Raw genomic sequence first — 134,466 nt, 5'->3', positions numbered from 1 at the left:
CCTCTAGGCTAGGGGTTTGGAGGCGTAGGGAGATTGCGGGGGCCTTGTAGCCTTGAATTTGGGGCGGCAGCCGTTTAAGAGGCAAGGACATGGCGATGGTGTCAGCGGCGCGGCAACCACGGTGGCGGACGTCACTGTGGGGCTGGCGTTGGCGGGGAGCGGGCGTGGATCATGGACGTGTCGTCCATCCATGCAGGCATGCCCAATGGCTCGATCTCGAACGATGGCGATGGTGCAAGGCACCTCGGATGCTCACCGGCGAGCGCGTTGCCGTGGTGGCAAAATTAGAGGGGAGGGGGAAAAGAAGGGGATCATAGGCAAGGTCCATGGGCTCATATGTTAGCAACACTATGAGGGGGAAGCAGGGCGTGGGCGAGCGGGGCCACAAGCTGGGCTGCTGCCTGCTACTAGGCTACCTAGGGCGCTATGCGACCGGGGGCACGCGCTGGGCTACTGCTGCTGGACCGCGCCGGCCGGTTGGGCTGGTTTCCCTTCTCCTTTTCCTTTCTATTCCTTCCTTTTTCTATTTCTAATTTCTATTTCTATTTTCCATACCTAGTGTCTTATGTGTGTATACAGAAACTCATACATGTATACAGCCCAAGTGGGGTCTACCTATGTCAACCTAGGGCCTTAGGGTTTAGGTCAAGATTTTTGGTTAAAGGGTTGGGCCCACACACAAGCAAGTTTTTTAACAAAAGTGTTGTCAAGATTTTTAATACATCACATGAAATCATAAAGAAGCAAATCACAAGTTGTTTATATGCATATGCTCACATAAGCTTCTCTTGGGGTCTACTTGTGCAACTAGGGTTTTTCCTAGCATGTCACTCACCATACAAGGGTTTTCTAAAAAGTTTTTAAAAAGTTGTGATTTCTAGATTATGGGATTTTTCAGGGTTGTTACAGACTTCCCCCCTTACAGGAATCTCGTCCCTGAGATTTAGGGTCTGATGTACCTTTCGAAGAGGTAAGGGTACAGAATCCGAAGCTCTGACTCCTTCTCCCAGGTAGCTTCCCTTTCAGTGTGGTTGCTGCATTGAACCTTGCACATGGGTATGGTTGTACTTCTTGTCTCTTTGTTTGCCCTATCAAGTATCTGAATAGGGTGCTCTTTGTATTATAGAGTATCCTTGTTGACACAAAATGTGACACACTGTGCCTCACACACAGCAAGCCGGAAAGCGTGGCTTCAATCGGGTTCCCGGGTGCTTCGTGATCCGGAAGCGTGCCAGTCAGTTTGACCTGAAAACTAACAAGGGATAAAATAATTAAATGCCAAAACGGAACATGTCGGGTAAGACCGGACAGTTCCACATATACGGCCCTGAAGCCACTTACAGCGACATACAGCTATAGAGAGCTATCTGCCAACAAGTTTATAAACCATTCAGCTAATCCTAAGATGAATGCACGTAAAGACCTGATTGCCGAATGCATGTGCATGGGAAGACATGTTTGAACAAGTGAAATTAATTATGAGTTAATGCACGACCAAGCTCAGCAATCCAGCCGAGTTGGGTTCCATGAAGAAGGAACATGCAAATAAACACGATTAAACTAATCTAAAACCTGCATCTGCCGCACGACACCTGGTTTCGTTAAAGCTTAAACGTAATTAACATACATGAACCCGCGACATGTGACAATCTAGATTAAAATCATTCAGCCATTATGGGCATGTTATCTATTTGCAAAGGTAATATGAAAAGCAATTGTTGTTGAAACACGAATAAAACCATAAGAGAGAGAGAGCCGAACAATATCAATCTAGATTGGGCAGAAGTGTGTTACAAATATATAAAATATTTAAAAACATGCAATACTAGATAACTTAATGAATCTATTTAGATTTGCCATATCTAATAGAGCCGATAACTATCTTGCTTTCACTAAGCATATTGAGCAAACGCCTGCCGCACGGTATCTACTCATAAACAAAGCATAAGCAAAGACTTCTTGGTTGTCAAGCAAAGATCCGCCGCACGACCATTGAAAACAAACAAGACTACTTGCATCACGTCTAAATCCACCGCATGATACTAAACATGATAACAAGATTGTCGGAACTTACGGAGGTCGACGGATCGATGACTCCTCTCGAAGAACTCGACGACACAACAAAAGGACTCGAAAGTTGGCACGGGGCTGGTTGTATTGATTTGGTTGTGAACCCCTATTACAATGGTTGAGGGTCAATATTTATACCCTAGACAAAACACGAGTCCTAGAAGACTACGATTTACAAAGGAACTTTTAAACAAACTTGGAAACTTACGATTCCTTACTCTAAACTCTCAGAGTCCTTTATTATTACAACTTTCATCTTTTCGATCGGCCTCGCCTGCCATCTTCTGCTTTCCCGAACGGAGTCACCGCCTTCTGGAGTAACCGATCGCACAAGCATTTAGCCGACCGCTTGTTTTGTTTGCCGAACACCCTTCTTCCTGCATGCGGGTCCACCTGTCATCTTCCAGAATCGACCAAAATCCAGTGTTAACACATGCCCCCTCAATTTCGGGATAAAAGTTGTTTTATTCTGAAATTGACCACAAGCTCCTTCTTCCTCCTAGGTCAGCACCGTTCATCACCGTAGCCGCTGCCCAAAAATTCAAGTTTTCAGTGCAACCTCGGACCTACTTCGAATCTTCAATGGCGACCCAGGATGAAATCCCAGAGGTAAACTTTACTTATATTCGGCAATTTTCATTTGATCCTCCCGTTCCTCTTTTGGCTTATTCCTCTTTGATTTCAATCACCTTCTAAAGGAATACAAGAACCAGATTTTGATCCCCTATGCTGCCAACCTCGACTCCTATTTCCTCGGTCTAATGGGAAATCCTGACCCTTCCGAAATTATCGAGAAGGAAACCCAAAGAATCCCTTTCAAATCTGGGATCACCTCGCCAAACTGATGGCCCAACACATTCAAGAATTGGCCATTTCCCCCAATCGCAGGATGGCGGAATTGGTACAGGAGAATGCTGGAGAAAAGCAGCAGCCACTGGGAAAGTCAAGACATCAGTCATTGTCTAGAATTATCCTTAGCAGAAACACCCAGAAATGATTCCCTTTTGATAGCAGCTTCCCACTTTTGGTCTGACACTATCAATGCCTTCATCTTTGGTCATGGCATGATGACCATCACTCTAGCCGACGTGTTCATGATGACTGGCTTGAACGTGTCACTGCCAGTATACCCTTATAAGTACAAGAGCAAAAGTAATCAAAGAGCCGTTAGCTCTGGATGTGGAAGGATCAAACACATCCAGAACTACATGAATGCATCTGGCACTGTCTCTGACAAAGAGTTGAAAGCCTTCATGAATATGTGGTTATGCAGATTCATCTTCTGTGGAAAATCCAATGAACCAACCCTGAATCATATGGTGATGGCTGAAGACTTAGCTGCAGGCATTCAGATCCCACTAGGCAAATATCTTTTAGGGTCTGTTTATCATATGATGCATCAGATTACTCTTCAGATGCGCCAAGGTGGAGAAATCTCTTGTGTGAATGGTCCCTGGTGGCTAATTCAAATGTTGCTCCAGCTATATATGCATCAGATAACCTCTGTGAGCCTCTTCAATCTAAGTTTTCCTTCAGTTAACTATGCTGAAGGCAGTACAGCAAAGGTTAAGGCTTGTCAGACTTATGGAGAAGCAGCATCATCTATAAGCATTGACATAGACGTCGGTCATTTCTTCAAGCTATTTTTCAAAGGATTCGGCAATGTGCTCTGGTTTCCTTACAGAGAAAATGAAAATTTGACTTTGCCCTGCAAGTTCAGCTATGAAATTGGTTGTTCAGGTCAAGAATCCACAGAGATTTTCAACTCTTTTATCAAACCTTGCACTCTGCCAGCCAAATTTCATCATGGGAGGTTAGTGCAATCCACCTATGAATTCTATTACCCAAATATGGTGGCCAGACAATTAGGATGTGGCCAACTGCCTCCAAGATTCCTCTTCTCAACAATCATAAAGTCAAGGGAAGTAATAACAGAAAGAATGGAAGCCAAGAAAATCTTTGAATTAGGATGGGAGTTGCCAACATACGAACCATCTCCATTTGGGCTAATAGATGTTGCTCATCCCTTCTTTGTCTCTTGGTGGCAAGAATGACATGCTCATATCTTCAATATATCAGTACATTCTTTATGCAAAAACTTGCAACCTGATTTTGCTTCTGATAGTGAGGTAATTTCATTATGCTCATCATTTCTTGCTCTTGAATCCACTTCTTATTTTAACATCTGGTTATGCACAGGATCTCGAGTTTACTCCCCCAGCCAAAGCAATCCAGTACTATTCGGCTGGTCCCAAGCCTGCTCTGGGGTTTGATGCTCCAGCCAATATCATCTCCTTCCTCCGGCAACAGCAGCTCAATCGGGAACTCCATCATCCGGCTCTTCCAGCTCTTCAAGCTCCTATCATTCCAATCCTTGGGGCCCGGCGGAACCAGCAGATGCACACCATCCGTACTCTCACGAGGAGGCGCTCAACTTTCGCCAGGAGAGGGACGAAGCCCGGGAGGAGCTAGGCGACGTCTCCAAGAAATTCGGCATCGATCAAGCCGAATGGGAGGACCAGTGGAAGCAACTCTGCGACGCCATCACTGGTTTGATATCTTCATTTGGTTCTATCATTCTGGCTTCCCTTGCTTGCCGATCCATTTTTTTTCTTTTTTGCCCAGCTCTTTCTGCGGAGAATGACCGTCTGATGGCGGCGGCGAACAAGATTGCCGACAAGGTGAATGCCCAGGGGGAGACATCCAAGGCACGCCTTGATGCTGTGGACAGCCGTATTGATCAGGCCGTCATCCAAGGTGTGCACCTTGGCGCTTCTCTCGGGCTGGCGGCAATGACCTCCCAAACCAACGAGGACTACTCCTTCCAGCCAGTTGACTTCGTTGGAGGACGCCCGGACGAGATCGACGACATCGATGAGCGTCTGGAGGCCTACGATGATCATGCCGCTGCCCTTGCCGAAATCACAAACCCCCAGTCCGTCCTCAACAAGTTATTTGAGGAGTAGTTTGTATTAGGATGGACTTTTATGAATAATCTCGTCTTTTGGAAGAATACTTATTTCTTTGATTTTTTTTTGGTAAAATTCTGCCTACGACTGTCAGAAAAATGCTGAAAACAACCCAGTCTTGAATAAACATTCTTGTGCTAGAGGCGATGCAAACTGCATCGGCTATTTTGTGCTAAAGGCGATATGAACAATATCGGCTATTCTCAGTCTTATATCTGATTTTTAGGCTAAAGGCGATTTTCTCTTTATCGGCTTTTCTGATCTACATTCATGAACCAACCTCAATACTGGGGTAGTATTTCTTAAGAAATCTTCCATTGATAGCTCTGGTAAACTCCTCCCCAAATAAAGTCTTCAATATGTATGCATTGCCAGGTACACATTCTACTATTCGGAAAGGACCTTCCCAATTTGGAGACCATTTGCCGAACGCTCTATCCTTTGTTCCAACTGGCAATATAGTTTTCCAAACCAAATCTCCTTCTGCGAATTGCTTTAGCCTAACCCTTTTGTTATAATACTTGGCAACGCGTATTTTATTTTTCTCAATATTTTCCAACGCCTTGAGACGAATCAAATGTAAATCTTCCAATTCATCCATCATCAGATCCTTATAATCTTCTTCTACCAATTCTTTCTGTAACACAACTCGCCTTGAACCTGACCGTAATTCCCATGGTAATACAACATGATGCCCATAAACTAGTTCATAGGGAGACGTTCGAGTGGACCCATGACAAGCCATTCGGTAAGCCCACAATGCTTCATTAAGAACCAAGTGCCATCTCCTTGGTCTTTCATCAATCTTCTTCTAGATGATTTTAATCATAATTTTATTTGATGCTTCTGCCTGACCATTAGCTTGTGCATAATAAGGAGAAGAATTATACAACTTAATCCCCATATCTTTGGCAAAATCATAGAATTCCGAAGAAGTAAACCGAGTTCCTTGATCAGTTGTTATAGTTTGAGGAATCCCGAATCTGTGAATTATATGTTCCTTAACAAAACTGATCATATTTTCTGATGTTACTTTCTTCAAAGGGATAACTTCAACCCACTTGGTGAAATAATCCGTGGCCAAGAGTACAAATTTGTGTCCCTTACTAGAAGAAGGATTGACCTGACCAATTAAATCTATACCCCATCCTTTGAACGGCCAAGGTTTGATTATGGGATTCATAGCAGATGCTGGAACCTTTTGAATATTGCCGAATTTTTTACAATTGTGACACCCTTTGTAATATTCAAAACAATCCTCCAACATAGTCGGCCAAAAATAACCAGTTCTCCTAATTATCCACTTCATCCGATAAGCTGACTGGTGTGCACCACACAATCCTTCGTGAACCTCATACATCACCTTCTTGGCCTCTTCTTGACTTAAACATTTTAGCAATACTCCATCGATGGACTTGTAATATAATTGATCATCAAGAAACACAAATTTGAGAGCTTTGTACCTGAGTTTTCGGGAAACTTTTTGAGATAGACCTTTCAGATAATTGGCAATTTCGTGTCTCCAATCACCATCTACTTGATCAGTATTTAAAACACCTTCTTCTATAGCAAAAACTTCCCGACTCTCTCGATATCCAGAAGCAGCTTGAGCTAACTTATTTGCTTCTTCATTGCACTCTCTAGGGATATGATGCAAGGTTACTACCAGAAAATTCTTCAAAAGTTCTCTACACTCCTCATAATATTCTCTTAACACATTGTTCTTGCATTCATACTGACCATTCAATTGATTAATCACCAACTCAGAATCCCCAAAGATTTCAACAGCAGCGGCCTTCACTTCTATAAGAAGCCGAAGCCCTCTAAGCAACGCTTCATACTCTGCCTGATTATTAGTAACATGAAATTCAATAGGAACCGCATACTCAAAAGTTTTTCCTTGTGGGAAATCAAGAGAATACCAGCACCACCACCTTTGTTACAAGATGATCCATCGAAGAACAAGGCCCAAGGCACAATGCTTATCACCTCAACAGAAAGATCCCGATGTTGGGTAATAAAATCGGCAATAATTTGACCCTTTACCGCCTTTGCCGATTCGTACCTTAAATTAAATTCTGACAATGCTAAAATCCATTTGCCAATTCTTCCATTCAAAATTGGCATTGATAGCATATGTTTGATTACATCAAAACTAGAAACTACCACGCATTCGGCATTCAACAAATAGTGCCGAGATTTGATACAGGAGTAATACACACACAAGCAAAGTTTTTCTGTAGCCGAATACCTTGTTTCCGGGTCTAGCAGCTTTCGGCTAAGATAAGCTATGACTCTTTCTTTTCCTTCAAATTCTTGCATAAGGGCCGACCCTATCGTTAGGCTATCGGCCACCACATACAACTTAAAAGGCTTGTCAAGTTGTGGAGGTACCAGCACAGGTGGTGCCTTCATATATTGCTTGATCTCATCAAAAGCCTTTTGTTGTATGTCACCCCATACAAATTTTTGATCCTTCTTGAGCTTTAATAAAGGAGAAAAGGGTAAAACTCTCTCTGATAGATTGGATATGAATCTTCTTACAAAGTTGATTTTGCCTAACAATGATTGTAATTCTGTGAGATTAGTTGGCGGCATAACTTTGTCTATTGCTTCCATGCTCTTTTTCCCAACTTCAATTCCTCCTTTATGAACTAAAAATCCCAAAAACTCACCAGCCGAAACTCCAAAGGAACATTTGTTTGGATTCATCTTCAATCCATGCTTTCTTGTGCACTCCAGAGTCTTTCTTAAATCGGCTAAATGTCTTTCATGATTTCTAGACTTGACTACTACATCATCGATGTAGATTTCTACAATCTTGCCGATCAGCTCGTGAAAATATAGTTCATAGCTCTTTGATAAGTTGCACCGGCATTCTTTAACCCAAACGTCATGACTATCCATTCAAACAAACCAATATGACCAGGACATCTGAAAGCTATTTTTGAAATATCTTCCATTGCCATAAAAATTTGATTATAGCCAGCATTACCATCCATAAAACTAATGACTTCATAACCTGCTGCTGCATCTACTAGTAAATCGGCAACTGGCATTGGGTACCCATCCATGGGAGTTGCCTTATTAAGATTTCTGAAATCTATGCAAACTCTCATTTTTCCATTTTTCTTGTATACCGGTACTATATTTGAAATCCACTCTGCATACTTGCATGGCCGAATGAAGTTTGCTTCTATTAATCTTTCAACCTCCTTCTTCACATCGGCCAATACCTCCTCTTTGTATATCTTCCGTGGAGGTTGTTTGTAAGGACGAAATCTAGGTTTAATGGGTAATCGATGCTCAACAATGGAACGATCCAATCCAGGCATTTCCGTGTAATCCCAAGCAAAACAATCTTTAAACTCTTTCAACAGATTTATCAACTTTGATTTATATTCTGGGTCTAACTTTGCACTAATATACATCGGCCTTGGCTTAGAACCATCACCAACATCAATTTCTTCCAACTTATCAGCCGACATAAAACCACGTCCCAACTTTCCTTTGTTGCCATCGACAGGATTTCCCATTAAAAATTACTATGAGAGCCGACTGCTTGGATCGGCTGTTGGCCCTCGCTGAAAACATTTACAGGACCTTCTTTCCACACTTTTCCGGAGAAACAATCAACGCCTTCATATTCCCAGTAGGTAGACTCTGTGGCAGCAACACTTACCGAATCATCAGCATGTACAATTTCAACATCATCTCCAATCCATTGAATGAGAATTTGATGCATGGTTGAAGGAATGCAGCAATTAGCATGGATCCAATCTCTGCCCAAGAGTAGACTATATGCCCCCTTGCCATCAATGACAAAAAAGGTAGTAATCAAAGTTTTCGACCCAATAGTCAGCTCGACATGGATAGCACCTCGGGTATCGGAAGGATTGCCAACAAAGTCCCTAAGCACCATGTCAGTTTTCAACAATTCTTCATTAGCCATCCCAAGCTTTCTGAAGGTAGTATAAGGCATGATATTGATAGCAGCCCCTCCATCAACAAACATCTTGGTTAAAGGCTTGCCATTGACATATCCTTTTAAATAGAGTGGTCTCAAGTGACGATTCTTGATTGGTTTGTCAAAAACAGCCTGCTGCGTTAATACAAGCTGAGCCATCAAATCCTGACATTCACTTTCATCAAAATCAGAGTACACCTCTTCTTGGACATCTTGGCTTTCAGGAGCTATAAACTCTGATGGGAGGAAGAAAGCCATGCAAGCATCAGCCGAAGGACCACATCCATCAGGCTTCTTCTTAGGACGCCATATTTGCTTTGTCTCAGTAACTTCCTTTTCCAACTCCCTATTCCTCAGCCATTGAACTCTTCTTTTCTGACTTTTCTTCAGGCCTGGAGGACACCACTGTTCTTTTTGCCATACATATCTATAGGAATCAGCTTCTTCATCATGCACCCTATCATGTATCCAACCTTGACTTGCAAATCTTTTCCTTTGCTAATTCTCAAAATCATCTATTTTTAGGTGCCGATCATCTTCAGGAACCTTCGTTCCAAGTCTTTCATAGATGGGACGGCGGTTGACTCGAGATTGCCTATATTCGGAGTACTGAGCACTACACTCCAGACAATTATTTCTTGCAGGCAACCTCAAGCCTTCATTCCAACAATGCCTAAAGAATGAACAACCCCAATGAGACTGCTCCTGTTCTGTCATGTATTCTTCTTCATACCTCCGGCATTCTTCCATAAACCATTGCTTCTTATAGTATTCCTTCTCTTGCTCTCTCTGCCACTTGTTTAGCAAAATACGTGATGTAACTCTGGGTTTGGAAGTTTGACCTTTCTCGGTTCGGCTATTTTGAAACCGAACTCGTTGCTGCAGCTCTCTACTGGTGATTTGCCGATCCGGGTCAACAGCACCACTTTCTTTTGCTCTATCAGAAGTCAACACCTTCACCTTGCCTTTACCTTTGAGATCATTGGCAGAGACCATATTCACAGAGAAAGAAATCATATTTTGTGGAAAAGGCTGATCATCAATTTTCATCTTGCCATCAAACTTCAAATGTCCCTCTTGGATAGCTTTCTGGATTCGTATTCTGAACACTCGGCAATCATTGATAGAGTGAGAATTAGTGTTATGGAAGCCACAATACTTTTTGTCTTTCACTCCTTCAGGACGTAGCATGGGATGTCCTTCTAGCAGCTTGATGCGTCCTTCCTTCATCAATAATGCAAAAAGCCTGTCTGCCTTAGTAACATCAAAATCATAGGTTCCCTTTTGTTGTTTCAACCAACGTTGACTAACTTGAGTAGGCTCCTTTGCCCAATTCAACTCAGCTGCAGCTATCTCATCTTCATCAATATACTCAGTCGCTTCATCCAGAAAACCTTGATACACCTCATTAGTGGCATTGTTCTTCTGAAAGCGGTTATCTCTCTTGAATCCTTGGGCCTGATTACTCATAGCTGCTAAACGCTGTGCAAGTTGGCCAAGATCATCAAACTCCATGCCGAACAACTTCTCCCTGATATTCGGCAGCATTCCTGCTATAGCTATTCCAGGTAGTTGATCATCTGGTAAATTCAGAGAATAACACATATTCTTGGTCTCCCTAAACCTGTGAAGATATTCCAATGGTGTCTCATTTGTTCTCATCCTCAGATTCATGAGGTCGACCAACTTCTTCTCATTAGTACCCGTGTAGAAATATGAATGAAACTTCTGCTCTAGCTCTGCCCACGTACCAATGGAATGAGCTGGTAAAGACGTGAACCACGTGAAAGCTAGTCCTGTAAGAGACAAAGGAAAATATCGAATCCTCCAAGCTTCATCTGAAGCAGCTTCTCTAAGCTGCATTAAGTACCGACTGACGTGCTCTATGGTACTAGTATCATCTTGACCAAAAAACTTGGTCAAATCCGTTGGAGGCTTCACCCTTGGAGGTAACGCAACTCTGTTGTACCACTCTGGATAAGGAGACTTGTATGAATAGGATTGATTTTTTGGCTTCAAGCTGAACTGATTCTGCATCATATTGTACCACTCTGGATAAGGAGACTTGTATGAATAGGATTGATTTTTTGGCTTCAAGCCGAACTGATTCTGCATCATATCAGCCATCCTGTGCATCAAAACATCAATATCTGAATCCTGATTTCCTTGTACTTGCACTCCAGAAGGCAATCCTGAAACACTCCTATACCCTGGATTTGGTACAGCATTGATAGCATTGTAATCAATAAATTCTTGATACCCATCTCCATACATATTCTTCTGCAACATGTTTGATGCTGGAGAAACTCTATAAGCTGAAGGTGGCACTTCTCCTGTGGTACCAAATGTCACCTGGCCATAGGTGGGATGTGATTGCTTTTCAGTGTGGGTCAATCCACCTATATTTGAAGTCGACGCTATTTCTTTTCCAATAGGCTTCTCTTGATGCTTTGGAACATTGAAAAGTGTCGGTCCGCTGAGTGGGCCAACATTTTCTTCAAAGTATTTATCAACCATTGGACCAAAAGTACTGATCATGATTGCCCGAAAGGTATTCAGAAAAGTTGTGTGATGGTTTGTCATGGTTTCTCCCATGGCTTTATAGACCAGGGCTGCCATCTTCTGAGCATCCTCCTCTTCAGTGTAATCAGTCTGATGCGGAAGAAGAACCCTTGGCATTGACTGCTTTTGAAACACTTTATTGCTCTTGTTTTTGGAAAAAGACATCAAACACTTCCGTTGGTATTGCTCACATGCTTGTAGCACTAAATCCCTGTAATTATCTGGCAATTCTGTCATGCTTACATCCAGAACATGATCATTGTTGATCTCAGACGTCATCTTGAACTAACAGATGGTCCCACCGGGCGTGCCAAAAAGTGTGTTGACACAAAATGTGACACACTGTGCCTCACACACAGCAAGCCGGAAAGCGTGGCTTCAATCGGGTTCCCAGGTGCTTCGTGATCCGGAAGCGTGCCAGTCAGTTTGACCTGAAAACTAACAAGGGATAAAATAATTAAATGCCAAAACGGAACATGTCGGGTAAGACTGGACAGTTCCACATATACGGCCCTGAAGCCACTTACAGCGACATACAGCTATAGAGAGCTGTCTGCCAACAAGTTTATAAACCATTCAGCTAATCGTAAGATGAATGCACATAAAGACCTGATTGCCGAATGCATGTGCATGGGAAGACATGTTTGAACAAGTGAAATTAATTATGAGTTAATGCACGACCAAGCTCAGCAATCCAGCCGAGTTGGGTTCCATGAAGAAGGAACATGCAAATAAACACGATTAAACTAATCTAAAACCTGCATCTGCCGCACGACACCTGGTTTCATTAAAGCTTAAACGTAATTAACATACATGAACCCGCGACATGTGACAATCTAGATTAAAATCATTCAGCCATTATGGGCATGTTATCTATTTGCAAAGGTAATATGAAAAGCAATTGTTGTTGAAACACGAATAAAACCATAAGAGAGAGAGAGCCGAACAATATCAATCTAGATTGGGCAGAAGTGTGTTACAAATATATAAAATATTTAAAAACATGCAATACTAGATAACTTAATGAATCTATTTAGATTTGCCATATCTAATAGAGCCGATAACTATCTTGCTTTCACTAAGCATATTGAGCAAACGCCTGCCGCACGGTATCTACTCATAAACAAAGCATAAGCAAAGACTTCTTGGTTGTCAAGCAAAGATCCACCGCACGACCATTGAAAACAAACAAGACTACTTGCATCACGTCTAAATCCACCGCATGATACTAAACATGATAACAAGGTTGTCGGAACTTACGGAGGTCGACGGATCGATGACTCCTCTCGAAGAACTCGACGACACGACAAAAGGACTCGAAAGTTGGCACGGGGCCGGTTGTATTGATTTGGTTGTGAACCCCTATTACAATGGTCGAGGGTCAATATTTATACCCTAGACAAAACATGAGTCCTAGAAGACTACGATTTACAAAGGAACTTTTAAACAAACTTGGAAACTTACGATTCCTTACTCTAAACTCTCAGAGTCCTTTATTATTACAACTTTCATCTTTTCGATCCGCCTCGCCTGCCATCTTCTTCTTTCCCGAACGGAGTCACCGCCTTCTGGAGTAACCGATCGCACAAGCATTTAGCCGACCGCTTATTTTGTTTGCCGAACACCCTTCTTCCCACATGCGGGTCCACCTGTCATCTTCCAGAATCGACCAAAATCAAGTGTTAACAATCTTGAATATCTAGTGCCTCTGTATGTACCTACTCATCTGGTAGCTTTAAGCACTTGTGTAACTGTGACACATGGAGCACTGGGTGAACGCCAGCTAGCTCTTCTGGCAACTCCAGTTCGTATGCTAGCTTGCTGATTCTCTGATAGATCCTGTATGGTCCCACATACCTTGGTGCCAACTTTCCCTTCACATGGAATCTGATGGTGCCTCGAAGTGGGGTAACTTTGAGATATACGTAATCTCCTACTCTGAACTCAAGATCTCTACGTCTGTTATCGGCACAGCTCTTTTGTCGGCTTTGAGCAATCCTCAGGTTCTCTCGCACTTGGGTGACTCCTTCTTCAGCCTCATGAATCTTTGCTAGGCCAAAGAATGATCTCTCTCCTACCTCTAACCACATCAACGGGGTGCGGCATTTTCTCCCGTATAGTGCCTCAAATGGTGACATCTTAAGGCTAGCTTGGTAGCTGTTGTTGTAGGAGAACTCTGCATGTGTCAAGCTTTTCTCCCAGTCAGAGCCATAATTTAGCATGCAAGCACGGAGCATATCTTCTAGGATTTCATTCACTCTCTTGGTCTGACCATCTGTCTGAGGGTGGTAGGTCATGCTATAGTCTAGTCGAGTCCCAATTGCTTTGTGCAGACTCTTCTAGAATTTAGACACATACTGTGTTCCTCGGTCAGACACGATGCTGACAGGGGCTCCATGAAGCCTAAGCATGTTGTCAACATACAACTCTGCTAGCTTTTCGACTCTATAGTTGTTCTTGATTGCTATGAAATGGGCCACTTTGGTCAATCTATCAACAATTACCCATATTGAGTCATTGCCCTTCTGGGTCCAGGGTAATCCGACTATGAAATCCATGGATATACTCTCCTATTTCCACATTGGAACACTTAGTGGCTTTAGCAGCCCTGTAGGTCTCTGATGCTCAGCCTTGATTCTATTGCAAATGTCACATCGGGCCACGTGCATTACAATATTGGCTTTCATATTCTTCCACCAGAAAAGCTTCTTCATGTCTACATACATCTTGGTGCTTCCTGGGTGGATGCAGTACTTAGAGTCATGTCCTTCTGCTAGGATTTCCTCTCACAAGGCTTCTTCGGTGGGTACACAGATTCTCTCCTTGTACCAGACTGTTCCTTGCTCGTCTTCTCTGAACTCAGGACATTTGCCTCGCTTCATAAGCTCTCATATCTCATGAATCTTGGGGCAGCTCTATTGGGCCTTATGGATTCACTCTCCGATGTCATATTGCACTCAAAGTTCATTCAACTATCCCTTTGGTATCATCTCGAGTTGGAGCTTTTCCATCTCCTGGCACAATTCTGGCGGTATGGCGCTACTAGTCAAGCTATTGCAATGAGACTTGCGGTTTAGGGCATCTACGACTACATTAGCCTTTCCTAGGTGATAGTGTATCTCTAGGTTGTAGTCCTTAATCAGTTCCAGCCATCGGTGCTGTTTCATGTTCAGATCCTCTTGGGTGAAAAAGTACTTAGAGCTCTTATGGTTGGTGTAAATGTCACATTTGTTCCCAATTAGATAGTGTCTCCAGATCTTCAAGGCATGAACTACTACGGCAAACTCAAGATCATACGTAGGGTAACATTACTCATGCTCCTTCAACTATCGAGAGGCGTAAGCAATGACCCTTCCATTCTGCATCAGAACACATCTGAGTCATTGTCTGGACGCATCACAATAGACCATGAAGTCTTGTCGAATTTCAGGTAGGGAAAGTACAGGGTTGGTCATGAGTTTCTCCTTTAGAGTCTAGAAACTCCATTCACACTCTGGTGTCTAGTCAAACTCATTAGTCTTCTTCAAGAGGTTGCTCATGGGTTTGTCTATCTTAGAGAAATTCTCGATAAAGTGGTGGTAGTACCCTGCTAAACCAAGAAAACTTCGGATATCAGTCACGTTGCGGGGTTGCTCCCATTCTTTTATAGCCTCAATCTTGGCTAGATCAATAGCTACTCCTTCAGCGGTGAGTATGTGTCCAAGGAAAGCAACTTCCTCAAGCCAGAACTCGTACTTGCTAAACTTGGCATAGCTAGTTTTGCCTTAGTTTTTCTAGCACTAACCTCAGATGTTGCTCATGTTCTGCTGCGGTAGCTGAATAGATGAGGATGTCATCAATGAATACTACCACAAATTTGTCTAGATCCTCCATGAATACCTTATTCACCATATTCATAAAATATACCAGAGCATTGGTGAGTCCAAATGACACAACTGTAAACTCATACTGCCCATATCGCATGACAAACGTAGTCTTCGGAATGTCCTTTGGTCAGATCTTCATCTGATGGTACCTAGATCTAAGGTCAATCTTGGAGAAGAATTTGGCATTCCTCAACTGATCTAGCAGATCATAAATCCTTGGTAGTGGATACTTGTTCTTGATAGTCACTGCGTTTAGGTTTTGGTAATCTATGCACATTCTCATGGCACCTTCCTTCTTCTTCATGAACAGTACTGGAGAGCCCCAAGGTGAAGCACTTGGTCTGATATACCCTTTTTTGGACAACTCCTTAAGTTGTTTCTTGAGTTCCTCCAACTCATCAACTAACATGCGGTAGGGTCTCTTGGCAATGGGTCCTGTACCAGGCAAAAGATCGATGATGAACTCCACATCTCGATCTGGTGGCATGCCTGGTAACTCCTTGGGTAACACATCGGGATACTCACACACTATGGGTAGCTCCTCAAGTGACTTGGCTTCTAGATTGCACAGCATAGACACTGTCTTCTCAAAGTTGGGCTCACAGTGAATCACATGTCCACTCGAATGGGTTATCTCCACATATCTAGGTGAACAGGATATCACTCCTTTATGGTGGGTCAACCAATCCATTCCTAGAATAACATCCAGAACATTGGAGGGAAGCAATGTGAGGTCGGCTAGAAAATAAAATCCCTCAATTGTGATTTTCACTCCCTGACACTTCTTTGTGCACTTGATGTTACCTAGGGTTGAGCTAGTGAAGATAGGCTCCTTCCGCGGAATCACAGGTATATTATGCTATCGTGCAAAATGGGTGGACATGTAAGAACATGTAGCACCTGAGTCAAATAATACTGAAGCCTTAGCTCCATGCACAATGAACATACCATACACCACGTTGGGGGTGTCATGTGCTTCTTCTGTAGTCAGGTGATTGAGGCGGCCATGGGTGGCTCTAGCAACACTCCTGTTTGTTGCACCTTGCACCGGGGTCGGCCTTGCAGGGGCCTGTGCTGGCGGTGCAACCTTCTTTTTGGGGCAGTCGACGACCTTGTGGCCTAGCTTGCCACAACCGAAGCAAGTGAAGGGTGTGCTACCTATAGAGGCTAGTGTAGTTGGCTTCCACATGCTAGCACTCGGAGCGGGGAGGTGGTAGTTGGTGGTGTAGGTACCACCCCTGTGGCTCGGAGCTGGTGTAGAGCAGGGGCGAGGAATCGAGGGTGCGTTCACACGCGGCTTGTGAGGAGGCAGGGTGCGGGACGTACTCTCAATCCAGCACTTCTTCTCCTTGTAGAGGGCATCAACCTCCACATGGTCTCTCTCGATCTCCAAGGTCTTGTTGACCATCTCCCTCGGGGTGTAGCATGTCTGGCCGAACATGCTCAGCTTTAGACGAACATTCAGGCCCTTCTTGAAGAAGTACATCATCTTCTTCTCGGTGGTAGTCTCATCAGTCACGTAGCGCATTAGTTTGATGAAGCGGTTCACATACTCATGCACCTTCTGAGTGCCCTGGGTGATGTTGCGAAACTCCTCCACCTTCGCATCCATCATGCCCTCAAGTACGTGGTGCTCACGGAAAGCCTCTGTGAACTACTCCCACGTGATGTGAGCGGGGTCCGGATGAGTCTCACTAAAGATGTCCCACCATGCGTGTGCAACGCCGGTGAGTTGGTGGGTGGCCACTCACGCACACTCCTCATCGGCGCAGGTGGTCAAGTCAAGCTTCTTCTCGATCTCACGTAGCCAGTCTTCTACAGTGATGGGATCATCGGTACTATCAAAAGTAGGGGGCCTCGACTTCAGGAAACCCTCCAGCTTCCTCTAGAAGTCGATGGGTGGTCCACCGTGGTGATGGAGTAGGCCCTCAGCCAAGGTCTCCGTGAGGCGTGTCTGGTGATCCATCACTTCTGCCAAGAGTGGGGGTGGCGGTGGAATGTTCTCCTAGATAGGCGGCTCCTGAACAGGTGGCACCTAGACTAGTGGTTCTTGAATGGGTGGTTCTTGGACGGCTGCCTCTTGAACAAGTGGCTCCTGGGTAGGTTACGAGGTCTGAGCGCGGGGCTCATCCTCGAAGAGAGGGTGACCACGACAGACACGTCGTCCACGACGGCCTCCTTGGCCTCGAGCAGCTGGTGCTGGGAAGGGGAGCGGCGAAGCAGGTGGTTGGAATGATTGCATGACATCTTGCTGCATAAGACATCAGGGTTATGGTTTTACATGTTTTTAATTAGGTGTCTTAGAACATTTTTTAACTAACCAACACTCAATCAAAGAAGCATGAACAACCATAAGATGCATAAAGATCCAAGCATTCATTACATAAATTATTACATAGCGATGTCTCCGGTGACTACACTAGTAGACTCGTGCAGGTAGGCTCAAAAGAGGGACATTCTACTCCACACTTGGTGAGTCATGTCACACTTGCCATGTAGGGCACCATCAATCAGTTACTCCTATGTTATTAGAATTCTCCAGGAATGTAACCCTGACGAGGTGGTGGGGAAGGGGTATGGTCCATCTCTTGGAGCTCGGCATCAGAGCGGTGCATCCTACCAACAAACTCCAAGGCCTCCTCCAACTCCTAGGTCTTCTCCACCTCTGGGAGTGCCTCAACTAAATGAGCAGACATGTTGAGACACGTAGGCTCAACAAGGAAGGCCTCCTAACATGGCCTCTTGCATGAAAGGCATGGTAAGGACTCCTACAACTCCTTGTACTCCTCCACACACCTAGCATCGGATGCCTCCCATGCCTCACCCACACGACTCACCTTGTCCTTCAAGTACTCAATGTATCTCATGTACTCGATCAGGTGAATCTGGTTGTGAGTAGCATTGTTTCTCATCTTAACCATTTCCATCTCTAGGGCATTGCACTAATTCTCTAGCATCATCTTCTTGAACCCGTGCCTCTTCTCCTTGTCAAGCATGGTCTTCATGGCAGTCTTTTTGCTCTCTAGGGCATCCTCAAGCTCGAACACCTTATAGTTGAGGTAGTCATTGTGGAGCCTAAAGTCTCCGATCTTGTCCCTCAAATCTACAATCTCCACCTTCAGCTTCTCTTGGTACTCCTTGTGGACGAGCTCTGCATAGCTGTATGAGCTACGTTCTGAGCATATTGTCACTCACAGCTGGTTCATCTCCTGCTCCTTGACCAAGAACTCCTCATTGGCTTAGAACAGCATGTTGCGGTAGCGGCGGTTTTCTGTCTCCAACTCCATGATATGGTGGTCCTAGTCAAGAATGTACTAGGCCGACACCTAGAGATGGCGATCCTCCTAGTTGAAAGCAAGCTAGTCAACAGCGATCATCTTCTTGCGGGTGCTCTGGTCCAGGTCCAAAGCTTGGGGAAGCAGGCGATAGGGTCCATCCTTGAGATGCTCATACATGTCACGCATCATGAGTCAGAGAGCCAAACGTGAGACGGAATGCACACAAGCGGTGATGGACGTGTCCACCTCGAGAGCGGTGATGGCATGAAGCTCCGGCACCGTCTCGCTTGCTGGAATCTTGACTCTAGTGACGATGTGGCCTTTGGGTCCACTGGGTCCTATCTGGCAATGGCAGGTGTACTCAATCATCTTGGTGTGAACACCAAGCTCCTAGAGTACCTCCCGTAGTAGCAGTGCGAAGCCTCCATAGCTTTCACCATCGATCACAAGCTTGGTGGAGGATGCCATCTGCATGCACAGACCAGAAGACAGGGTAAGTAGGTTAGCAAGAGGGTAATCCATGCATAAGAAGATGCAAGGTCGGTCTATATAACCGAAAAGACAAGGTTGCACTCCTATCGCTAACGGGCCAATCCTAGGGTCTCGTCCTACAGGCAAGTATGGCTCTGATACCAACTAGAACGATCCACAATTTCCTCGAAGGGAAATCCATAGATACAAACCATAATGTGATAGTCTCAGGAGATCATGCCATCACATTATCGATATTCAGTCGATATCACAGTGCATACATCGAATATCTGACTTAAAGAGCATAATAGAAAGGTTTACTCATTATTACATCGCCACTTGGCAAAATCACTCAGAGCACATAGCATCTCAAATAGCATCAGAAGGCATGACAGTGGGCGTAGACTCCATCTCCACAAGCAAACTTAGGCATAGTACAAGACCGCTAATCCTCCCAATCGTCGCCCTCGTAGTCGTACTTAGGCTCGTCACCTGTCAAATAATTATCAGTATGATTTATACTGGCCATTGGCTCACACCCTATGCTTTGGGTTGCTTTATGGAAAGTGGTATGCAAGGGTAGAGAAAAAAGGCATACTATTTGGTTGTAGTTTTCTGATGCAAGTTCATCAATATTATAATTGTTTCTTAAGTTTTAATCCCAATCCCAATTCCACCCATCCATCCCATCCACACTCATCCACACATCTCACCACACTCCTACTCTATAGGCGGCAAGGACGACTGCCTCTCGTGCCTTGCCTCAGTGGCTAATAGCCAGATCCAAACCAAAACCCAAGGGGGAGTGAGAAGAATACACCACTCGCTAATCAAGGGAAGCGTAGATCATAGGAGTGTCCATATTCGAGGACTCGGCTATACGTATAGATCGATCAAACTTTGTAGAGTGTGTACACCTGTAACCACAGGATCACCGTCATCGGCACATGCACTGCCAAGGCTGATTCTAGGCTAACTTCTATTAGGTATGATGCCACCCTACCACTCAGCCCCAGGACACCCCAGAGTCCACTAGCTTGCTGAGACTGTGAGACATAGTACCGATCACCGAGGTCACCACGCTATCTTAGAAAGTTGTGGGCTAGGCGCCCTTACCTCCCTACACTTATCAACTCCCTACCTAGTAGTAGTGGCATCGTCCTAGCTGGTTGGCAGGTCGTCTCCCGCCCATCGGGAGCGAGTGGAGCATAAGAAAAGGTTCCTATGAACCGATTCTCTCAACATTCCAGTCCTTAGTGGGGCCAGACAAGACATCATCTCAAAGGGGGTAACCAACATCCCATGCCTCAATGGCACCTCTATTCTAGGGATTTGCCCCATGAAGAGTCTCCTCCCAAGAATCTCCTCTTGTCACATTTACCCACCACAGGTACCTCACACGGGGAATACCCAGTCACATTCCCTCGGTAGGACTTGTCCGCAGACTCGTCGTAGAATCCTATCTGGTCGACTAGACCCTCACCACACACCCAAGTAACACGCCAAGATCTCCCCAAGCCATTATCCTGTTATTGGCTCCAAGTGCCTTAGCCATTCACACACAATCTTCCACCAGCATCACATCGCAGATATAATGTGTAGTAGAAGTAAGTAGCAAGCAAGATAAGCACATGTCAAACCTAACAGCGGGTATGCAGGGGTAAGGTTGTGTCAAGGTAATGGCTTTCAAACAATTCTACCACGCAACCTATCATCATTATTTGCAAGTAATAAAGCGCTAGCAACTATACATTTGCATGCCTAATGGAATTCTACGAGGTTGGGTGGGACATGGCACCTACAAACTGGTCGTCTCCAAGATCCTCTATGTACTAGTAGTCCTCCTCCTCAGGCTGCTGCTCCTCTAGGGCTAAAAACAAGACATATAGTCACGATAAGTGACTCCTATAGACATTCACAAAGAAGTAACAGAATTCAAAAAGATCCAAATGCACTCAAACATAGGCCTATAACATAGAGCTCATTTTTAGAAATTTTTGACACTTGATTCATATTTTTTTGAGGTTAGATGAATTTTCTAAGTTTAAATCATTTTCTGAAAAAGAAAAAGACTCGAAAAATCTTGGGCTTAACATGTGGCGACTTCTGATTGGCCGAGACGCACGCGGTCACTGGCAGGTGGGACCCACAGTCTATAGGGGCTGACAGGTGGGGCCAGGTCAACGGTTAGCATTGACCAATCAACAGTCAACATTGACTGGGTTGGACCAAGCCCACTGGGCCGAATTTGGGCCAGGTTGGGCTGGCCTAGCCTAGACATGTGTCGGCTACTGGGGCTAGCCACGTGGCCTTGATGGGCTGCTACTAGGCTGGGTTCATAGGCGTGGCTCACGGTGGACGCGTGCAGGCGGGTCCATGGACCGCAGGAAGGATCCACGGTGGACCGCGTCCACTCCTCCTTTTCTTCTCTTAGTTCATGGTGGAATGGGCACACGGGGGCTCAGTAGGGGTGCAGCTACTCTCTCCCTGCTTCTCTGCCGCTCTCTCGCCAGCGGTGAGCCTGCTCGACTGCTCGTTGTGGTGGTTGGTGAGGCTACTGTGGTGGTCGGTGGCATTGCGGGGGTCACGGCAAGCATAGCGAGGGGCTAAAGGTAGCGGGTTAGGGCTTAGAACGGCCGACGATGGCATCATGGTGGCTCCCGGTGGCGCGGTTATGACGATAGTGCGACTCAGGGCTCTAGCGAGGCTCTGGTGGGGTCCTTCAGCATCCTCGTGCTCCGGTGATGGCGACTAGGGCACCAGGTGAAACCCAAGGGGCTCAGGTGAAACTAGCCATGGCGATGATGGCACGACAACGACGGTGGGTCACGGCGATGCGGCTACAAGCCTAATTGGAGCCAAAGGTGGCTCAATTGAGGTCACGTGCGAGCAAAAGACAACGACAGTGACCAAAATGCATGGTGGAGTCTATTCTATGGCAACACGCATGGTGGAACTCCAGCGAGCAGCCGGCTATGGTGGACTAGGGTAAAGGCAGGGCTTTTCCTTCAACCAATAAGACAGCTAGGTGTGTGGGGTCACGGCGAAGCTCGATGGCCCATCCTCAATGAGTGAGGTGACTGGAGGCGGCTAGAATGGTTTCGACACGGCGGCGGCATGGAAGCACGGTAGTTCTGACGAGGTGGACATGACTGACAGCCTCCAGGGCTCTTCTCCTTCAACTGGTTAGTGCGGTGTGTGCCTCTCAATGAGGTGAAGCTTGCCGAGGTAGGTTCTCTACCTCTACTGGTCTAGCGCGGATGGAATGGCTATGCCATGGTGGTGCTTCGGCCATGTCAATCTCGCTTGGGGCTCATGCAAGGCGCTGGCGTTCCTAAGCCATGACTACTCAGCAAGGCCAGGCTAGTGCTCGGATAGGTGTGCGTGTGCGTGTGGTGCTGATCTATGGCCAAAGGTGGTGCCTTTGAGCCTCCTAGGTTCGAAGACCACGGTGGGTGGCCTTGGCGTGAATGCAATAGTGAGGTAGAGCAAGGTGGCAAGGCTCATCTTTGAGGCAGTGGAGATAGGCTAGTGGTGTAGTGGTGAGGCGAGGTCGTGGGGAGTTAGGGCAGTGTAGGCAGAACCGCAACGCTGGCATGGTCGATCGGGGTGTTGCCTCCAACTCCGACAGCAACTCCGCGATGGTGATCGACTCTGCAGCGGCGTTCTTCCCTTTCTGCTCCTCCTCGATCCTCTCCTCTAGCTCAGTGTGATGTGTGTGTTGCCACCAGGTGGTGGCGGGGTGGTCTAGGGATTCTAGGGCGTCGGGGGCTTGGCTTTTATAGCTGAGCGGCGGCCATGGCGCTTGGTGGATGGCAGAGAGCGTAGAGGGGGTACGTGTAGGGCAATTAGGGCCTTTAGGCTAGGGTTTGGGGGGCACAGGGAGAGTGTGGGGGCCTTGCCGACTCCAATTTGGGGTGGCAGCCAGTCATGAGGCAAGGATGGGATAGTGGCATCAGCGGCGTGGCAACCACGGCGGTGGACGTCACTGTGGGGCTGGCATTAGTGGGGAGCGAGTGCAGATCATGGATGTGGTGTCCATCCATGCGAGTGTGCCCAACAGCTCGATCTCGGATGGTGGCGATGCCACAGGGCACCTCGGATGCTCGCTGGTGGGTGCGTTGCCGCAGCGGCAAAAGCAGACGGGTAGGGGAAAAGAAGAGGATGACAGGTGGGGTCCATAGGCCCATGTGTCAGCGACGCTGTGAGGGGGAAGCAGGGCGTGGGCGAGTGGGGGCATGAGCTGGGCCGCTGCCTGCTGCTGGGCTAGCCGGGGCATAGGGCCGTGGGCGCTGGGCAAGCAGGGGCACGCACTGGGCTGCTGCTGCTGGGCCACGCCGGCCGGCTAGGCTAGTTTCCCTTTTCCTTTTCCTTTCAATTCCTTCCTTTTTTCTATTTCTAATTTCTATTTCTATTTTCCAAACCTAGTGTCTTATGTGTGTATACAAAAACTCATACATGTATACAGCCCTAGTGGGGTCCACCTAGGTCAGCCTAGGGCCTTAGGCTTTAGGTCAAGGGTTTTGGTTAAAGGGTTGGGCCCACACACAAGCAAGGTTTTAAACAAAAGTGTTGTCAAGATTTTTAATACATCACATGAAATCATAAAGAAGCAAATCACAAGTTGTTTATATGCATATGCTCACACAAGCTTCTCTTGGGGTCTCCTTGTGGAACTAGGGTGTTTTCCTAGCATGTCACTCACCATACAAGGGTTTTCTATAAAGTTTTTGAACGTTGTGATTTTTGGGTTATGGGATTTTCAGGGATGTTAGACCTTGCTCAAAGGATTCCTGCTGATCCGAGTTGTCAGTGAAGTACTACTGCTCGCCAACATACTGCTCACCGTCTATACTCGATCCACGCATCAACATATAAGCATCCAGAGGCAATCATGCATAACAAACAAGAGCTATAATTAGAATAATACACCAATAGTACAAAAACAATATGAAAAGTTAATAAAATGAATCTATGTCTTTCTATGAACACACAGACACGAAGAACATAAAAATCAGATATAAGACAAAGAAGTTATGAATTAAACAAGATTTCATGTAGAGAACTAATAGTTTAACCCTAGATAATTAATCACGAATTTTAAAGATTGAAAGCATGATTAACAGTAACACTAACATGTAGATTACTTAATTATTAATCTAACGCAATTTTAACAAATCAAATTGGATCTAAAACAGAGATTTTATGAATAAAACAAAATCAGTGGCGGACTTGTAAATATACCAAACTTTAAATGAATTAAAACAAATAAATGAAATTCAGGTTTAAACTGCCAGAGGACTATGGGCAGAATTCAAGAGAACCCAAGGGACTCTTTAGCAAGATTGCCATGGCAAAATGGTATGTAGAGATCTGAGTGGTTGGATGAAGTTTGGACGGCCCAGATTAGATCTGAGAGGGAGAGAGAGGAGTGCCGGCCGGAACAGAACCAGCGCGGCGGCAGACATGGCCGGTGGCGAAAGAAGCTCACCGGCGCACATGAAACTAGGCCTAGAGGCCATGGTTAGGCTTGGTAAAAGCACGGGAAGGGAGAGGGGAAGGCGGTGAACTCACCCCGGGTAGATGCGATGATCGAGGTGGAGCGGAGATGGTGAGCAGCTCGGAACAGCGGAGATTGGGTCCCTGCAAAGTTTGGCAACGACTAATGAGTGAACCTAGAGCAAGAAAAGAGACCCGGAGAGCTCAGCGGCTTCGCAAGATCAATGCAAAGCTCAGCGATATACTCACGATGGCAGCGGAGCAACAGAACAGCGAGGTCGGTGCTCGGTGGCGGCGTAGCTAGGGTTGCGGTGCTGCAGGATAGATTGAAGGCGGCGGCTCATGATTAGGGTTATGTAGGGGGCAGTGGGGACATCTGGGCTCCTATTTATAGAGGTGTGGGAGCAGGGGATATGCTAAGGATGTTCCGAGGATGTCAGGAGTGCAGCAGCGGGATAAGGCCAATGACCTCGGCCCGATTTCGGTAGGAGGTTGGGGATGACGCTACCATGCGTGCCTGACACATCCGTGAGTGTTGACATGGAATTTCATCCTGTGCCGAGGACACACGTAGCAAGCCAGAAGGGTCCGCTCAATGGAGCTAGAGATCCGCCTAGCTTCAGCGCAGGGGTGGCCAATCCTGTGCACTCCTCCCGTGACGTGCCAGTCAATTTGACCCAATCGGGCGAAGTGATATTGCTGTAATTAAGTAAATAATGGAAGCAATAAGCAATATCGGTAACTTAATGAATCTATCCGAAGGAACGCCACCCTTAGATAGAGCCGATAACTTGACCTTAATGTAGTTCGAGCAGTGGAGGTCGACTGAATCGATGCAGCCGTACTTGAACTAGACAAGAGTCGATAACTAACTTATACAAGAGTCATGGTGGAGGTCGACCGGATCGATGCAGCCATACGAATAGAGGTATAAGCCATGACGGTATTTATAGACAAGCAGTGGAGGTCAATCAGATCGATGTAGCCATACTTGCTGAAGAACTCGCCGAGATCTACTCTACTCCTACTCCTAAGGGGTGGCCGGAGCCAAAAAAGTAAGTAACTTGTATTTTATTGATTGTGTGTTTTACAATAGCCGGGGTTTGATATTTATACCCAGGATCTGCGCATGACTCCTATCTAAGCACGACTCATCACAATTTTTGACCCTAAAGAAAACATTCCTAATTTAAGATAACTTGGACTCTAATCTTTTTCTTTTTGTAGAGTCCAACATGTCTCGTCCTGGCGCCGATCATAGCCTTCGTCGTTATCTGCTGGCGCTATCTGAAGAAAGCCGATTCCAGTTTCGCATTCGAATCAGCTAGTTCCGATCTACATGCAATTGATTCCTTGATGACATGATCTTGGGAGTTTTCGAGTCCCTGTGACTCTTCTTCCAAATTTTGGTGTAAACACATGGCCCCCAATTTTGGGATAAAAGTAATTTTATTCCAAAATTATCACGTCTATGTCCCCGATAGGTCTACAGTCACGGTGAAAGAATCTTGATCTGGGGTCTACTGTTTGTCACCGTCTATGTTAGATCATGAGTCTATGCTTTAAAACTTTTATGAGAGCATCATTGCTTCACGGGCTCTTGGATTCATCCTTCTAGGCCGGCTATAAAATGCCTATCCGACCCTGCCGAGAGCAACTCAACAATTCAGCCATGTTTCTCATCTATCTACCTCCTCGAGTGCTCCCGACTCCGCTGGACCCTCCATGGTCTATCCTTTTGCTATGAAGATCTTGAGCAGTTAGAAGAATTCTTATGCATAGGGTGATTATGTCACCCATTCTAGCGCCTCGTTGAGCAAGAAGACCAGCCTTTACGGTTAGAAGAATTCTTGTGATATCACCTGAGTCTTCTCTCCATGCTCGCAAAGTTGTTCTAGTGTTCACGGGACTAAAATGTGTGGACACCTTCCCCTTGTTTGCTCCTCCAAACGCCCACTGGAAAAGTCACAGGCTTCTTTCCCATAGTTTCTCAATTTACCGAGAAATCAGTCGAGCATCTGTTAGGCGGGTGGCCTTTCCTCTTCCCTAGCATAATTTTATCCATGGGCCGATGTTGATTCGGTTCACGATAACTTTTGGCCTTATGGGGACCCGGACTCCCTTCAATCCAAAGAAGCCTTGATAGGTTGATCTTGGTCAATGTAAATTCTTCGTATCTGTCCCATGATATTTTGTAATCTGGGGAAGCAATAAGTTCGAATATGTTATCTCTTCGTTATCCGTCCTCTGAATTCCTAGAGTGTCGTTCTGCTTCCGTTTCTGTTCCAATTTCACACCCTCGGCGAAATCTATCTTCTCACCTTCCTGGGCTATATATACAGGCCACGGCCATGGATCAAACCACAACCCGCTTCGTCTCAAACCTTTTCCATCCTTGGTATAGTTCCTGCTTTTTCCGTAGGTTTGACATCATGGAGAACAGCAAGAGGTCTACTGAGGAAGCCCTCGAGGGATCTGCATCATCGCGCCAGCGCATCCATCATCAAGAGGGTGCAACTCGCGATGCTCCTGTCGTTCTAGAACATAGGGCCAACTCTACTCAGCCTTTAGGGTCATCCTCAGCACCAATTCATCGCCAGCTCCCCTGCTATCCAAGGAGGCCAAGAGATAACGATGACCTGATCGCTTCCATTGACCAGATCGGCGAGAGACTTGCTGACTGCCTCTCTATCACGGAGTCAGCTCTGGCCATAGTTCAGGGTCGATCACCCCCTAAAGCCAACCCGGTGTGGGAGAGGCTGGCCAAGGCTAAAGCCAGAATCGCTGGTGAGACATTTACCATAATTTTCTGTTTCTTCTTAACTTTTGCCTCCAAGATCCTGATCACCTCTTCCTTAAATCCTTTACATCTATTGGCTTAGCTAGAAAGCCTTTGTTTAGCTGCGGACCATGCAGTGGGATTTGTCAATGCTAAGGGCACCATTCTGGTGGTTCTCTTGCATGACATCCTGAACCACGTTAGAGAAGTCGCTCTTCATGGCGTTCGTCATGGTGCTGCCATGTCATTGGCTACTGCGCAAGTTCACTCCGGCCACGATCTTCGGCTTCTTCCACGTGGAGCTCTAGCCACCGGATACCCTGGAGATTATGAGCACCTAGTCGAGGATTCCTTCGACACCGCCAACTCTGTAGCCCTGACCTCCTAGGCCGATGACATAGTAAACAAAGTGTTTTCTAGTCTGTAGCTTGTAATAAGCGATATCAGCAAACAATTCCTTTGTCTCTAATGATTTTCTTTCTGTTTCGTGCTCCATATTATACACATTACCTCATCTATGTTTGCTCTGCTCCTGTAGGCGATACACATTGTACTGGCTTTTACCCCTTTGGGCTTATTTTCACACTAGAAGCGATACCCTTCTGGTATCGACTATTAGAGCCAACAACCAAGCAAATTGGTTGTTCAGTACTAATCCAAATGCTAGGGTAATATCCCTTCAAATTTCCCCATTTGATTGCTCTGCTGAATTCTTCTTCTCCTCTTAGTGTTTCCAAAATGTAAGTATTACCAGGCGCGCAATGTCTGACCCGATAAGGCCCCTCCTAATTTAGCGACCATACCAGCTCTCTTGCTCTTGGCCATCAAGGGTAGTCCATCCCTAGCTTTCTCCGGAGTTTTATTGCCATTGATCGTCACTGGCCCAAATGCCTGGCACCATTCAACAAAAGAAACAGGAATCATTGGCTAAAGTCAGATAAGGTAGAGTCATCCGAAGCTGCCTCAAGGGTATTCGTGGATCAGCCGAAGAAGGCAAACAACAGATCGTGGGAGCTGATGCTATTTGGCTAGAAATGTCGAGAGCAATCCATGATGTTCTAGACTTGAAATCTGCATGTCAACGTGTATCTTGTGTAGAATCGATCATACTCTCCATTATTTAATTACGCTTCTTGTTTTGGCTAAAGAGCCGATTTGATACAGCCGATCCCAAACTTCTAATCTTAATCCAATTAAGTCTGAAAACATGGCTTTTATTAAGAGAACCCTTTGATTTCCTACCCTTAGTTGCCCAACACCGTATCCCCATCGACATTAGTGAAGTAGCACTTCACCTTCCATTAATTGCAGTTGCCCTTTGCCCCCCCCGATGCATCCACCTCTTTGCTTCATGTCTTCAAATACCAGCCGATGGCTTTGGCCTCGAACACATCTCCACTCGCAACTGTTCCTTTGCTCTTCTTCGCCTGCCGAAACCTTATAGCGGTTTTCTTTCTCCCTTCCATAGATCCAATCATTTTCCATGGCCGGCGAGGACAACTAAGGCAAGCACGCGGCGGAGGAGATCCTAGAGGAGAACATGTCGATGAACCAGCATCTCCGATGCATGAGGTGAGATTGACATTGCCTATTTATAATGATGAACTATTCTGACCCACCTACAGGTTTGTTGTGAATGACAGTCTTCGTCCTCTCCCCAGGGCCAGCGGGCCCTCTGACGCCGCATCTTCTGTGCCGGCCTCATCGTTGGATTCTTCTTACTCCAACAATGGTGATGATGCCCGGCGCTACCTTCATGAGTGGAGGATGGCTCAGAATCATTATTCTGAGGTGACTTGGGAGAACGGCCAACTTGAGATTCGCCTCGGGGTCTCTTAGGCCACCCTTCACACGGCTGAGGAGGATGCCAGCACCGTCTGAGCATGGCTGGCTGAGTCTGACACCATGGTGGTGGGTAAGATGAATTCCAGGAATGCCTCATTCTGATTTCCATTATCTTTATCTTGATAGTCTTTTTGTTCCTGTGATTGTCTGCCCTGACGGTGCTATTGGAGTCTCTCCAACTGGCAGCAAACATGGTCGTGGACGCCGTCAATGCTCATGGTTCCCCCATCGCTACTCATCTCCAAGACATCACGTCCCGCGTTCAGGAGATTGCCCTCCACGGCGTTCGTCACGGTGCGGTGGTGGCGCTGATCGTGGCATAAGTCCAGACTAGGTACGAGCTCCATGCCATGGAGACTGGTTTTCCAATGGGCGATGGCCCTGAGGAACATGAGGACCTGCTCAAAGAATTTGCTATGGCAGCGGAGGCCATAGTACACATCACATCCGCCCAGGATGTGGTCAACAAGGTCCTTGATTAGATTGTATCTAGGGTAATCCGATGAACAAGGACTCTTGTTCTTTTCATGAATGTGTCTCAGTGTAATACCCTTGTGTATGACTATTTTTGTTTTTATTCTTGCTCTATAGGCGATACATACCATATCGGCTTTTATTGTCTTTGAAGATTTTTATTTTTTGAACTAGAGGTGATACCCTCCTGGTACTGGCTATTAGAGATGAGAATGAATCGGCTATCAAATGTTGACCAGATGTTAGGATAATGTCCCGCAGAACTTTTCATATCGAAGGTCAAATGATTAATCAACCTGGAGCAAGCATTTTGTTAAGTGCAACAAATACTTCGTTTAAGAAATCCAACGATTATGATCCGCACTTAGGATTCCATTTAGCATTCTTATGTCGGCCTAAACCCATCTCTAGGACTCAATGCTTATTTTTCCTTTAATCCAATGGCCGACGTGAAGCCATGACTATTCACTAAAACAAACTTTTAGAGCCGATCGCTTGCATCAGCTGTTGGTTTTCATTGCTGATCTTAATGAAACCTCCTTCCCATGACTTGCTGGAAAAGCATTCGAAATCTCCTAGTTCCTAAAAGACTGGATCGGCTGTTGCGACGCTCATAGATTCATCAGCGTGAACCAGCTCAACATCATCTCCATGCCACTGAATCAAACACTGATGCATGGTTGACGGCAGACAACAGTTCGCATGAATCCAATCACGACCGAGGAGCAAATGGTACAACCCTTTTCCATCGATGACGAAGAACGTGGTGAGTAGAGTCTTACTTCCGATTGTTAGTTCGACATTTATTGCCCCCCGAGTCTTAGATGCATTACCTCCAAAATCCTTAAGCATCATGTTAGTCTCCATCAGATCTTCTGGTCCTTTGCCAAGTTTATGAAAAGTAGTGTAAGGCATAAGATTGACAGAAGCACCTCTGTCCACTAACATCTTGTTCATCGGCTTTCCATCAACAAGACCTTTCATATATAAAGCTTTTAAGTGTCGATGCTTGACTGGCTTATCAAATATTGCTTGTTGTACATCCATTAATTTGGCAACTATCTCCTCATACTCTGATTCATCGAAATCTGAATAAACTTCTTGATCTACCGGAGCTCTGAACTCTGATGGTAACAGAAAAGCCATTTGGATATTAGCCGATGGTTGCTTTTTATCGGCTGTTTGCTTAGTATGCCATACTTGAGGTTTACCAGATGCCTAAGCCTGTTCCATCTCTTTATTCTTTAGGCATTTCACCCTTCTCTTCTGGCTTCTTGTCAAACCTCTTAGGCACCATTAGCCTTCTTGCCAAACATATTACTTCCCGTTGCCCTCTTCTTCATAATCAGCCCAGTCTTGATCAACAACTCATTTTCCAAGCCGATCATGAACACTTCTATTTTTTAAGCGCCAATCCATATTATTATGATGATATGTATCTTGAGCATGGATAGATTGATGGTTAGTTTTAGATTGCTTAAACTCCCAATATTGATTGCTGCATTCTGGATAGTCATGTCTGGTAGGCAACTTCAAACCTTCATTCTAGCAATGCCTGAAGAAAGGACAGTTCCAATATGATTTGGCTTGTTTCCTTTCATACCTTTCCTTCTATAGTTGACGCTGGTATTCTTGATCCTTTAACCAACGTTGATAATCCTTTCCCTTCTGCCGCTGCCACTTATTCAACAGAATCCAGGATGTAACTCGTGGCCTTGTCGCCCCTGCTTTTGACGTTTCTCCCTGTTCATATCGGCTCTTTTGCTTATCGCGATGTCTCTTAATTTCCCTGTACTCATCAGTCGATATTTGCATCTCGGGGTTGACTACTCTAGCTTCTCTTGATTTGGTCGATGTTAGGATCTTAGTCTTTCCTTTGATCAGCCTAGCATCAACCATGTTTTAATCTCTTGGGAAAGGATTATCATCAACTTTCATTTTCCAAGGCATGTCAAATTTAAGCCTTCCTTGTTGAATAGCCCTCTGTATATGCTGCCGGAAGATTCTGCATTCATTAGTGGAATGAGAAGTGGCGTTATGGAACTTGCAGAACTTCTTATTTTTCAACTGATCTAGGGACAACATAACATGACCATCGAGCAACTTGATCTGCCCCTTCTCAAGCAAGAAATCAAAGAGCTTGTTTGATTTTGTGACATCAAAGTCATAGCTCTCCTCGACTCCTCTTCCCCAAGGATTTAGCACCATTACCGTTTTTTTGCCCCAATTCTATTCAGCTACAGCAACCTCTTCTTCTTCATCTTCGTAGCCATCATCAACTGAGTATTTATTATAAGCTTCGGCCACTGTGGTACTCTTCTAGAATCGGGTATCTATGCGCATACTCTAGAATTAGCTATTGAGCGCTGCCACTCATTAAGCCAATTGACCCAAGTTATCAAATTCTTGTCCCAACAGCTTTTCTTTCCACATTGGTAGCATTCCCTGAACAGCTAAAGCAGCTAGTTGATTATCAGCCAAGTTTAATGAGAAGCACAAGTTCCTAGTCTCTCAGAACCTCTGAAGAAACTCACTACCTGATTCATTAGTCTTCTGACTTATAGTTGTCAGATCGGTAATCTTCTTTTCTCCAGTCCTAGTGTAAAAATACATATGAAACTTCTTCTCTAGGTCAACCCAATTGGTAATGAAATTGACTGGTAGTGATGAAAACCAAGTAAAGGCTGGCCCTGATAGGGACAAGGAGAAGAAACGAACTCGATGGACATCCTCAACTGATGCTTCGCCCAATTGTGTAAGATATCGACTGACATGTTCTATCATGCTTGTACTGTCTTGGCTAGTGAACTTAGCGAACTATGGGAGCCTATAATTTGTGGGATGAGCGACCAAATTATACCATTCTGGATATGGGCGTTTGTACGAGAAGGTCAGCCCTTTTGGCTTTAGACCGAACTGATTCTTCATCATCTCGGTCACCTTCAGCAGCAACTCATCAGCATTTGAATATGGATTTCTCTGCACCTGCTGACCCATCTGTGGATTGAAATCCCATGTGCCTTGATACCCTGGATTCGAAATCATATGAAGGGTGTTATAATCTGTGCCATAATGATACCCTTGTGGAATCTCCATCTGCTGGGTTCTTTGCTGGCTCGCTGCTTGAAGTCTCTGATTATAGACATAAGGATCTATATCTCTATGGATCCTTTGAATTGATGGTGCTATTTTTTGAGCTGACGACGGTATGTGGCCTAATGTGCCAAAATTGATCACCTGGTTCTAGCCTTGCCCCGCCGACTGTTGCACATGCTGTACTGGTGGTCTAGGGTTATACTATATTTAATTCGTAGTAGTAACTTGAGCCTATTCAGATGATCCCTGAACTACTTAGACATCACCATTACCAGCTGGTGTTGCTTCCTGATGGCTGGTACCGACTTGATTAGTCCCTTGGGTCGACGGATCTAGAATGTTGTAATAAGCCGGCCCAACTTGACCAACTGGAAACCCATGAATCGCTTCTTTCATGGCATTATGGAATGTGTCCAAGAAAGCTTCATTTTGACTTGATATGGCATCACAAACATATTTGTCTACAACTTCCATAAAGAAACGTCTATCTTCAGCTTGAGTTGTATCTGTCTGCCCATGTAATAGAACTCTCGGTAGTGGAAACTTCTAAACAATTGTGTTGACACGTGTTTTGGTGTAGGACAACAAACACTTGTTCTGAAACTCTTCTGTAGCTTTACTAATGACACCTTTATCCCCATCAGGTAGATCTTCATAATGTATCATAAGGATGTCATTGTTGTTATGAGCCGCCATGATGATTATGGGGTCCCACCGGGTGTGCCAGAAACATGTGTCGACATGGAATTTTGTCCCATGCCGAGGACACACGTAGCAAGCTGGAAGGGTCCTCTCGATGGAGCTAGAGATCCGCCTAGCTTCAGCGCAGAGGTGGTCGATCCTACGCACTCCTCCCAAGACGAGCCAGTCAATTTGACCCTACAATTGACAAGGAGAGAAAGTTTATCAGTAATTAAGGGCAGAATGTGTTGGTGTTGCTAGACAGTCCCGAATGTGCGGCTCTGAGAGCCGATATGAAAGGAGATTGACTAAATAGTCGATTCCAGCATATTCATAAGAATAAATCGATTAAAGCTCATGGGGTTGTGTAAGAAGAATCAATTATCATTTAGGATGAATATCATTCTTTAAACAAATATTAGTCAATGGCAATAAGATATTAACAGCAATTAGTTCATGCTAAGCCAATGACTACAAGTAACCGAACCCCTTTTTATAAAAGAAATAGTTCATCATCATTTAACCATTTAATAGAGATAAATCTAATGAACATATTAGATCTCATATATTGCTATGACCAGTGGGGCATGAGGCAGAATCATGCAGGGCGTAGAAACAACAATAGACTCGATGACCCTAACTTATTACTAATATCAGTGGGGCATGAGGCAGAATCATGCAGGCCGTAATACAATAATAAGAACATGGGGCTAACATATCTTTCAACTTATCACTACTTCAATGATCTCGTGATGCGAACTGTTCGTGAAAGCGCTCGATATCGGCTAAAATAGCCGATTCAGGCAAAGCGCACAGTTAAGGTCATGCCATCTCAGGAATAGATCTACCAAATAACGATCCCCGCTCCACGGTGCTAACAGTGGGGTGTAAGGCAGAATCACACAGGACGTGATAACGGGCCATGGAACAGTTTTCACTAGCCAATAGATCTACTCAAGATCAAACATGCCTTAACCACATGCTATGCACGATCAAGATTGATGTAGAATAGCCGATAAAACATAACTCATCATTTAAAGTGCAGATTAGATCAATTTAGATTAACAAACGATGTGTTAACAAAGATATAAGGCTGATCTAGATCAATCCCAATCGGGCAAAGTGATATTGCTGTAATTAAGTAAATAATGGAAGCAATAAGTAATATCGGTAACTTAATGAATCTATCCGAAGGAACGCCACTCTTAGATAGAGCCGATAACTTGACCTTAATCTAGTTTGAGCAATGGAGGTCGACCGGATCGATGCAGCCGTACTTGAACTAGACAATCAATAACTAACTTGTACCAGAGTCGCAGTGGAGGTCGACCGGATCGATGCAGCCGTACGAACAGAGGTATAAGTCATGACGGTACTTACAGCAGTGGAGGTCGACCAGATCGATGCAGCCGTACTTGCTGAAGAACTCGCCGAGATCTACTCTACTCCTACTCCTAAGGGGTGGCCGGAGCCAAAAAAGTAAGTAACTTGCATTTGATTGATTGTGTGTTTTACAATAGCTGGAGTTTGATATTTATACCCGGGATCTATGCATGACTCCTATCTAAGCATGACTCATCACAATTTTTAACCCTAAAGAAAACATTCCTAATTTAAGATAACTTGGACTCTAATCTTTCCCTTTTTGTAGCGTCCAACATGTCTCGTCCTGGCGCCAATCATAGCCTTCGTCGTTATCTGCTGGCGCTATCTAAAGAAAGCCGATTCTAGTTTCACATTCGAATCCGCTAGTTCCGATCTACATGCAATTGATTCCTTGATGACATGATCTTAGGAGTTTTTGAGTCCCTATGACTCTTCATCCAAATTTTGGTGTAAACAGTGAGAAAAGGGTGGGTCTAGGTGGTTGGCCTAGCAGAGGGAGAGAGGAGCGGTGCCTCCGCATTGGGCCAGCCCAAGGAGGAAAATGGCATGCGGGCCCCATAGGTGGCCATGCGGGAGAGATAATGTGCAGCAGGCCGAGCGGAGGAGCTATGCCAAGGAGGCCGAAAGCCAAGAGAGGGAGGAGGGAGAGGAAATTTGCTTTTTTTTCTTTTATTTTCAAATGCATTTTCGAAATGGGTTTTGAATCTTTTTCAGATTTGGGTCAAAGCCAATCAATACGAAAGAAGTAATCCTCCAGCATGAATGCAACAACATGATCTAACCTTGTAGTTGATTTTATTTTCATAAAAAATATTAGTTTCCAAGGTTTGAATGCTCATACAAATGCATAATTAAATCATTTTGGACTATTTTCAAAAAGTGCAAAATTTAGGGTGTTACAAAATCACTGGTTCAAAATCCCCATTCACTGCAGGATTTTGAACCGACACAAGTATACCGGCAGTGATGGGAGCACTCATCGGTGCCGGTTCTTATAAACCAGCAGTGATGTGGTTTCCTGAAAACCCCAAAAAGGGGCTGAGAAAAATAGGAATTTTTTTAATACTGGGAGAGACCCTACTGGACATTAACAAGTCACGCGATTTTTCACGTGAAAAATGCACGCTTCGCGGCCACCGGCACTCAAACCCCTGATCTCCTACTTCGCGTGTTTGTCCCCTAACCACTCCACCTGTAAGACGCTTGTGTCCATTTGGGACATTTGTTCTCCCCATTTTATGTCACTCTTGTTTTAAAATGACTATTTGGGATCCTAAATGAACTCAAATGAAAACATTGTAAAGTTGTCAACTACAAAGTTTTATAACTTTTCAAGATCTACAACTTTGGTTTTGGTCATTTCTCCATCCGAGGTCGTTTGAAAATTTTGAATTTCAAATGTGAGAAAATTCAACTGTGATTTTCCCTAGATAGGTGATTTCAAATGAAAAAGTTGCCAACTGCAAAGTTGCATAACTTTTCAAGATCTACAACTTTTGTTTTTGGGTGTTTCTCCATCCGAGATCGTTTGAAAAATTCAAATTTTAAATTTGAGAAATCAAACGTAATTTTCGTTGGATAGATGATTTCAAATAAAAATGTTGTCAGCTACAAAGTTGCATAACTTTTCGAGGTCTATAACTTTTGTTTTGGTCGCTTCTCCATCCAAGATCCTTAAATATCACTTCATAGTCACTTATGACTATGGAACATTTGGCTTTAGTTGGTATTAACTTCTATAAATTGTGAGTAAAATAGAGGGCATCATAACAACTTCAAAGAAAAAAGTTATAAACTACAAAGTTGCATAACTTTTTGAGATCTAGAACTTTGGTTTTGGGTGCTTCTCTATCCAAGATCCCAAACTACCACTCCACACTCACTTATGACAATGGAGCATATGAACTCCTTTGGTATTAACTCTACTATCGGGGACCAATACTAGGGTACTGAAGAGGAGGAGCTAATAACCATCAATGTTGATTCATCCGCGCAGACAAGAGCATGACTATAGCTCTTGCCGACCCCTAGGTGCGCAAACTCTACCTCACCTGGCCCCTGAGGGTTGGCTCCACCTCGCCCAGCACCGAGGCCATGAGCTCCGCCTCGACCAACAACGAGGCTGCGGGCTCTGCCTTGCCTGACCCCTGAGGGTCACTCCGCCTCGCCCAACACTAAGGTCGCGGGCTCCGCCTCGCTCGATCTCTGGGGGCTAGCTCCACCTCGCCCGACCCCTAAGGGTAGGCTCTGCCTCATCTGATGCTGAGGCCGCGGGCTCTACCTCGCCCGACCCTAGAGGGGGGCTCCGCCTTGCCTGAACTCTGGGGGCTGGCTCCACCTCATCCGACCCCCGAGGGTTGGCTCTACCTCATCCAACACTGAGGCCGTGGGGTCCACCTCCCCCAACACCTGAGGGTGGACTCCGCTTCACCCGACCTCTAGGGTGGGCTCTGCCTCACACAACACCTAAGGGTTGGCTCCGCCTCGCCCAGCCTTTGGGGAGGAACTCCGCCTCGCCTAACCCCGAGTCCGAAGGTTCTATCTTGCCCGACGAAGACCCATACCACCGCCAACCACTCTAGGACCAAGCGAGTGTGCTTGAGTCAAAGCTCTGACACTAGGGAGGTGATCGACATGCCTCGATGTAACCCATGACCATGATGGGCCATACCTGGGGGTTCATGTCAGCACCAGCGTTGGGCGTACCGGTGCTGTCTGCCTAACCCCTGTACAAACACTAACGGGCATGTCAGTTCATCACAATGTCCACCAGGACAGAGTGGAGCACCATGACTAGTAGATGATGCCTGCACATGGCGCCAATGATGGATAGGGCCACAACGAGAGGTTGTCCCTGTTGACGTCTGCAGGGTCGGCTGGACCCACATAAAGGAGAAGAAGGACCCAGCGATCTCGAAGGACTTCTTCCGCTCGATCTCTTCTTTTCCTCCACTGTAACCCATGCTCTCCCTTGGTCTATAAAAGGGAAATCAGTGCATCCCACAAAGGGGACCGAATCAAACACATCTGAACTCGACTCAACTCGAATTGAAACTCATCGCAACACACCACCAGAGACTTGGGACATGTCCCTCTCTTGACCGTTTGTAACCCCTACTATGAACTTTCAGTGCTAGTAACACGAGTAGCAGCAATGAACTGGATGTAGGGACATTCTACCCGAACTAGTATAAACCTTGTGTCCTCTTAGCACACCATCCAGGCCACACGCACAATATTAGAAATTTACTTGGTGGCAACTCGAAACAATGATAGTTGGCACACTAGGTAGGGGCCTTTTGCGCATCTCGACATCCACACCAGGCCTCGGGTGGCTAATCGCAACGTCGGCTGGGTCCTGGGCGCGTCGTATGCTTCGGGAACCTAGACTTCATCGTCACAACAAAGGGAGAGTTGGTGCGGCCTCCTGCCGTCGCACAACCTCTCCTCTTCATTGGCCTCGATGCGATTACCGAGGTGCCCAAGGAGCTACAGCTACCTGCACCGGATGTCCACGTGCCCGGGAACAACCAGCTCCTCAGCTTCGACTACGGGAGGTTAGGGTACCAGCTTGGCGCCTTCCTAGGACCCTGACCATCCTAAGAGGACATGTGCCACCTCACCTTCTTGTTCACCAATGTCATGGCATAGCTTGTCGGGAGAGAGCTGCTCTCCCCAGAATACCTCATCCAGAGCACCCCGACAGCACTCCCATTCTGGCCACACACTGTGGTTCCGGTGCATGAGCATCTCGGCCTCCACCATGACACACATGACACCCTCGACGCCCATAGGCGTAACGTGCCCGTAGAGCAGCTCGACAGGGACGTGTCGGTCCACCAGGCACAGCGAGGCGGTAGGCCACGCACTGCGGTTCTAGTGCATGAGTGTCTCGAGCTCCACCGCGATGTGCGTGACACCCTCAATGCCCACAGGCGTAACACGCCTACAGAGCAGCCCAACGAGGACATGTCGATCCACTAGGCACAGCAAGGCGGCAGACCACGCACTGCAGTTCCGGTGCATGAGCGTCTCGGCCTCTACTATGACACACGCGACTCCCTCGACACCCGCAGGTGTACCTATGGCGATGCAAGGGAGGGGGCTAGCCGTGTCTACCACCCACGTCATGGCGGACGCTACGACAGTGGTGAGGACCGAAGCCTGAGCCCCGACTCGCTGAGATCTTAGGCCTTTGGCTGCCTCAAAGGTAAGGCAAAATGGGATGAGGACACCGGTGAAGGCACCTCCAACCGTCCCATCAAGAAAAAGAACAAGCAGTGGCATGGGGGCTCAATCGTGGCCGCCACTGACCGCAAGGGGGGCTAGAAGCCCACGAAGGGTACCTCGGACCACTTCGAGAAGCTACTTGAAGGGCCATGCCCAAACCATTATTTCCCCGTCGAGCACCTATACAAGGACTATGACTTCTTGAAGCGGTTCTTGTTCGAAGGCTTCGAGAAGGGGGACCATAGGAAGGAGCCTAGCTAGATAAAGCGCGCAACATCGCCCTCCTCCACTCGACCAAGTACCAGCAAGCATTGCACCAAACAACAAGAACCACCACAAGCTCTCTCCATTGTGGGAGGGACCGTACGTCATCGTGGAGGTGCTCCAACCGGACATCCACAACCTCAAGACCATCGATGGCGAGGTCTTCACCAATGCCAGGAACATCGAGCAGCTACTTTGCTTTTACCCTTAATATACGCACATTTTCTCTTATCAATTTCACTATCAACTCCCCGATCTTTAATGACACCCGACCCTAGCTATGGTAAGGGGTCAGGTCTCACTCGGGGGCTGATAAGAGCATATATATCCAGTAGATGGTCTTTACATCTGACCCTTTCTCACGATTATGACACAAAAGCGAAGTTTGCAAAAACAAACGCTGAGCAAAACTGGTCGGACTACGAGAAACCTACGCCTCGGTGGCTACGGTGTCTTTGCTCACCAGCGTAATCAGAGTTTTTTTTCTGCACCCTAGGCTTTTTGGCTTTAGCCACAGAAAGAGTTGGTACGTGTTTAATAGTCTGTCCGCCTAGCAAATATTCTCTGTGCTCGACCCCCTCTCACGTTAAGACCTAGGAGCCAAGGTTGTGGGAACAAACTCTGAGTATAACTGGTCAGACTACAAGAGACCTATGCCTTGGTGGCTACAATGCCTTTGCTCACCAGCGTGATCCGAATTTGCTCACCCATACCCCGAGCTTTACGACCTTAACGACGGAAAGGGTTGGAATGCACTAACCTTTTTACATACAAAAAGGGGAGCAGGGCTAAAAAGCAATTCAGCTATAACGAAATTTAAGAGCTTGTCCATTTATTACAAGTTCACCGCCTGGCTTATCTGCCTAACTAAATTCTTGCACGGGATGTTCTCATCCGGTATCTCCGCAGGTAAGTCCTGTCCCAGCAGGGCAACACAAGTCGATCAGACGGCTTGGCCGCTGCCGAGAAATGGGTAGGGGGCAGCAGTATGCCCTAGGCGGGTTATGCTGACCCTGCCACGAGCGGCGGACCCGGATCCCACATAGACATATCTAGTAAGAGCTCCCCGAACCCATCACTCGTACCATCGAGGTAAATGTTGTGCCCAAGTCGATCGAATGGCTCAAAGCCGCTGCCGAGAGACGGTCACCCTTACTTAACGCGCATTAATTTTGCTATCGAGCCTCCGACCCCAACAACGGCGGGGGTCGGGCCTCGCTCGGGGGCTGGCGAGAGTGTCTATTCAGTAGACATTCTCTATGCCCAACCCCTCCTCACATTAAAAAACTGAAGGCAGGGTGTGCGGAGACAAGCACTGAGTAAAGCCAGTGGAACTACGAGAAACCTACGCCCTGATGGCTACGGCGTCTTTGCTCACCAGCGTGATCAAAGTCTTTGTCCCCGAACCCCGAGCTTTAGCCTCCACCTTCTTGGGAAGGGTTTGGAGGGGCCCACCTGTGGAATCTCCATCGAGGAGAGGCTGGCGGGTCACCCAGGTCGATCGAACGGCTTGGGCCGCTGCCGAGAGACGGATACAGAGTAGTGGGATGCCTCATGTAGGTTATGTTGACTTCATCACGGACGTCGAACCCAAACCCCACACGGACATCTCCACTAAGAGCTCCCCGAACCCATCACTCGAGCCATCGAGGTAACTTTACCGACCCCCACTTTTCTTTTCCATTGCATGATCATTCATTCATCCATTCTCATGCATGCATTCATACATTCATTCATTCAACCATTCATCCATACATTCATCCCATACATCCAAGCATTGCATATGCAATTATTGCATCACAAGCTTCGCGTCACGTCACGAAGCGGTAGTCGTCTCATTCAACATGAGCGACAACCGACCGAGGTTCGAAGGTCGACCCACGAAGGGCTCGAGGCTGCCTTGCGTCAAATAGAGCCAGGGGAGAAAAATGTAGATGAGGCCCAGTGGCCTTGCCCGACCCTGCTCAGAAGCGGACAGGGACATCTAGACCTTTCTCGTTCGATCCTAATTTTGAGCCAAGCCCATAGAATCTCCATCGAGGAGAGGCCAGCGGGCCACCCAAGCCAATCGAACGGCTTGAGCATCTGCCAGGAGGTGGGTTAAGGGGTAGTGGAATGCCACAAGAGCGCTATGCCGACCCCGTCAGCGAATGATGGACCCAGATTCCACTCGGATGTGCCTGTTAGAGAGCTCACCGAGTGCGACACTCGAGCCATCGAGGCAAGTGTCGTTAGCTCAGCCCCTTCGGTTACAGAAACCGAGGATGGGGTGACGCATGAAATCTGGCCGATCCCTATCGACCCCCATGGGCTCGGGGGCTTGAGCCGCCTGACCCAAAATTGGGAGTCCAACTAATCGGGGTTCGAAGGCTGGCCCGTGAAGGGCCCGAGGCCACCTTGCGTCGAACAGAGATAGGGGAGAAAATGCAGATGAGTAACAGCGGCCTTCGCCCGACCCACTTAGAAGTAGACAGGGTCATCTCAACCTTCTTATTCGATCCTAACCTCGAGCCGAGCCCACATAATACCCATTAAGGGGAGGCCATCGGGCCACCTAAGTCGCCCTCCAGAATGGCTTGGGCATCTGCTTGAAGGTAGGTTAAGGAGCAGTGGGATGCCCCAAGCAGGCTTTGCCGACCCTGTCACAAATGGTGGACCCAGATTCCACTCGAACATGACCGTTACCGAGCTCACCGAGCGCGACACTCGAGCCATCGAGGCAACTATCATTAGCTCAGCCCCTTCGGTTGTGGAAACTGAGGATGGGGTGATGCATGAAATCTGGCCAATCCCTACCGACCCCCACGGGGTTCGAGGGCTCGAGCCGCCCGACCCAAAATCAGGAGTCCAACTGATCGGGGTTTGAAGGCCGACCCACGAAGGGCCCGAGGCCGCCTCGTGTCGAACATAGCCAGGGGAGAAAACATAGATGAGCCCCAGCGGCCTTCGCTCGACCCACTTAGAAGTGGACATGGTCATCTCAACCTTCTCGTTCGATCCTAACCTCGAGCTGAGCCCACAGAATCCCCATTAAGGGGAGGCCAACGGGCCACCTAAGTCACCCTCTGGAACAGCTCGGGCATCTACTAGAAGGCAGGTTAAGGAGCAGTGGGATGCCCACAGGGGCTTTGTCAACCCCGTCACAAACAACGTACTCGGATTCCACTCAAACATGCCCATTGGTGAACTCACCGAGCGTGTCACTCAAGCCATTGAGGCAAGTGACGTTAGCTCAACACCTCCGGTTGCGGAAACCACAGACGGGGCGACAATCACAAAGATGAGCTGACCCTTGACCGAACCCCTACTACATGTGGGGGGCTGAGGAAAGTTAGACTCGCAAGACGACCAAACATGCAGTCGCAGAACGATGGCTCGGATCTTACGGAGGGGGTACGCATGAAAACAAGAGACGCTTTTCTCCTATTAATTTCGCTATCCTCTCCTCGATCCTTAGTGACACCCAACCCCAGCAACAGCAAGGGGTTGGATCTCACTCGGGGGCTGATAAGGGTATAAATACACCCTTTCTAAAACAGTCGTCGCGCCTGATCTCTTCCTCACGTTTAACCTAGTGGCAAGGTCTACGGAAATGAACGACTGAGCAAGGCTAGTCAGACTGCAAGAAACCTATGCCCTAGTGGCTATGGCACTCTTGCTTACCAGCGTGATCAGAGTTTCCCTCCTACGCATCGGGCCCTATGGTCTTAACAAATGGAAGGGTTGGAACACACCAAAACAAAAGAACAGACTTGGTCAAACGAAACAAAATGACAAGTTTGTTCAAGTGTTATAGAGGGGTCGGAGCTTGTCGCTTGTTACATGAATGATTGCCCAACCTATCTGGCTAACTAACCCCTCCGAGGGAGAACTATGCTCTCTATTTTATCCGCCAAGTCCTGCAAAAGGGAAGCCACCGTTGTTTCCATCTTCTCCAGCTCGTGGGCTTCATAGCTAGGCATGAAGCCATGGCTCATCGTCTCCAGGTCAATGCTATCCCCATAATGAGAACAAGCAATCACGAAGGATTGACTAACCCTGGCACGAAGGGCATTCCTCTCGAGCTGGCGCACCCGAGCCATGATCTCGATGGCACGGGACATGAGCAAGCTGGTCCCCTCTAACCGCACCACCGCTAGGTCATCATAGACCACTCCAAGGGTGGTGCTTAGGATACCGAGCTTGTTGCTCTCCGCCTAAAGATTCCTCCTCACCTCGGCGAGGTCCGTGGCTAGCCCGACAGAAACGCTCTCAGCCTCAAGCTTCTGGGCCATCGTGTTTCTGAGCTCGGCCTAGAGGGAGCCGACCTTCTGCTACATGTCATCACGCTCTTGGCAGGCCTGGTCACACTCTCGAAGGGCCTGATCACGCTCCTCATGAGCCATGCCATGCTCCAAGCGGAGCCTCTCCATGGTTTGGAGTAGCTCATCTCGCTCCTTGCGTAGTCGAGCGACCGCCGTGGCATCCAAACTTGCCCTCTACTCCAGGGCCATGAGCTTCTCCTCGGCTCCCAGCTTTAGCTCCTGTTCCTTCTCAACCTTGGCCAGAAGGTTGAGGATCTGCTAGTGGGTCTCGATGTCCTTCTGGAGTAGCTCATCCTGCTCCTTCCTAACCTTGGCGGCTTCCTCATTGTCCCTCCGTGATCTCGCCGACAGTGCCTCGAATGCCATCTCGGCCTCATCAACATGACAACGAGCCTCGGCCACCCGTGACCGAAGACTATCCGCCTCCTCGATAAGGGGAGTTAGCTCGGACACCCTCTGCTGGGCGGCAACAAGCTGAGCGATCGCCTCCCTGCACAGCCATGCCTCCTCAATGAGGCAGTCCCAGGTTTCCTTCTGCTCATGAAGGAATCGAGACTTCCCCCGGCTACAAGCGATAAGGGACTAAAAGGAGATGATGGTCAGAATACAAAAATATATAGAGAAAGAAAAGGGCGAGAAGCAGGGTCAAGTGAATATCCGGTCGAAGGGAACGACAACATCGCGCAAGGCACCTCTAGCGTGGTCCAGGGCCTCGAGCATGGACGCGATCCCCATGTCGAGGCTCTCCCAATCCATGCTCTCTGTGGCAGCATCGAGAGTGAAGAGCGTCGACGTTGGATCCTTCGAACTCACCCACCAGAGTAGGGGCTCGCTCCATGCGAGTGAGTCACTACCCACCGGCGTCAGGGCCAGGGATGGCTCCTTGCTAGTCTTGATCATCGCCAACCCTCCTCGCCATGACATCCCTACTAGGACAATCCCTCCGACAACAGAAGGGGTTAGCGGTACGGACGCTGACTCCTCTCCTACAACCGTGACCTCTGGGGACCCCTCGGCTGCATCCCCCGACGTCCGGTCCATGCTAGACGCCGTCACCTGGGTCGCCGATGGCACGGGTCACGCCGGTTCCTTAGGCGCCACCATGATAGCACCCGGCTGTGACCCGCCTGTCATAGCCATCACCACCTCTACCTGCGTCGGCGGGGTCCTGACTGGCTACATCATGCCTGCCATGGTCGACGTCATGAGCGCGGTCAGCACCCCCATCCACCCTGTCATTGACAGTGGTATCACCACCATCACTGGCTATTCCATGACCTCCGAAGGCATCCCTTGAGCCCCCACATCTACCCATCCCGCCGAGGGCACAGACGCCACCGTGGGCGGTGCCTGACTGGCCGGTGATGCAGTCACACTAGCTTATTGCCGCGACACCAGCCAGTGGCTGCCACCTCGCTTGAAGGGTGACACTCTTCTTTGGTGCTAGCGCCAAAGGATTACGCTGCCTCCCGATGCTGCAAGAGAGGAAAAGCATAAGTCACGATGAAATCTGACCAAAATAGGGAAAAACAGAGGAGCTGATGATGACTCACCTTGGCGCCATTGGGTGGAAGATACGTTTGGGGGGCGAACACCCCGACCTCTGCTCCGCCCCATCGGGGCGAGGCCGTTTTGAGCCCACACCCTACTCCTAGGCAGAAGGGCTCGCTCCCCTTGGATCTTGGGGCACGACGATGGAGCCACCAGCCTCTGCTGGCTCCTCGGTCGCAGCGATAGAGCCACTCACCCCTGTTGGCTCCTAAGGTAGGCCAATGGTACAGCCCATCTTCGTTGGCTCCCCAGACATGCCCTCCCCTCTATGGAACGGGAAGGGTGCCGACTCCTGCAAGGATGAACCAATACCTGTTGGCACATCCTCGTTCTCTAGGTCATCCCACTCAATGTCGTCGACTACCTCGTCATTATCTCCATCATCATCATTGTTGTCGATGTCCTCCCCGCGCTCCTGCGCTTGCAGCTTCTGCTACTTCTTCCTCTTGTCCTCCTTCACCTTCCTTAGACGCTCACCCTCGGTGCGATTTGCTACCCTCATGGACGAATCCCTCGGCAATAGAGCCAGGTGATCCATGAGGATGAGGTCTTTTGGCTGATCCCGCCCCTTTCAATGTTAGTATCAAGAGGTCGGGAAATCAATTGAAGAGGAGGCATAAGGAGGGGAAACTTATGAAGACGACATGGCCTAGTTCTGGCCGCATTGGAGAATGCCCTGGCACCGGGTAAACGAAATCGAGGGGGGCACCTACGCCATCCCACGAGTGCTCCATTGCCTCCTTGATGCGTTGCATGATCTTGGAGTTGGGGAGCGCCCCCTCAGTGAGCGTCGTTCTGTTGAACGACGCCTCGGCCCCTTTAGGAATGCTCGTGTCATCAACGGCACCACCCTCCTTGCATGGTAGGCCCCGATGACACTTGACCCCTTTAGGCCGCTCTCCTTCAAGATATGGATGGTGGTGATGTGGTCCAAGATCTTCTTCTTGTCCTTCTCTGGGACACCCCACTTCCTCCATGACTCTAGGGCCTCTTCGATAAGGCACCTAGTGAACTCTGGCAAAGGGGCGGCGGTGGCATTCTTGAGGTAGAACCACTGCGAATGCCACGCCTTGCTGGATGTCGATAGCCGCATCGATGGATACTCACCGACCCGATTGTTTTAGAGTTGGATGTCGGCGCACCCCATCGGCATGTGTAGTTCCTGCCTACCACTCTTCTCCCTCATCTTCTGAAGGATGATGGTGAAGAAGTACCTCCATAGATCGAAGTGGGGGCTGATCCCCAGGAATCCCTCACATAGGGCAACAAACGCTGACATGTGCTAGATCCCGTTGGGGTTGAGATGTTGCAGCTCGATCTTGTAGTAGTGTAGCAGCCCTTGGAGAAATCTGTGGATAGGGCTCGCAAACCTATGCTCATGGAAGTGGGCAAATGACACTATGTAGCCATTGGGCAGTGATGGTAGATCTTCCTCGCCAGACAGCAGCCACTCATCGGCCAAGGTCCGCGCGCGAAGAAGACCACGATGGACGAGGCCCTGCATGCACTGGAAGGTGATGTCAGAGGGGCACCACGGATCCATTGGAGGTGGGGATGGTTGGATGTGGGCTCGACGGTGGTGGGGATGTGGAGACAGGGAACCCTAGGCGATTGGTGGTGGTGGTCATGGCTACGGAGGCAAGGATGCAAGGTATAGAACCCTAGGGGTGAACCCTTTGGTATTATAGGGGCGACGGATGCGAGGAAACCAACCATCCGCCTGGATCTTCGTGCTTGCGCACACAATCTTTGTCCGTTCCCTTGGAAAACTCGCCGAACATTTCGCCTCTCCGGACGGGCCATGACTCGTCACAAGTAAGAGGAATACGGATCAAAAAACACCTCTATGGATCACCTGGGCCCAGGAGTTCAAAGGTTGGCCCATCGATGGGTTCGACAACCGCTCCAGGCACCCTTAGAACAAGGGATAGAAAGGGATGGGTCCGCAAGTGGCCAGTACCCAGGCGCACGAGTGTCATGGACATCCCTGCTCATGTTCGAGTCTCGGTCGGTTATGATCCATGGTTTTTCCTCGAAGAAAGGCGCATAGCCCTCGGGACCGGTCGAACGGACCCGAAAACTATACGGATCAACCACCAAGAATCTGGAGTCGATCGCCAAGCTGGCCCTAGCCGGATCCCCATGAATGGGGTGCTGAGACCCCACTCGAACTAGCCAGCTAACAACCCACCAAATCTCACGCCCATACCCGCGAAGGGTTTGACCTCAGCGAGAGGGAATCACCATCCCCAGGATATGTCATGGATGACAAAAGAAGGCCAGGGCCCTCAAAGTCCTCCCGTTCAAAAAAACCTCCGAAGGAGTATTCTACTCTTCCGTAGGCTCGGGGGCTACTGTCGGGGACCAATACTAGGGTACCCGAAGAGGGGGAGCTAATAACCATCAATGTTGATTCATCCAAGCGGTCAAGAGCACGACTACATGTTTTGCTGACCCCCAGGTGCGCAAACTCCACCTCGCCCAGCCCCTGAGGGTTGGCGGTCACTCCGCCTCGCTCGACACCAAGGCCGCGGGCTCCACCTCGCATGACCCCTAAGGGTCGCTCTGCCTCGCCCAACACCGAGGCCGCAGGCACCGCCTCACCTGACCCCTGAGGGGTGGCTCCGCCTCGCCTGACCTCTATTGGCTGGCTCCTCCTCGCCCGACCCCTGAGGGTTGGCTCTACCTCATCCGACACCGAGGCCATGAGCTCTGCCTCGCCCGACCCCTAAGGGTGGCTCCGCCTCGCCCGACCTCTGGAGGCTGGCTCCGCCTCACTCAACCCCTGAGGGTTGGCTCTGCCTCGTCCGACACCGAGGCCGCAGGGTCCGCCTCGCCCGACCCCTGAGGGCGGACTACGCCTCTCCCGACCTCTAGGGGCGGGCTCCGCATTGCCAGACCCCTGAGGGTTGGCTTTGCCTTGCTTGGCCTCTGGGGAGGAACTCTGCCTCGCCCGACCGTGAGGTCAGAGGCTCTGTCTCGCCCGATGAAGACCCATACCGCTGCCAACCACTCCAGAACCAAGCAAGTGGGCCTGAGTCAAAGCTCTGGCACCAGGGAGGTGACCGGCACACCCCAATATAACCCATGACCGTGATGGAACATACTAGGGGTTCACGTCAGGAACAGCGTCTAGCGTACTGGTGTTGTTCTGCCTAACCCCGTACGAACATTGTCAGGAACGCGCCAGGACAGAGTGGAGCGCCATGACCGGCAGACGACGCCTGCACATGAATGCCAGTGACGGACAGGGCCGCGATGAGAGGCTGTCCCTATTGACGTCTGTAGGGTCGGCTGGACCCACATAAAGGAGAAGGACCCGGCGATCCTGAAGGACTTCTTCCGCTCGTTCTCTTCTTTTCCTCCACTGTAACCCATGCTCTCTCTTGGTCTATAAAAGGGAAAGCAGGGCGTCCCACAGAGGGGACTGAATCAAACACATCCGAACATCCAACATCTACAAAATCTTATGTTGTATATTTGGACATACAAACGATTTCAAATCAGAAAAGTTTGAACTACAAAGTTGTAGGTCTCGTCGAGTACTACAACTTTGGTATAAAATTTTTTTAGGGTCAGTTTGAACTACAAAGTTGTAGATTTCATCGGACATCATATGAGAAGGTTATGAAATTTTTTTCAGCATATCACTGCCGGTTCAAGACACGAACCCACAGTGATAGTATCAGGGTCAGTTTTAGCCAAAAACCGACAGTGATGACCCAATATCAGTGCCGGTTCTTGGCTAAAACTAGCAGTAATATGAACTGGCAGTGAAGACCCGAATATCAGTGTCGGTTGGTCCTATCACTGCCGGTTTTAGCCAAAAGCCGGTAGTGATGTGCCGGGAGGCACTATCACTATCGGTTTCTTAAAAACCGACAGAGATGGAGCCGGCAGTGAATTCAGATCTGTACTAGTGTTAGTTAGTATATATAGCTATGACATTGTGTGGGAACACTCCAAATTCCAGTTCAAATCTGTAGAGTACAGATAAACAACGTCCCTATCAGAAATGTCGACTCTCAAGAGCAGAATCTGTGTTGCTAATGACTCCATACTGATCTTTGTTGGCATCCATCCATACCTCAGTTCTGCTATATCATTGGCAATATCATCTGTAAAATTAATCGATTTCAAGCATTGCCAGTCCGCCTTCAAATCCGATCACGACACTGCAATGTAGGATGAGCTGCTCAAAAGATTGAACAATCGAAAACAACCCCACATATATGATACTATTTACTGAATTCCATCAAATGTTGTATATATGTTACGTAAAATATATAGCCACTTTTTCTCTATGATGGATTGTTCTAACAGACATGTGAAGCACAATTAGACGGCACGACTCATAAATTGAAGGGTTATCTTGTCATCGAGCCATCGACTGGATTATGTGTAATTGGGTATTATAGTGAAATGTAACATAAATGTGGTTATTAAGAAATCCAAATCCTTCTAAAAACATCCCATGGAAAGTTCAGATTTACAACATTTTGTAGGATGTTATGGGGCATCATTTTCTTTGTAGGGGGTGGTGAATATAGGATGATTAATTAGAGGGGCTGGATGAGTTAGAGATAGGAGTGATATGATTTGTTACAATTTGATTGCGCGTCCTGAGAGGTTTAGGAGTCCTCTCTATATAAGGCAACATGATTTTTGAATATTGAGAAGCAATGAAGAAGAACTCATAAAAAATTCCCCAATAGTTAGCCTCCCTGTAATCTACTTTACCTGGCTATTCATGGCAATATTTATCCCCTAATGAACTACGGTTCATGACACCCAACCATTGCTTGTGGCAGGTGCCCATATTCAACCATTGCTTGTGGTTCTACTATATTTATTTCTGTATTTACTCTCGTATTACTAACTTGTTCAAAGAACACAGGTACAAAGTAAAACTGATGCAGAAACATGGTAATTTCCCATTACCTTCGTATGCCCTTGACAAATACAGAATTACGAGGAGATCCAAGCTCAAAGCCAATTGTGTTCTTATACCTGCAAAATTGTCAAGCCATTTGTAACCAGGTTTGAATTTTGTAGACTAAAAGCATACATCCTCAATAATAATGCAAAGTGAAACCACCAATGCTATTCTCACTATTGATGATGAGATGCCCTCGAGACAATAATAAGGATGATGACTTTGTTATATGTTTATGACTCAATAAATAACTTATAGCTTTTATCTTGTTACGTATGTAAACAAATGCCCTCGAGACAATATTACAAGGCTGCGAGTATTTGACATCTCATGACATTGAGGGATTTGAATGACCGTCCGTTTTGAAGATGATAAAAAAGTAGTTATTTATAGGTGTCCACCAATGTCACAGGATATCCTAAATTGCTTATGATGACTACTAAAAATATTTATTGAAAAATATTCCCATTACTTACAAAGGCAGAACATAACTTCAGTCGCCTCCGTACATCATCATTTGTCCCAACAACATATGCCACCAGTCTTAAGAGGCTACTCTGTAAATGGTTACTTATAGATTGGCGCTTTTGTAATTAGATTTATTAGAGACAAACCTCTCCACCTCTGTAAGTAGTTATCCAAACAAATATTTACTTTTTCATATGATTTCCATTGAAAACGAACTTTACTGTCATAATTGTAGAGTACGATGCGATCTATAGCTTTGTATTTAACATGATTTTGAAATAAAATCATGTAGTCACAACTGCCAAATATATGTTTTAGGTTCTTAGGGTCTTTTTGGTAGAGCTCAATTTCCTGATTCTTAGCTCCAATACCTTAATTCACTTATACAGTGATTTTAGTTGGGGTGAGGGTGGGGAGGAGGTGGTAAGTGATTATAGAGTGATTGTTGGGGGTTCAATGTGGAGAGTGTTTTTAGCTCTCAGTTTACAGTGTAAATAGAGTAGCGATTCCGGTAGATTCCCACGAGAATATAGTTATGTTTTACGGACTGTTTGGCTTTCAAGGAGTGCTTGCCGTGGACAATGTGGAGGCAACAACGCCCCCACATGGCCAATTATATTCTTATATTTGAATTTTAGAATTTTCAAAAACCTTAGGTGTTGCCATAGTCTATGCCAAAGTTATAGTCCTTCACACAATCTACAAATATGTATTGATAAGCTTTTGATTTGAGATCATTTAGAGTCCCAAATATTCATTTTGCATTCACGGATTCTGAAATTCAAATTTTTAATTCCTCAAACGACCTTGTAGAGAGAGATATCTTATACCAAAGTTGTATTAGTCGGTAAGATCTAAAACTTCTAATTGATTTTTTCATTTGCGATCGCTAGAAGCTCAAATAAATATTCAATAAAAGATTCTTAGGATTTAATATAAAAGAATAATACAATATGCTTAGTCAAGTGAATGTTTCGTGTCGTCATAAGAATTGCTCTCTCGCGAATGGCTTTAGATCAGAGGCTTCAATCCATAATTGGCTTCAAATAAATGGCTTTAGATCAGAGGCTTCAATCCAAGGAAATCATTTTACAGGAAGGGCACTAGTTGGCACCTCTGCAAATGGCTCATTATTAGACAACTTGACAGAGGCCGTTGCTAGTTCAGCCTCCATAAATCGATTCTGAATGCATCGATAAAGTATTTCTAAGACCATAGACTGTCCGTACCAGAAGCTAATCTGAAAGTATAACTAATGGTCGCATAACACAAACAGCTGTCTTGTTCGTACAAGACTATACCATTAAGTGTGTCAACTCATCATACAGGACCGCTGCCTATATACTAACAAAGACAAAGTCAACATTGCCTCAAGGAAACATTTTGGACTTCTAGTAAATCTTTCCGTAGGAATGCCTTTACTCCTGTCATTGTATTTTAAAAAAGGATCCAATATTTCCAGCAACCTTTTGATCAAGGTAAACTAAGTATATTAGCAGCGGCGGATCCAGAAAAAATTTTAGGGGAGGCTGAACAACACATACCTCCGACTGCTGATCGATCTTAAGTCTCAGCCCCACCTACACTATAGAACTTTGCCTAAAAATTCATGGGGGCTCCAGAGGGGTTTCACTGCTCCGGTATGAGTAGGGGGGCTCGAGCCCCCACCCCACCCACCCACCCCACCGTTGGATCCGCCCCTGTATATTAGTGGTTATGTCCATCAAGAACAAATAATTCCTTCTTGTTAGTAAATAGTTATTTAAGTTACTCAACTAGGAGGGAAGGTGACGGACCTTGCTTATAAAAAAATCTAAAGTTCAAATTGTATACCACATGTTTAAAATAAATTGGGTGTTCCTTCAAAGGTCAGGACAGATTTTCAGTGACATGGGACCTTCAAAATAGGACATAATCAATAAACCAGATGTTGAGAGGACACGTGTGGATTAATGTGAAAATTTAGTTAATTTTCTACTCCAATACATGTGGATTAGGAGGTAATGAATGTAGCTAAACAAGCCCTAATGCATCCTTCCAAAGAGCTCTCGTGGGCGATAAGTTGGCTGCGTGGAATAACCTAGTGGCCAAATTAGCTAATGCTAGCTGTCTAATAATGAGACAGGACATGTTTCCTAGGATCCTCACAAACATAGTCAATTTTCAGTGTGGTCTATGTAAACTGGGGTACGCAATCCAGTAAAAAGATTCATGTGGATGTTCTTTCAAAACAATTCACATGGAAGCTGAAACTTCCTTCGAGATCAATGTATGCCTTTTGTATCTCTAGAGGGTGTAATTTTGACAAAGGATAATTTTGCCAAGAGAAATATGACTAGTAAACATTTCTATGATTGTAATAAAACAATTAAATACCTTTTTTAACTGCCATCTTTCTAAAACTTCTTGGCGACAATACAAGAGATGTGTCATTTTATGACGTTTACGGCATGACATCTGGTCAAAATGCCACTAAGTTAATTAGTTTATGACTTTTTTCAGAGGCATTTTAATCTAGTGACAAAACAAGATGGATGTCACAAAAAGGTCATAAAGTTACTCCAATTCCCTTACGTGAAAATCTTTGTTATGTCACATAGAAATATATTGAGCCCACTTGGTCCAAGTTTTACTCATGTTTTAAAATGGATCAAAATTCCTTCTTCGCCTAGTTCTCTTTTTTATATTTTCCCACACTCGCCCAGGCACAACAAGCCAAATAAAAATCAAAAGTTTAAAGAGAGCCCTAATATTGAATTGACCTTGTTAGCTTTTGTTTTCCATAAATTCTAAACAAGTAATGTTTTTCCTATATCACCTCCTTGGGTCTATGCCGAATTTGGCTTTCAGCACTTTTTTCTCAGCCTCATAACAAATATCTCTTTCTATATAATATTTGTGTGTAAAAAGGAACACAGAAACAAATAAACTCATGCATGCACGCCGACCCCATCAAAACTGAGGGCATGTTTGGATCAAAGGATTCTCAAAGGAATACATTCCAAAGGATAGGAATCACTTCATAGTATTTGGAATGAACAAATGTTGAGTTCCTTTCCAAAGGAAAGGAAACCATACTAGTGCAAAACATAGCAAATAAAACATCCACTCCAACCCAAGGGAAAGAATCTTTGCTCTCCCTCTTGCTATGCACTTGCTCATGTTTCTATAATTCCCTCCATTCCAAATAGCTCAAAGTATTCATTCTTGTGTTTTGAAATCCTATAGTTTTTCACTATTCAGTCTATCTCATTCCTGCTTTTTTCCATTCATCTATTTTGTATTCCTTTGCTCCAAACAGGCCCTAAAAGGATTCCTCGGCGCGCACGGCTCAACCGCGGAAATTTTTATGACGCAAAAAATTTCCTCGGCACGTGCAGCTCAACCACGGAAAAATTGGTGACGCGCCCCTGCTACAATACCATGGGTCACATTGGGACAAGAAACTCGGAAAACCCTATCCACACATGCCCGCCCCTATTCTATCCTCCACCTGCTACCGCGTTGGGCTCCTTGCACATCGGCCACCGCCTACCTGCCTCCACGATGCCCGAGCCACCCAAGGGTCTCCCGCCGCCGCCCCAAGGAGCTCTCAGACGCTGACAGATGAATGAAAATAAGTATGTGGTGACTGTGCTTATCATCTGTTTTAACTATATGCAGCCACTTTCTCATCAGAATGTACATATAGTTAATCTATTTTAGTTAGGGTCTGAATAGAGAGTGATCAATTAGCGATTACCATTTTGTATTTGTCTGATGTGGCCTAAATTAGGAAGGACGTTTGAAAATTTAAATGTATATCTGACTAGTACACGCTTCGCATTATTCACTTTATGTTTCAGAAAGTTGGTCTTCTTGAAATATTAATTAGAAGTTCTGCACATTTCTGAGATATTGTGCCTCATTAGAAATTTGAAAAATCTAAAGACAGCCCACTGCAAAGCTAGGGACTATTTTTTTCACCTTTTAGTGAACTGTGTAGTTTGTAATATGATTGTAGTTGACTAGTTGCCTGATAGGAGGTTCAGAATTGTGAGAACAATCCAGTATCGACAATTTGTGGTTACCTAGTATAGAACAAACCACTAAACTTGATTTATTGTTTACCCTACTTTACAAATATAGTACTTGACTTTTGTATTCTGGTGGAGTAGAATATGCCTTCTTTTTGTTGAGATACTGTGATGATTAATTAGCTTGAGCAAGTCATTTCTTACAACAAAACGAACTGCTAGCTTGGCATGTCAAGGTGATAACTGATATCTGTCTGTTTGAGACGATGGATAGCTTCTAGACTTTTAGTGCTAGTGCTCGTTGACAGAAGGCTCATTGAAATAGTAAATCAAACTTTAGATTATTAGTAACAATGCAGAACAGTCGTGGCATGGCATTCAGTTATCTACTACACAGTTATTAGTAACAATTCTGACTGATTGAATAGTATTTTTTTGTTCTGCTTTAAAAAAATAGTATTTTTGGTTTTCTCAACTTTCGGTTTCCTTCTCAAACAGTAATGTCTGCCTACTGATTTTCAACTCAAGCTTACTGATTTTCAACTCATGTTTACCTAGTAATATTGTAAGAGCAGAAAATAACTATTTCGGCTTATATGAACGGCCCTTTTGCAGGTTGATGATGTGTTGGAGTCGATATTGGACATAAGATTTCAGTCATGCATGAAAGGGCTCTTGATGCAATTGGGCTCCATCCTGATGAACCTATCATGAAGAGGTAAATGCATGTTTACTGTATAGATCTTGATGTGTTATGAGACCACCTTCTATGGTTTTCTTACATGTCGAAGTATATAGACATGTTATTTATCCAGGCAACAAGTGTAAAAATAACATGACACCAGAAACGTAAAATTCCAAAAATAAATTTAGATATACAGTTTTGCAATTCCGAAAACAACTGCTAGTGTAGAGTTAAGTTCAGATTTTAGTTATCAAATAATCTTGAATGGTGAGACCGCAATTAAAATCTCAAGTCAAACGCATTTAGTTTGATTTTGGAAATTTCTTAGAGGGGTTGCTTGTTTGTTTATCATTGTGTGTGACTTCTGTCTGTCAGGCATGCTCATGCTCTTTTTCTCTTTGCCTTTGAAAAATTGTTCAGTGACTGTTTCCTCTTGTTTTGGCCATCCATTTGGTTTGTTTATCATTTGGTTTCAGTTGGACTGAACTGCTGTAGCTAGTTAGTCTTTAGAGTAACCTGTCAGCTTGTGACTTAGAGCTCTTATTTTTCCAGTTCCTGTAGCTGTTTGGTTATAAAGCAAGCATGTTGCAATAGGATTTGACCAAGCATAAATGACACTATGTTTATGCTTTATACTGTAACCTTTCTAACAAAAAGGGTTAGGATAAATAGGAAGCGTGCAGGCAATTACCATACATATTGTTTTTCATGTGCTGGGTGATTCAAGTGTTAATTTGTACCTGTCTGTTTTCCAGATAAACAATGAAAACAACTCTACAATAGAAAATGAGGGCGTGTTTCATTTGTAACCATTGTTTCGATGTGATATGTGTGGTTGGGGTGTATGCAAAATATGTTTATCTGCTCTGTGGAAATTATCCAAAACATGATTATTTCACTTATCTATTTTACCGCTGAACAAATTATTTATCTTTCTGAATATACAGTGATTTTATTCTATATTTATTGGCCAACTGTCGCGTGGTAGATGCCGCGCAAGCGTCATTGTTCGTCGGGTGTTACTAAGTGTGGGTCTCCGGTGGCTCGAGTGGACTCAAGAACACAAGAGAAGACACGGCGATGTATCCTGGTTCAGGCTATCAGAGCCCTACGTCCAGCAGTGGTTGTTCTTTGCATTTAAGAGCACCCAAATCGTGGGGTTACAATGAAAGAGTAAGAGATTTGGCAGGGGATCACTCCGTGCTATCCTATGGCTCGTCAGCAGAGAGGTTGCTTCCCTGGCGGGGGAGAAGAACGCTCTTCTCTCTTACCGGGATGCCGGTGGGGAGGAGCGTTCGGACGCTCCTCTCGGCTGCTCTGCTCTCGGTGCTGAGCTCTGAATCGGACCGAATGGAGTGTTCTGTTTTTGGCCTCCCCCCTCTAGGATCCGACCTCCCCTTTATAAACCGAGGAAGGTCGGGTATAGGCCAGATCGAGGGTGGAGTCTATGGTCTATGTGCGCCGGAGTCCAAAAGGGTGCTGCTACGGCGTGGATGGACCCTGGCGTTGTCATGGAGTCCGGGGGAGCGTCGGGCTCTGTTGGGCTCTTCTGATCCTGGCGCTCTGGCTGCCAGGGGCTGTCGGCTTGGACCAGCCTCCACCGGGTGAACCTTCTCAAGGCTTCCTTGGTGATGAAGGTGCTCGGCTTAAGGGGCTGACAAGCGGGCTCGGGAGCCCCCGAGCCCTCGGAGACAGTGGAGGGGTTTGTCTTCTTGTGTTACGCCATTTGCGTGACCTTGTCGGAGGAGTGGGTGACAGTGCCACATACCCGTTGGTCGGGGCGGCGCCAAGGAGCCCCCGAGCCCTGGATGCTCAGAGGGCTCGGTCGATGCTCGGGGCATAGTGCCTTTGCCCGCGTGCTAGCTCGGGATGGGGCTGAGCGGAGGATCAGGCTCAGGCGGCCGTCGGTCGGGAGCCTGAGCTCCTGGCAAGCCCCCGAGTTCTCGAGCAGAGGCCGTGGGCGTGCTCGGGCTCTGCCTGATCTTCGACCGGAGGGTGCACGTGAGCGTACCCGAAAGGTATAGGCCCTAAGCCCCCGAGCGATCCTAGAGGTATCGGTTGGGGGGTCTCTTGGTCGAGAGTCTATCTCCCGAGGACTTAACATACCCCTATATTTGACTCTCGTCACTAACTAAAGACATCAAAGAGAGAATGATCTGTGCTAGCTAATATGCTAATTGTTTTTGGTAAAAAGATTCAGAGTATTCAATCAAAACATGAATGGAAATATAAAATATTAGACAGTGCACTTTCATCTTAATCCTTGACGGACAAGAATTAGTTCCTTTGCATTCTCTAGAATTTTGTTCTTTCTTATCTTTTTAAAATCTGCAGTAGGTTATGTTCATAGTATGCAAGTATGGTTTGCAGTTATTTTAAATTGGGGGAAAATTACTATACAGAATTTAAAACCTTTGGCCCTTTGACCGACCACAAAATGGTGGGCAGCCATGGGACAGAGTATGGCTACAAGGACGACCTCAGTGTGAGAATCAACTGATGAGGCACCGTTGTTTCACTTGGCAGGAGCAAGACTAATCTTTCCTACGTACAGTCGTTATATCACTCTCTGCACGTTTCCCGTAGATTAATAGAATGTACTAGCTCTTGTGCACTTCTCTTAATTTAGTATAGAGAAAGAAAGGAAATGGACGGTAGTAGAAAATTTGTACAATGTATTTGCTTTGTATGGGTTGGTGTTGTAATGGGTTTTGTCCAATTAAAATATGTACAATATGTAGATGGATAGAATAAAAATGGGCTAAATTTATGTTTCAACATATGTGCCACAGATGGGCTGTGATTGGGCTGTGTTGGATCAGAAATAATAAGCTAGGTCCACAAGAAAAAACAGTACCAACAATGGGCTTGGCCTGTTCTAACCTTGCTGCTATGTGGGCTATAACAGGCCATAATTTATTTTATGATGTTATTATCACCTGCCAACTCAGCGCCTACATGGCATGGTGTAAGTTCTGTGATGTAAAATCAAAGGTCATAAAGCTTTGTGATATTAAAACCAATATCATAGATTTATGACATAAACATATAAACAGCATAGAACATGGTTTAAGGCGCATGGTTAGTGACACACTCTTTTTCGTCATTCGGGAGTCATAAATATTGATATGTGACATAAATTACATATATTATGACTTAAATTAATTGTCATAGAACCTCACATCTCTTGTAGAGCGAACTGTTCACATAACTACTGGGTTAATCCAACCTACATCTATAATCCATATGCTTGGGGATTGGCTAACGGCCACAAGGAAAAAGAACATTATTTTTCTTTGTGGGAGTTAAAGCCATAATGATGTTGTTTTTGAGAAAGAACATGTAACTTCCTTTAAGCAGGTTACATTCAAGGCAACAAACTAGTTGTGTTTTTTGTTGCTGCAATAAGAGGATACCATAGAGACTGTCCATTTGGCGAGGAGAGCTTTGTGAGTTGTTTACACGGATGCTTATGGTTATTTCCTTTTGTTTGTTTCATCATTTCTGTTACATTGTGATCCAACGATGAACTGAAAACTTTGTAAGAACTTTGTTGTGTATGGTCGTAAAGGAACTTTATAAGAACTTGGTTGTGTATGGTCGCAGAGGCTAGAACTATTTATTCTTCTAAAAATTGGAAGGTTTGATTCTTCCCATGGTTATAGAGCCGAGAAAGAGAATATGGAATAGTTCCTATTTTATCGGGTCTCTTTAACCACGGGATGAACCAAACCATCCAATTTTTTAGAATAAGAAATAGTTCTAGAGCTTGCTAATGGATGCTTTCTTCATTCCTCCTTTTGTTAAGGGAATGTTTTTTCTCTTAAGTTGGCTACAAGGTGGGAATAGATGGTGGGCATGGTATTATGCTGCTCAGCAGTGGCAGAGCCAGAGTCAAAGTGGAGAGGGTGCCAATTCAACTTCAACGTCCTTGAGCCATCACCTGAGAGTTCTTAGATAAATGTTGAATATGTATTGTTATGTTACAGTTGGACTTGAGTTGTATTAGGGGCTATGATAGAGTTGGAGTTAGACTCTGTATCCTAGGGGCACAAAAATATGAGGCAACCCCGATTGTAAGCAGGAGATGGCTTGGCGGCTAGTTTGGGTGGCGGCAAGGATGCCGGAGCACCCAGATGCCGGTATGGCTGCTGTTTTATGTGTAGGATCGCTCGTAGTAATGCCCTAATGATGTAGGCCTAAGACTGAATATTGTCAATAAACATTATGCTTTGGTGTCGTTCTCACTTGCGTATTTTATTCTATGGTGTTTATCCTTCCATGTTCTTCTATTAGTATATCCTATTGGATCTGGATCTAATCATGCACCCTAACAAGTGGTATCAGAGCTTATTGTTAGAAAATCTGAAAAATCAAAGGTCACATGGTGATGGAGAGCCCGTTAATGTCTTGGGTCACACGAGTTGTGTGTGACATGGAGCATTGGACAAGACACATGGTTAAACCTCATTAAAAGATATCATGCCTTGGTCTCATTCTTTGGTTAGTAGATTTGTTTGGGTCTAGATTTAACCATGCTCTCTAACAAGAGTAAAGTTGTATTATTACTAGTGCTGACACTACCATTGCATCATTGACTTGGTTACTTCTATAGCATTGCACTTGTTGTATGTTGTAGGCTTAGGGTCATACACCCTGGGTCTTCAGAAATTTGCATAGGCAAGGCCATGGTTGGCGGGTTGTGAGCTCCACCAGTAAGGATGGATTTGGATCGGAATCACATGGAATCAAATCTCAATAGTACTATTTATCACTTTCTAATTTGAATCTAAATAACTTATCACCTTCTACTTCAAATCTGAATACGGATACGAATACTATTATTAGATACGAAAACAAAAAGGACATGTCAAATTTTCATTTGCATTCGGATATCTACTTGATTTTAAAGATAACGATGTGTATTTGCTTACGGATAATATCATAGTATAATAAATTAATGCTGTACAAATGTAAAATATGACTATACAACACATGTAGATAAAAGACAACTACAAAAAAGACATATATATTAATATTTTTTTAATCATTAAATATATAAAAATCAATGAAAGTGTAGATAAGTATTTTAATACATATAATTAACCATAATAAAGTAAATCAAACTTGACTATTATATGTCATTAATAATACTAAAATCATCATAATGTTATTATCCATCGAGATAACTTTAATAGTTTAAATAATGCATATCATCTGTTGTATTAAAATTATAACCATTTACATTGTTAATTAGCCATAAATTAAAATTTTAGCTGTTTCGTTGGTACTTTGTTCTTCACGAATATAGGTAATATCATATATTTTATATTTTTAATACGGGTCTAGAATTAGATAGAGAAGAATCACAAAAAATATGGATGTCCACGTTAAAATCGAATACGAATACGGGTATCCATATTGATGCTAAAACAGATATGAATATTGGATTATTCGGATTCTTAAACATCTAGATCCATCGTTATCAGCCAGTGGTGCTCAACTAATAGCACCTGGTGTTAAAATATATATCAGAAGATTATGTGGGCCATCAATGCAGATACTATGTGTGGCCAGAATCGAGAAGATTATGTCATTTGCCTGCCGTATGAAAATCATATAAATATAAGCGGATCATGGTTCTTGGAGGATTACTTGTTTTGTACCTCAAAGTGGTGGGGTTACACAAACCAACGTGGCCGTTCTCTAAAGATGTAATCAGCAATGGAGGATCCGGGAGACAATCGACCACACGAGCATTCGAGCCCCAGCCATGGAGTCCTTTGATTACTTGAACACATTTACGTGTCCGCAAATCCCAGACCTATATATAACAACAAAAAATATTTCCCGAGAGGCATTATTACATCAACATATGTTACTAAGGAATTAATAATGAGGAGGTCACATATATACATACTCGTGCATTCCCAGACAATGACCCTGTAATGATGTACTGGTTACCATCACCAGCCAATAGAAAATAATCAACCCAACACTGTCCTTCCCCTCTGCAGTCTAACGTTGCGATTGGAAGCGACGAAGAAGTTTGCCAAATCTGTTAAACATGAAGCATTACAACACAATTAATTTCCGATACTACAAAAACGGCAAGGAATGGTTCCTTTTTTTTTTTTGTCACTGACTACTGCTCCAAACAATCAAATTACTACAAGGAATCATCCATGCTTGTTTTGTTTTATTACAATGACTACTGCTCCAAAAATCAAATCACACCTCCATGTTACGGTTTCGGTCATGCACAATTTCCTAGTGTAGTAAATATTTTACGGTTGTGGGATTTCGACCATGAACAGATCTATTCCTGGTGTGGAAGAGGTTTGGGTTTTACAGGCAAGTTTTACGGTTGCAGAACGAAATTTTATGGTCTTGAAATTGGGACTGATTGGTGCATTGAATAGTGTTGTCACACAAATAGACGTATATATAATATCTGATTCTATGGCTATTTTGAGTTACCATAATGACTATACTAATTTACGAGTACAAACATTACCGTAATGGAGATGGCCATAGAATAAGTTATTATTATTATTATATATATATATATATATATATATATATATATATATATATATATATATATATATATAGAGAGAGAGAGAGAGAGAGAGAGAGAGAACTACTTCTGCAGTTGACTATAAAATAATTTATTCTGTGACCACTTTGAGTTATGATAATTACTATGCTAATTCACGAGATTATAGTAACTCCTTACTATATGATTTACTATAACATTACGGTAAATATCCTCATGTGTTATAGTAACACAACTATCATAAATATGTATTCACTTTATCGTAAATTAGTATATAAAATTATCGTAAATGGAGGTGGCTACAGAATAACTTATTCTGTAGCTGGCTACTGAATATACTCTCCCTGTATATACTCTCTCTCTATATACCTTTGCTGTGCAGTCCAAGGAAACACTGGCGAAAGTGATATAGTCAGGGCTCTCATCGTGTGAGTTAAACATGAGACACTCCACTCTGTCTGTGTGTCCTTTGAATGTTCGAATGCACGTCCAGTCTTTCTCCCAGTCCCAAAGCTTGATCACGGTGTCCGAGCATCCTGACACCAAAAGCGGGAGGCTTGGGTGAACCGCTAGCGCTTGGATCCAATCTTGGTGACCTTTGAATTTCTTCACCTCATCCAGCTCCAATGTCTTGCATGAACGCACGTGGATGTACCCATAGCCATCACCAACCACAATCCAATGCTCACGAGCAATGAATAGGCAGTATCTAACTAAAGAGAAATCTTGTACGATTTGCAATGCCATCAATCTTGCCTGCCCTCCAGAAAAAAAAAAAACAGGGAGGGAAAAAAATCCTTATCTAGATCAATATATAGTAGTTGCGTATGTACAAGAGGAATGCGACTAAATATATCTACCTCCGTCTCATAGTTCCATATGGAGATATGACCATCGTAGTGACCAACCAAAATCCTGGATGACACAAGATTTAATAATGAGATACTCCCTTCAACCCAAAAAATAGTGTCATTTTTGCTGTTCATCTAAACATTTTATCCAGATGCATAGCAAAAATGATACTCTTTTTGGGATGGAGGGAGCATAGGACAACAATATATAGGCAGCTTCTTTATATACTACTCCATCCAAAATACTTGATGTTTTAATATTTGTACGATAGATTAGTGTTAGATAGAAATTAGCCATGTATCCCTATTTGTTGAAGTTGATCCATGCTAGTTAGAAGGAATAAATACCTAATTAATGGAATAAGTTGCTAATCGAAAGGAATGCATAAACTCATGCCGGCCGTACTCTCACGCAGTGGTAGTTAATTACTGGGAAGGTTGGGATGCTGAAAACATCATGTTCTTTTTTAAAAAAAAAAATGAATTCTAAAACATCGAGTTTTCTAGCATGCATGGGGGAGTACAGCGTAACTAGTTGTATTTATTAAGATGGTCAAGGCACAATTGATGTTTTGAGTGTTGGATATAATTGTATTATTTATTTAAGTCACATGACACAAAATAAATGCTAGGAACAAAAAGATTTAATCCTTTATGGATAATTGGATCTAGAATAGCTCAGCATAAATGAGTGGTTATCTGGTGCACCTACTGTAAAGTTGAGAAAGCCAGAAGGTAAGCCACACACTTATTTGCTGAACTGTGACAAGGCATATTGAGATGCAGACCGGCTTATCTGGAGCATTGGCTGTGTGTTGACCAAAGCTACTAGTGAAAAAGATAATGGAAGGAATTAATAGATTGTTTCTTTTATTATTCTGTGCTTATAAGTAATTTGGGATGTACTATGCCATGTCTTAATATGATCCCCCCTTCCTTTGGGGGAAAAATGTTGTAATGCATCATATGTATACATGGTCGTGCTTGTGTATAGTTGAGTGTTAACCGTAGTTGTGTCCACAAGCTACCAAAGATATTGTTTGCTGCAGGTAGTTTAAGAATTCTTTGTAGTCGATGATGTAAACAAACCCTGATTCGATGTATTGAAGACTCTTATTTACTACCCAAAATACCATAAGAAGAAGCAACTTACCATGGCTCCGTTGGATGCACGTCCATTGAAACCAAGAAACTCTTCCTATCAATGGTGCATATAATCTAAAGAAACCATTGTTGGTAAAACCAGTTAGCACAAATAACCAATATGTGTGTGTGTGCAAGTGTGTGTTGTAAAGACGAAGTCTGTCACCTTTGTTCGCGATTGGAATGGCTGCCAAACGGTAAATAGGCATAGCATCAAGACCATGATAAAACAACAAAACATGGTGCAAACGTGAATGGACTAAATTCATGTCTGCATGACCTAAAATCAGTGCAAAAGAAACCATAAAAAGAACTTACCTCAGAATACATTTTCTCTCCCGCTGGGTGGCAAACAACCACTAGAGGTACCTGATGCACCTTACCTTCGATATGTTGTCTGAATTCTGGCAAAAAGTTATCGCCCACATCCATTAATAGATCTTTGTGCGCTACACAACACTCTAGGATCACATCGAATGCTTCCAAGTTCTCTGGAGGCTGTTTTTCCATCCATAAAAGGAAGGTGCTAGTGGACCTTGGGAGCACAATGCCTTGGAGCTTGGAGAGTCCATCGGTAAAGCTCTCTAAATGTTTTGGAAAACACCTAAAGGCGACAAGATCATTTGTATTATTGGTTAGGCGCAATGGGCAGGAAATCCGCTCATTTGGCTTGAACATGGGGAACTGAAGCTTGCACTGATGGACATGAAGCAACCCGCGCTCAGTGGGCATGGACAGTCTCATCTGTGTGTATGCACCAAAATAGTTAATCATGTACTATAGAAGACCATCAAACAAACTGGGCACAATGTGTTAAAGTAAAGAACTACTATTTGTGGGACGAAAAGACAAGCAAATTCGATCTAGACTTCATATTTCAATTTCATTTTTACTCGAATTTACAAATATGTCCAAGGACAAGTCGTCCTTGTAGATATTGATGGTACAGAGTATTACATGAGTTCCTGCTCAGACCTTACAAAGACTTTTGATCAAGCACGATCTTGGAATAAGGCATTACACATGGTGGGTTTCCTTGGTCATCCAACTTTGGTAGGCTAATATCAAACAATAGGTACCGATCTTGATTCAAATTATTTGGACTAATACTGTTGGATTAGGATCAAATGACATAAATGGATTTGACTAGTTACAATATGCTTTTGAAAAATCTATCACTGGAATTCAAAATACTCTAAATTCTTGAGGGAGTCCTACTGTCCTACATATTACACAAATTAGTTCCCGGTTCATGTTATTGAAAAATATATATACATGTTGGAGTTCATATACACCACGAAAACTATTTCTAACATTGCTTTTGAACAGTTACTATTTAATTATTCAAGAGGGTTAAACAATATTACAAAAATCAGTTCAGTACTTTTTGTTCCTAATTGAAAATATTAAGAGTTCTATTGTAACAGTAGCGAATGTGTAGAAAAAGTAAGACAATATCCAGCAGTCATGGTTTATGAAAAGTTAACTTATGTTTTACCATAGAGTCTATATTGAAATAATACCATCCAATTCAGATATTACAAATAACGGAAGTTACAAATAAATGTTCTGAAAACAAGAAAAATTCCAACAAAATTCTTATGTAATTTTGGTATTAAAAAGTGATGAATAGTGCAGTATTATTTGTAACCATCATTTGTTATCAATATAGAGAACCTGATTAACTGAAATTTTGGTTTTTATGCAATATAAAATTCATTGAAGTTTTTAAGTATCTTACAGAACGAATTGACTATACTAGTAGATGATACTTATATATGTTCATGGTTAGTATGATTAATGTTGTACTCCCTCCGTTCCAAATTATAAGACGTTTTGGTTTTTCTAGATTCATAACTTTTGCTATGCACCTAGATATATAGTAAAAGCTATGAATCTACAAATGTTAAAACGTCTTATAATTTGGGACAGAGGAAGTACATTATTATGTACCTGTCGAAGACATTTTTTGACATATTCAAGTTACTTGATGTGCTCAGTTCAGAATTCAAATTATCTTGTGGATGTCAGCTTTCCGTTCTATTCACAAATGGAATCATTTTTACCTCCTGATTTGTTCATTTATTTTGTGTTTGAATTTTGTTGTAAGGTAATATGTATCTTGTGTCAATGTGCACAAAGATCAACATTAACTTTTTTGTGATACATAAATGTGCTTGATCATAAGGTTTTTAAAAATACCATCTCTAGTGATGACTCGTCAGCCCTTTCCGTTTCGTTAAGCCTGTCAATTATATGTTGTACACTTCTGGGTCTCTTCTCTGGGTTATTTTTAGTGCACTCCTTCCCAATGTTAGCACATACTCGTATTTGTTCCAACTCAGTATCTTCAAGTGTTTCTTCCAACCTGTTCCTCCAACTATCGAGTACCTATCAAAAATTGTGATCTTGAGTTATGATTTGTGAAACTAACAGACTAGCAAACAATATCTTTTTATGTCTTTTAGAACACTGAAACCAAAAAGAAACATATGATTGTGATGTTACGGCATGATCAATCCTATAAAAATACTAAATAACAAAGGAATAGGTAGCAATGGCTGCCATACAACTGTGTAAAGATAAATGTCGTCGTGGATCATGCTTCAGGAGTAAATTGTTATTTCTTACATCCTCAATTGCGTGATACCCTTTCCCTCCCGTCATTATCTCCATAATTATTACACCAAGACTGTATATGTCATAATGACGTGTGACTGCACGGCTGTTGAACTCTGGTGGTAAATACCCCCTGCATGAATAATATCAATATAATTAATGTGCAGCGGGGGTGGAGTATACGTAGTAATCATGTATACTAACTTGCAAAGAGATTAACAGTTATAGAGGCTAAACTAGCTTACAGTGTTCCAGCTACTTTTGTAACCATAACCAAGCTTTGCCCTTCATCAAAGCACCTTGAAAGACCAAAGTCAGCAATTTTTGGCTCCATGCTATCATCCATCAGGATATTTGCAGGTTTAAGGTCTAAGTGAATGACACGATTCATGTGTAGATAATTCAAACCCTCACAAACTCCTTTGATTATTGGATAGCGCTTTCTCCATGGAAGTCCACACGACGCATCTTTAAAGAGGAATAAGCATGCAAAACGGGGCAAGGTTTAGTAATTTTTTTTGCTGAAGTTCTTACTCATCATCAGGGACTGTTAAGTTTGGATGATTTGCAATTTTTTGGACTGGTCATTCGATTTAGTAACTACTACTAGTAGCTACGAAAACAATCCAAAGAAATATCCATCATTCAAGTAGACATTTTAATATTCAGATGGAACATGTATACAGTATACGAAGGAAATCATAGTTTTACCTACCAGTGATATAATCGTGAAGACTCCCCTTTGGTACATACTCAAAACAAAGCAACCGTTGTTGTACATCTGCCATGACATATTTATTCTTGTACCTCTGCATACTCCCTTGTGTGTCAGCACAATATCCTAGAAACCGCACTATATTTTTGTGCCTCACGCTCATCAGACATTCAACCTCTCGCTGGAACTCAGTCTCGTGAATATATGCGTTGGACAGCTTCTTCACTGCAACCGTCCCAGTCCCAAGGATTCCCTGCAGCCAAAATATGTATATATATTTAATTATAACTGCCAAAAAAGAAATGCCGCTAGCTCTGCTGAGATCTGTTGCCGGTGGAGGAGAGGAGGACATATGTACCCTGTAGACTACCGCAAATCCTCCTCTGCCGATTTCATGATATTGGGAGAAACTACCCGTGATTTCATCCAAGAGTGAGAATGGCAGTGCCTTGGGCTCCATGCTCTCATCGACGAGCATGCCCTCCAAATCAGTCCGTGTAGTGCTAACTTGATAATCCATTTGCGATTAAGCACGGCACCACTGTAAAAGAGGAACACACATTGTCCATTGATCATTTATTTTTTATTAATAAGGAGGTAATAATTTAATAGCATAGACATCATATATCACATTTCACTAGTAGAGAACAGACTTTTGGTTCAGCATATTAGTCTCGGCTAGAGTTGGGATCGGGACTAATATGAGCACTAGTCCCGGTTCCAAGTTTTATGAGGATCTGAGAACCTTTAGTCCAGGTTGGTAACACCAACCCGAACTAAAGTGCCTACATTACTGTCGGTGCAGAAAGTGACCAACAAGTAAATATTTGTAGTTTTGCCGCACGTTGTGATCGGAGGTGGCCTAGCACTTAATGACACAGGGTTTATACTGATTCAGGCAACGTGCCCTACGTCCAATTTGAGTCGGTCGGTGACTTTATTCCTGAGCCCAGGTGCTCGAAATTTGCAGTGGGGTTACAAATGAGAAGGATAAAGATGGGGGTACAAGAGGTTCGGCCGAGCTCCGATCGGAAGGGCCGAGAGCGACGGGAGCTCCGCTACGAACTAAATGTCCAAGTGTGTGCTTGTGGTCCGAGCCTAGCAATTCTGTGGTTGTGTGCTGGTGAACTTGGTCGATCTAATGAATCTGGAATCACTTTGATCAACCCGGATCAATTGAGTCTTTTGGGAGAGAGCGCATCCCCTTTTATAGATGAAGGCGGATGGCCTTACAAGTGAGAGGGAGAGAGTATGAATGCTTCTAAGTCTTGTTGCCCACGCCGGCGGGTACAAAATGATGGTAGGCGCCCACAACACTGTTGGATGTCGGATGTACGTCGGAGGCTGCGTCGTTTTGTTCAGGTATGACAGATGTCAGTACCTGCTATACTGTTGATGCCTAGAGGCTTGTGAGGAGTTTCACCATGTTCACTCGATACGGTAAATGCCGGCGCCCACAACACCGTCGATGCCCAGAGGCATGTGGGGGGGAGCCTTACCGTATGGCAGTTAATGGCACCCACAATACTGTAGGGAAAATATGGCGCCTACAACACTGTGTGTCAGAGAGGTTTCAGAGTACTGTTTCTGCAGGCGTACAGGGTACGGTCCCTGGTATCGTGGTTTGACTTGTGCGCCCTGCCTTGCTTTCAACGTTCGTTCCCTGGTCCTTTCCGAGCGGGCGTCCCCGGTCGATTGGTCCCAGTCGGCTCTGATTGCGCTAGTCGGAGAGGAACAATGAGTGGGGTTTTTGCGTACCTCGGTTGGAGACGTGGGGTCGGAGTCGGAAGTGGTGCTTTGGCTAGGTCTTCCGGTCAGAGAGGTGGGCCAGAGTCGGAAAACGGGTGCTGCTCCTCGTTGGCTAGACCTTCCGGTCGGTGATTGGATCGCCCTTCTGGCCTGCTGTTTAGATTCATGGGCTGGCCCATGAGTTGCGCACTGTCTGCTTGGGCCGAGCCCGTGCGGGGAAGCCGGTCTGTGAGGGACCCTAGGTTTATGAACCCGACAGGAGCCCCTAAGCCCCCGGGCGATTCGGGTAGAATCGTCTAGGGGATTTTTGTTTCGATGGAGGGTGCGCGCGAGCACACCCGCGGGTGTAGCCCCCGAGCCCCCGGGTGGTTCGGGCAGAACCGTCTGGGGGGTTTTTTGTGTTGCCAGCGGAGGAGGTTTTTGTTTTGTCAGCGGGTGCGCATAAGTGCACCCGCGGGTGTAGCTCCCAAGCCCTCGGGTGATTCGGGAAAAATCATCTGGGGGTGTTTGTTAGCGGGCATGCGTGTGTGTTTTTTAGTTGAGACAGAATTGTCAACCAAGGCGTCGTTGCGCAGCCGTGGCATTTAGTTTTTTAGAGATCAGGTGAGACGGAGCTCGCGGATCCTGGCGTCGATACGCGCCGTGGGATCGGGCGAGACAGTTAGTCAAGGGATCGATTGAGACGGAGCTCGCGGGTCCTGGCGTCGGTGCGCGCCGCGGGATCGGATGAGTTGAAGTCGTGGATCCTGGCCTCGGTGCAGTCTGTGCAACTGAGGTAGTTAGTTTAGGGATCGGTTGAGATGGAGCTCGCTGATCCTGGCATCGATGCGCGCCGTGGGATAGGGCAAGTCAGAGTCGTGGATCCTAATGGGGCGAGTTCGGGGTCGCAGACCCATGCATTTTTTTGGTGTGTAGTCAAAGCGTAGCCGGATGGAGCGAGTTTGGGGTCGCAGACCCAGGTAGTTTTGGAGTGCAGTCGAAGTGTAGCCGGATGGGGCGAGTTCAGGGTCACAGACCCAGGTAGTTTTGGAGTGCAGTCGAAGCATAGCCAGATGGGGCGAGTTCGGGGTCGCAGACCCAGGCGTTTGGTGTCTTGAGCCCCCGAGCCCCGTTGGGCCTTAGTAGGGGTCGTTTTGAGTTGTGTACGTTACCCCATCCTCAGTTTTCTCACAACCGGAGGGGCTGAGTTTTGTCGCTTGTCCCGATCGCTCGGGCTCGAGTGACGTGCTCGGTGAGTTCGCTAACAGGTGTGATCGAGTGGAATCCGGGTCCATCGTTCGTGATGGGGTCGGCATAGCCCTCTTGTGACATTCTACTGCTCCTTTACCTACAACCCGATAGATGCCTGGGTCATTCCGGAGACCGACCCGGGTGGCCTAATGGCCTCCCCTTGATGGAGATTCTGTGGGCTTGGCAGAGGCTTAGGATCAAACGAGAAGGTTGAGATGACCCTGTCTGCTAGACTGGGCGAGGGCCGCACGGGGCTCATCTGCGTTTTTCTCCCCTGGCTTTGTTTAACGTGGGGCGGCCTCGAGCCCTTCGTGGGTCAGCCTTCGAAGCCCGATCGGTCATTGCTCATGTCGAATGAGGCAACTGCCACTTCGTGACGCAACACGGAGCGTTGTGATGCATTTCGCTACATGTGCGATGCTTAGTTCCCAAGCCCCCGAGCGGTTCAGAGCTCGAATCATCCGGGGGGCACGGGCGTATGGAATGAATGCGCGTATGGATGTATGAAATGATTATAAAGAAATAGCGGGGGTCGGTAGTGTTACCTTGATGACTCGAGTGATGGATTTGAAGAGCTCAAGTCGGAAATGTCCGACCGGGACCCATGCTCGTCATTCGTGATGGAGTTGGCATGGCCTACATGGGGCGTCCCTTTGCTCCTTATCTGTCCCTCGGTGTGTTTTCCTAAGCCGTTCGATCGACTTAGGAAGCCCGATGGTCTCTCCCAGCGGAGATCCCATTTTGGGTTTTTCCAAGTCCCGCCTGGGGAAGCGGAGAGCTGCCTGCGTGTGGTGATGCTTTGGTTTTTGTGCCTGGTTGTGTGATAGTGGTGGGCCATACCTAGGCCACGTCTTGTCTCACCAGGCGACGTTCCATCTGACCAGGCGTTGTTCCATCGGTCAGCGTGCGTCCCATCGGTCATGGTGTGTCCCATCGTTTCCCATCCGCATTGAATGGGGGAAGGGAGAGAGTTTTTCGCTCTGATCTTTTGCCCCTCTTCGGCTGCCGCATTTCTTCCTTAAATAGGGGGAGGGAGAGGGCTCTCCATCGCAGTCCTTTGCCTATTCTCTGACTATTGTCTCTCCTCCTTCTTCCTCACTGAGAGTGCCTGTATGTCATGGCGGTTTCTAAGTGAGAGAGGGGGTGAGCAAGGGGGAGGACTTATAGATCCTTTTGTGAATCTAGAGCGCGATGTCGAGCTGGAGGCTACCCGGTGCGGTGCTGGCCATCTTTGCCTGAGAAGGGGCGGCTCTGCCGAAGGGGGTGGCATGCTGGATTCATCTGCGAGGCCTTCTTTAGGATGGAGCCGTGTGTGGATTTTCTCCGGTGGATCTTCACCGGGCGAGCCTTGTTGGAGGGGAAGTTGCTCAGGATCATGCCGGTGGACGGTTCTGCGCTTGCAGCTGCTCAGGTTGGATAGTTCATAAAGTTTGATGAGATCTCTTTCAGCCATGGCGGCCATACCTTGGTAGCAGCGTCCCTGCCCAAGAGCTGCCTCGACTGCATGAGAAGGTCAGGAGCTCCATGCTCTTCTGCGGAAGTCCTTGAGGTACCCATTGCGTTCGCCAAAGTTGAGGGGACGGAACCGGGTGGGTCCCTTGAGGTACCCGTTGCGCTCGCCGAAGTCGAGGGAACAGAACCGGGTGGGTCCCTTGAGGTACCCGTTGTGCTCGCCGAAGTCGAGGGAACGGAACCGGGTGGGGCCCCTGTAGCGGTTGCTACGTCTGGCGACGTGTGCCGTGGTAGTATTTGGAGTAGTAGTAGAAAATGTAATAGTTGAGTTCATGGGTGAGTCCCCGTGTGAATAGTTTTTTGTATCAATGAATACATCAGTGCTACTTTTGTGATAGAATCACTATCCGTTCCTTGTTTTTATCCTAGCATAGCTATTGTTTTTGTCCTTTCTTTTTCGCACCTGCCCGTTAGTTCCGTAGGCTGCAGCTTTTTTAAGAACCTAGGCATGGCCCGAGGGGCTCGGCTGCTCGTAACCGTAGGTCATGGCGAGGTGCATTCGGTTAGGAGTAAGAACAAAGTTACGTAGGACAATCAAAGGAAAAGAAATGCGCTTCCATTCGGGGACGAAGTTGTTTATCATGTGACAGTAAAAAAGAGAGGTAGAATTTAGTATTGTACCCTCATGTAGCCCTCGAGCGACCCAGGCTAAAAGTGTTCGGGCTGGGGTGCTTTACAGGGGCAAGTTTGACTAAAAAGCGGTAAGACCAAATTTTAGGGGAAAATGATGTAGCTGTTCAATGTTCCAAGTGTTGGTGAGAACGTTGCCGTTGTTGTCCTCCAGTCGATAGGTGCCCGGTCGGATTACCTCGGTCACCGTATAGGGCCCTTCCCATGGTGGAGAGAGTTTGTGTTTTTCCTTCGTCGATTGGGTCCTCTGGAGTACGAGATCGCCGACTTCGAGTATCCTTCCCCTGATCTTCCTTTTGTGGTACCTGCATAGGGTTTATTGGTAGCGAGCGGAACGGACGACGGTCGCCTTGCGAGCCTCTTCGAGCAGGTCGACTGCGTCTTGCTGAGCCTCCGCGGCTCTATCGTGGTCGAAAGCCTTCACTCTTGGGGCGCCGTGGTCGAGGTTGAAAGGCAGCACTGCCTCAGCTCCGTAGGCCAGGAAGAAGGGTGTGAACCCTGTGGATTGGTTTGAGGTTGTTCTCAGCCTCTAGAGGATTGCTGGGACCTCTACAACCCATCGCCCGGCATATTTATTGAGTCGGTCGAAGATGCGCGACTTAAGTCCTTGGAAGACCATGCCATTGGCACGCTCGACCTGACCGTTAGTTCGCGAATGTCCGATCGAGGCCCAGTCGATCCTGATGCCGTATCCATCACTAAAGTCTAGGAATTTCTTTCCGGTGAAGTTAGTCCTATGGTCGGTGATGATATAGTTAGGAACGCCGAACCAGTAAATGATGTCGAGGAAGAATTTGATTGCCTCTTCCAAGCAGATGTTGGTGATGGGCTTGGCCTCTATCCACTTGGTGAACTTATCGATCGCTACGAGTAGGTGAGTGAAGCCGCCTGGGCCCTTTTTGAGGGGTCCCACCATGTCGAGGCCCTAGACCACGAATGGCGAGGTGATAGGGATGGTTTGGAGCTTCTGTGCCGACAAATGGGTTTGCCAAGCATAGAACTGGCATCCTTCACACCTGCGGACGACCTCCTCTGCATCTTGTAGCATGGTGGGCTAGTAAAAACCTTGGCAATAGGCTTTTTCGACCAGCGACCATGGGGCCACGTGATGTCCGCAGATCCTGGCATAGACCTCGAGGAGGAGCTGCTTCCCCTGGTTGGTGGGGATGCACTTCATGAGTACCCCCAATGGACTCCATTTGTAGAGTTCGTCATCGAGCGCGACGAAGGTCTTGGCGCGTCGAGCGATCCATCGGGCTTTGGTCCTTTCGGGTGGGAGAACCTCCTCGAGGAGGTAGGCGAGCAGCGGCGCTCGCCAGTCGGTTTGACCGAGTGCCAATATGGCGATGTTGGCGGATGACGTCATCATGGAGGTACTTGGATCAGAGACCCCGAGTGCTGGCTTGGCGTCGGGGTCAGAGCCCCCGGGCGCTAGCCGGGCATCGAGGTGTGTCTGGACCGGACCTTCAAGGATGCGGGCAAATGGCTCGTGGACATCATTGATGAGGACCCTGCTTAGGGATGGATCCCGCTTGGCGGCCAATTTTGCAAGAAAATTGGCGGCATCGTTGTCCTTTCGGGGGATGTGATGCAGCTCGATCCCCTAGAATTTGTCCTCGAGGTTGCGCACCTCTTGGCAGTATGCTATCATGAGGGGGCTTTTGCAGGAGGACTCCTTCATGACCTGATCAACGACTAGCTCCGAGTCGCCGTGAATGTAGAGTCACGTAGCACCCAGCTCGATGGCGATGCGTAATCCATTGATGAGGGCCTCGTACTCCACGGCGTTGTTTGAGGCCAAAAAGTGGAGGTGGATGGCATAGCGGAGCCTACTCTCATCTGGGGAGATCAAAACCACTCCAGCCCCCGAGCCGGGCGCCATTACGGACCCATTGAAGTACATTGTCCAGTACTCATTGGTGACGTCCGGGGTCGGTGGCTACACCTCTGTCCATTCAGCGACAAAATCTACAAGAGCCTGAGATTTAATGGCGGTATGGGGGATGTACCTCATGTCATGGCCCATGAGTTCGAGCTCCCACTTAGAGATCCGTCCCGTGGCGTCGCGGTTGCGGATGATGTCCCCGAGCGGGTATGTAGTGACGACCACGACTTTGTGGTCGGTGAAGTAGTGCAGGAGCTTCCGGGTCGCCATCAGCACGGCGTATAGGAGTTTCTGCACCTAGGGGTATCAGACCTTGGGGTCGGTGAGTACTTCCCCGATGAAGTATACGGGCCGCTGGACCATTAGTTGGTGTGCTGGCTCCTCCCTTTCGACGACCAGCGTGGCGCTTACCACATGGTTGCTGGCCGCGATGTAGAGGAGAAGGGGTTCTCCCCGTTCAGGAGCGACGAGGATCGAGGCTGACGTCAGGGACCCTTTGAGGCTCTCCAGGGCCTGCTGGGCTTCCTCAGTCCAGACGAAAGTGTCCATCTTTTTGAGAAGCTTGTAGAGTGGCATCCCCCATTCGCCGAGCTGGGAGATAAATTGACTTAGGACAGCCAGATAGCTAGTGAGCCTTTGCATGCCCTTGACGTTGCATATGGGACCCATGTTGGAGATGGCCATGATTTTTTTGGGGTTGGCCTCGATGCCGCGCTCGGACATAATGTATCCTAGCAGCTTCCCCTTTGGAACCTGAAAACACATTTTTGGGATTCAGTCTGATGTTGAATCTTCGGAGGTTCGCGAACATTGCGGCCAAGTTTGTGATCAGGTCATAGGCTTGAGTTGTTTTGACCACTATGTCATCAACACAGACGGTGATCGTTAGTCTTGGCCGCTCAATTTGGTCAGGCTGATTGAGCGGGTCGATTTGGTCGATGAAGCATTGATGCATGCACCTTCGGTAGGTGGCGCCAGCGTTCTTCAAGCCGAATGTCATGGTTACGTAGCAGTACGAACCATACAGGGTGATGAACGAGGTTGTGAGCTGATCTGATTCTTTCATCACGATCTGGTGATAGCCCGAGTAGGCATCTAGAAAGGAGAGGATCTCGCAACCCGAGGTGGAGTCGACTATCTGGTCTATGCGTGGCAAAGGGAAGTGATCCTTTGGGCATGCTTTATTGAGGCCAGTATAATCAACGCACATTCTCCACTTCCCGGTCTTCTTTTTAACAAGAACAGGATTAGCAAGCTAGTCGGAGTGGAAAACCTCTCTGATGAATCCAGCTGCTAGGAGTTTGGCTATGTCTTCGCCTATGGCCCTACGCCTCTCGTCGTCGAAGCGACGCAGGCGCTGCTTGGTGAGCTTCGAGCCCAGGATGAGGCACAGTGCGTGCTCGGTGACCTCCCGCGGTATGCCAGACATGTCAAAGGGCTGCCACGCGAAGACATCGTGATTGGCGCGTAGGAAGTCGATGAGCTCGCATTCCTATTTGGCCGAGAGCTGGGTCCTGATCCGCACCATCTTGGCCGGGTCGGTGGGGTCGACCCCCCACCGCCTTGGTTTCCTTGAGCGGACAGAAGGCCGTCGAGGAGGTTGGTTTGTTGCAGTCTGGGACTGTCAGGATCGATGATTCCCCGAGCCGCGGGAGCTCGAACGAGTTGACGACCGTAGTGGTGAGCTCGTAGTGCTCGCGGTCGCACGTGAAGGCGTGTGAGAAGGCGCTGTTCACGGTGATGACGTCGTTCGGTTCCGACATCTTCAGCTTGATGTAGGTGTAGTTGGGGATTGCCATGAATTTGGTGTAGCATGGCCGCCCCAAGATGGTGTGGTAGGACCCTAGAAAGTCCACCACTTCGAAGGTGAGGACCTTCGAGCGGAAGTTGGCTCGGCTGCCGAACATGACGGGCAGGTCGATCTGCCCGAGCGGGTATGCCTGTGCTCCCGGGATCACTCCGTGGAAGGGAGAGCCCGCCAGGCGGAGCTTCGATCAGGGGATGCGCATGGCGTCGAGGGTGTCGACGTAGAGGATGTTGAGGCTACTGCCTCCGTCCATTAGCACCTTGGTGAGGCGCTTCTTGTGGATGATGGGATCGACGACAAGCGGGTAGCGTCCCGGTCTCACGATGTGGGAGGGATGGTCCCTCTAATCGATGGTGATCGGAGATTCCGACCAGCTAAGGAAGGAGGGGACGGCCGTCTCGGTGGCGCATGCCTCCCAATAGCATACCTTGTGCTGGCGCTTGGACCAGATGATGTCGGATCCACCAAAGATCATGATGCATTCGTTAGCGTCGGGGAAACCGTCTCCATCCTTGCCCGCCGTGCCTCCTTTCTTGGCTGCCGCCTCTTTGTCGTCCCCTTCTTTCAGCCCACCGGTCCATCGTAGGAAATGTTTGAGGAGCTCATAGTCCTTGTAGAGGTGTTTGATGGGGTAGGCGTGGTTGGTGCACGGGCTATCCATGAGTTTGTTGAAGTTGTCAAGCCGGCCCTGTTGGGGCTGCTTACCCGTGCAGTCAGTTGCGGCAACCAACGCGGTGTTGTCCGGTCGGTGCCAGTCCTTTTTGTTCTTCTTGCCCCTCTGTGTGGAGGGGCCCTCATCTTGGTCTATGCACTTAGCCTTGCCTTTGTCCTAGCCTTGGTTGAAGACCGCTCCGACCGCTTCCTCGCCGGAGGCGTGGTTAGTGGCGATGTCGAGCAGGTCGCGGGTGGTACAGGGCTTCAGGCATCCAAGCTTGTGGATCAGGGACTCACAGGTCGTCCTAGAGTGGAATGCGCTGATGACGTCCACGTCGATGACATCAGGGAGGGAGTTGCATCGTAGGGAGAACCTACGGATGTAGTCCCGCAGGGACTCGCTGGGCTCCTGCTGGCAACTCTTGATGTCCCAGGAGTTCCCAGGGCGGACATACGTCCCCTGGAAATTCCCGACAAAGACTCTCTTGAGGTCCGCCCAGTCGCGGATGCTGTCATGCGGGAGGAATTCAAGCCATGCCCGAACATATTCTCCCACGCTGATGGGGAGATACTGAATGATGAAATAGTCATCATCCACCCTTCGGCTCGGCAGGTGAGACATAAATCTTTGAGCCAAATACCGGGGTTTGTCTCCCCGATGTACTTGGTGATATTGGTGGGCGGTCGGAAGCGCTGTGGGAACGACGCTCTCCGGATATGCTGGTCAAAGGCCCACGACCCCCAGGCCCTTAGGGCTAGAACTCCGGTCGTCTGGCCGACAACCGTGCCTGGGGCGCATTTCACCGCTCCCCTCGATGGTTCAGCCAGGATCCATGTCGCTTGCTCTTGCCACCGCCCGGTGGACGTCATCATCATGACGGGCCAGATGCCTGTTGCTGATGATGCTGCGAGCGTCCTGGTGTGGACCGGGTCGCTCGTGTACCGATGGTCGGTGTGGAGCAGGCGCCAGGTCAGACCGAGGCGCGGCCGCTGCCTCCCGAGTCGCACCTGGCGACTGTAGCGGCGAGCGGATGGAGTGACCCATCTAGTGCATCCCCGTTCCCTCGGTGGGGAGAGAGGGCGCATGCTGGAGTCATGATTCGGTGCTTTCTGCCTGTTGAACAGCGGTGGCTTCTACTAGAACCCGGAGGTTCCGGTAAACTGCCCGCTCCTGGGGGTCGATGGGCTCGGGAACGCCACGCAGAAGCGTTGCTGCAGCAGCGATGTTCTGGCTAGCCCGAGTGAACTGTGGGAGATTGTTCCCCTCGTTCATGATGTCATGTTGGACCTGGCGGGCGCCACCCGTCGGGCCATGCGCATGGGGCGCAACGTGCTGTACCGAGTGCGCCAGCGCAAGCGGCGGCTGGTTCTGCCGCTGTTGTCATAATTCCTCGGTGTGCGCTTGCGTAGACTCCACAACCACCGGCGGCTGTCCCGGAGCATCCGCCATAGCGCACTCCCGGGACGGACGGTGGCGAGGTGCCACATCGCTGATGCTGGAGCCGTCGCTCTCACCCTCGTCATCCAGGAGTTTGTGGAAAGTGGTAGGAGCGTAGCTCGCCATTCCCACGAATTTGGATGTGAGGGGGGATGGCACCAGCATCCTTCGGAGCCCCCGAGCGTACGCATCCGCGGGGGACGCAAGACCGTAGGGGAACCGATCGTACGATGTTCATGGCGTGGGCAATACAGTCCCTCCGGATGATCGGCGGGAGATAGTAAATAAAGAGTAAATAATAGTACGCATATTACTTATAGCGGGGTTTGAGCAGAGAGTTTGCTCGGAATGAAGCGGAGATGCCGCGTCGTTGAAGTCGTGCGTCTCGGAGTCGATGGAGGGCGCCCCTCCGTCGGGCGCCGGAACGAGTGCCTCCTCGTGGAGGTGTAGTACACCGAGCTGGTCAGCGACGAAGTCTAGGCTTCTGAGGAGGAAGGCCTGGGATGGCTCGAAGATGGGTGGAACCCACATCCCAATAGGTGGGAGCGCGGGAAACTCCAGTGAACCGAAGCGAATCAAATCGCCAGAGCTCGCCATGGCGAAGGTGGCGGAAAAGTGGGCCATCCGATGACCAAAAAGTGTTAAACGTACAATGTCTTCCCCATGGACGGCGCCAACTATCTGTGCAGAAAGTGACCAACAAGTAAATATTTGTAGTTTTACCGCACGTTGTGATCGGAGGTGGCCTAGCACTCAATGACATGGGGTTTATACTGGTTCAGGCTACGTGCCCTACGTCCAGTTGGAGTCGGTCGGTGACTTTATTCCTGAGCCCAGGTGCTCGAAGTTTGCTGGGGGGTTACAAACGAGAAGGAGAAAGATGGGGGTACAAGAGGTCCGGGCGGGCTCCGATCAGAAGGGTCAAGAGCGATAGGAGTCCGCTATGAACTAAGTGTCCAAGCGTGTGCTTGTGGTTCGAACCTGGTGGTTCTTTGGTTGTGTGCTGATGAACTTGGTCGATCCAATGAATCTGGAATCACTTTGATCAACCTGGATCAACTGAGTCTTTTAGGAGAGAGCGCATCCCCTTTTATAGATGAAGGCGGATGGCCTTACAAGTGAGAGGGAGAGAGTACGAATGCTTCTAAGTCTTGTTGCCCACGCCTGCGGGTATAGGATGATGGTAGGTGCCCACAACACTATTGGATGTCGGATGTACGTGGGAGGCTGCGTCGTTTTGTTCGGGTATGGCAGATGTCGGTACCTGCTATACTGTTGATGCCCAGAGGCATGTGAGGAGTTTCACCATGTTCACTCGAAACGGTAAATGCCGGCGCCCATAACACTGTCGATGCCTAGAGGTATGTGGGAGGAGCCTTACCCAATGGGAGTTAATAGCGCCCACAATACTGTAGAGAAAATGTAGGCTCCTACAACACTGTGTCAGGGAGTTTGCAGAGTACTATTTCTGTAGGAGTACAGGGTACGGTCCCTGGTATCGTGGTATTGACTTGTGCGCCCTGCCTTGCTTTCTCCGTTCATTCCCTAGTCCTTTCCGAGCGGGCGTCCCCAGTCGGTTGGTCCCAGTCAGCTCTGATTGCGCCAGTCGGAGAGGAACAATGAGCGGGGTTTTTGCGTACCCCGGTTGGAGACGTGGGGTCGGAGTCAGAAGTGGTGCTTTGGCCATGCCTTCCGGTCGGAGAGGCCGTCCGGAGGCGGCTGGAGACCGAAGTGAGCGCTCTAGTCGGAGAGGTGGGCCGGAGTCGGAAAACGGGCACTGCTCCTCCTCGGCCAGACCTTCCGGTCAGTGATTGGATCGCCCTTCTGGCCTGCTGTTTAGACTCTTGGGCCGGCCCATGAGTTGTGCGCTGTCTGCTTGGGCCGAGCCCATGTAGGAAAGCCGGTCCGCGAGGGACCCTAGGTTTATGAACCCGACAATTACCAACCGGGATTAGGACTCTTTAGTCCCGGTTGGTAACACCACCCCAGACTAAAGGTCCTCTAGTGGGCTAGTTCAAATGGAAAGCATCACATCTAAAGTCACATGTGCTCTGTAGGTGGGGCGGTAAGCTACGCTCGAGGCAGTGCATGAGGTCTTGGGTTCAAATCCCAAGAGTCACAGAGGTGAGAGGCATTATTTTTTTAGCCTGGGAGGACCTTTACTCTCAGTTGCCTCAACCGAGACTAAAGAACAGATTAAGGGGCCATTTGCTTCGCTGAAAAAACAAGACAAAACACTGTTCCGGTTGATTTGTTGTGAGAGAAAAACACTGTTCCGGCTGAAAAAACAAGTTGAAAAGTACGAATTATAAGACAAGCGAACAGGGCCAGTGCCTTTAGTCCCGGATCCCTGAAAAAAAAACTACAAATCTCTTATAATTTCTAGAGTCCCATCATGCCTCTATGTTTTTCCAAAACCTCTTATATCCCACTCTGTCCAGAACTTTGTCAGGGAAACACAGGTAACTTAGAAAAATCATATCTCTCAAACAATTTGGCCTAAAATCATGATATTTGACGAGATAATAGATCTGAATGTCTTCTACAACTTTGTAGTTCACCAAAACTGCTATTTCAGCCTCTAAGTAGCCCTAATCACTTCCCCTAGAAAAGCTACAGGAACTGCACCACTAAAATCCATGGAATGACATCCCAACAACTTTTATTCCCCTCTAATCCACTTATACCCAAGGCCAAACTCCACCCTAAACACCCAACTTGTGCAGAGAAGGGAGAAATCCAACTCACCTTGGTCACCCACAAACCCTAGGGCGACGGAAAGGGATGGGAAAGGACCGATCTCCATGAAAGATGCACCTCTTCTTGCTCCTCAATCCATTTTTCTCCTTCCCCCTGGTTGCTGCTGCTTGGAGGATCGGAGCTTCTAGAGAGGGAGAGGGCGCAGGGGAGGGGAGAGACACGAGCTGGAGAAGAGGGGCTCGAGCCGGGAGAGGAGGGGCTGGTCTGGAGGTTGAAGGAGAGAGGAGGGGGTGCTGATCTAAAGGAGTTAAAGAGGGGTGTAGGCTGGTTGAGCCTCGGCCCTTCTCAAACTTTTTCTTCTTTCTTTTTTTTTTCGGGGGGGCTTCTCCTACCCGATGGCGCCTTGTCTGGCCTGCTCGCGCGCGGACCCGTCGGGACCGTGGCTGGGCGTGACCTAGTGGCTAGATCTGGCCGGCCGGTGACTACCTGCGGTGGCCGGGTCTGCAGCTTTGGGCATGCGACGGCCAGGTCTGGGCGTGCGGCTGCCGAGGACGCGGCCGGAACACCTTCTCCAGCAAGCGGCGGTGGCGGGTGGCCCATCCCTGCCCGGGGACATGCCCGGCCTGCCCGCCGACGCCGTGGCTGGCCTCCTCGCGCGGGCCCCTGCTTGCCGGGGAGAGAGAGGAGTGCCGTCCGGAACAGGACCAGCGCGGCGGCAGACATGGCCGGTGGCGAAAGAAGCTCACCGGCGCACATGAAACCGGGCCTAGAGGCCATTATGGTTAGGCTTGGGAAAAGCACGGGAAGGGAGGGGGGAAGGCGGCGAACTCACCCCGGGTAGATGCGATGACCGAGGTGGAGCGGAGATGGCGAGCAGCTCGGAACGGCGGAGATTGGGTCCCTGCAAAGTTCGGCGACGACTAATGAGTGAGCCTAGAGCACGAAAAGAGAACCGGAGAGCCGGAGAGCTTAGCGGCTTCGATGCATCATTAATAATATTGAAATTAAATAATTAGTTACTAGTCATGAAAATAACACTTTTGAATAGATTCATTGTACTTGTTCTTCGCGGATACGGATAAATATTGGATATTGCATATTTTTGTCAAATATAGACATGGAATCGGATAAAAAAAATACTAAAAACCAAATTCAGATATATCCATTTAGTATCCACATTTGAAACTATTTAGTTATATATCTATAAGTAACCTTTAATATTAATTTAATAATATTAATGAGACATAAATATTAAATTAATTTTAGTAGTTTTCTAATTTAGTTTAAACCTAATACATTTGTTGATGCAAATTATTTTAATAGTTTAATTTATTTTTTGTTGATGTAAATTGTTTTATATAATTTATAATTTCATGATAAATATTATATAAACAATGATTGATTAATTGATATATTAATTTAATTTATAAATATTATATATTAGTTTAATTGATAAATATCATATATTTTTTGAATTGAGTAAATATCTAAATAGAAATCCGAATCCAAGACATTCGTTTGCATTCGACAAGATTCATATCCGTATTTGAATCTAAATTAAAATACGGTAAAAGGTGACATCGGGATCCGATTGCAGGCGAATCTTCCATCCCCTGCTCGCCGCACAGGCGCGAGCGCAGGTCCGGCAGTCAGCCTGTTCGGTTGGCTGGTTCGTTTCGTTGCTGGTTCGTGAAGAAGAACTGCTGACTGGTTTATGTGAGAGAAAAATACTGTTTCGACTGGAAATTTACGATCGTTTACGATGAGCCACAGCCAAACGAGAACAGGTCGAGTGAACATGGGTGTTGGCTTGCATCACAGGATTTGAAAAAGAAAAAGGATAAAAAGGAAGGTTGCTGAACAGGGAATCTTTGGCGCGGGGCCTCGTTCATCGTACGAAAATTGATGACACTGTCCGTCTGTCGTCTGTCCCTCTTTGCCTTCTTTCGATGCACAGCTATCAGCTTTACTACCTGTTCGGCAGACTATATACGGCTTATAACCTTTGGATTATCAGTCAGTCAATAGTATTTTTCTTTCACATCAAACCAGTTAGCAGTACTTTCAGCCATGGTTTATAAGCCAATCCAGCCGAAATGAACAGGTTGTTAAACAGTTATGTTCGCTTGTTAGTTTCAGCCAGGGCTTATCAGTAATGATACAGTGTTTTTCTCTCACAATAAATCAGCACCAGCCGGACTTATCAGTTCAGAAAGCAACCAGCGAACAGGCTGTTTACTCCGTCTCAGACTATAGGTGAAGACTGTAGTTGTTTGTCTAGATTCATTTTTAAAATAATAATTTTTTTTGGGATGGAGGGAGTAATTATTTCCTTGTTCAATTTACGCTTTGTCCTAGCTTATCTTTCTCGCAAACTCTAGAGCTGTTCGGCTGTTCTGATATGGCTGATTTTAACTGATTCAATAGTGTTCTATAAAAGAGAATAAGCTAAAGTCCGACTAATAAGCCGTCTGATAATTTCAAATAAACAGGGCCTCCATCTCCATCCCCACCCTCTCTCTCTCTCTCTTGTCCTGAGTCCTGATCTCGCATAGACATGCTGGACCAACCCAGGCTGGCGCCTAGCTGTTGCAGCAGCGAGAGTTACTCGTTAAGTAAGTCCTTGCTCCTCAAGCGCTTGGGTAATACTCCCTCCTCAAAAAGAAAATTTTAATTTTTTTAAAGATAAATAAGAACATGTTCAGGACTACTCTGCTCTACTTTTTTCAGTTCTGCTCCACCAACTCCACCATGCAGTAGCTTCGCTGTGGAGTTTCAGCTGTGCTCCAGAGCAGATGGACATGTTTGGCACGCAAGCTAACTCCAGCTCCAGGAATGGCTGATTTCTGTGGGAAAGGTCTAATATACCCCTGAATGATGTTTCATATATGTTATGATGTCTGCACAGCATATACTATGAGTGACAATTTTGTTGCCAATTGAATTTTGATATATAATTTTAATTTATAATTGCAATTAATTTATTTGAGGAAAACCAAAACCATGTATTTGGTTCAAATAATTCTATTTTTTTGGTCCCATGATTTGCCACGTCCATAATAGATAAATAACAAAGTACATCATTTCGAATACAAATAATTGTCCATATATTATTTTTTAGCATTCAAATGCTTCAACAAATTTTTTGATCGAATACATGGACTGTTCTAGCATACAACAATATAATGTGATATGTACATATCTCATCGGAAACTTTGGAAACAAAATTGTACACTGTGACCTGTACAAATAAGATCTGAAGTTTTTTTAAGCATACCGGGCATCCAAATCATAGGATTGAAATTGTTAAATCTTTATGCATTGCAGACTATTTACTCAGTCCTAGTCATAAGTTCATACTATATGATCTGCATAACAATCAAACTTTTTCAATATATTATTTGGAATGGAGTGACTAAGAATAATCAAATTAAATGGGAACTCAAACAAACTGTGTTACCAAATGGTCCAGGAAAGACATGGTGCTTGCTTGCATGAGCATCAGCGAGACCATGCCGGCCGCATGGGGAAGTCGAGGTGGAGATTTTTATTTTATTTTAACACTTTTTTTAAACTATTTTTAATTCTAACACTGTTTTTTTTTAATTTCACACTTTTGACCACACCTATTGCCACGGCGCAGGCAAACAAGGCTGCTGCACCATGCATGGCGACGCGACAGCAGTGATGACGTGGCACTTCCCCGGGCTATGGCCGATGACGTGGCAGGAGCTGCCGCGCCACACATCTTGGCGCAGCCCTCCGTCACATGTGCAATGGCGCACAGTTGAGTTTTCCGTTTGCACGTCTACTTGGATGGATGCGCAACTGCAATGGTTATTTATTCGCCGAAAGCATGCACCTCGCTATAGCTAGCAGTCTCCTCCAAATCCAATCTTCTGCTGAGGGCTGAGGTGAGCACTAGTAGAGAACAGACCTTTGATCCTCGGCCAAAATGGGCTCTAGTCCTGGAATTTTTTGCGTCCGGGACTAGAGATACCTTTAGTCCCGGTTGGTGGATCCAACCGGGACTAAAGGTCCCTGCCCAACGGCTACTGCGCCAGACAGAGGTGGCAGGGACCTTTAGTCCCGGTTGGAGCCACCAACCGGGACTAAAGGTATACTTTTACTCCCGGTTGGTGGCTCCAACCGGGAGTAAAGGTCTACTCCCGGGCCGTGGCTGCGCCCGGGATTGGAAAGTTACCTTTAGTCCCTGTTGGATCCATCAACCGGGACTAAATGTTCTCCCTTTATAAATCGGCCGCCTCCTCCTTCCTCCCCGAGCCCGAGCTCAGCACATTTTGAAGCTCACTGCAGTAGTGTTCTTGCTTCCTCCCTCCCTCCATTGTTCCTCCATCCATTCTTCGATTCCTCCGTCGATTTCTTCGATTCCTCCGTCGATTCTTCAGTTGTAAAGGTTACCAATCTCATACTCTCATTTTTTACCATTTTCTTATGCCATTTTGTTCACTATATATATTTATGGTTCTTTATTGTGGTTTTTTTTCATTTGTAAGCAATTTGAGCTCAAAATCACTTCAAGCTTGCATATTTACATGAAAGAAGGTTAAAGTATATATAAATATAAAGTTAGAAAATAGTTAGAAAATTATAGCAAATCCTTACTAGTTGAACTTGCGGACCGTGTTCAGGTCGGCGAGGATGTTCTCTGCCGAGCGGTAACGGACGTCAAGGAGGAGCTTTGATTCTACGAGGGAGAGCGACAACGGTCGTGGAAGACCGTGTTCCCTTCCTCGTAGAATCGGAGCTCTTCCTTGACCAAGTACGGTGCCGTCCGGTGGGGAAATGCTCGCCGAGCTGATCACATAAGCAAGGTCAACTAGTACGGATGGTTATTTATTCACATGTCCCGATATCGTCGCAGTAATCTGTCAATCACCGTACCTAAACGTAGTATATATAAATAAAAACTTAGAAAATAGTTAGAAAATTATAGAAAATCCGTACTAGTTGAACTTGCGGACCGTGTTCAGCTCGGCAAGCATGTTCTCTGTCGAGCGGTAACGGACATCAAGAAGGAGCTTTGATTCTACGAGGGAGAGCGACAACGGTCGTGGGAGACCGTGTTCCCTTCCTCGTAGAATCGGAGCTCTTCCTTGACCAAGTACGGTGCCGTCCGGTGGAGAAATGCTCGCCGAGATGATCACGTAAGCAAGTTCAACTAGTACGGATGGTTATTTATTCATATGTCCCGATATTGTCGCAGTAGTCTGTCAATCACCGTACTTTTTATTTTAACTTTTTATGAAATGAAAAACTTAGAAAATAGTTAGAAAAATATAGAAAATCCGTACTAGTTGAACTAGTGGACCGTGTTCATTTCGGCGAGCATGTTCTCTGCCGAGCGGTAACGGACGTCAAGGAGGAGCTAGATAATTTTATAGTTTGTTAATTTTATTTGTTTATAAAAGGAGAAATTTATAGTGTATTAAAAAATGAGTATAGAGAGTAGATGGCAACTGCTTCCGGGTCCTCGGCCTCTCATGGGTTTCCAAAGCGACTTAGGTCGGGCCTTCCTCTCATTCCATACGGCAAGTGTCGTGATGAGACGAAGATTGTGATGGAGTACCGAGTGAAGAAGAAGGGTCCCAACAAGGATCGTATCTTCTACAAGTGTCCGGATCGCAATGTGAGTTATTTTATCGTATTTAATGATTATGGTTAGTTTATACCTATTTTCATGATGGTTGTGATTAAAGTTCTAATTTTTTGTTTTAATTTCAGTGGGATGGCAGTGAATGATGTTCAGGCTTCTACTGGGAGGAAGAGTATGTTGAACTCGTGCAAAAATATCTTGCACAACAGGCAGATACGACGGCTAATGAGGCAGTGATCCAGCCGAAGAAGCCCAAAGATGTTGCACAATCAGGGGATCTGTCTGTTTTAGTTGAGATTGGTCGCGAAATCCTTGTGCTCCTGAAATGTATTTTAGCTTTAGTTCTTTTAGTGGTAGTTGGGATTGTCTACATTGTAGCGATGCTTTCATAAATTTGTATCTTTTGTGGTGGCACGCATGTTGTATAAATAATTAATTATGATCTAGGTTTTAATATGATATTTATGTCATGTAATGCAGATGAGCCGTCATTGGATGTATAATGCTGATCGCCGCTCCCAAGAGTTCATTGACTGCGTGCATTCTTTGTTACGTGCGGCCGAGGCAAACAAACGTGATGGTTTCATGTGCTGCCCATGTGCCATATGTAAGAATACGGTGGAATATCCTTGCTCAAGGACTCTTCATTCACACTTGTTCAAGTCGGGTTTCATGCCAAACTATATTTGTTGGACAAAGCACGGAGAAACCGGTGTTGTAATGGAAGAAGGTGAAGAAGAACAATGGGACGACAATGATATTATTCCTGATGGTGCGTGCTTCAATGATACTGCAATGGGAGAAGCTGAAGAAGAGGTAGCTGCAGAAGATGAGCCGGCTGATGATCTTTGTCAGGTCATTCGTGATGCACAAAGAGAATGTGAAAGTGAAAAGGAGAAGATCAAGTTCGAGCGGATGCTAGAAGATCACAAGAAATTGTTGTACCCAACTTGTGATGCAGGGCAGAAAAAGTTGGGAACCACACTAGAATTGCTGCAATGGAAGGCAAAGAATGGTGTATCTGACAAGGGATTTGGAGAGTTACTAAAAATCCAAAAAAAGATGCTTCCGAAGTACAATGAATTGCCCGCCACTACCTACGAAGCAAAACAAGTTATCTGTCCTATGGGGCTAGAAATAGAGAAGATACATGCATGTCCTAATGACTGCATCCTATACCGTGGCAAAGAGTATGAGAAATTGGATGCATGCCCGGTATGCCATGCGTCGCGGTATAAGATCAGGCGAGATAACCCTGGTGATGTTGAGGGCGAACGTCTGCGTAAGAAAATCCCTGCCAAGGTTATGTGGTATGCTCCTATAATACCACGCTTGAAACGTCTGTTCAGAAACAAAGAACATGCAAAATTGTTACGATGGCACAAAGAAGACCGTAAGGTAGACAATATGTTGAGACACCCTACTGATGGGTCCCAGTGGAGAGCAATCGACAGAGAATTCCCGGAGTTTGCAAATGACGCAAGAAAGTTAAGGTTTGCTTTAAGTACAGATGGTATCAATCCTTTTGGAGAGCAGAACAGTAGTCATAGCACTTGGCCTGTTACTCTAAGTATCTACAACATTCCTCCTTGGTTATGCATGAAGCGGAAGTTCATTATGATGCCTGTGCTCATCCAAGGCCCGAAGCAACCTGGCAATGACATCGATGTGTACCTGAGACCACTTATTGACGAACTTCTCATTTTGTGGAATAAAGAAGGTGTACGTGTGTGGGATGAGTACAAACAGGAACACTTTGATCTGCGAGCATTGTTGTTCGTAACAATCAATGATTGGCCTGCTCTAAGTAATCTTTCAGGACAGTCAAACAAGGGATATAATGCATGCACACACTGCTTCGGTGATATTAGAGGTGTATTCTTGAAAAAATGTCGAAAGGTCGTGTACCTTGGCCATCGTCGATTTCTTCCTGCAAATCACCCCGTAAGAAAGAAAGGCAAGCATTTTAAAGGGAAGGCAGACCACCTGACCAAGCCTCGCAACCGAACCGGTGAGGATGTACTCGATATGGTCAATGATGTGAAAGTCGTCTTTGGAAAAGGACATGGAAGCCAACCTATTCCGAAAGACGCTAACGGTCATGCACCCATGTGGAAGAAAAAGTCCATATTTTGGGACCTACCCTATTGGCAAGTCCTGGAGGTCCGTAGCTCGATCGACGTGATGCACCTGACGAAGAATCTTTGTGTGAACCTGCTAGGCTTTATGGGTGTGTATGGAAAGCCTAAGGACACATTTGAAGCACGACAGGACCTGCGTTGTTTGAGAGAAAGAGACAACCTGCATCCAGAGAAGACAGATGATGGACGCCATTACTTACGTCCTGCTAGCTACACTCTAAGCAAAGAGGAGAAGGAAATCATGTTTGAATGCTTAAACAACATCAAGGTACCATCTGGATTCTCCTCGAATATAAAGGGTATTATAAATGTGCCAGAGAAGAAATTCTGTAACTTAAAGTCCCATGACTGTCACGTTCTCATGACGCAATTACTTCCAGTTGCATTAAGAGGAATTCTACCTCCAAATGTACGTCTAGCCACCGTGAAGCTATGTGCATTCCTCAATGCAATTTCTCAGAAGGCAATTGATCCAACTGATCTAGCTAAACTACAGAATGATGTGGTTCAATGTCTCATCAGCTTTGAGTTGGTGTTCCCTCCTTCCTTCTTTGATATTATGACACACCTCCTAGTTCACCTAGTCAAGGAGATTTTCACTCTCGGTCCTGTGTTCCTACACAACATGTTCCCCTTAGAGAGATTCATGGGAGTCCTGAAGAAATATGTTCACAACCGTGCTCGCCCAGAAGGAAGCATCGCCAAGGGCTATGGAACAGAAGAGGTCATTGAGTTCTGTGTTGACTTTATTCCCGGCCTTGACTCGATTGGTGTTCCTGAATCGAGACATGAGGGGAGACTAAGCGGAAAGGGGACACTAGGGAGGAAAACATATATTGGTACGGATGATGATTATTTTAATAAAGCGCACTACACAGTTCTACAGAACTCCTCTTTGGTAGATCCGTATATTGAGACACACAAGGATCTCTTACGATCTCTCTCTCAAAAAGGTAAATTAGGATACTGAGTGATGAAAAATTAAAATATTAACGTTAAAATGATGTGAAAACAAATTTCCTGTCCAAAACCAATAGTTTTAATAATTTTAATTAAACACTACATTTTTGCATTAACGAAATAATAAATATTAGTTACATTATGTTTTATAATTCTAACAAAAAATAAAAAAGTTAGGTTATAGATTTTTCCTATGTGCAATAAACAAAAAGAAAATTCATATTTTTAACAAAATAATTTTATGCCTTTTATTTAATTTACTATGTATTTAACAAAAACTATTACATTTCTATTGTATTTAACAAGACTATTGCTTAAAACAGGCGGGAAACGAAACAGCAGGCCACCTTTACTCCTGGGTGGGAAGCCCACCCGGGAGTAAAGGTGGGCTGCAGTTTCGTGGCCCGCCAAAAAAACCCTTTACTCCCAGTGCGTGTTACCAACCGGGAGTAAAGGTTTACTCCCAGTTGGTAATACGCACCGGGAGTAAAGGGTTTTTACTCCCGGTTGGTGGCTGGCATCGGGAGTAATTCTCTCTGGTATATAACCTCCAGCGCCTGGCGCAGATCGATCCGCTCGTCTTCTTCCTCGTCGAACACCGCCGCCCTCTTCTTCCTCGCGCCGCGTCCGTTTGCCTTCCGTGACACCGGCGCCGCCCTCTTCTTCCTCGTGTGGCCTCCACCGCGCGCGCCCGTGCCCCTCCTCCGCGCGCGCCCGTGGCCCTCCACCGCGCCCTCCTCCACGCCCAAGGCTGGCCTCCACCGCGCGTTGCCCCACCGCGCCCAAGGCCCTCCACACTGCCGAGCTCGATCGAGGTGATATATTCGTCGATCTCTTTGTACATTCGTCCGAGCCCTCCACTGCCGAGTTATAGATCACGTCGAAAACTACAACTTTGGTGTAAGCCATGTCAACGCTCGAGGTCGATTGAAAATTCCAAATTTTGAATCACAAAATCTAGGAACTAAAAATGAATATTTGGAACTCTAAATGATTTTAAATAAAAAACATATCTTAACGCAAGTTTTGAATATTTGGATATTATATGGATAAATTAGCAAGTTTAATTAGAGTGTCAAAAACTGCATTTTATGGTACAAAAATACATTTTAAGATCACTGGGACCTGAACTCATGACAAGTTTAATTAAGGACCACCAATGAAATTACTTTAGAAATTAATTAGATCGATGTAAATCCATGGCTTGTATAATAAACACGCTATATATTATTTGGAAACAACGCTACGAACCATCCGCTAATGAACTTTCGTTACAAACTCCTCAGGATGGCAACCATTGTCGTTGTCACTAAAGCTGAAAATGATCCAGCCCATCAACCGCCATATATTCATCACTATATGATATGCCATTATTCCAAGATGCAGTTTCAATAGAAGAATTTTTTCTATCTTCATAGATCAATGTTTGTTAACGAAATTTTATCCAAATATATTCATGTAGGGTCTTTTTTTTGAAGGATTTGTTGTAGGATATATAATGGTCAAATAGGAACTCAATTTTGATACCCAGTTTGTAAACTAAGCGTTTTTTAGTTTATCAAAAATATCACATGTGATGATGTTAGCAATTTTGGTTGGACTTGCATGCATGGCTACAGACAATCACGCACCGACACCGCCCCGGCCCGCCTCACGTCATCGTCGTCGTCAGCACGCCGGCCCGCCTCACGTCATCGTCGTCAGCACACCGGCCACCGCGCCGACACGTATATATACGTCATTTGTATTCATATGCATTTCGTCCATGCGTTTCTATGTATACGGCGGAGCACCGCCGCCCTCGTTCACCCATGTGTACAGACATATATATGGCAGAGTGGAGCACCGCCACTCTTGTCACACCGCCCTTTCTCGTGGCCTAGTTGATCAACATTCATATTATCGTTATCGTTAATGCTAAACAATCACACCAGGGTGAACCGCGCTGTTGATGTCACCGACGTGGTTCGCCCTAGTCACCGACGCAATTTGCCCTCGGCCGTTTATGTATAGCCCTAATTCGCCCTAGTACCGACGTAGTTCGTCCTAGTGTGGCGAATTGCGTCCGTGACCGAGGGGCAAGATTTAATAATGCATATTGTTCATAGATTTTACGCATGTAATAAGCAAAGATTTGACGTACTATATATTGGTTTTGTTTTTTGAAGCTAGATGGCCGACCCGAGAAATATGGATGAGGAGGAGTTGATGATGAATTTGATCAACATTGGCACTCAAGTTGCCGGCGATGATGGTGCTAAAAATAACGTGCAAGAGGATGCAGATGACGGGAGTCAGTACTTAGCTCTTGAACAAAATGAGCAACAACATATTGGCCAAGTATATATTTTTTATTATTAGCTATATATATTATCATATGTCTTATGTGTGCTCATGACATTAAAAATAATGTTTATGTTTTGTAGCCCTCTGGATCGACATCAACAACTACAACGAAGAGTAAAAATGTTCGAGGTCCCAAAAAGCCATTGGAGGGTTGCTTCATCATCTCGGAGTTCAATGTGGATACAGGAGAACCGGGGGGGCCGAATAAAATGAAATTTGTGCACCACTGTGGTTACCTTGTACGGGACCGGCTCCCGATTAGTACCCGTGAATGGAAGAAGAAGACCAATGCTCCTCATATCAGTTTTGTCTCCGATCGTGACAAGGCATTAATTTGGAATGATGTCTTGGTACATTTCACGCTCCAAACAGATGGTTATGATGATATAATAGATGGTGATGAATTGAAGGAGCGAGTTAGGGATTGGGCAATGAAGAAGATGGCCACCCAGTTTCAGACTTGGAAGAAACACCTATACACGACGTATGTCAAGAAGAACATAGCACCAGATTTTACTGTCCCAGGCCCGATCTCAAAGCAGAGGCCCTATTGGGATGAGTTTGTACAGTACAAGACTTCGGAAGAGGGTGTGAGTCGGGTGATAAAGAACCAACGTAATGCCCAACAGAAGACATACCACCATACCTTGGGATCAGGTGGCTACCCGACTGCCATTAAGATGTGGAACAAAATGGAAGCAGACCTTCTTGCCAAGGGTATCAGACCAGAATCACTCGAGTGGGGAGAATGTGCAAAGAATTGGTTTTTCGCTCATGGGGGAACACTAGACCAGGAGACAGGGAAGTGTGTTTATGGCACAAGACTGCAAGAAGCAGCAGAAAGATTATTTTATGCTCAGAGAGCTACTGCTAGTGGTGCATTCAGGCCCAATAGAGAGAAGGATGAGCTGACATACGCCATCGGGACTATTGAACATGGTGGCCGAACTAGAGGCAAAGGAAGTGTCTCGTGGGAGCATGGATTCCCTCAGGACAGACCTTCCTACAGAAGTCGCCAGAGAAAGAAGGAAGAAGAGGCACAGCGGCTCCAGAGGTTGGAGGAAGCGGTGCGTGAAGCACAGGAGCGGGAAAAAAACCTTGAAGCGAGAATGCAGGAGGAAATCAGAAGGTAAGTGCAAATAGCAGTGAGTGCAAGAAAGCAGGCATCAGAGCCAGGAATCAACATTAGCCAATCTGTTCAGTTGAAAAGCAGCTGCGCTTCCACGGAGATACCAAATCAAGGGGACACAGGACTGCGCTTCCCTGTGGATGACGTCACTGAACCTTGTACAACGTGTGAGCTACACATTCCGAAGGAGAATTCCACAATCAAGGTGGCTATCGGTCTTGTTAATCCTATCGATCGAACCAAGACACCAAGGATTCATGGGAAGATAATCCAAGAAGGATATGCTACCATCTCGATAGATAAAGCTGAAAAAGGTTTTAGTGATTTGCCTCTTGACATTCCTGGAGGTGATGGCGAGAAGACTCTAGGAGAAGCGGAGAAGACATTCATTCTATGGCGCAAGCGCTACATCATCATTCCAGGGATGTCGGCTCCACCTCCTCCTGAACTACCTCACCATAGGTACATGCGGATGAAAACACTACATCATTAATTTGTATTGGCTTAAATAATTAACAATCTGCTCATAATAATATGTCATTCCTTTTTTTGTAGCAGATCCTCCCCCAACCTAAATCCAATTGTTCAATCGCCAGATCATCATAGTGCTCTGTACGATGACATTGTGTTGGAAGACGAGGCTGCATCCACACCATCTCCAAGGAGGTCTCCAACGCCGCAGCCGCCACCTCCAAGGAGGTCTCCAACACCGCTGCCAACACCTCCAAGGAGGTCTCCAACGCCTCCCCCGCCCCCGCCTACCAAGAAGCCTAGCAAGAGGCCAGCCCCTCAAACGAAGAACCAGTCCCCGCCTGCAAAGAAAGCCACCGTGAAACCAAGGGCTATTCCCAAAATAATAACTGAAGAGAAAGAAGAAGGACCTGATGCATATAAAAAAGACATGTCTAGATTCTATGACAAACTTAAAATGAATCAAGAAGCAAGGAGAAACCCGGAGAAACCGTACTTCTTCGTAGCTCCAGATATTCTAAGAAAAAAGGTGACTTCTTACCAGCAACAACAGCGGGAATCTCGTAAGCCGTCCAAATCAACGTTATCAGACTATGACCGCACTCTCACCAAGTCAATTGAGGCGGCACAGAAAAAGAAGCGGGCAGGGAAAGGAGTTGCCCAACTCGGACAACAAGCGCACCAATCAATCCCCCCGCTAGTTGTTGGTAATGAATATGGTTCGAATTTAGGATTAATGCATCAGGCAAACATACCTCCGGATGTCGATTTGGATCACCTTGGTGAATTTCTTGATGAGACTGGTCTCGACCTTTACCAGATGTTTGGTGATGGAAACATTGAGAGTGCGGCGGAGGTTGATATTTGGAAGAAAAAATTTGTACTAGGCCAGAGTCTATACAACCCTCAAGCCTTATCTGATCTGGGGACGCAAATGTACCTGCTAAATAAGTGGTACATGCAGGCGTCTATCAGTGGAGACTTCTGCGTTGGTGTCAGAATTAGAGACGAACATTGGTTCCGTGGCGATGATGTTATGTATGTTGACTTTGCAGAATTTCATCAACTATGCCACCTGACCTCTCTGGACAAAGTTATCATTAGCTGCTATTGCCTGTAAGTAATAATTCTTTCGATCTATTATTAAACTCATCATATGTGTGTATATGCATATAAATTATCCTAATAAGTACAATATATATGCAGATTTACAATGACAGAGCTCAGAAAGGAAGGCTGCAATGAAATTGGTTTTGTTGATCCCCATATATTATTCAAAGACCCAATTACTCCAAAGACTAATTGGAAGTCTGAGTCAGAGAGTAACATCATGAACTTCTTAGTGAACCAACGCCACAAGAAGGATATACTCTTTCCCTATAACTTCAAGTGAGTGTTAATCATGTCGATCATAGCCTTAATGGCTCATATGTTGATTCTAGTTAATTAATGAGTGTTATGCGTTATATCCTATAAACACATGCAGCAATCACTGGATATTGATGGACATCGATCTGGTGAAAAGTCACTTGATAATCTATGACTCGATGAGAAAACCACAACAAGACTACCAAGATATGATAGATATTATCCAGAGGTAATTTCGGGATCTCTAGCAACTATATATACACACAAACATGATGATTAACTATATCTGATGACGTGGCAAATTTTTTATTGGGCAGTGTTTGGAAAACCTTTATTGAGAAGCAACACATGGAAAAATGCAAAGCGCCACTGAATGTAATCCCTTTGAAAGTAAGTCCCCTGAATCGCATCATCTTTATTAATTAAACATATAGCTTTCACCGGATCACTAGATTGGATGACAAATCTTTTTCTCGTAAAGTGGTGTCTGAGGCAGGAACAGGGGAACAACTACTGTGGTTACTATGTTTGCAAGTTTATCAAGGTGCTCTCCCAAAGAACTCCTACAGAAAGACTCAAAGTACGTTAAAAATACACTATATATTCATTTAATTATTATTATTGATTGTGTTACTATGTCTTTATATATATATGTACATATATTAATTTATTTTCCTTTAATTCAAACCTGTAGACTCGATGGTTGGAGGAAAAGGTCATACGGCAAGACCAAATCAAAGCAATTCAAGAGTCTATAGCCGGATTTTTTAATGAGCAGGTCATCGATTCCAAGGGCGAGTTCTACTTCGACCCAACACTGCCATTGAAGCCAAGCTAGAGGATGAGAGGAAACTTGTTATGTCACAACAACTATAATGCAATCTTTTGTAATATATGCACATGAAATAATATAATGTAAAATACACATATGCATGCATGCATGTAAATATATATATGATGCATGCATGCATATATATATATATATATATATATATATATATATATATATGCTTGAATTGTGTGATTTAATACGTTCATTGTGCTTGAACCGAAACATACTATATGCGCGTATAAATGTATAATTAGCAGCGTACAATACGACTTCGAAAACCTATTTTAAAAAGAAAACAAAAAAATGAAAAGAAAAGAAAAAAGAAAAAAACCTTTAGTCCCGGTTCGTATTACCAACCGGGACTAAAGGTGCCGGCCCTCATGGCATGTCAGGAGGCACCTTTAGTCCCGGTTGGTGTTACCCACCGGGACTAAAGTTCCTCCTTTAGTCCCGGTTCCTGACCCGGGACTAAAGGACCCCCCTTTAGTCCCGGATGCTTGCTCCCGGATGGGGAACCGGGACTAGAGGGGGTTCCCCGCCGGGAGTAAAGCTCGGACTGGACCTCACTGCTCCTTGGACGTCGGTGATGATGACACGTCCCATCACTCACTTCACTTCATAGCCGCCCTGCGGCCACTGCCCGGCCCTCCTGCTCCTCCTCCAGGCACCAGTTCTCCGCTGATTGATCGTCGTCGCGCGAGATGAGCATGTGCGTGCACAGGGGCGCACACACGTCAGTGGCAGTGGCTTTGGCGCGCGCATTTGCCCTCTCAACAACCACCGCCACCATTACAGCCTCCACCAGCACCGGCACCCCCGTCTACCACACTAACTCCCGTGCTCCCGTCTGCAGGCAACCGTGCCCGTGTCTGTATATATACTGTAGCAGTGAGGCAACCAAGGACGCGATTGGATTGGAGGGCACAGGAAGAATTAGGCTGCTGAGGCTTCAATTTGAGCCCCGTACGAATGTACCTCAGCCTAGATCCATCGACCATACGGAGTACGGAGTACCATATGTCAGGAAAAGATGGCCATGATGCACTGTTGAACCATGTTTTTGTCTTAAAAAATGTTAACAAGATTTAAGCACAGTAATGTTAACAAAGAATAATTGGTCCCAACTTATTTTGGTGGGTTGATAATAAAGTCATGTTTTTTTACAAACATGCACAAAAGAGTGTCTCACGTCTAAGGTCTCGTTTGGTACAACTCCACCACCAGCTACTGGAGTTGTTTGGAACCGTTTTGTGCCAAACGAGCTAAAACCAAACGGCTTCACCTATGGAGTCCCTAAAAACCTAGGGAGACAAAGAATAGGTGGAGGGTGGAGCTAAAAATAGTGGCTTCACCCAGCTCCACCTCGCCCTGGTGGGGCCAGCAGGCACCGAAGCCCATTTTGCCCCTATGCGGAGAAGAAGCACACAGGCCGCCGGAGTGCGCGTGGCCTGCCACCAAAGTGAGCGGGCCGCCGGAGAGCGCATGGCCTCTGGGGCACGTGGGCCACCGAAACGCGGGGCCATAGTGGCGCGCAAGCCATCGGAGTGCGCTGCTATCGGGGTGGTCGCAAGGATGGCCGGGTTGGTCCCTACGTGGCTGCAAATCGAGAAAAAAGGGAAGAAGAAGATAAGAAGAACAGGGGGAAATGAAGAGCATTTTGGTCTTTGCATTAGTTTTTGTCCACTAGGAGGAGCTATTTTGCTAAACAATCCATAAAAATAGCTCGAGCTCCGCTGAGAGAGCTATTTGTGGAGCTAAAGCTGAAAAAAAACGGCTCCACTAGTGAAGCGGAGCCGTGCCAAATGAGACCAAATATATGTCAACAAAAACAAAAGCTAGTACTTCTAGGCATGCATAAGATGGACAAAAGCTAGTATAAAAGATGGACAAGACACAAAACGACCTTTAGAAAATAAGAGTACATCAAAAACTAAATTAGTCATCTTCTTTCTTGAAATATCCACTGCTTAGCCTTTTCTAAGGAGTTTTTCAGGAACTTCTAGGCGTGTGGTCGGTAACTCACCGTTTCCTCGTCAATCCTTCCTGGAAACAATCTTCATGATTTTATTTTCATTTTGTGGTTTTGAAAAAGAAAAAAGATAAGAAAATAAACTCAGTGCATCAATAATTGATGAACAGAGGAATCTTTGTACGGGGACTTGTTCATCATACAAAAATTGATGAGACTGTCATGACAGCGTGGTATGCAACTTTACATTTAAACCCCTCCTTTTCTATTTGGAATGTACAGTATCCTTCCTTCTCCCTATCCCTTCTTTACTATTCCTCAAGCACAAGCAAGGGACTCAGCCACTAGAGATGGAAATAGATGTCTGGAAATCCGAATTATCCGAATCCGTATCCGCTAAAACGTGTAATATGGATATCCGTATTCGTATCCGTTTCAAATGTGGATACTAAATGGATATATCTGAATTCGGTTTCCAGTAATTTTTTTTATCTGATTTTAGATCCATATTCGACAAAAATATGGAATATCCGACATTTATCCGTATCCGCGAAGAACAAGGTATAATGAATCTATTCAAAAGTTTTCTTTTCATGACTAGTAACTAATTATTTAATTTCAATATTATTAATGATGCATTGAAATTATTTAGTTGTATATCTATAAGTAACCTTTAATATTAATTTAATAATATTAATGAGACATAAATATTAAATTAATTTTAGTAGTTTTCTAATTTAGTTTAAACCTAATACATTTGTTGTTGCAAATTATTTTAATACTTTAATTTATTTTTTGTTGATGTAAATTGTTTTATATAATTTATAATTTCATGATAAATATTATATAAATAATGATTGATTAATTGATATATTAATTTAATTTATAAATATTATATATTAGTTTAATTGATAAATATCATATATTTTTTGAATTGAGTAAATATCCGAATAGAAATCCGAATCCGAGACATTCGTCCTCCTCCAGAGTTTTTTCCTGTGCCTGCTCCTGTCGCTCCTGGAGGGACCCCGGTGAGTATATTGACTCTTGCTTTAACTTGTGCGTCCATGCTGCAGATACTAATGACATCACTTGGCGTTTAACTTGTGCAGGTACAGTCGGCGAGTTCGAACCCGTCTCCTGGAGGTCCCGGCCATCAGATGATGTCGTATCCACCACCTGCACCCTATCCACCGTATCCACCTCCGCGTGGCCCTCCTCCGACGTACTCGTGGCCGCCGGTGCGCGGAGGGTGGCAGTACGCGCAGGCGCCTCAGTTTGGTCCAAGGGGGTTTCCGTGGGCAAACCCTGGGGGCTCTGGGGGCGGAGCGGACGACGAGACTGGGGACGGCGCGACGAGCTAGGTACTTGTCGATTCTGTTATCATGTATCCACCGTATCATCGAAGTTGTTGTCATGTATTTCTTTTCTTCGTTATGGACCTAGACTTGTTATGTTGAACTTCGTGTGATGGACGTCGACTTGTGGTGTTCGACGTGTTGGACTTCATGTGATGGTTGTAATGCACTTGTGTGGTTGTTATTGTGACATATATGTGAGATATATGTGATGTTGTGCGTTATTGTGATATATGTGGTGATGTTGGCGACAAATGTGATGAAATTGTGATATAAATGGTGCTTCTGGTGAAATTGGATTATAATTTGTGATTTTGCAGGGTTTTGATGCGAGAAAACAGAAAACAAAAGCAAAAAAAAAAATCTAGCTTTGCCGACTGTTTACAGTCGGCAAAGCTGGGCAAAAAAACCCCAGGACAGAATCTTTGCCGACTGCAACTCCGAAAGCAGTCGGCAAAGAACATTTCAAAAAAAAAATATTTTCTTTCTTTGCCGACTGCTGAGCTGGCGGCCAGTCGGCAAACAATTTTTGAAAAAAAAATTCTTTGCCGACTGCCGAGGAACCAGCAGTCGGCAAAGCCTGCCGTCAGGGCTGACGGCGCCACGTGGCTATGCCGACTGCTGGCGTGGCAGTTGGCAAAGGATTTGCCGATTGTGTGCCACATGGCAGTCGGCAAATCCGCCTTTGCCGACCCAGGCTTTGCCGACTGCTCTTTGCCGACTGCCACGTGGCTTTGCGGTCGGCAAAGCCTTTGCCGACTGGGTTTATGCCTTTGCCGACCGGGGCAAGCAGTCGGCAAAGAGGCGTTTTCCTGTAGTGAATGTACTAGCTCTTGTGCACTTCTCTCAATTTAGTATAGAGAAGGAAAGGAAATGGACGGTAGTAGAACATTTGTACAATGTATTTGCTTTGTATGGGTTGTTGGTGTTGTAATGGGTTTTGTCCAATTAAAATCTGTACAATATGTAGATGGATCGAATAAAAATGGGCTAAATTTATGTTTCAACATATGTGCCATAAGATGGGCTGTGATTGGGCTGTGTTGGATCAGAAATAATAAGCTAGGTCCACAAGAAAAAACAGTACCAACAATGGGCTTGGCCTGTTATAACCTTGTCTGCTATGTGGGCTATAACAGGCCATAATTTATTTTATGATGTTATTATCACCTGCCAACTCAGCGCCTACATGGCATGGTGTAAGTTCTGTGATGTAAAATCAAAGGTCATAAAGCTTTGTGATATTAAAACCAATATCATAGATTTATGACATAAGCATATAAACAGCATAGAACATGGTTTAAGGCGCATGGTTAGTGACACACTCTTTTTCGTCATTCGGGATGTCATAAATATTGATATGTGACATAAATTACATATATTATGACTTAAATTAATTGTCATAGAACCTCACATCTCTTGTAGAGCGAACTGTTCACATAACTACGTGGGTTAATCCAACCTACATCTATAATACATATGCTTGGGGATTGGCTAACGGCCACAAGGAAAAAGAACATTATTTTTCTTTGTGGGAGTTAAAGCCATAATGATGTTGTTTTTGAGAAAGAACATGTAACTTCCTTTAAGCAGGTTACATTCGAGGCAACAAACTAGTTGTGTTTTTTGTTGCTGCAATAAGAGGATACCATAGAGACTGTCCATTTGGTGAGGAGAGCTTTGTGAGTTGTTTACACGGATGCTTATGGTTATTTCCTTTTGTTTGTTCCATCATTTCTGTTACATTGTGATCCAACGATGAACTGAAAACTTTGTAAGAACTTTGTTGTGTATGGTCGTAAAGGAACTTTATAAGAACTTGGTTGTGTATGGTCGCAGAGGCTAGAACTATTTATTCTTCTAAAAATTGGAAGGTTTGATTCTTCCCATGGTTATAGAGCCGAGAAAGAGAATATGGAATAGTTCCTATTTTATCGGGTCTCTTTAACCACGGGATGAACCAAACCATCCAATTTTTTTAGAATAAGAAATAGTTCTAGAGCTTGCTAATGGATGCTTTCTTCATTCCTCCTTTTGTTAAGGGAATGTTTTTTCTCTTAAGTTGGCTACAAGGTGGGAATAGATGGTGGGCATGGTATTATGCTGCTCAGCAGTGGCAGAGCCAGAGTCAAAGTGGAGAGGGTGCCAATTCAACTTCAACGTCCTTGAGCCATCACCTGAGAGTTCTTAGATAAATGTTGAATATGTATTGTTATGTTACAGTTGGACTTGAGTTGTATTAGGGGCTATGATAGAGTTGGAGTTAGACTCTGTATCCTAGGGGCACAAAAATATGAGGCAACCCCGATTGTAAGCAGGAGATGGCTTGGCGGCTAGTTTGGGTGGCGGCAAGGATGCCGGAGCACCCAGATGCCGGTATGGCTGCTGTTTTATGTGTAGGATCGCTCGTAGTAATGCCCTAATGATGTAGGCCTAAGACTGAATATTGTCAATAAAACATTATGCTTTGGTGTCGTTCTCACTTGCGTATTTTATTCTATGGTGTTTATCCTTCCATGTTCTTCTATTAGTATATCCTATTGGATCTGGATCTAATCATGCACCCTAACAAGTGGTATCAGAGCTTATTGTTAGAAAATCTGAAAAATCAAAGGTCACATGGTGATGGAGAGCCCGTTAATGTCTTGGGTCACACGAGTTGTGTGTGACATGGAGCATTGGACAAGACACATGGTTAAACCTCATTAAAAGATATCATGCCTTGGTCTCATTCTTTGGTTAGTAGATTTGTTTGGGTCTAGATTTAACCATGCTCTCTAACAAGAGTAAAGTTGTATTATTACTAGTGCTGACACTACCATTGCATCATTGACTTGGTTACTTCTATAGCATTGCACTTGTTGTATGTTGTAGGCTTAGGGTCATACACCCTGGGTCTTCAGAAATTTGCATAGGCAAGGCCATGGTTGGCGGGTTGTGAGCTCCACCAGTAAGGATGGATTTGGATCGGAATCACATGGAATCAAATCTCAATAGTACTATTTATCACTTTCTAATTTGAATCTAAATAACTTATCACCTTCTACTTCAAATCTGAATACGGATACGAATACTATTATTAGATACGAAAACAAAAAGGACATGTCAAATTTGCATTTGCATTCGGATATCTACTTGATTTTAAAGATAACGATGTGTATTTGCTTACGGATAATATCATAGTATAATAAATTAATGCTGTACAAATGTAAAATATGACTATACAACACATGTAGATAAAAGACAACTACAAAAAAGACATATATATTAATAATTTTTTTAATCATTAAATATATAAAAATCAATGAAAGTGTAGATAAGTATTTTAATACATATAATTAACCATAATAAAGTAAATCAAACTTGACTATTATATGTCATTAATAATACTAAAATCATCATAATGTTATTATCCATCGAGATAACTTTAATAGTTTAAATAATGCATATCATCTGTTGTATTAAAATTATAACCATTTACATTGTTAATTAGCCATAAATTAAATTTTTAGCTGTTTCGTTGGTACTTTGTTCTTCACGAATATAGGTAATATCATATATTTTATATTTTTAATACGGGTCTAGAATTAGATAGAGAAGAATCACAAAAAATATGGATGTCCACGTTAAAATCGAATACGAATACGGGTATCCATATTGATGCTAAAACAGATATGAATATTGGATTATTCGGATTCTTAAACATCTAGATCCATCGTTATCAGCCAGTGGTGCTCAACTAATAGCACCTGGTGTTAAAATATATATCAGAAGATTATGTGGGCCATCAATGCAGATACTATGTGTGGCCAGAATCGAGAAGATTATGTCATTTGCCTGCCGTATGAAAATCATATAAATATAAGCGGATCATGGTTCTTGGAGGATTACTTGTTTGTACCTCAAAGTGGTGGGGTTACACAAACCAACGTGGCCGTTCTCTAAAGATGTAATCAGCAATGGAGGATCCGGGAGACAATCGACCACACGAGCATTCGAGCCCCAGCCATGGAGTCCTTTGATTACTTGAACACATTTACGTGTCCGCAAATCCCAGACCTATATATAACAACAAAAAATATTTCCCGAGAGGCATTATTACATCAACATATGTTACTAAGGAATTAATAATGAGGAGGTCACATATATATACATACTCGTGCATTCCCAGACAATGACCCTGTAATGATGTACTGGTTACCATCACCAGCCAATAGAAAATAATCAAGCCAACACTGTCCTTCCCCTCTGCAGTCTAATCGTTGCGATTGGAAGCGACGAAGAAGTTTGCCAAATCTGTTAAACATGAAGCATTACAACACAATTAATTTCCGATACTACAAAAACGGCAAGGGAATGGTTCCTATTTTTTTTTTTTGTCACTGACTACTGCTCCAAACAATCAAATTACTACAAGGAATCATCCATGCTTGTTTTGTTTTATTACAATGACTACTGCTCCAAAAATCAAATCACACCTCCATGTTACGGTTTCGGTCATGCACAATTTCCTAGTGTAGTAAATATTTTACGGTTGTGGGATTTCGACCATGAACAGATCTATTCCTGGTGTGGAAGAGGTTTGGGTTTTACAGGCAAGTTTTACGGTTGCAGAACGAAATTTTATGGTCTTGAAATTGGGACTGATTGGTGCATTGAATAGTGTTGTCACACAAATAGACGTATATATAATATCTGATTCTATGGCTATTTTGAGTTACCATAATGACTATACTAATTTACGAGTACAAACATTACCGTAATGGAGATGGCCATAGAATAAGTTATTATTATTATTATATATATATATATATATATATATATATATATATATATATATATATATATATATAGAGAGAGAGAGAGAGAGAGAGAGAGAGAACTACTTCTGCAGTTGACTATAAAATAATTTATTCTGTGACCACTTTGAGTTATGATAATTACTATGCTAATTCACGAGATTATAGTAACTCCTTACTATATGATTTACTATAACATTACGGTAAATATCCTCATGTGTTATAGTAACACAACTATCATAAATATGTATTCACTTTATCGTAAATTAGTATATAAAATTATCGTAAATGGAGGTGGCTACAGAATAACTTATTCTAGTAGCTGACTACTGAATATACTCTCCCTGTATATACTCTCTCTCTATATACCTTTGCTGTGCAGTCCAAGGAAACACTGGCGAAAGTGATATAGTCAGGGCTCTCATCGTGTGAGTTAAACATGAGACACTCCACTCTGTCTGTGTGTCCTTTGAATGTTCGAATGCACGTCCAGTCTTTCTCCCAGTCCCAAAGCTTGATCACGGTGTCCGATGCATCCTGACACCAAAAGCGGGAGGCTTGGGTGAACCGCTAGCGCTTGGATCCAATCTTGGTGACCTTTGAATTTCTTCACCTCATCCAGCTCCAATGTCTTGCATGAACGCACGTGGATGTACCCATAGCCATCACCAACCACAATCCAATGCTCACGAGCAATGAATAGGCAGTATCTAACTAAATAGAAATCTTGTACGATTTGCAATGCCATCAATCTTGCCTGCCCTCCAGAAAAAAAAAAACAGGGGGGAAAAAAATCCTTATCTAGATCAATATATAGTAGTTGCGTATGTACAAGAGGAATGCGACTAAATATATCTACCTCCGTCTCATAGTTCCATATGGAGATATGACCATCGTAGTGACCAACCAAAATCCTGGATGACACAAGATTTAATAATGAGATACTCCCTTCAACCCAAAAAATAGTGTCATTTTTGCTGTTCATCTAAACATTTTATCCAGATGCATAGCAAAAATGATACTCTTTTTGGGATGGAGGGAGCATAGGACAACAATATATAGGCAGCTTCTTTATATACTACTCCATCCAAAATACTTGATGTTTTAATATTTGTACGATAGATTAGTGTTAGATAGAAATTAGCCATGTATCCCTATTTGTTGAAGTTGATCCATGCTAGTTAGAAGGAATAAATACCTAATTAATGGAATAAGTTGCTAATCGAAAGGAATGCATAAACTCATGCCGGCCGTACTCTCACGCAGTGGTAGTTAATTACTAGGAAGGTTGGGATGCTGAAAACATCATGTTCTTTTTAAAAAAAAAATTGAATTCTAAAACATCGAGTTTTCTAGCATGCATGGGGGAGTACAGCTGTAACTAGTTGTATTTATTAAGATGGTCAAGGCACAATTGATGTTTTGAGTGTTGGATATAATTGTATTATTTATTTAAGTCACATGACACAAAATAAATGCTAGGAACAAAAAGATTTAATCCTTTATGGATAATTGGATCTAGAATAGCTCAGCATAAATGAGTGGCGGTTATCTGGTGCACCTACTGTAAAGTTGAGAAAGCCAGAAGGTAAGCCTACACACTTATTTGCTGAACTGTGACAAGGCATATCGAGACTGCAGACCGGCTTAATCTGGAGCATTGGCTTGTGTTGACCAAAGCTACTAGTGAAAAAGATAATGGAAGGAATTAATAGATTGTTTCTTTTATTATTCCGTGCTTATAAGTAATTTGGGATGTACTATGCCATGTCTTAATATGATCCCCCCTTCCTTTGGGGGGAAAAATGTTATAATGCATCATATGTATACATGGTCGTGCTTGTGTATAGTTGAGTGTTAACCGTAGTTGTGTCCACAAGCTACCAAAGATATTGTTTGCTGCAGGTAGTTTAAGAATTCTTTGTAGTCGATGATGTAAACAAACCCTGATTCGATGTATTGAAGACTCTTATTTACTACACAAAATACCATAAGAAGAAGCAACTTACCATGGCTCCGTTGGATGCACGTCCATTGAAACCAAGTAACTCTTCCTATCAATGGTGCATATAATCTAAAGAAACCATTGTTGGTAAAACCAGTTAGCACAAATAACCAATATGTGTGTGTGTGCAAGTGTGTGTTGTAAAGACGAAGTCTGTCACCTTTGTTCGCGATTGGAATGGCTGCCAAACGGTAAATAGGCATAGCATCAAGACCATGGTAAAACAACAAAACATGGTGCAAACGTGAATGGACTAAATTCATGTCTGCGATGTCCAAATGGTACATGACCTAAAATCAGTGCAAAAGAAACCATAAAAAGAACTTACCTCAGAATACATTTTCTCTCCCGCTGGGTGGCAAACAACCACTAGAGGTACCTGATGCACCTTACCTCCGATATGTTGTCTGAATTCTGGCAAAAAGTTATCGCCCACATCCACTAATAGATCTTTGTGCGCTACACAACACTCTAGGATCACATCGAAATGCTTCCAAGTTCTCTGGAGGCTGTTTTTCCATCCATACAAAGAAGGTGTTAGTGGATCTTGGGAGCACAATGCCTTGGAGCTTGGAGAGTCCATCGGTAAAGCTCTCTGAATGTTTTGGAAAACACCTAAAGGCGACAAGATCATTTGTATTATTGGTTAGGCGCAATGGGCAGGAAATCCGCTCATGTGTGGCTTGAACATGGGGAACTGAAGCTTGCACTGATGGACATGAAGCAACCCGCGCTCAGTGGGCATGGACAGTCTCATCTGTGTGTATGCACCAAAATAGTTAATCATGTACTATAGAAGACCATCAAACAAACTGGGCACAATGTGTTAAAGTAAAGAACTACTATTTGTGGGACGAAAAGACAAGCAAATTCGATCTAGACTTCATATTTCAATTTCATTTTTACTCGAATTTACAAATATGTCCAAGGACAAGTCGTCCTTGTAGATATTGATGGTACAGAGTATTACATGAGTTCCTGCTCAGACCTTACAAAGACTTTTGATCAAGCACGATCTTGGAATAAGGCATTACACATGGTGGGTTTCCTTGGTCATCCAACTTTGGTAGGCTAATATCAAACAATAGGTACCGATCTTGATTCAAATTATTTGGACTAATACTGTTGGATTAGGATCAAATGACATAAATGGATTTGACTAGTTACAATATGCTTTTGAAAAATCTATCACTGGAATTCAAAATACTCTAAATTCTTGAGGGAGTCCTACTGTCCTACATATTACACAAATTAGTTCCCGGTTCATGTTATTGAAAAATATATATACATGTTGGAGTTCATATACACCACGAAAACTATTTCTAACATTGCTTTTGAACAGTTACTATTTAATTATTCAAGAGGGTTAAACAATATTACAAAAATCAGTTCAGTACTTTTTGTTCCTAATTGAAAATATTAAGAGTTCTATTGTAACAGTAGCGAATGTGTAGAAAAAGTAAGACAATATCCAGCAGTCATGGTTTATGAAAAGTTAACTTATGTTTTACCATAGAGTCTATATTGAAATAATACCATCCAATTCAGATATTACAAATAACGGAAGTTACAAATAAATGTTCTGAAAACAAGAAAAATTCCAACAAAATTCTTATGTAATTTTGGTATTAAAAAGTGATGAATAGTGCAGTATTATTTGTAACCATCATTTGTTATCAATATAGAGAACCTGATTAACTGAAATTTTGGTTTTTATGCAATATAAAATTCATTGAAGTTTTTAAGTATCTTACAGAACGAATTGACTATACTAGTAGATGATACTTATATATGTTCATGGTTAGTATGATTAATGTTGTACTCCCTCCGTTCCAAATTATAAGACGTTTTGGTTTTTCTAGATTCATAACTTTTGCTATGCACCTAGATATATAGTAAAAGCTATGAATCTACAAATGTTAAAACGTCTTATAATTTGGGACAGAGGAAGTACATTATTATGTACCTGTCGAAGACATTTTTTGACATATTCGAGTTACTTGATGTGCTCAGTTCAGAATTCAAATTATCTTGTGGATGTCAGCTTTCCGTGCTATTCACAAATGGAATCATTTTTACCTCCTGATTTGTTCATTTATTTTGTGTTTGAATTTTGTTGTAAGGTAATATGTATCTTGTGTCAATGTGCACAAAGATCACCATTAACTTTTTTGTGATACATAAATGTGCTTGATCATAAGGTTTTTAAAATATACCAGTCTCTAGTGATGACTCGTCTGCCCTTTCCGTTTCGTTAAGCCTGTCAATTATATGTTGTACACTTCTGGGTCTCTTCTCTGGGTTATTTTTAGTGCACTCCTTCCCAATGTTAGCACATACTCGTATTTGTTCCAACTCGGTATCTTCAAGTGATTCTTCCAACCTGTTCCTCCAACTATCGAGTACCTATCAAAAATTGTGATCTTGAGTTATGATTTGTGAAACTAATAGACTAGCGAACAATATCTTTTTATGTCTTTTAGAACACTGAAACCAAAAAGAAACATATGATTGTGATGTTACGGCATGATCAATCCTATAAAAATACTAAATAACAAAGGAATAGGTAGCAATGGCTGCCAAACAACTGCGTAAAGATAAAATGTCGTCGTGGATCATGCTTCAGGAGTAAATTGTTATTTCTTACATCCTCACACTACAGGAAACCGGGACTTTGCCCAGTGCTGGAATCTTTGCTGAGTGCCAAATATCGGGCACTCGGCAAAGGCCACCTTTGCCGAGTGCCGCACTCGGCGAAACTTGGCACTCGACAAATAGGTCTTTGCCGAGTGTCTGGCACTCGGCAAAATAAGGCACTCGGCAAAGCCAAACTTTGCCCAGTGCTAGACACTCGGCAAAGTTGGGCACTCGGCATAGAGGCACCCGGGATAACGGTGCCCAACGCCGGCCTCTTTGCCGAGTGCCTTATGTTTGGCACTCGGCAAAATATTGGCTTTGCCGAGTGCCTAGGGCTAGCACTCGGCAAAATATTCACTTTGCCGAGTGCCAAACCTTAGCACTCGGCAAAATAATTTTTTTTTTGTTTTTTGCCACCAACTTTTTTTCTTAGATTTGTATTTGTACCATGAACAACATGTTCAAATTTGGCACAATTTCATTGCTGTTTGCTATATTTCTTCACTTTATTTCGTTTTCTTGCAATTTTCCGGAAAATGTAGGTTTGAACTGCAGGTGCACCGAATAATAGTTTTGATCCATTCCAAAAATGTTATTCTTGTTTGTTAGTGTCACTTTATGCTAAATCAAGGAACTGTCTCCGAATTTCGATCAACGTGCTCACGGGGCAACGTCGCGAACTTGCGTGCGAGTGGTTATTTAATTCTATAAAATTCAAACGAATCCTAAAAATCATGAAACTTGGCGAGATGTCGTGATATCACATGCATATGCGGTGGTAAAAATTTGAAAATGTTTGGAGGGCGTCATCACGTATGGTGTTCACAAACCAGGACATGCATATGCGATGATGTCCTGGTTTGTGAACACCATACGTGATGACGCCCTCCAAACGTTTTCAAATTTTTACCACCGCATATGCATGTGATATCACAACATCTCGCCAAGTTTCATGATTTTCGGGATTCGTTTGAATTTTATAGAATTAAATAACCACTCGCACGCAAGTTCGCGACGTTGCCCCGTGAGCACGTTGATCGAAATTCGGAGACAATTCCTTGATTTAGCATAAAGTGACACTAACAAACAAGAATAACATTTTTGGAATGGATCAAAACTATTATTCGATGCACCTGCAGTTCAAACCTACATTTTCTGGAAAATTGCAAGAAAACGAAATAAAGTGAAGAAATATAGCAAACGGCAATGAAATTGTGCCAAATTTGAACATGTTGTTCATGGTACAAATACAAATCTAAGAAAAAAAGTTGGTGGCAAAAAACAAAAAAAAAATTATTTTGCCGAGTGCCAAGGTTTGGCACTCGGCAAAGTGAATATTTTGCCGAGTGCTAGCCCTAGGCACTCGGCAAAGCCAGGATAGGATTTTTTTTAATTTTTTATTTCGCCGAGTGCCAGATCAGGGGCACTCGGCAAAATACTTTCTTTGCCGAGTGCCCCGGATCTGGCACTCGGCAAAGAGGTTTGAAATATAAAAAAAACCGGACACAACACACACCACGCACACACCAGACACGCACACACACGCGTGCCGTAGCCGCCCCGCCGCCGCGCCGTAGCCGCTGCGCCGCCGCCGCTGGAGCCGCCGCGCCGCAGCCGTCGGCTCCCCACGCGCCCACCCCGCCGACTCCCCGGCCCGCGCGCCCGCTGTAGGAAGGAGGAGGAGGTAGGAGGAAGAGGAGGAAGGAAAGCAGGAAGGAGAAGAAGGGGAGGAGGAAGAAGAAGAAAGAGAAGGGAGGAGAGAAGGAGAAGGGGAGAAGAGGAGAAGAGGAGAAGAAAGGTGCCGCCTCGGTTTGTCGACCCTCACGCCGTAGTGGTCGTCCCCGTTGTCGTCGCCGGGCCTCGGTCTTCGCATTCTCGCTGGCAAGGTATGCCCTAATGTTAGTATTAGTTAGTAAGTAGTAGTGTTAGTAGTAGTAGTTAATTAGTAGTGTTAGTATTAGTTAGTAAGTCGTAGTGACAGTAGTAGTTGTAGTTGTTGTTCATAGTTTTAGTGTTAGTAGTAGTTATTGTTGTATGTATGTGGTTGATGGCCTTCGTGCCTATGTTTGGTATACATGTGGTTGTTGGCCTTCGTGCCAATGTTTTCTGCAGGTTTTGGGAACCTCTCCGTGCAGGGGAGGTGCTGCCGAAATTTTCAATGGAGTCTAACCATTTGCCTTTTCTTTGCAGGACGAGGACCGTTGGGAGCCACTCGGTGACCCCGATCGTCTGCGTTGGCGTTGCGGTTCTGCCTGCACCGCGTCGCCTCGCCACCACCCCACTAGCCTGACCTCACCGACACCCTAGGTATAACCCATCTTGCATACTTGCATCTCGTGTAACCCCAGTTAGGCGTCTCCCGTCCGAAAGAGATACGGTCGTTGGTATGCAGATCTTTGCATACCAAATTCTGTACCTATTTCGGATTGTCCACGTTTTTTGGATAGCCCGCGGATGCGTAGATGGGTTGGTTTCCATGGCCCGCTCCTGTCCAAGACAGAGTTTTGACACCACCTCCTCGTTGTTCTCCTGATACACAATCTCCCTGCCAGGACGTGTATCGGGAGAACAGCGGGGAGGTGCTGCCGAAATTCTATCTTGGATAGGAGCGGACCATGGAAGCCAACCTCATCTACGCATCCTCGGGTGGGATTAGGACCTATCCTTCACCTATTAGATGTATAGTAGGAACGCTTGTGGATTTACCTACAGTTTTTATTACTCGCTTACATATGCATGTGCTAGAGGATGGATAACCGTGAGTGGATGTACACGGGCCACGCAAGTATGACCCTAGAATGGATGACCAAGACCAATGCTTTCCTGGAGCATGCATTTGGTGAGGCTGCTAAAGGGTTAGCCCGGATGCCGTGTCCGTGCAGCAGATGTGGGAACAAGAAAAGAAAAATTAAGAGGCTCGTGGGGGAAGATCTTATCAAGTATGGATTCACGGCAAACTATACCCGCTGGATCCACCATGGTGAAGCCGATCGTATTAGAGAGGAGGTGGTGAGATAGCGTCTCGAGGATTATGATGGAGATGGCGGGGTAGCAGACTAGATGGATGACATTCAGCAGGCACGGTTCGGTGAAGGATTGGAGGAGAAGCCAGAGGAAAGCGCAAAGACGTTCTATGATATGATGTCTTCAGCGCAGAAGCCCTTGCACGAAAAGACAACGGTATCGCAGCTGGATGCAATTGGACGCATCATGGGGTTGAAGTCGCAGTTTAGCATGAGTTAGGACAACTTCGATGGTATGTTGGCAGTTTTTGGATCCCTGCTTCCGGAGGATCACATCCTGCCAAAGAACTTGTACGAGTCACAGAAACTTCTTCGTGCACTTAAGATGCCGTATGAGCAGATCCATGCTTGTCCGAATGGATGCGTCCTTTGTAGGAAAGATCATGAGGGAGCAACGCACTGTCCAAAGTGCAAATCCTCTAGGTACCTAGAGGTCGACACTAGTGATGGCAAGAAGGAACAGCTGAGTATCCCTACAAAGGTCCTATGGTACCTTCCTTTCATACCGAGGATCCAACGGCTGTACATGACAGAGGAGTCCGCGAAACAGATGACATGGCACAAAAATGGCAAAAGGTACAATCCGGACAAGATGGTACACCCATTGGATGGCGACGCCTGGACCCATTTCGATGGCATACATCGTGTTAAAGCTGAGGAGGCTCGCAATGTATGTGTAGCGTTGGCAACAGATGGGTTCAACCCATATGGATTATCCGCGGCCCCATACACTTGTTGGCCCGTGTTCGTGATACCCCTGAATCTCCCCCTGGTGTCATCTTTTAACCCAAGAACGTATTTTTGTCGCTGATAATTCCTGGACATCCGGGGAACAATATGGGTGTGTTCATGGAGCCTGTGTTCGATGATTTGATCGATGCTTGGGAAAAGGGGGTACTGACATACGACCGAGCTACAAAGAGAAACTTCACAATGCATGTGTGGTACCACTACTCCCTGCATGACTTCCTGGCGTATGGCCTATTCTGCGGGTGGTGTGTTCACGGGAAGTTCCCATGCCCAATATGCAAGGCAGGTGTGAGGTTCACTTGGCTGAAGAGTGGTGGCAAGTTTTCTTCGTTCGACCAACATTGTCAGTTCCTCCCCCTTGACCATCCATTCAGACGAGACATCAAGAACTTCACGAAAGGTGTTGAAGTCACCGATCCTGCACCTTAGATGATGACCGCTGCCGAGATCCGTGCTGAGATAGAGGCTCTCAAAGTTGATAAAGAGAAAGGTCGTTTTGATGGATATGGTCAGTACCACATGTGGACTCATAAATCGGGCTTGACTAGGCTTCTCTATTTCAACGATCTTCTTCTTCCTCACAACATTGATTTAATGCACACAGAGAAGAATATCGCTGAGGCGCTTTGGGGAACACTCATGGACACAGAAAAGTCTAAGGACAATGTTAAGGCAAGAGTGGACCTGGCAGCACTGTGCGATAGACCAAAGCAAGTGATGAAGACTCCCGCGCCTGGCAAGAAATGGAAAAGGACTTCGGTCGATTTCGTTTTGAAGAAGGACCAAAGGAGGGAAGTATGTTAGTGGGTTCAGTCGTTAATGTTCCCTGATGGGTATGCGTCGAATCTGAGGAGGGGAGTGAACGTGTCCACTTGCCGAGTGTTAGGGATGAAGAGTCATGACTTCCACATATGGATTGAGCGGCTCCTTCCAGCGATGACGAAAGGTTTCGTCCTCGAGCATGTGTGGCGCATCCTGGCAGAGTTGAGCTATTTCTTCCGCCAGCTTTGTGCCAAAGAGCTATCTCGGGCCGTGATTGATGACTTAGAGAAAGTGGCACCTGTGTTGCTCTGTAAGATGGAGAAGATCTTCCCACCCGGCTTCTTCCTCTCAATGCAGCATCTGATTTTGCACCTGCCTCACGAGGCACGAATGGGGGGGGGCCCGTGCAAGCCCGTTGGTGCTATCCAATCGAGAGATGTCTAAAGGTTCTTCAGAAAAAGTGTAAAAATAAAGCCAGAATTGAGGCATCCATGGCAGAGGCATTCATTCTTGAGGAGGTGTCAAACTTCACAACATCATACTATAAGGATAGCCTTCCTAGCATGCACAATCCAATCCCTCGTTACAACACCGATGAGAGGTCATCAAATCTCAGCCTTTTCAAAGGTCAACTTGGCAGGGCAAGCGCTTCGAGCACCAAGACCTTGCGGAATGATGAGTGGCGCACTATCATGTTGTATGTGTTGTTGAACCTTGATGAAGTGAACCCTTATGTGTAGTAAGTTCTCAATGAGCTTGTTACATACGCCGTCACTATTGTCTATCTATCCAACCCCCTTGTCTCTTGCTTTTTCAGGGAATTTCTGAATACATACTGGACAGGAAATAGGGATCCTTCCCCTCAAGAACAAGATAGTCTTCTCAAAGGTGGTGTGCCCGATTTCATTTCATGGTTCGAAAAGAAGGTACCATCCAATTTACATCGTTCCATCTATGACATCCCACTTTGCTCCTACGAGCGAGTAATGATCTATCCGCCCTCACCTTACAGGCACGCACGGATGTGGAAATGGATGAAGAGTTGAAACAGGTTGTCAAAGGCTTCCCCTATAGGGTCAAGTCATTCACCGTATATGATGTGAATGGCTATCGCTTCCACACAAGAAGCCACGAGCTCAGTCGGCCCAATCGAAAAACCACGAATACTGGAGTTCGTACGCCCGGCACCGATGACCGCGACTACTATGGCATAGTCGAAGAAATATACGAGCTCAACTTTGAGCTTCGCGGAGGTCATAAGCCAGTCGTATTCAAATGCCATTGGTTCGATCCCAATGTCACGAGAAGAGCCCCTGAGATTGGACAAGTTGAAATTCGACAAGATTCCCTCTATCAAGGAGACGATGTCTATATTGTGGCTCAACAGGCCACGTAAGTTTATTATCTTCCATGGGCATGCCAAAAAGATCCCACTCTTGAGGGTTGGTACCTTGCGTAGTTGGTATCACCGCATGGCAAAGTGCCTGTCCCAAACGATGAGGATTACAACTTTGACCCAAACACATATACAGGAGAGTTCTATCAACCCGAGGGGCTAGATGGCATGTTTCACATAGACATGTTTTCGCTGATGGGCATGGAAGTAGACAATGACATTGATGAGGACGATGGAGATGGGGACGATGGAGAAGAGGTGCAAAATGCCAAAGACTTAGCACTGCTTGAGCGATTACGGTTTGGCGTTGCCATTGATGACAACGATGGAGATGAGGCGGAAATGTTAGACAATATTGTTAGTGATGACGACACTTATGATCCGGCCGCTGCCAATCTTGAAGATTATTTCTAATTCATGTAATACTATATTATTATTATTTTCTAGTTATGTTTCGTTCATTTTGCATCTCTATATTTGTCTATATTGTCAAAACTGGTTTACTCTTTGTATTTGCAGGCACTCGACAAAATGCCGGGCGGAAGGCGGACCTGGACCTGCAACTCGCTCTACGAGAGGACGACTCAAGAGGCGGAGGCGGAGGCGTCGGCGAGGAGCCGTCCGGCCCGCCGCCCCCGCGGCCGTCCAAGGAGGGCGGTGCAGTCGTCTGCCGTCCCCCCGCCCGAGGAGGACCGGACGATGACCACTGACGACGAGGACCAGCAGCTGGCCCCCCAGACAGGAGGGGGTGACACTTCCTCTAGGGGGGTGGCGAGGGGTGACACTTCCTCTTGGGGGTGGCGGGGGGTTCCACTTCAAGCACCTCATCGGCACCGTACTTGCGCGGGTCCTCGCAGCTCCCGACGCGGCCGATCCCGTTTTAGAGGAGGCCGGTGATTCGTCCCAAGGGCGACAAGTAAGTATCCGTTCATTTTGCATCTCTTCTTGTTCATATGCTGAAAACCGAACTGCGGACTAACAATTCTTCTTACTGACTCCTGTAGGAACTGGGAACTTGTGTCCGGGGGCGATCATCGGCAGTGCAATGGGATCCTCGGCGGCCTGATCCGCCTGCACTAACCTGGTTTGGTCACCCATGCCCAGGTTGAGTCGCCTCCCTGGACGTCGGACCACTTCAACTCCGCCGTGGACGCCGTGTACGGCACCGTACAGGAGCGGATCAGGCGTGAGTTCTGGGTGAGTCTACATCACACTACATTGCTCAATACTATGGAATCATTAGACATTCTTGAAATAATGAAAGGACACATGATGTCTGTATGCAGGACTTCTTCACGTTGGAGGAGGGGCATGACCCCGCCTGGGTGACGAAGGTGCAGGACAGGGCATGCAGGGGCCGAGTCACGGACCTGTACTACGAGGCGAGGCTGCAGTGCCACATCAACCACTCGTGCGACGTCCTTGGTTGGTACCCGGGGAAGAATGAGGCCAGGACCATGACACTCACCAGGGAGCAATACCTCACAGTAAGTTATAAAACATTGTTACTGACTCATTCCATGAAGAATAGGTAGCCTTCATTTTATATTCTAACATTTCTAATACAATACTTGATGGCATGCAGATGTGTCCTTCTTGGTGCGCCAGGCACAGAGACTGTTGGGCGGCCATCGTGGACAAGTGGGTCTCCGATGAGTGGAGGGAGAGGCACGCCCTCCGTCGGGAGTGCTGCCTACAGATGGGTGGGCCGGTGCACCACCAAGGCAACCGGCCCCTCAGTTCGTACGCCCAGGCCTGGGTACACGCTACGCACTTATTTATTTATTTGTTCTAACACTCAATTCTCATTACTTCTAATCGTCTTTGTGTTTTCCTCGCAGTCCCAGTCGCATGATGGCCAGGAATGCAACGAGTTCATGGCGTACGCCATGGCACACAAGGGCAAGGCGATAGCCCCGGACACCGTCTACAACCCGGAGGACGGGCCCGAGGCGTACAGCAACACGAGCGTCCACAGCAAGCTCACCGACTACGCCTCGGCGGCCCGCGAGCGGCATGGGGAGGACTTCGACCCTGCCACCTAGCCCCTTGATACCGACCTCGTGATGAGGCTCGGAGGAGGGAAGCAGCACGGCCGGTACTGGATGGCCTCCAACATGGTCAACTCGACCTCTGTGCCCAACCTCGCCCAGATCCGAGCACAGAGCACGAGCTCCTCCGTCCCCATTTGACCTCGGCAGGCGAGCACACTGCAGCAGATGGTGGCACTCCAGGTTAGTTCTATTTCATTCGCCGTTCATTACTTTTACACATGTACCTTGCATTTGCATTGTTTAAACGTTGGTGATTGAATATTGCAGGCCACTGTGGAGAGGATGGAGGCCGAGAGGGAGGCTGAGAGGGTCGAGAGGGAGAGGGAGAGGGAGAGGGCCCAGAGGGAGGCCGAGAGGGCCGAGTGGGAGGTCCTGAGGGCCCAGAGGGCGGCCGAGGCACAGAGGATGCAGGACATGTTCTCATTCATGTCGAGCCTCGGCACCACTCTCCCGGGTGTGGTGGTGCCCCAGTCGCTGCTTGCTCCAGTTGTGCCTCCTACTCCTCCGGCTCTAGGCACTCCGGTGAGTATATATATATGGTTGATCAAGTCCTTTAGCTTGTGTAGATACTAATGAATTCAATTCTCCTTTGTGCAACAGTCGTCGGGTTCGAACCCGACTCCTTCGCCTCAGCACACACACCCCGGCTGGATAGGTCCACCACCGCACGGAGGTGCCCCTTCAGGCTCCCATTGGGATCAGTGGCAGTAGGTAGTGCCCCTTCATGTTTCATTGACTTTTCTTGATTTAGGACTTGTGTTGGATGAAGACTTCTTAGATGTTGTCATGGATTTGCACATTGGATGTGCGTGTGATGGATTATGCAGGAGGATGTGCTTGTGATGGATGTTGAATGTGCTTGTGATGTATTATGGATTATGTATGCGTTTTGTGTGATGCTAAATGCCTGTGTGCTGTCTCATGTATTATATATGAGTTTTGCGTGTTTGCTTTCGAAGGAAAGCAACAAACAAAAAAAATTGCAAATTTCCTAGCTTTGCCGAGTGCCAACACTCGACAAAGAAGTCTTTGCCGAGTGCCAGGGGTGTGGCACTCGGCAAAGCTGGGAAAAAATGCCACAAAAAACAGCCACTTCCCCAGCTTTGCCGAGTGCCACAGTCTGGCACTCGGCAAAGAGGTCAATTTTGCCGAGTGCCACAGCCTGGCACTCGGCAAAGAGGTAAATTTTGCCGAGTGCCACAGCCTAGCACTCGGCAAAGAGGTCAATTTTGCCGAGTGCCAGATGGTACCACTCGGCAAAGACTATTTTTAAAAAGATTTTTTTTTTAAAAAATTGTTTCTTTGCCGAGTGCTCAGCCCTGGCTCTCGGCAAACATTCAAATTTTGCCGAGTGCCAGTCCCTAGGCACTCGGCAAAGCCGGCGTCAAATGTTGACGGCAGTTTTTTTTTGCCGAGTGCGGGCTTGGCACTCAGCAAAGACTTTGCCGAGTGTCGATTTTTGGCACTCGACAAAGAAATTTTTGCCGACAAAGTCTTTGCCGAGAGGCCTTTGCCGAGTGCGGCACTCGGCAAAGCCTTTGCCGAGTGCTTGGCTGGCTGTGCCGAGTGCCCCCAGCACTCGGCAAAGAGGGCGTCTGCAGTTGTGTCAATTGCGTGATACCCTTTCCTTCCCGTCATTATCTCCATAATTATTACACCAAAACTGTATATGTCATAATGACGTGTGACTGCACGGCTGTTGAACTCTGGTGGTAAATACCCGTGCATGAATAATATCAATATAATTAATGTCCAGCGGGGGTGGAGTATACATAGTAATCATTTATACTAACTTGCAAAGAGATTTAACAGTTATAGAGGCTAAACTAGCTTACAGTGTTCCAGCTACTTTTGTAGCCATAACCATGCTTTGCCCTTCATCAAAGCACCTTGAAAGACCAAAGTCAGCAATTTTTGGCTCCATGCTATCATCCATCAGGATATTTGCAGGTTTAAGGTCTAAGTGAATGACACGATTCATGTGTAGATAATTCAAACCCTCACAAACTCCTTTGATTATTGGATAGCGCTTTCTCCATGGAAGTCCACACGACGCATCTTTAAAGAGGAATAAGCATGCAAAACGGGGCAAGGTTTAGTAATTTTTTTTTGCTGAAGTTCTTACTCATCATCAGGGACTGTTAAGTTTGGATGATTTGCAATTTTTTGGACTGGTCATTCGATTTAGTAACTACTACTAATAGCTACGAAAACAATCCAAAGAAATATCCATCATTCAAGTAGACATTTTAATATTCAAATGGAACATATATACAGTATACGAAGGAAATCATAGTTTTACCTACCAGTGATATAATCGTGAAGACTCCCCTTTGGTACATACTCAAAACAAAGCAACCGTTGTTGTACATCTGCCATGACATATTTATTCTTGTACCTCTGCATACTCCCTTGTGTGTCAGCACAATATCCTAGAAACCGCACTATATTTTTGTGCCTCACGCTCATCAGACATTCAACCTCTCGCTGGAACTCAGTCTCGTGAATATATGCGTTGGACAGCTTCTTCACTGCAACCGTCCCAGTCCCAAGGATTCCCTGCAGCCAAAATATGTATATATATTTAATTATAACTGCCAAAAAAGAAACACCGCTAGCTCTGCTGAGATCTGTTGCCGGTGGAGGAGAGGAGGACGTATGTACCCTGTAGACCACCGCAAATCCTCCTCTGCCGATTTCATGATATTGGGAGAAACTACCCGTGATTTCATCCAAGAGTGAGAATGGCAGTGCCTTGGGTTCCGTGCTCTCATCGAAGAGCATGCCCTCCAAATCAGTCCGTGTAGTGCTAACTTGATAATCCATTTGCGATTAAGCACGGCACCACTGTAAAAGAGGAACACACATTGTCCATTGATCATTTATTTTTTATTAATAAGGAGGTAATAATTTAATAGCATAGACATCATATATCACATTTCACTAGTCGAGAACAGACTTTCGGTTCAGCACATTAGTCTCGGCTAGAGTTGGGACCGGGACTAATATGAGCACTAGTCCCGGTTCCAAGTTTTATGAGTGTCTGAGGACCTTTAGTCCCGGTTGGTAACACCAATCCGAATTAAAGTGCCTATATTACCAACCGGGACTAAAAGGTATATCTTTAGTCCGGATTAGTGTTACCAACCGAGACTAAAGGGCGCCTTAACCCTTTAGTCCCGGTTGGTAACATCAACCCGGACTAAAGATATACCATTTAGTTCCGGTTGGTGTTACTAACCCGGACTAGGACCCTTTAGTCCCGGTTGGTAACATCAACCCGGACTAAAGGTCCTCTAGTGGGCTAGTTCAAATGGAAAACATCCCATCCAAAGTCACATGTGCTTGTGGGGTGGTAAGCTACGCGCAAACCAATGCATGAGGTCTTGGGTTCGAATCCCACGAGTCACAGAGCTGGGAGGCATTATTTTGTTTAGCCTAGGAGAACCTTTACTCTCGGTTGCCTCAACCGAGACTAAGGAACAGTGGCCCCGTTCGTTTCGCTGAAAAAACAAGCCGAAATACTGATCTATTTGAATTGTTGTGAGAGAAAAACATTATTCAAACTGAAAAAACAAGCTGAAAAGTACGGATTATAATACAAACGAACAGGGTCAGTGCCTTTAGTCTCGGTTGGAAAACCAAGACTAAAGCCAGTTCTCAACCGGGACTGTAGCCCACTTCTCTACTAGTGTTTACTTTCCTTCCGGCGTATATTAGATGCACTACCGGACTCAGTGGCTTTGCTCCCAATTTGCACTCGGCAAAGGTTTTGCCGAGTGCTGCACTCGGCAAAGGACACTCGGCAAAAAATGGGTCGGTAAAGGTGTCTTTGCCGAGTGTTTATTGTCGGGTACTCGGCAAAGCCATTGCCGAGTGCTCGACACTCGGCAAAGTTGGAACCGAAAAAAACCCAAAAATGGGAAAAAATGGAAAAAAATGGAATTTTTTTTAATTGGTGGAGGCCCCCACCGGCCAGCGCCCGCCCATCTCCGGCATTTTTCGCGTAAACTTCGTAGCACCGCGGCCGACGGGATTCAAACCCGCGACCTCCCCCTGCGCGCGAACCTCCTCTACCACTACACCACACTGTCACTTGTGTCTGGATTCCGTTTTAGTTCCTAACATATTATACTAAACCGAGTGTAAATTGCTTGTTTGAGGCCCTAAACGAATTCAAATAAAAAAGTTGTAAACTGCAAAGTTTCATAACTTTTCGAGATCTACACTTTTAGTTTAGGAAGTTTTTCCATCCGAGGTCGTTTACAAAATTTGAATTTCAAAATTTTGATATTCAAACGCAGTTTTGCATGACAAGATGATTTCAAATCAAAAAGTTGCCAACTACAATGTTTCATAACTTTTTGAGATCTACAGAGTTTATTTTTGGTTGTTTTTTCATCCGAGGTCGTTTGAAAAGTTCGAATTTTAAATTTTTGAAATTCAAACACAGTTTTGCATGACAAGATGATTTCAAATCAAAAAGTTGCCAACTACAATGTTTCATAACTTTTCAAGATCTACAGAGTTTATTTTGGTTGTTTTTCCATCCGAGGTCGTTTGAAAAGTTCGAATTTTAAATTTTTAAAATTCAAACACAGTTTTGCATAACAAGATGATTTCAAATAAAAAAATTGCCAATTACAAAGTTTCATAACTTTTCGAGATATACAAAGTTTATTTTGGTTGTTTAGTCATCTGTTCATCCGACATGGTCATTCTAACATTGTTCACAAATCTTATATATCTCTCTTGTAGTTTCATAAATTACAAGAGAGATATGTTAGATTTGTGAACAAATTTACTTTCACTTTGTCATATGAAGAAAAGACCAAAACAAACATTGTACATCTTGATGAGTTATACAACTTTGTAGTTGAAAACTTTTTCATTTGAATTAATTTACTGCTTCAAAATATGCTTTCAAAATTTCTTTGCCGAATGTAAAAAAAACACTCGGCAAAGAGCTTCTTTGCCGAGTGTCAAAAAAAAACACTCGGCAAAGAAGCTTCTTTGCCGAGTGTCAAAAAAAAAACACTCGGCAAAGGCGTCTTTGCCGAGTGTCCGAAAAACAACACTCGGCAAAACACTTACACTCGGCAAAGAGCCGGTCTCCGATATAGTGATGGCTACATTATTCTCATTGTCCATCATATAGAAATACCGTAGACTACTCGCCATTCCCAAACTATATACTCTGCGGAGCGGTTCCGATTCTAGCCGGAAACCGAAGAAACGGCACCAAACGCAAAAAAACACGGAACGTTTCTGGCCTGAAACGTTTCCAAGCGTTCCGTGCCTTTTACCTGTATGGAGCGAAACGGCCTAGAGGTGGTTTCGAGTGATTCTGTTTTTGGTTTCCCGCCTGCAATAGTGATCAGATTTTTTCCACTTATCCTTTTTTAGTGCAAGTTAAAACAGGTTGCATTTAGGTTGTTATTTGTCCACAAAAACAATCAAAAAATTTTGAAGTATATTTTTATTTATATGACTTTTTTTTTGTAAAAAAACATTTATTTGGGAAACAGAATCCAGACTAACAACCAACAATTTCATAAAGTGATTCTGATTCAGCACCTATAACGTTTCACAAGAGAATCTGAAACTGAAACGTTTGTGTAAGAATCCGGATCCCTACCAAACGGATCCTAAATGACATTCTGATTTTTCTACATATATGCACAACTACTTGTATATATTGTCTAGATACACATATACAAAGCTAGAACGTCATGCAATCTGGAACGACGGGGAGTAGCATGTTTGGATGAATGGTGCTAATTGCCCAAGTTAATAAGTAACCTATAGCTGATCCAAACAAGAAGACTGGTCGAATAAGCGAACAAATCCTTAATATATATAAGAATTACTCTCTACCGGCCCGCCGCGGTTGGAATGGACGACAGGCTGGCCGGGCCAAAGGTCGATGGAATGTATATTATCTGCATGGCGAGAGGTCACTATTCAGTAATGGCAACCTAATCCTGGCCTGGAACTTCTTTCTCCTTCCCCCGAGCGCCCCCCAACGGGCGACTCGGGGGGCAACCATCGCTGGTGCCTAGGGCCACCCTTCCCGCCTCCCACTGGCCACCATCGCCGCCCTCCAACGTTCAAAGGCGGTGGCCCGTGGCGGACCCAAGAAAATGGCGCTGTCCACAGCACCTTCTCCCTCCCCCTCACTTCTCCACCTCCCACTTTACCCTCTCCAACTCCGGCGACCTTGAGCGGCTGGCCAAGCGGATCCGGGGCCGCCGGAGACGGATCTTGCCCCTACACCTTGTCTCGCCCGGTGGAGAGGCGGCCACGTCGCGCGGCATGGGACGGGGGGCGGCAGCGGACAGGTCGGGCCGCTTGCCTGGACGCGTCGGCCGGTGGACATGCCCGACCTTCTCCTACCCGCTGGCGCCTTGTCTGGCCTGCTCGCGCGCGAACCCGCCGGGACCGTGGCTGGGCGTGACCTAGTGGCTAGATCTGGCCGGCCGGTGACTACCTGCGGTGGCCGGGTCTGCAGCTTTGGGCATGCGGCGGCCTGGTCTGGGCGTGCGGCTGCCGAGGACGCAGCCAGAACACCTTCCCCAGCAAGCGGCGGTGGCGGGTGGCCCATCCCTGGCCGGGGACATACCCGGCCTGCCCGCCGACGCCGTGGCTGGCCTCCTCGCGCGCGCCCCTGCTGGCCGGGGCCGTGGCGGGGCGGCTGTCAGCGGCCAGATCTGGCCGACCAGTTCCTGCGGCGGCTGGGTATGCAGCTTCCTCGGCCGGTGCGCTCCCCCGGCGTGGCCGGCCTCCCTTAGCCGGTGGCTAGGGGCAGGACAGCAGCGGCCTGCCGGGTTCACAGCTGCTGGTGGCTGTTACAGCGCTGTGGAGTGTGGAGGCTGCGGCGGGCCTGGTGGACGTGCTGGCGGCTTCGGCCTTGCTGTCGATGCGCCGCTGTGGGTACCATGGTTGGCTTGTGTCTGTCCACGAACAGTCTGGGTGAAAACCTTGCCTAGTTTCTCAGGGCCGGCGGCTGTGGTGTCGTCTGCACCATCTCCCTTCTTGAAGGCGTCATCGAAGTCTATGTGCGTCGGGAGCAGGCTGTGGTCCAAAGACCTTCTCGCGTGCTTCTACCAGCATTGTTGGCGTGTGTCAATGTCAATGTCCTTCCTGAAGGCAACGCTGGGGCACTTCTGCAGCAATCTCCCGCTTCTCTCGCCGGAGTTGACACTTCAAGCTCCTCATCACAATGGTTTGTCCAGCCTGCTCGGTGTTGCCACAGTCGTTTTGCCGTTGTCGTTGCTCGGGCGGATACTTTGCCGCTGACATCGTTTCGGGCGCCCCCTCATCTTCTGAGGGCGTGTTGCCCCCCCCCCCCCCCCCCCCCCCCCCTCGGATGCTTTGCCGTGTGGAGTTTGGCGGATGTTTTGCCGCCGTGTTGCTTGTGTGGATACGTCTCTTCTCAGTGGATGCTTTGCCACCGCGGCTTCATCTACTATGTTGGCAACCTTACGATGATGTATTTTTTTCTTACAGGTCCAGTCGGTTAGGTTTGTGGTTGGGGCTCTCCCTACCGCCTTTCAATCTATGTTGTTGTCGTTTGGGTCACTAACCACTTTCTCTGTGGTTGTACGTGTACCTGCACTATGGGATCTTCCTAGATCATATAGCTGCCTTGTGTATGCCGTTCTTTCGGCCTCCTTCTTCTTAATGATATACGCGTGAAGTCGCGGTCGCGAAATGTATATTATCTACATCATTTGAGTGCCAGAAAAGAAAATCTGCTGAGTCCATGTCATAGATGTTATGGTATCAAATTAGTATCATTTGTGTATTATCTACATCATTTGTGTAAGCACTTTGACTACTGAATTTCTAGAAAAAAAAACATTAAGATTTATGGTATCAAATTAGTATCATTAAATTTACCATAGAATATATTTTTACAAGGTACTCATTTTATGTCATAGATGTTGTTACTTTTTCTATAAAGTTAGTCAAACTTAAAAAAGTTTAACTGGCACGGATTCTAGGAATTGATTTATTCGGGAACGGAGGAAGTATTTTAAAATAAAATAACAATAATATGTAGTACATTTTTCTCTTTTTATAAATCCCAAGCTACCTCGATCTTTTACAACGTTAGTAGTACCATGTGCCGAGATTCCCATATATCTAAACTTTTCTCGTCAAGCGTGTAAATTACTACTACCGATGCTGCTGCCATGGCAACGTTCACATAAGGCCACCCGCAAGCACTACTAAAATGGTGAAGTTCTCCTAGTATTTTAAATAGTAGTACTAGTCATACACATAGGAATCCTCACTATGAGATATTTGGTAGAAAAAGTTTGTACTAAATATTGAATAATAAAATACTATGAGAATTCCATATCACTAGGAGAGGTTTTAAATTCTAGTTGTGAATGATATAAGTCAGTTGCTAGCTCTAAGCCAAGTACTCCAATAGTTTTAGCTTTTAGCAAATGATTAGGCCCACACGACACTCTCACATGATCTTAGAATATGGATATAAATCTAGCTCTTAATCAAAAGCTAGCTTTTTTCTCTCTTTTATTAAAATATGAAAAGAATACTTAGAGCTAGCTTATGAGCCAGCCATGCGGGTGCCCTAATGCCTCTAGATTCCCACATGTTGTATCTAGCCAAGGAACAACTATCGTTTAGTAAAGGGCTCAATAGTATTTGGCAACATATTCCAACATGCCTTCAACTCTGATATGCAGATGCTCTCCAAGAATACAAACATGCCTACACAGCCCCTCGGTTCTAACCGGACCAAGCCTGACGCGCTGTCCCACCGCGAGCGCGTGTGACAGGCGGGCTTGATCAGAGCGGGCCGCTGTCTTAGAGCATCTCCAAGAGCTCCCAAGAATTTCTTTCTAAAATCATAGAGTTTTTTAACTCGCAAAAAAGTATTGGTAGGAATAAATAAGACAATCTCCAATAGTTTTTAATAATTCACTCATAAAATATAGAAGGCAATTTAACATCAGAAATTGTATACTATTTCTAAATTATCATAACCACTTTTATATATTTTTTCTCTCTTATACATTTGCATCAGTAACTCTTTTCTGCTTTATATTCTTTCCTATGCCCTTCTACCTCTAGATTAGCACACTGAGTTTAGTGATTTTTTTCTAAGTGCCAAAAGATTAGGAGGTGGAATTGTAAACTCTTGGAGATGAGTTTTTTCTATTTTTGTCAAAAATCCTAAATTGGAAGGTTTTATTGAAAACTCTTGGATATGCTCTTCAACCCTACGCCGCCTCGTCTGACACCTGCGCCGCCCCCTCTCTCCGACGTATGCTGAGATGGCCGCACGGCAGCCACCCGCCCAGGGATCATCCTCCTCGACGGCTCGACGTGATCCTCCTCGCCATTTGCCTGGACACGCAGGAACGGGAGGACGTCACCACATGCCAGACAGAGAGGGGATTCGGAGCACAGATCGCTTCCATGCACAGAGGGGCAATGTTCGGGCAGCCGGACAAGATGGCAACAGGTTGCAACGACGTGAATGTCAGCCCAATAACAGAGTCAATCGTCCCCAGCAGCATCAGAGAACAGAACAACTGCCTGAAGCCCAGGGTGGGGGTGTGTTGGTTCCAGAAGGATCGGTGCCGGCAAAAAAGGTTGATCAATCTGTCGTTGAAGGTAACACCAAAGCAAAGAAGACACGACCGCCACACTGTTTCCGTTGCAAGTGCAATGGACATTTAATTTAAATGATGTCTGCAAGGCAGAGCTCAAGCGTTTTGTACATTCAGACTGGAATTGGTAAGCCCTACCTCATGGTGATGATGTTTTTCTTGTCACTTTTCCGTCTGAGGAGGAATTGCACAGGTGGGATGACGTGGAACTCCGCCTCAAAAATCATGGCGTGACTCTGAATATTTCTGTGGAAAGAAGATGGCGATGTCCAATGCTTTGGATGTGGTCTGGGTCCATATCACAGGGGTTCCGCACAAATGGCGTCGCTACTTGGGTTTTTGGGCAGTTGGTTCAATGATCGGAGCAATGCAAGATGTGGACATGTACACCTTCAGAAAAAAAAGGTGTCATCAAAATTCAGGTGCACATAATGAACAGGGATTTGTTGCCTTATTCCACAAATATGGTGTTTGGAACAAAGGGCTTTGACTTGACTTTTACGTTGGAGCCGACAGATTTTGAGCCAGTGGCACCATCTCCTTATGATCTGTTTGCTCCGGAAGATGACAAAGGTCCTAATGGAGGAGTAGATCAGCAGGATGAAACAAACCAAAAGGCAAAGAAATCCAAGAGCTCCAAGTTAGCACCACAAAGCTCAAGGGCCAGTGGTTCAGTGCCTATGCAGATCTGTGCGCCTTTATTTTCGAAGGATTCTTGAACTAGCAAGGTGACCACACCCAAACTTCATGCTGCTACACCCCTCGATCCGGCTCTAGTAGAGCTAGAGTGGAAGAGGTCGAAAGCCAAGGCTGTGGCAGCGGGGATGGAAAAAAAACCCACACATCGATTTTTTGCAGCCCGCTGTTTTGACAACAACGCCACCAGTGCGCTCTCCTCCAGAGATGTTGATCACTGGTCCAGAACCACCTTTGTTTTCCCAAACTCGAGGTTGGGATGCTACAAGGGGTGTATTAGTTCCCTAGAACCCGTCAGTTAAGGCAACAGATGAGGTGGTCAATGTGGTCAGTCCGGGGCAACAACCAGGTTCTGTTGCAAGCATACAGAAGGCGTCCAACCTGACTGGTGCTGTACAAACGCAGCACTTAGACAAGGTTCAGTCGACGCCTTTGATTGGGGATGAAGATGTGATGAAGAAAGCAATGTGTAGAGCGGTGACAAGAAATTTGGATGGAAGGACGGTGGGAGATTCAGGATCACCATGCTCGCCTTCTAATCCTTCACCTCTGCCGCCAGGTATGCCCAATTCACTTTCTAGAATTTCCTTATCTAATTGCCAAATGATGCTTGTTCTAGAAACCTGAAAACCCTGGGATTTACATTAGGGAAAAATTCTGATATGGTTAACTTAGCTGTTAATGCTTTAAAACTTATAGAGATCGACAGATTTTCAGTTGCCCCTATGCTGAAAACTCACTCGGTCATGCCTCCCTCTGATACTAGTGACGATGATGACACCACAACAGATGTTTCAGCAATAATAGATGACTACGTTATTCTCATTCTTCATCATTACATAGAAATACCATAGACTACTCGCCATTCCCAAACCATATGCTCGGTCCTTATTTATAGATTATAAGACGTTCTGATTTTTCTAGATATATATTGTCTAGATATAATCTGGAACAGAGGGGTGTAGCATGTTTGGATGAAAGGTGTTAATCTCGCGTTTGCTAACCCCTGCTAATTAGGGCCGAATTTTTTACATTTTAGCCCTTTTTTTTAAGTTTCTCACAAATTGACTCATGCGCAGAAAGAATTTAGAAAATAGACCTTTAGCTCGGCGCGCCAGTTACTCTGACGCCGAACTCCTGGGCACGGTGGATGACATGCCAGGGAGCTCGGCGCCAGAGTGACTGGCGCCGAGTTCACCGGCGTGCCACTGTGCCAAGAAAGCAACCCAAGTTTGCGGTGGTCGTGTCGCCGTGTCCCGTGGTGGCGTCACTAGTCACTAGTCACTCACCAGCACTGCGCCCACGTCGATGCTACCAGCCAAACTGTTGCCACTCGCTGGTCGCGCTGTACGGAGTATGTTTATTGTCACTAGTACTAGTGAGCATACACTTTTTTTTAGAAATACTAGTGAGCATACTTTTCAGTGCCTCTTTTGGTTTCGTTTCAGAGTATACTCCGTAGTACTTGTCACTAGTGAAGCTCAGGGAAATTGTTCTGGCAAGACTACCACTTTTGCCGAGACACTGAGCCTGTTCGTTAGTTGGTTTCTGGATTGGTAAGCTCGGCTGATGTCGGTTTGTTATGAGAGGAAAACACAGTTGACTGGCTGATAAGCCCTGACTGAAACAACAAGCAAACATGCTGAAACAACAAGAAAAGTAAGCAGGAGACCGATCGATCAATCGATGGATCAACAAACGAAAATAAAATGTTCGTTGATGGTGTTAAGTCAAGGGTAAAACGTTCGTTTCAGATGGATCAACAAACGAAAATAAATCCATCCGGGTAGAAAATTCCCGCTCGGCTGGCTGCTCGCTTTGGACCGGTCTTGGCATCGCACTGGCCGTCTACAGCTGCCGCAGAAAATTACGGGTACCGGTGCCGCTAACCGGAGCATACGCATATACGCAGGCACGTAGCAGGCTAGCGTAATCTCATTTTCACTTGACAGTTGCAACGACATCTACTGGTTACTGTCACGCTTTGTAGATATCGCCGTATGGTATTGGTATCGTTCGCACAGCCACATGCAGGCAGATAAGATTACAGGCTTACAGCGACGGTCCATTAGCCCGATGATCGACGCAGCTGCCGGGGACTATTCTTCGCACCTGATCGAGAAGCAGGTAACGGCGACCGACGAGTGGCAACAGTTTGGCTGGTAGCATCGACGTGGGCACAGTGCCGGTGAGTGACTAGTGACTAGTGACTAGTGACGCCACCACGGGCCACGGCGACGCGACCACCGCAAACTGGGGTCGCTTTCTTGGCACAGTGACATGATAAGGAGCTCGGCGTCGACCGGCGCCGAGCTCCCTGGCATGTTATCCACCGTGCTCAGGAGCTCGGCGCCAGCATCAATAGCACCGAGCTAAGGGTCCATTTTCTAAATTCTTTCCGCGAGGAGTCTATTTGTGAGAAACTTTAAAAAAAAAGAACTAAAATGTAAAAAATTCGGTAATTAGGGCTGGTTTTTGCCCAAGCTAATAAGGGCTGATCCAATGCGGCAGTCACGGAGGACAGGCCGGCCGGGTTGAAGGTTGCCGGCGGGACATATATTATCTGCCTCATTTGAATGCCGGGAAAGAAAATCTGCTGAATCGATCTCAGCCACGCCGACAGTTTACAGAACTAGGCCCCGCTATGTCGTCTCTTAACTTTCTCGTCGAACACAGAGCATGAGCAATCATGTGGATTCTTAGATTGAAGCTCGCTACAAGACTACTGGGAGGAAGACATATATAGACACCAAATAAAGAAAATATCTTATCTCTTTTGTATATTTAAATAAAAGGGAAAAGGACGAGGGAATTGTACCTAGCCAAAGATGACCTTATGCTAGCTGTGAAGTCGAGTTCCAGATGCCCAGCGGGAGTCCACGGTGAGTTTCCACAAGCTTTTATGGTATATATATAGGATACGAGCTGAGGTACAAGCTAGGGACTTAATGTGGTATATGCGCTAGCTGTCTGTAGTACATTTTTATTTATATATAAATCCCAAGCTACATCGATCTATTACAACGTTAGTTGTCCATGTGATTAGATTCCCAAATACCTAAACTTTTCTCGTCGAGCATGTAAATTACTACTAGCGATGCTGCTGCCATCGAAGCGTTCACATAATGCCACTAGATTACCGCAGGCTGTATCTTGCCAAGCAACAACTGTCGTGTAGTTTAAGGGGCTGTTTGGCATAGCTCTTTGCAGCTCTGGCTTCTCCACTGTATAACACTGTAGCGACACTGTAGCATGCAGCCGGTGAAGCTGCGACCCGTGGCTTCTCCGGCTCCTCCTCTTTGTAGTTCATTTTTCTTCTCGGGAAGCGAAATGGCTCCTTGCTACATTGGCAAACCGTGATGCTACAGGAAATGCGAGGAGCCGGAGCCGCCCTGAGCTGCACCAAAGGGGGCCTAAATCTATATTTATCTATATATACCTAATATTAAAGAGCCAAATTTAGATCCATTTTTTTGTCCGGTCTTGCTCTAACTAACTCCGTGAATGTTGAAATTGTCTCGGTTCGGTTCATCTGTCTATAGCCCTCTTATTTTATATGACATATATACAACTTAGTCACAAGTTCTTTTTCGTAACATGGATAGCTAGGAATCCTAATCCAAATTGATCTCTCCGATTCTGAGTGCACTGAATATGAATCCTAATACAAATATAAAAGGTTTCTTCCGTCAACTTTTGAATTTGTCTGATTTTCTATTCCGTTCTTGTTCCTATCTTTGGCTCTTGCCGTCCTGCTTCGGTGCCTTTGGTCTTTGGCTCCCGAATGGTCCCTTACTTATGATATTTTTTCTACTAGATAAATGCTCGTGCGTTGCACCGGGATCATGCAACTTTTGTTGACACACTTACAACGACAGATTTGCAAAGAACAATAAAAATTTTATCGAACGTGGACATGTGGATTCGATCTTCGTAGCAGAACCGAATGAGATGCAGACGCATAAGCTCTGAGTGCAGGATGATTCGTATCGGACGTGGATGCAGCAGCAGGGATCGAGAGCTGGTATCACAGGGTAGAGATAAGAGTGTTTTTCAGATTCGGATGTGACTAAAAATAGAAGAAAAGAGTCATTAAAATGAATTATGTATATATAGTTAACAACCACATGATATTGGACCAACAACCACGTGATATTAGACCTTAAATTTTATTTCAAAAATTACAGGTATGGACGTGCTTCACTGGTGGAGCAGTTTTTTTTTTTTTTGCTTTGGCTGGTGGTCGGTGGAGCGGTTCCACCGGCGGAGGTGAAGCTGTTTTAGAAAAACATTTGGTAAACTAGCTTCTAGTTGTTGACAACGATAAAATGTCTATAATACCCTTCATCTTTTATTTTTATCTTTCTTTATTTTACTTATGTCTTTTTCTATCTCCTTCTTGTATCCACCACATGCATCCTCATCCTTGTCTCCACCGCAAGCACCCAGAGTCTGCACAAATCCTCCATGGCTCCATCCGTATCTCGCCCCACGCACAACCCCGTTGTCACCACTCTCAGCTCCCTCGGTCCCTCCGTGCCGACCTCGCCACGGCCCGCTCCGCTCACAACATCGCGTCCGCTTCCGTCCCGCATCTCCCCGCGCCCCTCCACCCCACAGCTAAGGATGGATTCAGATCAGATCCGCATGGAATCGAATACTGATAGCATTATTTACCACATTTTGATTCGAATTCGGATACGAATACTGACATTACCGGATATAAATGTCTCAAATTTGGATTCGCATTCGGATATCTACTAGATTTTGACAATAACATATATCTGTTTGTCAGTCGATAGTTTTAGTAGAACAAAATTATTATGTATGTAGAGAATATAATTATTTAACCCTAATAGATAACGACAACTCATAAAATAACATATATATAATGAATATTTTAATAATTAAATATATTAAAAATCAATAAAACTAAATAATATTTATAAATAAAATAGTTTACAATATTAAGACTTGATAATCATGTAGACGCATCCTGTTGATTCTGAACCTGCAGCATCACCAGAGGTGTGGTCGATGCACCACTATTACTAGACTTTACTGAGATACATCATCTATTTCAGTTGAGATCCTTAAAGATTGTAGCAGCAGGTCACAAGGTGGTGTTACCTAGTAAAATTGGGAGTATGCAGCAATTAGAAACATTTGAAATCAAAGCTATTATAAAATTGTCTAAGGGACAATCTTTTGATGAACTGCCATCGGATATAGTTCATTTGAGCCGGCTATTGCATCTGATTGTTCCAGATGACATAATATTGCCAAACCGGATTGGTAACATGAAATCCTTGCGTACTCTACACTACTTCAATTTACTTAACTCACCAAACAATGTCAAGGGTCTAGGGGAAATGACCAATTTGACCAATCTTAAAATCATAGGAAATTATTCTCGTGAAATAGCTAATGATGAAATTGTGGAGAAAGGCAGCGAAGTTCTGCAGACTTGCCTTGGAAAGCTTTGCAACCTCAAGTATCTATATCTATATGTGGATATTTATTCTAGCAGCAATTCCTACTTTGATGCGTTGAGTTCAACACCCGCTTCTTTCCGTCATCTCCAGATATTCCAAGGATACAAGTTTTCAAGGGTTCTGAATGGATCATCCAGCTCCATAACCTCTATGACCTGCATCTTACTGTTAAGCAAGTTGTTGGTGTTTCGAGTAAACACCAACGATTAAATTTGTATTATTGCGCGTCTGACCCGGATAGTGTGCTAAAAAGACACAAAGTTTATACTGGTTCGGACAGAATGTCCCTACGTCTAGTTCGTGGTGGCTGCTCGTGTTATTTGCACTGAAAAGTTCGTAGTAGGGGGTACAAACTGGCGAGAGAGGGACGTGTCCTAAGTCTCCGATGGAAAGGTCGAATGGATGCAGAGTGCTTGGTTGCTACTCTACTATGTGTGATGTGATGCGGGTGTCTTCAATCGATCGGTCCCCTTAGTGGGGTGCCCTGCCTTCCCTTTTATAGACCAAGGAAAAGCAAGGATTACAGATGAGAGAAAGAAGAAAAATCAGAGTCAAAGAAAGTCCTTCATAGATGTTGGGTCTTCCTTTTCCTCTGAGCGAACCCTGCTGATGCGGCAGACGGTGCCAGGAATAGCTCTATGCCAGGTGCATGTTCGCTGATCCTAATAGGGCCATGCTGGGCATCTGTCCGTTGATGGCACCATGTCCTGGTATTATCATCAAGTTGTCACGTCCCACCCTGTCCCGACAGGCGGCGCGGCGGACCAGGGTGCTAATCCGTGACCCTATGGGGAGCAGTCGGTGCAGTGACCGTACGCCCGTCACTGTAGATGATGCGAGTTGCCTCCTGGACCGTAGTGGTTGTCGTATGCTTCTGTCAGGATCTGCATCCGAGGGCAAATGGCGGCGCCCACAACACTGTAAGACAAATGTCGGCGCCTATAACACTGTTTGGGCTCTGACATGCCTGGAAGGGCTTAAAGCGCCCGTCTTGTCATATCCTGACGGTACTTTCCTACAGGCGTGCAGGGTATGGTTCTCGATATTGCGGTTGACTTGAGTGCCCCGCTTTATCTGCACATGTAGTTATGAAGGAGCAGTGCGCAGACGAGTCAGCCCTCAGACCTCGGGCGAGGCGGAACCAGCCCTCAGACGTCGGGCAAGGCGGAGCCGGCCCTCATACGTTTGGCGAGGCGGAGCTAGCCCTTAGACGTCGGGCAAGGCGGAGCCAGCCCTCAGACATCTGGCGAGTGCGGACCCAGCCCTCAGACCTCGGGCGAGGCGGAACCAACCCTCAGACCTCGGGCGAGGCGGAACCAACCCTCAGATGTCGGGCGAGGCGGAGCCAACCCTCAGACGTCTGGCGAGGCAGAGCCATCCCTCAGACCACGAGCGGGGCGGAGCCAGCCCTCAGACGTCGGGCGAGCGCGGAGCCAGCCCTGAGACCTCGGGCCAGGCGGAGCCACCCTTAGGGATCAGGCGAGGTGGAGCCAACCCTCGGGGGTCGAACGAGGTGGAGCCAACCCCCGGGGGTCGGATGAGACAGAGTTGTCCCTCGGATATCGGGGAAGAGGTATAGTCGTGCTCTTGTCTTGTTTAGACCCATCAACGTTGATGGTTATTAGCTCCTCCTCTTCAGGTACCCTAGTATTTAGTCCCCGACAGTAGCCCCCGATTCCCCGGGCGATTCAAGTAGAATCGTTTAGAGGATTTTTTGACCTGCCAGTGTGTGCACGCGAGCGCACCCGGTGGGTGTAGCCCCTTAGCCTGCGGAGGAGTAGAATACTCCTTCGGAGGTTTTTTCGATTTGCCAGTGGGTGCGTGCGAGCGCACCCAGTGGGTGTAGCCCCCGAGCCTGTGGAGGAGTGGAACACTTCTTCGGAGGCTTTTTTGACTTGCCAACGGGTGCGCGCGAGCGCACCCGGTGGGTGTAGCCCCCGAGCCCCCGAGTGATTCGGATAGAATCGCCTAGGGGTGATTCAGACCCTTCGCGGGTATAGCTGTGAGATTTGGCGACTTGTTTAGCTGGATAGCTCAATTGGGATCCTGGTATCCTGTTCACAGGGATCCGACCAGGGTCAGCTCGGCTGAGATTCGATCACAGGCCGAGATTTCTATG

General features: G+C 45.6%; 2 protein-coding genes across 2 annotated transcripts; both read right to left on the bottom strand.

Moving 5' to 3' along the window:
- Window positions 1–43,999: 43,999 nt before the first annotated feature.
- LOC136504012 (cysteine-rich receptor-like protein kinase 7) lies at window positions 44,000–67,804 on the bottom strand. Its single transcript, XM_066498908.1, has 8 exons — window positions 67,643–67,804; window positions 67,285–67,537; window positions 66,815–67,037; window positions 66,582–66,702; window positions 66,153–66,341; window positions 63,961–64,025; window positions 50,234–50,302; window positions 44,000–44,306 (listed from the first exon to the last, which is right to left on the bottom strand). The coding sequence occupies exons 1-8, from the start codon at window positions 67,802–67,804 to the stop codon at window positions 44,000–44,002; spliced, it is 1,389 nt and encodes a 462-aa protein (XP_066355005.1).
- A 35,531-nt stretch (window positions 67,805–103,335) lies between these two features.
- On the bottom strand, window positions 103,336–119,332 carry LOC136504011 (cysteine-rich receptor-like protein kinase 14). Its single transcript, XM_066498907.1, has 6 exons — window positions 119,171–119,332; window positions 118,813–119,065; window positions 118,342–118,564; window positions 118,106–118,229; window positions 108,101–108,290; window positions 103,336–103,376 (listed from the first exon to the last, which is right to left on the bottom strand). The coding sequence occupies exons 1-6, from the start codon at window positions 119,330–119,332 to the stop codon at window positions 103,336–103,338; spliced, it is 993 nt and encodes a 330-aa protein (XP_066355004.1).
- Between the last annotated feature and the right edge of the window lie 15,134 nt (window positions 119,333–134,466).

This window comes from Miscanthus floridulus, chromosome 14 (assembly GCF_019320115.1).
Source record: "Miscanthus floridulus cultivar M001 chromosome 14, ASM1932011v1, whole genome shotgun sequence".
NCBI lineage: Eukaryota > Viridiplantae > Streptophyta > Magnoliopsida > Poales > Poaceae > Miscanthus > Miscanthus floridulus.
This window is presented reverse-complemented; position numbering and strand designations above follow the sequence as displayed.

Excerpts from the sequence above, each read along its gene's own strand:
- LOC136504011 (XM_066498907.1), bottom strand. The coding sequence starts at position 119,332 with ATGGATTATCAAGTTAGCACTACACGGACTGATTTGGAGGGCATGCTC. Across the intron at positions 119,066-119,170 it reads GATTTGCGGTGGTCTACAGG|GGAATCCTTGGGACTGGGAC; the intron begins GTACATACGTCC and ends TTTTGGCTGCAG. Across the intron at positions 108,291-118,105 it reads ATCACGCAATTGACACAACT|GTACTCGATAGTTGGAGGAA; the intron begins GCAGACGCCCTC and ends AATTTTTGATAG.
- LOC136504012 (XM_066498908.1), bottom strand. The coding sequence starts at position 67,804 with ATGGATTATCAAGTTAGCACTACACGGACTGATTTGGAGGGCATGCTC. Across the intron at positions 67,038-67,284 it reads TCTTCACGATTATATCACTG|ATGCGTCGTGTGGACTTCCA; the intron begins GTAGGTAAAACT and ends TCCTCTTTAAAG. Across the intron at positions 44,307-50,233 it reads TTTGTCAAGGGCATACGAAG|CCGGGGGAAGTCTCGATTCC; the intron begins GTAATGGGAAAT and ends TATCGCTTGTAG.